This window comes from Somniosus microcephalus, unplaced genomic scaffold, assembly GCF_052327205.1.
Source record: "Somniosus microcephalus isolate GS21.2 unplaced genomic scaffold, FLI_Smic_1.0 unresolved_chr2, whole genome shotgun sequence".
NCBI lineage: Eukaryota > Metazoa > Chordata > Chondrichthyes > Squaliformes > Somniosidae > Somniosus > Somniosus microcephalus.
The window spans coordinates 69,831,585-69,975,763 of record NW_028225180.1 but is presented as its reverse complement, the minus strand read 5'-3'; the positions used below and the strand labels follow the sequence as shown (position 1 = coordinate 69,975,763).

General features: G+C 45.6%; 2 protein-coding genes across 6 annotated transcripts; both read right to left on the bottom strand.

The window, feature by feature from the left end:
* Positions 1–13,208: 13,208 nt before the first annotated feature.
* LOC147092793 (putative G protein-coupled receptor 139) lies at positions 13,209–14,957 on the bottom strand. The gene is made up of 3 exons (XM_085975686.1): positions 14,945–14,957; positions 14,546–14,671; positions 13,209–14,128 (listed from the first exon to the last, which is right to left on the bottom strand). The coding sequence occupies exons 1-3, from the start codon at positions 14,955–14,957 to the stop codon at positions 13,209–13,211; spliced, it is 1,059 nt and encodes a 352-aa protein (XP_085831812.1).
* A 52,344-nt stretch (positions 14,958–67,301) lies between these two features.
* LOC147092792 (NACHT, LRR and PYD domains-containing protein 3-like) lies at positions 67,302–143,860 on the bottom strand. 5 transcript variants are annotated; one of them, XM_085976038.1, is made up of 17 exons: positions 143,639–143,860; positions 134,770–134,935; positions 119,285–119,401; positions 114,700–114,795; positions 110,787–110,953; positions 105,139–105,310; positions 104,967–105,032; positions 83,221–84,958; positions 72,783–72,869; positions 72,472–72,642; positions 72,162–72,332; positions 71,850–72,020; positions 71,538–71,708; positions 71,227–71,397; positions 70,918–71,085; positions 70,676–70,745; positions 67,302–67,465 (listed from the first exon to the last, which is right to left on the bottom strand). In XM_085976038.1, exons 4-17 carry the CDS (start codon positions 114,761–114,763, stop codon positions 67,391–67,393), a joined length of 3,462 nt encoding a protein of 1,153 aa, XP_085832164.1. In that variant the 5' UTR covers positions 114,764–114,795; positions 119,285–119,401; positions 134,770–134,935; positions 143,639–143,860; the 3' UTR covers positions 67,302–67,390. The 5 variants fall into 5 exon arrangements, with proteins under 5 accessions (XP_085832164.1, XP_085832163.1, XP_085832166.1 ...); XM_085976037.1 differs by lacking the exon at positions 119,285–119,401; XM_085976040.1 differs by lacking the exons at positions 71,227–71,397; positions 119,285–119,401.
* Positions 143,861–144,179: the final 319 nt, after the last annotated feature.

Below are 144,179 nucleotides of genomic sequence, written 5' to 3'. Positions count from 1 at the left end.
TAACGACATATGGGTATGATCTTGTGGCCATTACAGAAACATGGCTGCAGGGTGACCATGATTGAGAATTAAACATACCAGGTTATTTAACAATCAGGAAGGACAGGCAGGAAGGGAGAGGAGGTGGGGTGGCTATGTTAATAAAGGAAGGAATCACTATAATACAGAGAAATGATATTGGGTCAAAGGAGCAGGATAATGAAACAGTTTGGGTGGAGATAAGGAATAATAAGGGGGACAAAACATTAGGGGGTGTAGTCTATAGGCCTCCGAACAGTTGCAACTCTGTTGGACGGTGTATTAATCAGGAAATAGTTGAGGCTTGTAATAAGGGAACAGCTATAATTATGGGGGATTTTAATTATCATATTAACTGGTCAAATCAAATTGGACAGAGCAGCCTTGAGGATGAGTTCATTGAGTGTATTAGGGATGGGTTTCTTGAGCAGTATGTAACTGAACCGACCAGGGGACAAGCAACCTTAGATTTGGTCCTGTGTAATGAGACAGGATTATTTAAAAATGTCCTAGTAAAGGATCCCCTTGGAATGAGTGACCATAACATGGTTGAATTCCATATTCAATTAGAGGGTGAGAAGCTTGGATCTCAAACAAGCGTGCTGTGCTTGAATGACGGACACTATGTAGGTATGAGAGCAGAATTGATTAGAGTGGACTGGGAAAATAGATTAAAGGGTAAGATGGTACATGATCAATGCTGTACATTTAAGAAGTTATGTTACAGCTTCCAAAAAATATATATTCCACTGAGGAAAAATGGGTGTAAAAGAAAAGATAGCCATCCGTGGCTAATAAAGTAATTAAGGATAGTATCCGACAAAAACAAGGGCATATAAGGTAGCCAAATCTAGTGGGAGGATGGAAGATTGGGAAGTCTTTAAAAGACAGCAAAAAATAACTAAAAGATTGATTAAGAAAGGGAAGATAGATTATGAAAGTATATTAGCAAAAAATATAAAAGCAGACAGCAAAAGTTGCTATAGATATATAAAAAGAAAAAGGGTGGCTAAAGTAAATGTTGGTCCCTTAGAGGATGAGACCGGGAAATTAATGGTGGGAAACATGGAGATGGCAAAAACGCTGAACAATTATTTTGTATCAGTCTTTGCAGTAGAGGACACTAAGAATATCCCAACATTGGACAAACAGGGGGCTGTAGGGGGGGAGGAACTAAATACGATTAAAATCACTAAGGAAGTGGTACTTGGTAAAATAATGGGACTCAAGGCGGATAAATCCCCTGGACCTGATGGCTTGCATCCTAGGGTCTTGAGGGACGTGGCGGTAGGGATTGTGGATGCATTGGTAATAATTTTCCAAAACTCCCTGGACTCAGCAAAAGTCCCGGCAGATTGGAAAACTGCTAATGTAACACCCTTATTTAAAAAGGGTAGTAGGCAGAAGGCTGGAAACTATAAACCTGTTAGCCTAACATCTGTGGTTGGTAAAATGTTAGAGTCCATTATTAAGGAGACAGTAACGGGACATTTGGATAAACATAATTTAATAGGACAAACTCAGCATGGTTTCATGAAGGGGAAGTCATGTTTGACAAATTTGCTTGAGTTTTTTGAGGAAGTAACATAAAGGGTGGATAAAGGGGAGCCAGTGGACGTAGTGTATTTAGACTTCCAAAAGGCATTTGACAAGGTGGCACACAAAAGATTATTGCTCAAGATAAAAAATCACGGGATTGGGGGTAATATTCTGGCGTGGGGGGAGCTTTGGCTCTCTAACAGAAATCAGAGAGTTGGGATAAATGGTTCGTTCTCAGATTGGCAACCAGTAAATAGTGGTGCTCCGCAGGGGTCAGTGCTGGGTCCCCAACTCTTTACAATCTATATTAACCATTTGGAGGAGGGGACCGAGTGTAACATATCAAAGTTTGCAGATGATACAAAGATGGGACGGAAAGTAGCGAGTGAGGAGGACATTAAAAAGCTGCAAAGGGATATAGGCAGGCTAAGTAAGTGGGCAGAGATTTGGCAGATGGGATACAATACTGGAAAGTGTGAGGTTATGCTCTTTGGCAGGAAAAATCATAGAGCAAGTTATTATCTTAATGGCAAGAAACTGGAAAGCACTGAAGTACAAAGGGATCTGGGGGTCCTGGTGCACGAAACTCAAAAAGTTAGTATGCAGGTGAAGCAAGTGATCAAGAAGGCCAATGGAATGTTGGCTTTTATTGCTAGGGGGATGGAATATAAAAACAGGGAGGTATTGCTGCAGTTGTACAAGGTATTGGTGAGACCGCACCTGGAATACTGCATACAGTTTTGGTGTCCATACTTAAGAAAAGACATACTTGCTCTCGAGTCAGTACAAAGAAGGTTCACTCGGTTAATCCCAGGGATGAGGGGGTGGTCATATGAGGAGAGGTTGAGTAGATTGTGACTCTACTCATTGGAGTTCAGAAGAATGAGAGGCGATCTTATTGAAACCTATAAGATTGTGAAGGGGCTTGATCGGGTGGATGTGGTGAGGATGTTCCCAATGATGGGTGAAACTAGAACTAGGGGGCATAATCTTAGAATAAGGGGCTGCTCTTTCAAAACTGAGACGAGGAGAAACTTCTGCACTCAGAGGGTGGTAGGTTTGTGGAATTTGCTGCCCCAGAAAGCTGTGGAAGCTACATCATTAAATAAATTTAAAACAGAAATAGATAGTTTCCTAGAAGTAAAGGGAATTAAGGGTTACGGGGAGCGGGCAGGAAATTGGACCTGAGTCTAGGTTCGGAATGGTCATGGCCCTGTGGTTAGTGGAGTGGGCCCAGGGGCCGTGTAGCCTGGTTCTGCTCCTACTGTGTTCTAATTCTGTGTTAGATTTCAGGAGATGGTTTTATTCCTGTTCCTGGCTGGGGTGGAGATTGCCTTTACAGAAGGTAAGTACTGTAGAAAATATAGGGACAGAGTGATCTCCTGGAAGAATTTCGATCGCCTAGATGGGTCGGAGAGGAATTTCCCAGATTTTTTTCTCCCAAATTGGACATTGGGTCTTTTATCTGGTTTTTCGCCTCTCCCGGGAGATCACATGGGTTCGGGTGGATGGAGAGTGATAGAAGATTTGTGGTTAGGATCAGATCAGCCATGATCTTATTGAATGGTGGAGCAGGCTCGAGGGGCCTATTGGCCTACTCCTGCTCCTATTTCTTATGTTCTTATGTTCTTATTTAATACTGGGACAGGAGGGGCATGGTTAGAGCTAGTGTAAGTGTAGGGATAACACTGGGACAGGAGTGGCACGGTCAGAGCTAGTGTAAGTTTAGGGGTAACACTGGGACAGGAGGGGCACTGTCATATCTCGTGTCTGTGTATGGGTAGCACTAAACAGGAGGAACATGGTCAAATCTAGGGTACTTGTAGGGGTAGCACTGGGACAGGAGGGGCACAGTCACATCTCATGGGAGTGTAGGAGTAACACTTGGGAAGGAGGGGCACGGTCCCATTTAGTTTAAGTGTATGGGTAGCACAGGGACAGGAGGGGCACGGTCACATCTAGTGGCAGTGTAGGGGTTACACTGGGACAGGAGGGTCATGGTCATATTAAGTGTAAATTTAGGGGTAGCGCTGGGACAGGAGGTGCACTGTCACATCTACTTTCAGTGTAGCAGTAGCACTGGGACAGGAGGGGGCAAGGTCACATCTATTGTCAGTGTAAGAGTAACACTCGGACAGCGGGGGCACGGTCACACCAATGTAAGTGTAGGGGCAACACTGGGACAGGATGGGCAACGTCATATTTAGTGTATGTGTATGTGTAGCACTAAACAGGGGGTGCATGATCACATCTATTGTACTTGTAGGGGTAGCACTGGGAGAGGAGGTGCACGGTCACATCTAGTGTAAGTGTAGGGTAAACACTGGGACAGGAGAGGTACCGTCACATCTAGTGTAAGTGTAGCGGTAGCGCTGGGACAGGTGGGGTACCGTCACATCTAGTATCAGTGTAGGGGTAGCACTGGGACAGGACGGACTAATTCACATCTAGTGTCAGTGTATGGGTAACACTGAGACAGGTGGGGCACAGTCACATCTAGTGTAATAGGAAGGGTGAATCTGGGACAGGTGAGACATGGTAACATCTAGTGTCAGTTTAGGGGTAGCACTGGGTCAGGAGGGGCATGGCCACATCCCCTGTCAGTGTAGTGATAACACTGGGACAGGAGGGCTTGTTCATATCTAGTGTAAATGTAGGGGTAACTTTTGGACAGGAGTGTCACTTTCACATTTAGTTCAGTGTAGGGGTAACACTGAGACAGGAGGGGGATGGTCACATTTACTTTAAGTGTAGGGCTAGCACTGCGACAGGACGGGCATGGTCACATCTAGTGTCTGTGTAGGGTTAGCACTGGGACAGGAGGGGTACAGGCACATCTACTGTCAGTGTAGGGTTAACATGGGGACGGAGGGCATGGTCATATTTAGTGTAAATGTAGGGGTAACACTTGGACAGGAGGGACACAGTCACATCTAGTGACAGTGAAACGGTAATTCTGGGACTAGAGGGCCTCGGTCACATTTAGTGCACATGTAGGGGTAGGGCAGCACTGTGACAGGAGGTACACGGTCCCATCTAGTGAAATAGTAGTGCTAAAACTGGGACAGGAGGGACATGGTCACATCTAGTGTCAGTGTAGTGGTAACACTGGGACAGGAGGGACACGGTCACACCGTGTGTCAGTGTAGGGTTAACACTGGGACAGGAGGGGCATGGTCACATCTAGTGTCATTGTAATGGTAACACTGGGACTGGCGGGGCATGGTCACATCTAGTGTAAGTGTAGGTTTTACACTGGGACAGGAGGGCTCGGCCACATCGAGTGTAAATGTAAGTGTAACACTTGGAGAGGAGTGACACTTTCACATTTAGTTCAGTGTAGGGGAAACACTGGGACAGGAGGGGGATGGTCACATCTACTTTAAGTTTAGGGCTATCACTGGGACAGGAGTGGCAACGTCACAGCTAGTGTCTGTGTAGGTTTAGCACTGGGACAGGAGGGGTACTGTCACATCTAGTGTCAGTGTAGTGTTAACACAGGGATGGAGGGCAAGGTCACATTTAGGTTAAATGTAGGGGTAACAGTTGGACAGCAGGGACACAGTCACATCCAGTGTCAGTGAAAGGGTAACACTGGGGCTGGAAGGCCTCGGTCACACCTAATGTATGTGTAGGGGTAGGGCATCACTGTGCCAGGAAGTACACAGTCACATCTAGTGTAATAGTAATGCTAAAACTTGGACAGGAGGGACACGGTCACATCTAGTGTCAGTGTATGGGTAAGACTGGGACTGGAGGGCCTCGGTCACATCTAGTGTAAATGTAGGGGTAGCACTGGGACAGGACGGGCACGGTCAAATCCATTGCCAGTGTAGGGTTTACAATGGGAGAGGAGGGGCACGGTCACATCTAGTGCCAGTGTAGGGTTAACAATGGGACAGCAGTGGCACGGTCACATCTGGTGTAAGTGCAGGGGTAGCACAGGGACAATTGGGGAATGGTCACATCTTGTGTCAGTGTAGGGGTAACACTGGAATAGGAGGGTTACGTTCTCATCTTGTGTCAGTGTAGGGGTAACTCTGGGACAGGAGGGGCACGGTGACATCTAGTGTCAATGGAGGGGTAGCACTATGACAAGAGGGGCACGTTCACATCTACTGCCAGTGTAGGGTTAGCACTGGGGCAGGAGGGGCACGGTCACATCTTGTACAAATGTAGAGGTACCACTGCTCATGCACATCTAGTGTATGAGGGGAATTCCACTAGTACCGGAGGTGCACTGTCAACCGTAGTGTTCGTGTAGTGCTACCACTACTACTATAGCAGCACGTTCAAATCCAGTGTAGGCATGGTACTAGTACCTGAGGAGCACGGGCACATCTAGTATAGGTGTATGGTGCCATTATTACAGGAGGGGAAATGTCCCTCTAATCTAAATGTTGTGTACCACTAGTATGGGAGGACCACCGTCACCTCTTATACTGCCAGACTGGGTTCATCACCAGTATTGCAGGATTTGTTTTACCACCTGTTCTGTAGAAGTTGGTGCACTAGGAGTGAATCAAGGGCAGGGTCATGACAATTATTGCCTGGGGTGCTGCCTTCACCAGGCCTGTCGGATCAGTGTCATCACTAGTACTGGGGGATTGCCCTTCCTACTCGTAAACAATGTCTTAATTCTGTATTTTGTAAAACTATCCAACAACAATTTCACATATTTCTCTTAAAAGAGGTATCAGATAAAAAAAAACAATTTACCTGAGTCTATTTGTTTAATGACTGTAACTAATGCTATTTATGATTTAACCTGATTGACTCTCTGGAGGATTGATGTGTGGATAAATATAGGTTCCCTTCCATTGCCACAGCCATGCGCCAGTCAGAGTCATTTAGCTGCAACAGAATTGATCCATTCTCACAGAGAATGGGGCGACCAACTATTCTGCTGATCAAAGAGGTTTACTACACGATTCTCGCGGCCGTTGGTGTCCCCGGTGAGTGATGGCAACTGTTTGTTGTTATTCGGGGTTAACTGTATCCATGTACATACAGCATGTTTGATAAGGTAAGGAGTTTTCGAGATGGCAGCATTACAGTCGGTAGTGATAAGAACCAAATCCTGAACCGTGTGTCCACGCTTACCGCATTCCCCTTAATCCGATAACCTTACTGATGTCACAATGTTCTTTGAATCTCCAACACAAGGATTTTAGAGGATTTCCGGATCATCTAATCACCCTTAGGCCCAATGGAAGAGCTAGTTTCCTGCATGCACTGCGCATGCGCGGGAAACCAGCACTTCCATTTCCCTGAAAGCAGGGGTTCAGAGGTCGAATGCGTGTGTAGGAGAGGCTGCGCGTGCGCATCTAGCTTCGGTTTATTTTGCAGGTTTTCCCGGGAGCGTAAGTCTCCAGGAGTTAGACATGTAAAAAGCAGGCGTAAGGCCTGCTTTTTACAAGGTAAGTGGTGAATTAATTAAACTTAAAACATTTTTTCCACAGGTTTATTATTTTTAAATACTTTAAAGCAAGGTAAGTTTATTTTTAGCCCCGTTAGAGTATAAAATTATTTTTTTCAAAAATTTAAATTATTGTTTAAAATAGTTATTTAATGTAATTTATACTTTATTTAAAAAGTGTGATTTAAAAAAAAATGTATTTGAAGGTTTACTGCTATTTTGGGGCCCGTAGTATTTATAAGTTTTGACAGGTCTTCCTGTCAATCTTATGAATGGGCTTTTCCCTCCTTCGATTGGCTTCCCATGGCTCACGTGATCCCAGGGGATGCATCGCACTAACTGCACCCCTGGGATACGCAAGCACTGCGCGCCGGCAGCTGGAGCAGGCCCCAGAGCGGAATTCCACAGGGCCCTACAGCTCAACTGTGACGCGCAAGGTAAGTGCAGGTCGGGGGCTTGCACCCGCGGGAAGCCCCCAACCCGAATTTCTGGGCCAAAATGACACCTCAATGCTGTACTGAGTGTGTGCTGCACTGTTGGAGGTGCCGCCTTTCGGATGGGACGTAAAACCGAGGCCACGGCTGCTCTGTCAGGAGAAAATAAAAAATCCCACAGCACTACTTCAAAGAAGACCATGGTAATTCTCCACAGAGTCCTGGCCAATATTCATCCCTCGACCAACATCACTAAAACAGATTATCTGGTCATTATCTCATTGCTGTTTGTGGGAGCTTGCTGGGCTGAAATTGGCTGTTCTGCTTCCTACATTACAACAGTTACTGTATTTCAAGAAGTACTTCATTGAATGTAAAGCGCGTTGGGACATCCGCAGGTCGTGAGGGGAGCTGTAATGTGCTTCCGGTAAGCTTCCAGATCATAACAGCTCGCTATGTTAAAAAAAACTCTTCATCTCCTCGCTGGATCATTCCCCAATTACCTTAATTTGTGGCCGTGATTACCAACGCTCCTGCCAGTGGAAACAATGCTGCCTTATTCAGTCAAAACCCCTCATAATTTTGAACAAATCTCTCCTGAACTTTGCATGCTCCATGGAGAAATATCCCAGTTTCGACCCATGTCGACAGTTTTCAGTCCTTTCACCCACTGTGGACAAGGCCCCGCCCGAGACAACACATCCAGGTACTTCTATTATCACCTTGGTCTCTTTCTTGCTCAGTTTAGAAGATTGTTCTTTATTTTTTATGTATAATCAACAATTTAATATTAAGCAAAATAAATTTAAATTTGTTAACAAATTCCCGTTTGAAACGGATCCAACTTCTTCCTCCAACGATTTTATCGATTCGCTGTTATTATCATTTCACCGATCGGTATTTAAAAGCAGAGAACAAAATACAATTGATATTTTATTAATCCAGAGTGGGGCTCTCTCCGATAATTGATTTGTTCGACTCTTTCCACTCTCCTCCTCATCATCGCCCCGCTCACCTGGTTCCCTTTCTTTCTGTCGGATCCCACACTCTGCCCGATCCCAGTCTTACACGTTTCCTCACTCTGCCAGTTACCAGTCCCACGGGTTCACGCGCTCTGCCAATTCCCGATCTCCCCTTTGTTCGAGAATGGCCCCTGGAGTATCTGAGGGATGGAGTTCCAATGAAATGTGTTAATGTTGGCATAGGAAGTGTTGGGCTTACTTCATTTGGACTGTGCGGACACTTCAGGTAAGCTAATCATAGAAATGGTATTTCCGTACTTTATGAGATGCTACGGATTCACAATTCCAGTTTTGAAGAAATTATACAAAATCCTGCTTTTTATCTTTAGTAAAGCGGAAACCTCCAGGTGATCTAATGTCAGTTTTAATGTTACGAGGTGAATGCACAAATTACCCAAATTCTTCACTGTGGCAAGGGATTCAATCATAAATATTTACAAGTTAAAATATGAAATTAAGAGTAAGAAGGACCGCCGGGCAGAACATTTCAGCTCACTGGCTAACTGTATTCTGTATGTTATTTATTGAATTACCAGGAGGGTCATTCAGCACAAACCTATTTATCTGGCTCTAAAGTTGACAACTATATTATCAAAAGTTTATCACATGACAAACATAACCTGTAAATAAACTGCAACATCCATGTGCTGCGTGACACAGGCAAAGGCAAACTGATGAATTTCAATCTGAGGATTTTAACAATCAAGATATACAACGAAGAAAGCAGGAAAATTAACTTGAAAGAAGCGAATAGCATCAAAAACATACCTTAAATGGTATGAACCTGTCACTTCATTTACTGCAGTTTAGGAGGTAATAATAGGAACTCTATTATTTAACTATATTTTGTTAAGTTGCCGAATTATCCTAATCATCCTCACAGCTGGTAATGGGCTAGTCAGTGGTGCCTGTCCCGACTGTAACAAATACAAAGCTGGCGACCCAATTATATGCACTCCATTGAAGTACAAACAGATGAATTCGGTTGTGTTATGTTGAAGGGGCCCATAACATCAAATACACGGAATCTGCTGTGTTGCGAATCCAAGTATCTTCCCACGTCGTGGAATCCTATTGTTGGAAAGCTGGATTATATTATCCTGAAACATATATGCTGACAAAGAAGTTGAATACATCATACACTCCTTTAACTCATCAGTAAGGAATTGGACTAAAGTGGAGCAGGGGCGGGATTATGCTGCATTACAGAATTGATAGTTAAACGGACTGACCGGCACTGCGACTCTGCTGCATTCTGGGAGTTGTAGTCCACCCGTCACAGAGAGTCAAACTTAACTGGTGCATTATGGGAGACGGGTACTGGGCTGAGTATCTTGATTTTGCAAATTTTGCAAAATATAAGGATCCGGCTCCAGAAAGAAATGCAAGGTTGTGGTGAAACTGCAGGATGCATTTCTCATAGATAATAATTTTTTGTTAAATCATTGATGTGATGTGGGCGTCGCTGGCTGGTTGGCCTGCATTTAGTGCCCATCCCTAATTGCCCTTGAGAAGATGGTGGTGAGCCGCCGCCTTGAACCATTGCAGTCCATATGGTGTAGGTACACCCACAATGCTGTTAGGGAGTTCCAGGATTTTGGCCCAACGACAGTGAATGAACGGCAATAAAGGTCCAAGTCAGGATGGTGTGTGGCTTGGAGTGGAACTTGTAGGTGGTGATGTTCCCATGCGTCTGCTGCCCTTGTCCTTCTAAGTGGTAGAGGTCGCGGGTTTGGAGGGTGCTGTTGAAGGAGCTTTGGTAAGTTGCTGCAGTGCATCTTGTAGATGGTACACACTGCAGCCACAGTGCGCCAGTGGTGGAGGGAGTGAATGTTGAAGGTAGTGGATGGAGTGCCAATCAAGCGGGCTGCTTTATCCTGAATGGTATCGAGCTTCTTGAGTGTTGTTGGAGCTGCACTCATTCAGGCAAGTGGAGAGTATTCCATCACATTCCTGACTTGTGCCTTGTAGATGGTGGAAAGGCTTTGGGGAGTCAGGAGGTGAGACACTCGCCACAGAATTCCCAGCCTCTGGCCTGCTCTTGTACCACAGTATTTATATGACTGGTCCAGTTCAGTTTCTGATCAATGGTAACCCCCAGGATGTTGATAGTGTGGGATTCAGCGATGGTAATGCCATTGAATGTCAAGGGGAGATGGTTAGAGTCTCGCTTGTTGGAGATGGTCATTGCCTGGCACTTGTGTGGTGCGAATGTTACTTGCCACTTGTCAGCCCAATTCTGAATGTTGTCCAGGTCTTGCTGCATATGTACACGGACGAGTCTGGAATGGTGCTGAACAGTGTGCAATCATCAGCGAACATCCCCACTTCTGACCTTATGATGGAGGGAAGGTCATTGATGAAACAGCTGAAGATGGTTGGGCCTAGGACACGGCCCTGAGGAACTCCTGCACTGATGTCATGTGATTGAGATGAATGACCTCCAACAACCTGGTTCGTCACACTTCTGACACTAACGGCCAATGGGTGCAGCGCTCAGCCGATTCTGTGACGTGTCACCAATTATATTCAGGAGCTCCTGCATTTTTCACTTCTTGCAGTTTGTATGTTCAGTTGTTTTATTTGACTTTTTCGAGGATAATAAATACATCGCTAATATTTATGCCTACTGTTTTGTCGGGATCATTAGACTTGTGGACATCAGCTCTGGGCATTGATTGTTTCCCCATCAATATAACATAAGATGTATTTAACTCCGGTTGAGGTAAAGATCCCTTTACATTCTTCTAGCATTGTGTGGAACAAGAGGCAGATTCCGATGTTAAGGCCCACCGTCAGACTCAAGACGGAGCTCTGTAATCCTCCACTAACAGTCTACGACCATAGATTTCTCTGCACTGAGATACAAACACATCCAACGCGATCATCGTGTTCCGACTTATAACTACACAATGGAGAACTTCGCGTGAGTTACACCCCAACTATTTAACTCTTTCTTTCGACCCGATTATGCAACACATTTTAAATAAACGTTTACATCTGTTAATGAGTCTAAGAATTTAGGAGGTAGGTTTCAACTAAAAGAATTATAAACGGACCCACAATCCAAATACTGCCACTGCCCCAGTGTCTCTAACAGTAAAGAGTATTGAAACAATTGTAGGCTACTTCAAAAGTGTGGATCTTTTATAAATTAGTATTCGGAAAATAGGAAACATGTCAATCATTCCGTGATTATACTGCACTTTCCTCCGCTTTAGTGAATTCTGTCGATTGGCAGTGGCATATTTTACACCCACCCAATTTTCCTTTTCATTATAGTCAATGAAAAGGGAAATTCGGCGGGGTGTATGACTGGCGCACAGTGCGCTCCAGCCAGATTTCCGCCCAGGCCGAAATTGAAAATGACCTTGGTTTCAGCATATTCAGATTCTACTAATCCCAAATGGACTGATAACTACAGGCATACAGTAGATGGATGGCACCGCGATAAAAATACAATCCGACTGGGCGAAACAAAATGCATGCAAGCCAATCAGTTTAACCTAAATATAAACCAACAGAACAATTAATATCTGCGGCGCCCATTAATTTCAGAAGGTTTGTAAAGATCGAGCTGACACAGTGCTGTCTGTTTATATGTGTAACCCGGGACACTGAATAGAACAGCGGAAGCAGTCAGAGACAGTCCGCTGACTTTCTTGCAAATCCTGCAGTGTGATAAGTGGATTTACCCAGTTCGAGGGACAACTTCTCTTCGACATCTTTCATTCTGCAACACATGTACTGCAGAATAAATTTGAGAACATTTTCAACCGAGGCACTGAAATTAGCGGGCGGACAAAATGCTAGATAATTGGCTCGAATCCTCATCTGAATCCATTGCACTGGGAAACGCTCTCAAACCCAGGTCCCCAGTGATGCCGGACGGCGCTCCCAATACACCGCCTTGCACTGGGGCTACCCATTCAGTGCCAGTTGACAAAAGGGATGGGCATATTACATTATTCTGTTAGTGCACCAACACACACAGCGGATTATGTCACGTAAATATCTGAGATACCTGATTATTGATCCTTGCCTGAAATGCCCCGATTATAAATTCTTAATTTTTACACTGTCTTGCCAGGTTACAGGGTCGCTGATTCACGTTAATAACACACAGATTCACCATGATACATTTAGTAACAGCAACTAACAACTTTATTTAATATTGCTGGACAGACTTCAACTATTTCTTATTAATAGAGACTGAAGAAAAAAAGGTGAAACGAGGCAACACTAGTAAACATTAAAAAAGTGGTGAAACATCCCAACACTATGAAGGGAACAGCGGCACCGCTCCTTATTCCCAGGAGAAGGGGTGAAGCGGTCCTTGCAGCTGCAATCAGCCGAAGTAACATTTTCACCAAACCTGTGAGAATAAAATAACTGGACCGAGAGTTGTAAACGACAAAATCTTTCCCTAAAACCGGTGACTGATCCAGTCAATATGTGATAGAACTGATTACAATCCTCGCAGGATCAGATATTAAACCCATTGATCACCTATTTTATTTCACTATTAAATTTCACTTCATCACTGACATTTTTCGTACTTAAGGGGGAATGTCCTTCTTTGGGAGGAGACACTCGGCCAAAGAACTGCGGAAACCCACGGTCCTAGTTGGCGTTAAATGCTACAGAGTGTGCCAAATATACTCGCCTACCTGTGAGATTTTACAAGAACAATCCTTATGTAGCGGTTAGTGGAGAGAGCCTCTTTCTAAGCTGGAGCACGAGCTAGAACGGAATTCAAATTATCCAACCGAAGCTCTAGTTTGGCTTTCTTTCATGTTTAACCAATCTCAGAATCAGTGTCCAGGGAGATTTCAAAACCTTCTTCAGCTCTTCTCTGAATTTCCTCTGGGTCGCTGCATAAATGCATGTGTTCGCACAGGAGCTCAAAAGCTTCAGCAGATCTCCGGTTTCTGTGGCGATATAGGCTGGGCTTGTGCGGTCGCCTCGGTAATAATTGACGTTTGTCATTCTGGTAATTAAAAAATTCACGGCAGTTGTCAGCCACAGCAATATAAAACTGCCCGATATAGCGAAGAGGAAAATGATGGATTTCCTTCGGCTCTCCATCTCTGGATCGCTCTGATTCTCACTGCTCTGTCCCCGGAGTCCACGGCGGGCTCTGCTGGCCAGTAATATACGTCTGACGGTCAAACAATTAAACAAGGCCATTAAGGTAAAGGGAAGCCAAACGCGCCATACACTGTGAAACCAGAGATACGCTACACCTTGAGGTGAGGAAAATAAAGCTACTCTGTTCCGACAGCCCCACTGCACCTTGTTAATTATTTGCTGCGGTTCAAATGCAAACAATACGGGGATGCCCTTTAAAAAGATTAGGACCGTGAACGCTGTTATAACCTCGACCGCGGTTTTCTTGGTGCAATAATTTACTTTAAACTTCTGGCAGCAGATAATTACACATCGGTCAAATGTGAAGGAGACGGTGAACCAAACAGACAAATCGAAGCTGACAGCTTTCATGTATAGAATGAACTTACACACGGGAGTGTGGGACAGGAATGAAAGTGGAAAGTGATAACTGAGAATATAATACACTATTACATTGAAGATCATGACCAGTAGATCTGCTGTTGCCATGGCCACCATGTAGACAGAGATACACTTGGAAAGGCCGCAGTTTCCTCGGGTGAGAATCACCATCGTCACCAAGTTCGCTGTAAGAAAGAGAGAGCAGAGAAATGATGTACCACTGTCTGATTGAAATATATATGGAGATACCTGTTGAGAGCATTTTATTCCATTCAGTGTGATTATCAACACGGAGCAGTGTGAGAATAGGATTAGTATTGGACCCATTACCTGGGAAACCCACCCACACATTTTAATGAGCTGCTGCAGCATTCACTCTACACGGGGTGACAGGACGATCTGGAAATCCTCTAAAACCCCTGAGTTTGAGCTTCAAAGAACATCGTAACATCAGTAAGGTTATGGCATTAAGGGAAACGTGGAAAGTGTGGACACGCCGTTCACTGTGAAATGCTGACATCTGTAAATAGTTACCCTGTCCAGCATGCGATATGAACAGACAGTAAACACCGATTAACAACAAGCAGGTTACAACGGCTCACCGGGGACACCGAAAGTTGCGAGAATCGGGTAGTAAATCTCTTTTATCAGCAGAATACCTGGCCGCTCCATTTTCTGTGAGAATGGTTGGATTCTGTTGGAGCTGAAAAACTCTGACTGGCGCACGGCTGAGACAATGGAAGGGAAGCTATATTTATCCACACATCAATCCGCAAGGGAGTCAATCAGGTTAAATCATAATAATGACATTAGTTACAGTCATTTAACAAATAGACTGAAGTAAGTTTTTTTACTGATACGTCAGATTAAGAGAAATATGTGAAATTGTTATTGTACAGTTTCAAAAACACACACAATACAAACATGCTTTACAAATGGAAACTGGAATCACCCGCTACTGGAGCTGACCCTATTCCAGCAGGACTGGTGGAAGCAGATACCCTGGCAGTCCATCGCCCTGACCCTGTCCTTCACTGACTCCTAGTGCTCCAACTTCTCCAGAACAGGCGCTGAAACAAATCCTGCAATATTGGTGATGACCACAGTCCTGCAGCATTAGATGTGACCGTGTTCTTCTAGTACTAGTAGCTGCCAAAACTTACACTAGCGGTGACCGTGCTCCTCCACTACTAGTGATAACCCACACTAACACTAGTGGTGAACGTGCTCCTCCATTACTAGTGATAACCTACACTAACACTAGCGGCGATTGTGCTCCTCCATTACTTGTGATAACCTACACTAACACTAGCGGTGACCGTGCTCCTCCATTACTAGTGATAACCTACACTAACACTACCGGTGACCGTGCTCCTGCACTACTAGTGATAACCTACATTAACTCTAGCAGTGACCGTGCTCCTCCACTACTAGTGATAACCTACACTAACACTAGTGGTGACCGTGTTCCTGCACTACTATGGATAACCCACACTAACACTAGCGGTGATTGTGCTCCTCCATTACTTGTGATAACCTACACTAACACTAGCGGTGACCGTGCTCCTCCATTACTAGTGATAACCTACACTAACACTACCGGTGACCGTGCTCCTCCACTACTAGTGATAACCTACACTAACACTAGTGGTGACCGTGTTCCTGCACTACTAGGGATAACCCACACTAACACTAGTGGTGACCGTGCTCCTCCACTACTAGTGATAACCTACACTAACTGTAACGGTGATTGTGCTCCTGCACTACTAGTGATAACCTACAATAACACTAGAGTTGACCTTGCTCCACAGGTACTATTTATATCCTACACCTATATTAGTGATGACCGTGCTCCTCCTGTACTATTTATATCCTATACCTACAGTAGAGATGACCTTGCTCCACAGATACTATTTAGACCCTACACCTACAGTAGAGATGACCGTGCTCCTCCTGTACTATTTATATCCTATACCTACAGTAGAGATGACCTTGCTCCACAGATACTATTTAGACCCTACACCTACAGTAGAGATGACCGTGCTCCTCCTGTACTATTTATATCCTATACCTACAGTAGAGATGACCTTGCTCCACAGATACTATTTAGACCCTACACCTACAGTAGAGATGACCGTGCTCCTCCTGTACTATTTATATCCTATACCTACAGTAGAGATGACCTTGCTCCACTGATACTATTTAGACCCTACACCTACAGTAGAGATGACCGTGCTCCTCCTGTACTATTTATACCCTACAACTACAGTAGAGTTGACCTTGTTCCTCCTGTACAATTTATATCCTACAACTACAGTAGAGATGACCTTGTTCCTCCTGTACTATTTATACCCTACACCTACAGTAGTGATGACCGTGCTCCTCCTGTACTATTTATATCCTACACCTACAGTAGAGATGACCGTGCTCCTCCTGTACTATTTATATCCTACAACTACAGTAGAGATGACCTTGTTCCTCCTGTACTATTTATACCCTACACCTACAGTAGTGATGACCGTGCTCCTCCTGTACTATTTATATCCTACACCTACAGTAGAGATGACCTTGCACCTCCTGTACTATTTATATCCTACAACTACAGTAGAGATGACCTTGTTCCTCCTGTACTATTTATACCCTACACCTACAGTAGTGATGACCGTGCTCCTCCTGTACTATTTATATCCTACACCTACAGTAGAGATGACCGTGCTCCTCCTGTACTATTTATATCCTACACCTACATTAGAGATGACCGTGCTCCTCCTGTACTATTTATATCCTACACCTACATTAGAGATGACCGTGCTCCTCCTGTACTATTTATACCCTACACCTACAGTAGAGATGACCGTGCTCCTCCTGTACTATTTATATCCTACACCTACAGTAGAGATGACCGTGCTCCTCCTGTACTATTTATATCCTACACCTACAGTAGAGATGACCGTGCTCCTCCTGTACTATTTATACCCTGCACCTACAGTAGAGATGACCGTGCTCCTCCTGTACTATTTATATCCTACACCTACATTAGAGATGACCGTGCTCCTCCTGTACTATTTATACCCTACACCTACAGTAGAGATGACCGTGCTCCTCCTGTACTATTTATATCCTACACCTACAGTAGAGATGACCGTGCTCCTCCTGTACTATTTATACCCTACACCTACAGTAGAGATGACCGTGCTCCTCCTGTACTATTTATATCCTACACCTACATTAGAGATGACCGTGCTCCTCCTGTACTATTTAGACCCTACACCTACAGTAGAGATGACCGTGCTCCTCCTGTACTATTTATACCCTACACCTACAGTATAGTTGACCTTTCTCCACCTGTACTATTTATATTCTACACCTACAGTAGGGATGACCATTCTCCCCCTGTACTATTTATATCCGACACCTACAGTAGGCATGACCGTGCTCCTCCTGTACTATTTATACCCTACACCTACAGTAGAGATGACCGTGCTCCTCCTATACTCTTGACAGTCTATACCTGCACCAGGGGTGGGCACGCTCCTGCGGTACTAGAGGTTCGAAAAACATACAGAAGAGTGGACCATGCCCCTCCATCACTTGTCTTACGTCTACACTTACACTGGTGGTGCCAGTGCTTCCCCAGTACTAATCGTAAACTACACTTGCATTATAGGTGAACGTGCAACTCCGGCACACTTGGTATCCTACACTTACAGTAGAACTGACCGTGCTCCTCCAATATTAGTGACAACCTATACTTACACTAGAGTTAACCATTCTCCGCTGGTGCTAGTAGTTCCACTACACTTATACTATGATTCAGAGGCTAGGCTCCGATTTTCATCTTATGAAAAGAAAACAGAGACACTGAAAGAGATGAAGAAGATATTTAAAGATTTTACACCAGAAATGAGAGATTATATATATCAGGAAAGATTGAACAAGCCACGGATTTTTTCTCTAGGAAAGAGAGTGCTGACGGGTGACCTGATAGAAGTCTTTAAAATTATGAATGTGTTCGAAACGGTAAAGGAAGAGAAGGCATTCCCACTTGTGAAGAGAATAAAACTAGTGGCCATGAGTACAAGAAAGACAGCAATAAGTCCAGGAGTCCAGGAGAAACGTATTCAACAAGAGAACATTGAAGGGGAAGCTCGGTAAGTACATAGGAAAGAAAGGATTTCAAAGAGTTGCTGATAGGTTCAGGTGAGTGAGGTGGGAGGAGGCTCATGTGAAGTATAAACACCGACATGGACCAGCTGGACCGTATGGTCTGTTCCTGTGCTGTACATTCTATATAAATCTATATAAACAATACCATAAACAATATTTTGAACAGGTTTCCTGGAAAGACCTTGGAAGCAGTTAGAAATAACTAACTCAAATGAAAATTAGAGAGATTGCTTTCAGAAAGTAACATTTCGGGAAACGGTATATGAATTATTTGAGACATGACATAAGTGTGCAAGCTTGAGATGAACTGGTGTCTTTGAACCCATGGTCCACACAGCGCTGCCTCACTGGGGATTTACTCTTGTCTTTACTGACTCTGTTGTAGACTAATTGATAGTGATTGCTTGCGATGATTAATAAACAACTGTATTAATTTAAAATGCGACTAGCAGGATGGTAGAAGGTGAACTAGATGAACTGTGGTCATTTTTCCTCTAGCAGTTCCTGTGTTTCTTTGTTCTTTGTCCCTCCTATTTCTCATCTATATGCTGCCCTTCAGCGATATAATCGCCAGTAAATGGAGTAGATTTGGATTTTGAAAAGTCATTCGATAATATGCCAAACAACAGGGTATTACACAAAATTTGGGCTCATGGGATTGGTGGTAACGTATTAGCATGGACTGAGGATTGGATAACGGGCAGAAAACAGTGAGTAGGAATAAACAGTCAATTTCGGGTTAGCAGGCTGTAACTAGTGGGGTATCGCAAGGATTAGTGTTTGGGCCTCAGCTACTTACAATCTATATAAATGAATTAGATGAAGGGAACGAGTGGAATGTATCCAAGTTTGTTGATGATACAAAGCTAGGAGAAAAATAAGTTGTGAGGAGGACACAAAGAGGCTGCAAAGGGATATAGACAGTTCCAGTGCCTGAGCAAGAACATGGCAGATGGAATATAATGTGGAGAAGTTTAACGTTATCAACGTTGGACAGAAATATAGGAAAGCAGAATATTTCTTTAAAAAGTGAGAGATTGGGAAACATTGGTGTTCAGAGGGACATGGGTGCCTTGTACACGAATCAGATAAAGTTAACATGCAGGAAAAGCAAAACATTAGGAAAGCAAATGTTATGTTAGCCTTTATTACAAAATGATTAGAAGATAAGAGTAAAGACGTCTTACTGCAATTATATAAGGCCTTGGTGAGACCACACCTGGAGTACTCTGTACAGTTTTGGTCTCCGTATGTAAGGGAGGATATACTTGCCTTAGCGGGAGTGTCCCGGAGGCTCACTGTACTGCTACTTGGGATGGGTGTATTTTCCTATGAAGGAGATTGAGTAGACTCGGCCTATATTCCCTCGAGTTTAGAAGAATGAGAGATTTTCACTGAAACGTTGAAAACTCTTAAAGGTCTTGACAGGGTAAATGCTGGGAAGATGTTTTCCCGTCTGTGGAGTCTGGAACTAGGGGTCACAGTCTCACAATAAGAGGTTAGCGATTTAGAACTGAGATGAGGAGACATCTTCACTCAAAGGTTTGTGAATCTTTGGAATTCTCTCCTCCAGAGGGCTGTCGATGCTCAGTCGTTGACTCTATTCAAGGCAGAGATCGATAGATTTTTGGATAATCTTAAAAAGGTGGGGCGATCCACTGAGAATCCCATTAGTAAAGGATTTTTCAAGGTGAGTGTCTATAAAGCTATTGGGTGCGGCGTAATTTCTCGTAAAAAGCTAGGTATTTGTTGCGTCAATTTGACTGGTAATTTACTGGTGTATAAAGCTCGCTCATGCCTCACCTGAGAGTGTGTGATGCTTATATGTGCAGGGATTTTGGTCTTGTATTCATACCATGCTGTCCGGGAGATGCTGTGCTTCACTCTGCGTGGTGAATGAATATGCAGTGAGATTTACAATGTATGTAAAGCTGACCTGAGAGTATTTGATTGAAGTTTCGAGGTACCTTTACTCTGTACCTGACCCGTGCTGTTCCTCACCTGTGAGTGTTTTTCTGGGACATTGTCGAGGGAGAATTATTCTGTATCTAGCCTGTTCTGAAACTTCCATGGGAGAGTATGATGGGATTTTTTAGAGGGAACTTTACACTGCATTTTACCCAGAATCTACCTAACCTGGGTGTGTTTGATGGGACAGTGCTGACTGAACTTTACTCTGTACCTAACTCGAGCTATACCTGACCTGGGAGCAACTACAACGCTGCACGACATTTTTGATGAATTAACAGGAAGGATTGATGTAGGGAATGCAATTGATGTTGTCTAAATGGATTTTGGGAAGGGTTTTGACGCAACATAGATAACAAAATTTAGGCTCATGGAAAAGCTGGGTCACTGGTAACTTGGACAAGGAATTGTCTTAAGGACAGGAAACAGCGAGTTGTGATAAATGGCTGTTTTTCAGACTGGTGGATGTTAGACAGTGGTATTCCCCAAGGGTCAGTGCTGGGGCCAATGTTTTTTGATATATATATACATATATGACCTGGATCTTGCAATACAGAGGAGAATTTCTAAATTTGCCGATAACATCAAACGTCGGGTGTGGCAAAAAGTGAGGATGATACCAATCGACTGCAACAGGACATGGAAAGGCTAGCAGAATGGGTAGACAAGTGAGGTGATGCATTTTGGCAGAAGCAACAGGGAGAGTCAATATTCACTTAATGACAGAGTTTGAAAGAGTGTGCAGGTAAAGAGGGCCCTGGGGGTTAAGGTGCATAGGCCCCTAAAGGGGGTGGGACATATTGAGATAGGGGTTAGCAAGCATATGTGATCTTGGGCTTCATAAATAGAGGTATTGAGTACAAAATTAGAGAAGTTATGCTGAACCATTGTAAAGTGCTGGTTAGGTCACAACTGGAGTATTGCATCCGGTTCTGGTCACCACACATTAGGCAGGCTGTGAAGGTACATGAGAGGGTGCAGAGGAGATTTACCAGAATGGTTCCAAGGATGGACTGAGGATCTTAGCTACAAGGACAGTTTGGAGAAGATGGATTTGTTTTCATTAGAGCAAAGGAGTTTGAGGGGTGATTTGATAGAGGTGTACAAGATTATAATAGAGGTGTACATGATTATGACGGGTTTGGATGGGGCTACACGTGGAAAGGCTGTTTCCACTAGTTGATGTTACAAGGACAAGGCAACAAAGATTGAAGGTCTTGGGCAAGAGATACGGGGGTGGTGGTGAGGAAAAGCTTTTTACACAGCGGATGGTGAGGGACTGGAACTCGATGGCGATGGAAGTGGTAGAGGTGGAGACTCAATATTTTCAAGGGGAGACTGGAAAGGCACTTGTGGGAAATAAACTTGCAATGCTATGGGGATAGAGCGGGGGAATGGGACTGACTGGATTGCTATGCAGACTTGATGGGCCGAATGGCCACCTTCGGTGCTGTTATGGCTCTATGACCCTAGACGTGGGATGCTGTGCTACATTGGTCATGTCAGGTAAGCTGTACCATGGCCACAAGCTGCACCTGAGTTGTCTGTACTTGCGAAAGACGATACAGTGAGATTTACAATGGCCCAGAAATTCGGGCCGGAGGCTTCCCGCGGGTGCAAGCCTCCGACCTGCACTTATCTAGCGCGCCGACCATTGTGCTGTGGGCCCGTGTGGGATTCCGATCCTGGGCCTGCTCCAACTGCTGGCGCGCAGTGCTTGTGTGTCCCAGAGGCGCAGTTAGTTTGAAGTGTCCCCTGGGATCACGTGGGCCATGGAGAGCCAATGGTAGCAGGGAATCTGCATTCATAGATTTGAAAGGAAGAGCTGTCAAATCTATGAATACAATTCAGCCCCAAAACATAATTAAAACTTCAAACATTTTTTTTAATCACATTTTTAAAATAACTATAAATTACATAAAATAACTATTTTAAACAATAATTTAAATATTTGAAATAATTAATTACAGTTTCTAACGGGGCTAAAGATAAACTTACCTTTCTTTAAAATCTTAAAAAATAATAAACCTGTGGAAAAAATGTTTTAATTTTAATTAATTCACCACTTACCTTGTTAAAAGCAGGCCTTGCGACTGCTTTTTATAAGCGTAGCTCCTGGAGACTTACCCTACCGGAAAAACCTGGAAAAAAAACGGACGTTCCAGGCATACGCGTTGCCTCTCCGGTGCTTGCCTGCAACCTGTGAATGCCTTCGTTTAAGGGAACGGAATTCCAGTTTCCCACGCATGCACAGTGCATGCACGAAACCAGCACTTTCGTTGGGCCTACGCATGTGTACCCAGCGCGTACTCACCCATGGGGTCCCGAAGTTCTGGTCAATAGGCCCAGAAATTCGGGTCCTCATACTCACGCATAAGCCCAACGAAAGTGCCGGGTTCGTGCATGCACTGTGCATGCGCGGGAAACTGGAATTCCAATCCCTTAAAGGAAGGGGTTAACAAGTTGAACGCCTGCGCCGGAGAGGCAGCGCATGCGCCTGGAACTTACGTTTTTTTTGCAGGTTTCTCCGGGAGGGTAAGTCTCCAGGAGCTACGCTTATAAAAAGCATTCGCAAGGCCTGCTTTTAACAAGGTAAGTGGTGAATTAAGTCAAATTAAAACATTTTTCCACAGGTTTATTATTTTTAAATACTTTAAAGAAAGCTAATTTTATTTTTAGCCCCGTTAGAAACTGCAATTATTTTTTTCAAAAATTAAATTATTGCTTAAAATAGTTATTTTATGTAATTTATAGTTATTTTAAAAATGTGATTTTTCAAAAAAAAATTTAGTTATGTTTTGGGGCTGATTTGTATTTATAGTTTTGACAGCTCTTCCTTTCAAATTTATGAATGGGCATTCCCTGCTTCCATTGGCTCTCCATGGCCCACGTGATCCCAGTGGACGCTTCGAACTAACTGCGTCCCTGGGATACGCAAGCACTGCGCACCGGCAGTTGGAGGAGGCCCAGGATCGGAATCCCACGCGGGCCCACAGCAGAACGGCCGGCACACAAGGTAAGTGCAGGTTGGGGGCTTGCACCCGCGGGAAGCGTCCGACCCGAATTTCTGGGCCATTGTGAGTAAGTACAACTCCTAAAAATAGGGGCTTGGAAATATAGAATAATTTAAATATAAAGTGAGTAATTCAACCAAATGTAATAAATTTTAAATATATTCAAATGAAATATATTGATAATTGCAAAATTGGTCCCATTGTTTTCGAGTAACAGGTTCCAGAATGAAATGAATCATTTTTATTTTAAAAGATTTTTGCAGTGAGCATTGTCTCAGGATGGGGGAGAGAGCAAAATCGAATCAGCAGCACACTAACTGGGTGTAGAGGAAGGCCTATAGTTGCAGTGAGATTTACACTGTATCAAACCCCTGTCTACCTCCTGGGAGCATTTGATGGGACAGTGTTGAGGGCGCTTTACTCTGTATCTTACCATGTGCTGTAACTGCTCTGTGAGTGTTTGGTGGAACAATGTCGAGTGAGCTTTAGTCTGTTTCTGACCCGTGCTGTGCCTGACCTGGGTGTGTTTGTAAGGAAGAGTGTAGTGGGAGCTTTACTCTGTATCTAGCCCGTGTTGTACGTGCCCTGGAAGTGTATGATGGGAATTTGTAGAGGGACCTTTACTCTTTATTTAAACCATACAGTCTGTAACCTGGGTGTGTTTGATGGGACAGTGCAGTCAGAGCTTTTCTCTGTATCTAGCCCTTTCTGTACCATATCTGGGGGTGATTGATGGGACAGCGTCGTAGGATCTTTACTCACTATCTACTCAGTGCTGGACCGGACATGGAATTGTTTGTTGCGGCTGTTTAGAATGTGCTTTACACTGTATATAACCCGTGCTGTACCTGACCTGGGAATGTTTGATGGGACGGTGTAGAGTTAGTTTTACTCTACATATATGTCGTGCAATACATGATTGCGAGTGTTTGATAGGACAGTGTAGATAGAAATTTAACTATTATTGCCAATGGTTTCCCCTCCAATTATTGCTCATATGGCCCCATCCATTTAAAGCCCTGATCATTCCTACAATGTGCCTCTTACGCCCCTTGATGTTACAACGAATTGACTGGTTTTAGGACACAGATTAGATAGTTATATCTTCATCCGAGTCCCATGACCTCAAATTGCATTTCACTGACGAGGCAGGAGGGAGTCGCACTGCCTGATATTATGTGAAGGAGTCTTTGGAATGTATAAGCAAAAGGTGGTCATTTGGCCCATTGAATAGTGGCAGCACATATTTGGAGGATTGGACGGAGAATTCATAAAGGGCAATTAGCGTGGTTGTGCTCCCTGCCTGGGGTCACAGTACATGGGAATGAGGTCGGAAATAGGACGGAATGTAGAGCACATGTTCATACCCTTTGAGACTGCACACCAGGAGAAGAACATGGTCATGTGAACCTTTTAATCCTCGACAGGGCGGAGCTCCGGCTGCTTCATGACATTGTTCCTCGTTGCTGCCAAGGCAGGCGGAGCGAACTGCGTGATATTATGTGAGGGAGACTTGGGGTGTATGAATCAAAAGGTGAATATTTGGGCTATTTAAAAGTGGGTCCTTTTACTGGGGATGGGAGGAGAATGCGTAAGGGGCAATTTGTCAGTCTGTGCTCCCTGCCTGGAGGCTCAGTACATGCAAACCGAACGTGTTCATCCCCAGTGAAAGTGCACACCAGGAGCAGAGCATGGTCATGTGACCCTTCGACACCTCGACTGGGCGGAGTTCCGGCTGCTTTGTGACACTGTTATTGGCTGCTGTATGATTGGCTCCTGGCTCCTTTGTAATGTCAGCTGGTGACAGGTTTATGCCCCTAGTTACGCCCCATCAGTGGAGAGTTACTGTGGGTGGAGCTGGAGATGGCAGCAGATATTGTGAGAGAGAATGGCCCCTATCAATAGGGGCAAAGAAAGAAAAGAACAATTTAATAATAATGTGAGTAATTCAACCAAATATAATTAATTGTAAGTGTTTTATTATTCATTCATGTGACATGGACGTCCCTGGCAAGGCCAGTATTTATTGCCCATCCCTAATTAGCCTGCAGAAGGTGGTGGTGGGCCACCTTCTTGAAACGCTTCAGTCCATGTGGTGAACGTACTCCCATGAAGGACCTCAAAGGTAGTAATCTCAGGATTGCTACCAGTGCCACGTGCTAGTCAGTGTAGAAATAGAAGGCTATTTCAGATGAATCCATGGCTAGAGGAATGTTGGAAGGGGAAGGGATTCAAATTCCTGGGACATTGGAACCAGTTCTGGGGTGGGTGGGACCGGTACAAACTGGATGGTTTGCACCTGGGCAGGACTGGGACTGATGTCCTAGGGGGAGTGTTTGCTAGTGCTCTGGGGGAGGGTTTAAACTAAAATGGCAGGGGGTTGGGAACCTGAGCATGAAGACAGAGGAAAGGGAAACAAGGATAGAAGCAAAAGACAGGAAGGAGAAAAGCAAAGGTGGCAGTCAGAGAAAGGGTTTAAATCAAACATGGCCACAGTAAATAATAATTCTACAAGGTCTAGGAGTGTTAAAAAAACAAGCCTGAAGGCTTTGTATCTTAATGTGAGGAGCATTCGTAATAAGGTGGATGAGTTAGCTGTGCAAATAGAGGTAAACGGATATGATATGATTGGAATTACGGAAACATGGCTCCAGGTTGACAAAGGCTGGGAACTCAACATGCAGGAGTATTCAATATTCAGGAAAGACAGGCAAAAAGGGAAAGGAGGTGGGGTAGCAATGCTGGTTAAAGAGGGGATACAGACAATTGTAAGGAAGGATATTAGCTCTGAAGATATGGAATCTGTATGGGTAGAACTGTGAAATAGCAAGGGGCAGAAAATGTTAGTGGGAGTGGTATACAGACCTCCAAGCAGTAATGCGGAGGGTGGGGATGGCATTAAACAGGAAATTAGAGATGTGTGCAATAAGGGCACAGCAGTTATCATGGGTGACTTTAATCTACATATAGATTGGGCTAAGCAAATTAGTAACAATACTGTGGAGGAGGATTTCCTGGAGTGTATACGGGATAGTTTCCTGGACCAATATGTCGAGGAACCAACAAGAGACCAGGCCACCTTAGACTGGGTATTATGTAATGAGAAAGGTTTAATTAGCAATCTTGTTGTGCGAGGCCCCTTGGGGTGGAGCGATCATAATATAGAATTCCTCATTAAGATGGAGAGTGAATAAGTTGACTCAGAAACTAGGGTCCTGAATTTAAGGAAAGGAAACTACGATGATATGAGGTGCGAGTTGGGTAGGATTGATTGGGGAATGTTACGCAAAGTGTTAACGGTGGATAGGCAATGGCAAACATTCAAAGATCACATGGATGAACTACAGAATTTGTTCATCCCTTTTTGGCATAAAAAGAAAACAAAAAATGTGACTCAACCGTGGCTAACAAGGGAAATTAGGGATAGCATAAGATCCAAGGAGAGGACATAAAATTGGCCAGAAAAAGCAGTAAACCTGAGGATTGGGAGCAGTTTAGGATTCAGCAAAGGCGGACAAATTTAGAGGGGGAAAATAGAGTATGAGAGTAAGCTTTCAGGGAGCATTAAAACAGATTGGAAAAGCGGTTACAGATATGTGAAGAGAAAAAGATTGCTGACCTGAAGCATAGGTCCCTTGCAGTCAGAATCAGGGGAGTTTATAATGGGGAACAAAGAAATGGCAGACCAATTAAATATATACTTTGGTTCTGTCTTCACAAAGGAGGACACAAATAACCTCCCAGAGATATCGGGGAACATAGGGTCTAATGAGAGGGAGGAACTGAATGAATCCGTATTTGTAGGGAAATGGTGTTAGGGAAATTGACGGGATTGAAGGCCGATAAATCCCCAGGGCCTGATAATCTACATCCTAGGGTACTTAAGGAACTGGCCGTAGCAATAGTAGATGCATTGCTGGTCATCTTCCAAAATACCCTAGGTTCTGGAACAGTTCCTATGGATTGGAGGGTAGCTAATGTTACCACACTGTTCAAAAAAGGTGGTAGAGAGAAAACAGGGAATTGTAGACCGGTAAGCCTGACATCAGAATTGGGGAAAATGCTAGTGTCCATTATAAAAGATGTAATAGCAGAGCACTTGGAAAACAGTGACAGGATCTGACAAAGTTAACAGGGATTTACAAAAGGTAAATCATGCTTGACTAATCTACTGGAATTTTTTGAGGATGATACTGGTAGAATAGATAAGGGAGAACCAGTGGACGTGGTGTAATTGGACTTTCAGAAGGCTTTCGATAAGGTCCCGCATAAGAGATTAGCGTGTAATGTTAAGCCACATGGGATTGGGGGCAAGGTACTGGCTTTGATAGAGAACTGGTTTGCAGGCAGAAAGCAAAGAGTTGGAATAAACGGGTCTTTTTCCGAATGGAAGGCAGTGACTAGTGGGGTACGTCAGGGATCGGTCCCAGGACCCCAGCTATTCACAATATATATTAATGATCTAAGCGAGGGAACTAGATGTAATATCTCCAAGTTTGCAGACAACACAAAGCTGGGTGGGCGTGTGTGCTGTGAGGATGATGCCGAGAAGGTCCAGTATGATTTGGACAGGGTGGGTGATTGGGCAGATGCATGGCAGATGCAGTATAATGCGGATAAATGCGAGGTTTTCCACTTTGGTGGCAAAAACAAGAAGGCAGATTATTATCGGAACGGCAATAGATAAGGAGAAGGGGAAGTGCAACGAGACCTGGGTGTCCTTGTGCACCAGTCGCTGAAGGTAAGCATGCAGGTGCAGCAGGCGGTTAAGAAGGCAAATGGTATGTTCGCCTTTGTACCGAGAGTGTTTGAGTACAGGAACAAGGATGTCTTGCTGCACTTGTACAGGGCGTTGGTGAGACCACTCCTTGAGTATTGTGTGCAGTTTTGGTCGCCTTATCTGAGGAAGGATGTTCTTGCCATGGAGGGAGTGCAATGAAGATTCACCAGACTGATACCTGAGATAGCAGGAATGATTATGAGGAGAGATTGGGTCGATTGGGCTTATACTTGCTGGAGATTAGAAGAATGAGAGGGGATCTCATTGAAACTTATAAAGCTTTAACAGGACTAGACAGACTAGATGCAGGAAGGATGTCCCCGATGGCAGGGGAGTCCAGAACCAGAGGTCACAGTCTAAAGATAAGGGGTAAGCCATTTAGGGTAGAGATGAGGAGGAATGTCTTCACCCAGAGAGTGGTGAACCTGTGGAATTCTCTACCACAAAAGGCAGTTGAGGCCAATTCATTAAATATATTCAAGAAGGAGTTAGATATATTTCTTAAGGCTAAACGGATCCAGGGATATGGGGAGAAGGCAGGGACAGGGTACTGAGTTTGTGTGATCAGCCATGATCTCATTGAATGGCGGAGCAGGCTCGAGGGGCCGAATGGCCTAATGCTGCTCCTATCTTCTATGTGTGTATGTTTCTATAGTGCTGTTAGGGTGGGAATTCCAGGATGTTGACCCAGTGACAATAAAGTAGCAGCGATATATTTCCAAATTGGGATGGTGTGTAACTTGGAGGGGAACTTGCAGAGGATGGTTTTCCAATGCGCTTGCTGCCCTTGTTAATCTAGGTGTTAGAGGTCGCAGATTTAGGAGCTGTTACCGAAGAAGTCTTGGCAAGTTGCTGCAGTGCATCTTGTGGACCAACCCTCGGTCAATATGGTGCCAGGAGCAGCACCAGGCTTACCTAAAAACAAGGTGCCAACTTTGGGAAGCTACAACGCAGGACTACATGCATACTAAACAGCGGAAGCAGCATGCTATAAACAGAGCAAACCAATCCCATAATCAAGGGAACAAATCAAAGCTCTGGTACGCCATTGGTGAAGTGAGTGAATGTTTAAGGTGGTTGATGGGATGCCAATCAAGTGCGCTGATTTGTCCTGGATAGTCTCGAGCTTATTGAGTAGTGTTGGAGCTGCACTCATTCAGGCAAGTAGAGATTATTCCTTCACACTCCTGTCCTTGTTTGACCCAAGGAGATAATGAGGGCTGGGTCCGAGTGGTCTTGGCGGAACCCAACCTGAGAATCAGTGAGCAGGTAATTGTTGCATAAGTGCCGCTTGATAGCACTGTCGAAGACACCTTCCATCACTATTCTGATGATTGAGAATAGACTCCTGGGGGTGGTAATTGGCCGGATTGGATTTGTCCTGCTTTATGTGAACAGGACATACCTGGGCAGTTTTCCAAATTTTCGGGTAGATGCCAGTGTTGTATCTGTGCTGGAACAGCTTGGCTAGAGGAGCAGCTAGGTCTGGTGCACAAGTTTTCAGCATGACAGCCGGGATGTTATCGGTTCCCATAGCATTTGCTGTATCCAGTACGCTCAGCCATTTCTTGATTTCACGTGGAGTGACTCGAATTGGCTGAAGACTGGCTTCTGTGTTGTGGAGACCTCAGTAGGCGGCCGATATGGATCATCCACTCAGCACTTCTGGCTGAAGATTGTTGGAAACACTTCAGACTTGCCTTTTGCACTCATGTGCTGGCCTCCACGATTATTGAAGATGGGGGTATTCATGGTCCACCACCATTCACGACTGGACGTGGCAGGACTTCAGAGCAGATCCTTTGATTGTGCGATCACTTAGCTCTGTTTATAACATGCTGCTTCCGCTCTTTAGTATGCATGTGCTGCAGCTTCCCCGGGTTGGCACCTTGTTTTTAGGTGCGCCTGGTGCTGCTATTGTCATCCTCTTCTGCACACCATATTGACCCAGGGTTGGTCACCTGGTTTGATGGTAATGGTAGAGTGAGGGATATGCCAGGCCATTGTAACGATCAATAACATGTCATTCTATAGTGGACACTAGGTGGAGCCGTTGAGCTGTATATAGCTTTATGTATAAGACTACACTACCCTGCTGTATATATATTAAGACTACATTACCCATGAGGCACTAGGCTACCCACAAGGCAGCAGTCAAGATGGAAGCCTCTACAGATACAGTACCTAGTCCACATGTGCTCAATAAAGTAACTAGCAAAAGCTAGCTGTGTTCATAATAAGAATGTCTATTTATTAATGAACATAAGATGGTACCAGGGTGGTGAAGATCTGCTGAAAATTGTGAAAAGCGACATGGAGAATTTGAAGCCACCAGAGCGTTTGAAACTCACAGAAAAAATCGACTACAATTGGCAGACTTTTAAACAACAATTCGAACTCTACATTGCAGCCATCGGATTTGGTACGAAGCTAGACGCAAGAAAGATAGCATTGCTGCTCACGGTTGCAGGCCCACAGGCGATGGAGGTATTTAATACATTTGTATTTAATCCAGCGGAGAACAGAGAAAAATTAGAAGATGTGCTAAAAAAATTTGATGCATATTGCTCTCCCAAAAAGAATGAGACGTATGAAAGATACATCTTCCGTTCTCGGACACAGCAACAAAATGAGACTTTTGATAGCTTTATGACCGATCTGAAACTGAAAGCACAGACATGTAATTTCCCTGAGCTGAAATCATCCATGATTCGTGACCAGATTGTGTTTGGCATTCATGATAAAAAAAGTCAGGGAACGTCTGTTGAGAGAAACCGAACTAAATTTGGAAAATACAGTGAAAATATGCCAAGCCAGCTAGCTAGCTCGAAAGCACGCGAAGACTTTCAGTGAAATCAATAATGATGTGATTGTAATGAGTGATAATGCTGCTGTCGGTGCTGTGTCCTATAAGGGGAAGAAACATGGGCAGAACAGAAATGAAAAGCAATCGGAGGATGAAATTTTTAATTGTAAACGCTATGGTTACAAACACCAGTTAAGACAATGCCCAGCGTTTGGGAAAATGTGCACAAAGTGTAATGGAAAGAATCACTTTGCCAAACAATGCTTTTCAATAGTAAAAACAACGAAAGGGAAACAAGTTAATTTGATTGAGGACACTGATTTAAGTGAGACATTTTTTGTAGGAATGGTGTCATGTGACGATATCAAAAAAGATACAGAAAATGTGCAGCCCTCAGAAATGGGCAATGCTGAACATAAAGTCAATGCAGTAAAAGTGGACAAATGGATGATCCCACTGCAGATAAATGGAGCATTAGTTACATTGAAACTGGACACTGGGGCAAAAGCAAACTTAATCAGTATGAGTGACATAAAAAATATGAAAGGAAAGCGCAAAATACAGAAAAAGTCAGTACTACTGAAGAGCTATAATGGACAGAAAATAGATAGCTTAGGTGTATGCAGACTTAAAGTGACAGTCAAAGACAAAGTGCATCATCTCATGTTTTCTGTTGTGGCTGAAAGACTTGATTCGATACTAGGTGACAAAACTTGTGATGACTTAGAACTGGTCAAGAGAGTCTACCGTATAAACTGTGCCATAAGCAGACCAGATGACTCAGGTGATGAAGCAGAGAGCCCATCAAGGATGAAAAGGCCAAAGGGTATCCATGTCTTCAAAAAGCCTAGTTTCTACAAGAAGAAAGAAAAAGACTTTAAGGTCAAAGAGAAGCCAAAGGAAGAAAAGCACAAAGAGGAAAAACACAAGGAGAAAAAGTCCAAAGATATAACCGCAGCAGATGTTGTTAAGCAGTGGAAAGAGAAAAAGAAAAAGAAGAAGCCTGCACCAGAGCAGGAAGCAGTTCCGGTGGATACTCCTTCTTTCCTCAGGCCAATCTTTGGTGTTCCATTAGCCGAGGCTGCTGAGAGGACTATGCTGTATGATGGGATCCAGCTGCCAGCAGTTTTTCGAGAGTGCATTGACTACATTGAGAGTTATGGCGTGAAGAGTGAAGGAAACATTGAAACCCTCTCCAAGCAAAGATCGCAAGGAGACCTCGATCTATACAAGAGCAGATTGATGACAATGCCGCAACTGCATCTTGTCATTCACCGCCAGAACAATCTCATGAAGACACATCAGACTTACCCGTGTTGAGAAGATCCATACGTGAAGTAAAAGAGCCTGATAGACTTAATCTTTGAGTACAATGTAAAGCTTTGAAAATGTGTTGACTGTTTTGAAAATGTCTATGTTTATAGAGCACTAACAAAAGTGTTACTGATATTATCTTTATTGTTTTCTTGAAAGTTGATTGATATTGATTTTATTACACCTCAAAGAAAGGGGGATGTAACGATCAATAACATGTCATTCTATAGTGGACACTAGGTGGCGCCGTAGAGCTGTATATAGCTGTATGTATAAGACTACACTACCCAGCTGTATATATATTAAGACTACTTTACCCATGAGGCACTAGGCTACCCACAAGGCAGCAGTCAAGATGGAAGCGTCTACAGATACAGTACCTAATCCACATGTGCTCAATAAAGTCACTAGCAAAAGCTAGCTGTGTTCATAATAAGAATGTCTATTTATTAATGAACATAAGACATGAGGTTACAGGTTGTGGTGGAATACAATTTTGCTGCTGCTGGCCCTCAGGGTTTCATGGATGCCCAGTTTTGAGCAGCTGGATCTATTCTGAATCTATCTTATTTAGCACGGTGGTAGTGCCACATGACAGGATGGAGGGTGTCCTCAGTGTGAAGACCAGATTTTCTCTCCACTGTAGCCAATGCTGTCATGGACAGATGCATCTGAGATAGGTAGGTTGGTAAGGACGAGGTCAAGTAGTTGTATCCTTCGTGTTAGTTATCTCACCAACTGTTGCATTCCTTGTCAGGCAGCTACATCCTTCAGGACTCAGCCAGCTCGCTCAGTAGTGGTGCTACCGAGCCACTCTTGGTGATGGACATTCAAATTCCCCACATTCAGGGCCTTGCAACCCTCAGTGCTTCTTCCAAGTGGTGTTCAACATGAAAGAGTACTGATTGATCAGCTGAGGGAGGGCAGTAGGTGGTATTCAGCAAGAGCTTTCCTTGCCCATGCTTGACCTGAAGCCATGAGTCTTCATGGGGTCCAGAGTCAATGTTGAATTCTCCACTGAGAATCCCATCGGTACAGGATTTTTTCCAGGTGAGAGTTTACCAATCTATTGTGTGCCATGGGCGGAGCCGGAGTTGGCAGCAGATATTGTGAGTGAGCATAAATAGGAACAAGGATATAAAAGAAAACATTAATATTAAAGTAAATAATTCAACCAAATATAATTAAGAGCAACTTTATTCAAATTAGATATAAAAAATCAAATCAAAATGGGCCCATTTTATTTTGATTATAAGAACATAAGGATTAGGAGCACGAGTAGGCCATACGGCCCCTCGAGACTGCTCTGCCATTGAATAAGATCTTGGATGTTCTTCGACCTCATCTCCACTTTACCGCCCGATCCCCATATCCATTGATTCCCTTAGAGTTCAAAATCTATCGATCTCAGCTTTGAATTCATTCAACGAATGAGCAGCCACAGCCATCTGGGGTAGAGAACTACGAACATTCGCAACCCTCAGTGAAGGAATTGCTCCTCATATCATTCTTAAATGGCCAACCCCTTATCTTGAGACTCTGCCCCTAGTCTTAGACTCTCCAGCCAGGGAAAGCAACCTTTCAGCATCTACCCTTTTCAAGGATCTTAACATTGTATGTTTCAATTAGATTCACCCCTCATTCCTCTAAACTCCAGAGAGTATAGGCCCATTCTACACAATCTCTCCTCATAGTTCAACCATCTCTTCCCAGGAACCAATCTAGTGAAGCTTCGTGGCCTCTCCAGATCCTCCCATTAAATGTGTATTCCCTTGCCTTGTTGCTCCTCCCAAATGCATTACCGCAAACTTTTCTGAATTGAATTCCATTTGCCACTTTTCTGCCCAACTGCTCAGTTCATCGATATCTTGCTGCAGTCTCAATCTTTCCTCCTCACTGTCAACCAGACGGACAATTGTTCTATCATCTGCAAATTTCTTCATCATGCCCCCTACATTTAAATCTAAATCAATAATATATACTACAAAAAGTAAGGGACCGCGTACTGAGCCCTGAGGAACCCCACTGGAAACAGTCTTCCAGTCGCAAAAACTCCCCTCAAACATTACTCTTTGCACCGTGCCACTGAGCTAATTTGTGATCCAATTTGCCACTCTCCCTTGAATCTCATGGGCTTTTACTTTTTTGATCAGCCTGCCGTGAGGGACCTTATCAATAGCCTTGCTAAATTCCAGGTAGACTACATCAACGACCCTCTTTGTTACCTCAAAGAATTCAATCAAGTTAGTCAGACACGAGCTTCCCTTAACAAAACCATGCTGACTGTCCTTGATTAATCTGTGTCTTTCTAAATGAAGGATTATACTGTGCCTCAGAATTGATTCCAGTAATTTGCCCACCACCGAGGTTAAACTAATTGGCCTGTAATTGCTCGGTTTATCCCTTACTCCCTTTTTAAACAATGGTACAACGTTAGCAGTTCTCCAATATTCTGACACCACTCCTGTAGCCAGGGAGCATTGGAAAATGATGGTCAGAGCCTTCGCAATTTCCTCCCTTGCTTCTTTTAAGAACCTCGGGTATATTTCATCCGGCCATGGCGGTTTATCTAATTTCAAGTATGCTGAACCCCTTAATACAACCTCTCTTACTATGTTTATCCCGTCCAATATGTCACTATATTCCTCATTAACGTCAACGTCGGCATTGTCCTCCTCTATTGTGAATACAGCTACAAAGTATTCATTAATTAACTTCCCCACATCCTCCGCCTCTACACATAGATCCCAATTTTGGTCCCTGATAGGCCCTACCCTTTCCTTCATTATCCTCTTGCTCTTTAGGTAATTATAAAAGATGTTTGGGTTTCCTTTGATTCCGCTTGCCAGTATTTTTTCATGCCCTCTTTTTGCTTCCCTAAATTCCTTCTTAATTTCACCCCTACACTTTCTATGCTCTTCTAGGCTTTCTGCAGTATTGTGCTCACGATATCTGATCTAGGCTTCCCTTTTTTGCCTCATCTAACCCTGTATGCACCTTGTAATGCAGGGGACTGAAATTTGGCAGTTCTACTATTTTTCTGTGTGGGAACATGTTTACCCTGAACTCCATGTATCAGCAACCTGAATGCTTCCCACTGCTCTGATACTGATTTGCCTTCAAGTAACTGTTTCCAGTCCACTTTTACTAAATCACTTTTCACCCTAGTAAAATTGGCCTTCCCCCAATTTTGAACCCTTACTCCTGTTCATAATGCTAAAACTATCTGAATTATGATCATGCCCACAAAAATGCTCTCGCACTGATAGTCCATCCACCTGCCCAGCTTCATTCCTTAAAACTAAATCTTGAACCCCCCCCCTTTTGTAGGCCATGCTAGGTATGGCTAAAAGCATTCCCCTGTATGCTCTTTTATGAATTATGTGCCCTCTCTATCTTTTACACTGGTAGTACCCCAGTTAATATGGGGGTAATTGAAAGTCCCCACTAACACTGCCCTATTGTTTTTGCACTTGTCAGAAATTTGCCTACAAATTACAATTATATCTCTGTTGGTCTGTTTGAGGGTCTATAGTTTATTCCCAGCAGTGTGATTGCCCCTTTTTTGTTCTTTTGTTCAACCCATATGACCTCATTTGATGATCCTTCGAACATATCTTCCCTCCTCACAGCTGCAATTGTCTCTTTAATTAATACTGCCACCCCCTCCTTTTTAACCCCCTCTCAATCTCGCCTGAAAACCCTATAACTAGGAATGTTGAGCTGCCAGTCCTGCCCTTCTTTCAGCCATGTCTCAGTAATAGCCAAAATATCATACTCCCACTTGTTTACCTGTGACCTTAGCTTATCTCCGTTATTTCCTGGATGCCTTGCATTAAAGTATATACCATTTAGCCTTGCCAAACTGCATTGTTGTCTATTTCCTAGCCCTTCTTTCCTCTGCTTTCCAAACTCGCTGACTAATCTTTGCCCTCCATTTCCAGCTTTGCTTCTCTCCCTTCTTAAAAATTTCTCAGGTTCCCATCCCCCTGCCAAGCGAGTTTAAACCCTCCCCAACAGCACTAGGTACTATCCCCCCTCCCCCGCCCCCCGCGAGGTTATTGGTCCCAGCTCTGTTGAGGTGCAACCCATCTGGCTTGTTCAGGTCCCATCTCTCCCAGAAATGGTCCCAATGCCTCAGGAATCTAAAGCCCTCCCTCCTGCACCATCTCTCCAGCCACTCCCCATCCGCCATTGGACGGTTTGTACACGAACAATTAACACAAACAATTCCATATAGTTTATGGAATTAATATGAATCATTTTTATATTTACAGTTTCTTGCAGTCAGCAGTATTTCAGGTAAGTGGAGAAAGGTAGATGTCGAATCATCACCACATTATCTGTGACCGGAGAAATGTCATTGGGTTCACAGAACAGATCAGGTGGTACTAGGAACCCCCGTGCCGAAGACAGGATAAAACAGGAAGCTTCAGCAATGATTGGAAGGATGAGGATCTTTACTGAGAATTCAATCAGTCCAGGATTTTGCGGAGTTGAGAGTCGAACCCGGTATCGGCGGCTGTTCAACATTTGCCACCGGGCTCGGCCTTTGATGCGGCGATTTGACTGGGGATTCACTCGTGTGTGAATCTTCCCCATTCCTCACCTGGGAGAGCTTGAACATTGTATGCACGTGGGATTTTATCCTGTAACCGTACCGTGCTTTACCTGAGTTAGTTTGCTTCATTGGATAGTGGCAGAGGATTTTACGCTGCATTTACCACATGCCGTATCTGAGTTGTAAGTTTTTGTGGAACCAAAATATAGCGAGATTGTCACATGTATTCAATCCCTGAAAGAAAGAACTGAAAGAAATCAGTATTTGTAGGGAAATGTTGTTAGGAAAATTGATGGGACTGAAGGCCGATAAATCCCCAGGGCCTGATAATCTACATCCCAGGGTACTTAAGAAAGTGGCCCTAGAAATAGTACATGCATTGCTGGTCATCTTCCAGAACTTGATAGACTCTGGAACAGTACCCATGGATTGGAAGGTAGCTAATGGTACCCCACTATTCAAAAAAGGTGGTAGAGAAAAAGCAGGGAATTTTAGACTGGTAAGCCTGACATCGGTAGTGGGGAAAAGGCTAGAGTCTATTATAAAAGATGTAATAGTAGGGCACTTGGAAAGCAGTGACAGGATCGGACAAAGTCAACATGGATTTACAAAAGGTAAATCATGCTTGATTAATCTACTGGAATTTTTTGAGGATGTAACTGGTGAAATAGATAAAGGAGAACCAGTGGATCTGGTGTATTTGGACTTTCAGAAGGCTTTCGATAATGTCCCACATAAGAGATTAGCGTGCAAAATTAAGGCACATGGGATTGGGGGCAAGGTATTGACTTGGATAAAGAACTGGTTGGCGGACAGAAAGCAAAGAGTTGGAATAAACGGGTCATTTTCCGAGTGGCAGGCAGTGACTAGTGGGGTACTGCAAGGATCGGTACTAGGACCCCAGCTGTTCACAATATAAATTAATGATCTGGACGAGGGAATTGGATGTAATATCTCCAAATTTGCAGACGACACAAAGCCGGGTGGGAGGGTAAGCTGTGAGGAGGATGTCGTGAAACTCCAGTACGATTTGGACAGGTTGGGAGATTGGGCAGAAAAATGGCAAATGCACTATAAGGTGGATAAAAGTGAGATTATCCACTTTGGTAGCAAAAACAGGAAGGCAGATTATTATTTGAATGGCAATAGATTGGGAGAAGGGGAAGTGCAAAGAGACCTGGGTGTTCTTGTGCACCAGTCGCTGAAGGTAAGCATGCAGGTGCAGCAGGCGGTTAAGAAGGCATTTGGTATGTTGGCCTTTGTAGCAAGAGGGTTCGAGTACAGGAACAAAGATGTCTTGCTACAGTTGCACAGGGCCTTGGTGAGACTGCACCTTGAGTACTGTGTGCAGTTTTGGTCGCCTTACCTGAGGAAGGACGTACTTGCCATGGAAGGAGTGCAGCAAAGATTCACCAGGCTGATACCTGGGATGGCAGGAATTACGTATGAGGAGAGATTGTATCGATTGGGCTTATACTCACTGGAGTTTAGAAGATTGAGAGGGGATCTCATCGAAACCTATCAAATTCTGTCAGGCCTGGACAGACTAGATGCAGGAAGGATGCTTCTGATGGCCGGGGAGTCCAGAACCAGGGGTCATAGTCTAAGGATAAGGGGTAAGCCATTTAGGACTGAAATGAGGAGGAATTTCTTCACCCAGAGAGTGGTGAACCTGTGGAATTCTCTGCCACAGAGGGTGGTGGAGGCCAGTTCATTAAATATATTCAAGAAAGAGTTGGATATATTTCTTAAGGCTAAAGGGATCAAGGGATATGGGGAGAAGGCAGGGACAGTGTACTGAATTTGGATGATCAGCCATGATCTCATTGAATGGCGGAGCAGGCTCGAAGGGCCGAATGGCCTACTCCTGCACCTATCTTCTATGCTTCTATGTATCTGTCCTGGTAGTATTTAATGGGACAGTAGAATGGAAGCTTAATACAGTATCTAACCCATGCTGTACCTGTCCTGGGAGTATATGATGGGACAGTTTAGATGGAGCCTTATTCTTTATCTAGCTCGTCCTGTACCTACCCTGGGTGTGTTAGATGGGAGATTGTTGAGGGAGCTTTACTCTGTATCTAACCCGTACTGTACTTTTCCATGAAGGGTTTGATGGGACAATATAGAGGGAGATTTACTCTGTATCTAACCCGTGCTGTAACTTTCCATGGAGGGTTTGATGGGACAGTGTAGAGGGAGCTTTACTCTGTATATAACCCGTGCCGTACCTGCCCCGGGAGTGTTTGATGGGACAGTGTGAATGGAGCTTTAGTCTTTATCTAACGCGTCCTGTTCCTGCCCTCGGAGAGTTTGAGCGGATATTGTAGATGGAGCTTTACTCTGTATCTAACCCGTGCTGTACCTGCCCTCGGAGTATTTGAGTGGAGAGTGTATTTGGAGCTTTACTCTGTATCTAACCCGTGCCGTACCTGCCCTGGGATTGTTTTATCATACAATGTTGAGGGAACTTTATCCTATATCTTCCGGGCACTGTTCCTAACCCGATGATTCAACCACTTGATACCACTGACGATCCCTCCACTTATTCTCTCTGATGCTCTGAGCGGGTTCGGAGTCAGGACTGATTTTACAACATGTGTTCATGCCCAGTGAGACTGCGCACCAGGAGCAGAGCCTGGCCATGTGACCCTGTGACACCTTGACTGGGCGGAGCTCCGGCTGCTTTGTCACATTACTCCTGGCTGCTATATGATTGGCTCCTGGCTCCTTTGTGATGTCACCTAGAGACAGGCTTCGGCCCCTGGTTACGCACCATCAATGGGATGTTACTGTGGGCGGAGCTGGAGTTGGCAGCAGATATTGTGAATGATTTCAATGCCTATAAATACGGGCAAACAAGAGGACTCTTTAACATTACAGTAAGTAATTCAAACGAATTGTAAATATTTTTAAATTAAATATATTAATATTCAGAAAAATAGTCCCACTGTTTTCCTGTAACAGATTATCTAATTAAGATGAATCATGTTTATGTTAAAAGTTTCTTTGATTGATCAGTATCCCAGGAAGATGGAGAGAGAGAAGTCGAATCATCACGACACTAACTGGGACTGGAGAAAGGTCGCTAGGTTCATAGAGAGGATTTGGTGGGACCAAAACCCCCAGTGTTGATAACTGGAAAGGGGCAGCTTCAACAATGATTGGAAATGTGAGGAGCTTTACTGAGAATCTCTTCACTCGATGATTTTGCCGAGTTAAGAGTCTAAAAAGCTATTGGGAAAAGATTAGCATCTGGCATAAAACTCGGCCTTTGATGCGGTAATTTGACTGGAGTTTCACGAGTATCTAAATCTAGCCAATATCTCTAGTTCTTGACCCACTCCCCAAAGAAATAGTTTTTCTCTATCTACTCTGTCAAACCTCACAGCATCTTGAAAACCTCTATTAGGCCTCCTCTTAACGTTCTCCGTTCCAAGGATAATTGGGATAACTTTTCCAACCTCGTCTGGTAACTGAAGAACTTCATCCCTGGTAACATCCTTGTAAACCTCTTCAGTTCACCCTCTAAGACCTTTACATCCTTCCTGAAGTGTGGTGCTCAGAATTGTCAACAATACTCCAGCAGAGGCTTTACCAGTGATTTATAAAATTCTAGCATGAGATTTTTGCTTTTATATTATATTCCTCTATTTAGAAACGCAACTAAACCATATGATTTTAAACGACTTGTCAATTTTCCCTGCCACCTTTAAGGATTTGTGTATATGGGCACCAAGGTCCCTCTGCTCACTTACACTTTTCAAAATTGTGCCATTTATAGCACACTGTCTTTCCATTTTATTCCTCCCAAAGTGCATTACTTACACTTCTCTGCACTTCTCTGCCATGCTTCTTCCCATCGCACCATCCTTGCTATGTCATCCTGAAGCCTATAACACTACTCAACACTATCATCTACGTTTTCAAGTGCTGTATCAGCTTAAAGCTTTGATAATACTGCTCTCTACGTTGTTTCTAAGAAAGGAAACGTGCAATGACCCAAAATGATGCTTGATGAACACCATAGCAAGCCATCCGCCCCCACCCCAAGTCTGAAAAAACAGCCGTTCACTTTCACCATTTGCTTCCAGTCACTGGGCCTATTTTGTACCCGTACCGCCACTTTCCTCTTCATTCAATTGCCTTCCAACTTCTTAGTAAGCCAGATATCCAAGCCAACTATCCATGTTTGCTGATGACACAAATATAGGCGTCATTGTAAGCAATGTAGATGGAAGCATACCATTACAAATATATTTTCACAGATGAACTGACTGGACAGATCTGTGGCAAATGGATTTTAACATAGGCAATTGTAACGTCATCGACTTTGCACCTAAAAAGTATAGAGCAGAGTACGTTATCAATGGTGAAACACTCGAAACACTGAAGGTCCAAAGAAACTTTCGGTCCCGTGCACATATATCATTAAAATGTCATGGACAGGTACAGAAAAAAATCAAAAGGCTAATAGAACTCTGGGATTTCTATCTAGGGGACTAGATTGTAAGGGGAAGTAGTTATGCTACAGCTATACAAATTCCTGGTTAAACCACACCTGGAATATTGTGTTCAGTCCTGGGCACCACACCTTAGGAAGGATGTATTATCTTGGAGTGGGTAGAGTGTAGTTTTACCAGAATGATGCATAGACTCCAAGGGTTATATTACGAGCAGAAATTACCCAAACGGTTGCATTCCCTGGAAATTACAAGGTTAAGGTGTGAGTTGAATGAAGTTTTCAAGATATTAAGGGGAACTGATAAGATAGATAGAGGGAAACTATTTCCGATGATTGGGGAGTCCAGGTCCGGGGGACACTTCTATATGCAAAGGGTGGTAGACATTTGGAACTCTCTTCCACAAACGGCAGTTGATGCTAGGTTAATTGTTAATTTTAAACCTGAAATTGATGGATTTTTGTTAACTAAAGGTATTGGGGGATATGGGCCAAAGGCGAGTATATGGAGATCGATCCGAGATCAGCCATGATCTCAATTAATGGCAGATCTGGAGATTAGAATCATGATATAAGTGAACACTTGACCATGGACTTGAAGCCCGGACGTTTTGATTATAAAGTCTGATGATTTACTGACTGAACAATCCAGGCTCTGGATCTCAGGCTCACACAACACCTTGACTGGCTGACCTGCATCAATACACCATCTACAAATTCCATTTCCTTCTCCAGTAATTCTGCCTGTACAGTGCATTTCTCTCACACACTCAGACTGACTGCCTCCCACAGGCTCACTTCAGAAATAGTCTCCCTCCTACAATCGACACACTCTTTAGCAGCGGCATCAGATATGAGCAGTGCTGTTCCGCAGATATCTATATTGCATCTTTAACTTTGCACCATATTTAGTAATGGCTTGGATGGTCCAAGTTTGAAGATCGCACTAAGTTCCGAGGCACGGCAAAAGTGCAAATGGGAACGGGACTTAACCAAAGGGTCAGAGACAGATGAAGTGAGTGGGCAAAACAAGACAACTTTAATTCATTGTGTGCAAGTGTGGCCTCATCCAATTTGGAACCAAGATAATCGATTTATTTTCTAAATGATTGAGGAGAAAAGACGTGTGTGGGTGCCAGTTCCCAAATCATTAAACATGTCCAGATATCAGTCAAAAGTCTAATGTAACCCTGCCCTTTATCTAAAGGGGGCTGGACATGGAGGAGGACGGACATGGAGGAGGACGTTATGCGTCAGTTGTATGGATGCTTGTTCACTGCCATCAGAATTACGGCATTCAGACACTGCCTGACCTGCTGAGTATTTCCAGCATTTTCTGTTTTTATTTCAGATTTCCAGCATCTGCAGTGATGACGAAAATGGCAGCGTTGGCTTCAACTAAGCATTGGACGCTGGTTGACGTTACGATTAGCCTACTTGCCATACTTCCAGTGGAGGCTCCTAATGGCCGCCCTTCCACCCACACCAATATGGAGTCCGGGCCGGCCCACACAGCAATTGTTCGCGCACTGCACGAACGCCATTTTGGACCCAATTTGGAACCCGTAGCGCTCAAACAACGTCCTCTACACAGCCGCATTTTTAGCCTATGCACTCTTATCACCGTCTCCGGCTGTTAAAAGGGAATGTTTGGAACAGGAGGAGGCATTTCTGCTCCTCGCCCCTGTTCCGCCAATCAATTAGATCTTGGTTGATCTGCATCTTAATTCCAGCTACCTACCTTGGCTGCATAACCTATAATAACTATGCCTAACAAAAGTCTATCAATCCCAGTTTTTCAGTTTTCAATTGAGCCCTAGGAAGGAACATATTGGGGAACAGAGTTACAATTTGTGTGCAAGATTGCTTCCTAACGCCCTGTCTAAACAGCACAAAGCATTCAGCAGCAGGACGGAACCCCACCAGGGCTATTTAAAGGGATCACCATCTTTCAGTTAACTTGCTTTTTGATTTCTACTAGCTCTATGTAACTTGGGAGAAGTGTTTGGTGCTTTCCAGAGTTATTTGAGATTGGTGAGGTGACAGGAAGTGGTGCTGCAAGTGGTTCTGAATTCAAGGGTTCTGGTCAGACAACTTGCTCCCAGTCAAGGGTGCTGCTGTTGTCATGGCCGTAGGCCTGCAGCATGACAGCGAGATGGAGCAGAGGCATCAACGATGAGGACAAGCTGCTCGTAGAAGGAGGATGAGGAGGGGAGAAGGGCTTTCAGCAAGAGGCCGTACCCAGCGAGGTGCTTCCGGGAGCAATTATCTTACCTCAGCCTGAACCAGGAGCTGTGTGTGAGGCATCTGCACTTTAAAAAGGAGATGCTCACAGAACTCTGCCACCTCTTGTTACCAAACTTAGATCCTCACACCAGGGCAAGGACAGCGCTGCCAGTGGCAGTGGAGGTGACCATGGCCCTGCATTTCTTTGGGTTGTGATTCTTCCAGGCTGGAGCAGGCGACGTCTGTCACATATCGCAATCCTCCATCCACTGCTGCATAAGAGAGGTGACATTAGTTTTTTATGACAGGAGAGCGGACTTCATTGTCTTCCCTCTGAACAGAGAGCGGCAGGTGGAGTGGGCACGATGTATATTAGGATTGTGGGCTTCCTCATAGTGCAGGGCATCGATTGCATGCACGGGGCTTTGCAGGTGCCACTGCTAAATGCTGAGATGTACTGCAGCTGCAAAAGTTTCAAGTCACTGATTGAGCAATTGGTTTGCGACCATGCACAGCTGATCAAGATGGTGAAGGCCCAGTAACCTGGCAGCAGTAATGATGTTTTTATTTTACATCAGTCCGCTGTTCCCTCTGTCTTTCAGACACTTTGTCAAACCAGAAGCTGGCTGCTGGGTGACAAGCCCCATCCCTTGACCACCTGGCTCACGACTTTGCTCCACAACCCAACCACAAGTGGCCAGCATGCATAAAATGAGAACCATGCTGCCACACACAACCTTATAGCGCAGACCATTGGGCTGCTGAAGCAACGGTTCCACTGCCTGGACCGCTCTGTAGGAGGCCTAATGTGCTCACCGGAGCGTGTGTCCCGATTCATGGTTGGTTGCTGTATCCTGCATAACTTGGCCATCACGAGGGCACAGCCCTTGCAACCAGTGATCAGCCCAGGAGCAGGAGCAGGAGGAAGAGGAGGAGGAAGAAGAGGAGGAGAAAGTGGTAAAGGGGAAGAGGAACTGGAAGGGAGGAGGACATCCAGACATTCACTTTCTGGCCGGGATGTCCAGAATTGAATCATCAACCTGTGGTGCCCGTGAACAGTACCCCATTCAGCATTAGTCCGACAACTTACCTTGCCTCGGTTAAAGAACATCAGAGTATCATTTTGGTCAAAATGCCAAAATAAAAGTCATCACACGCCAAGCATTCCAATCGACCTTTATAGATCTATCCATCCAATATTACGTCAAATAACCAACTAATCACACTTGCTCAATTCCTTAGAGCCTGTCTTGCGTGAGTCTTTGACTATCCTAGTGCTCCTAGGCAGTGCTACCCCAATGGCTGCAGCATGGCTGGTGGAAGGCTGCTGTCTTTCAGTATGGAAAAATGCAGATGGCCTTGCAGGACGACCTCGAGGAGTTCCGTGGCTATTAGGCTCGGCTGTAGACTGCATCAACTCGGTATTAGCGGCAGCAGTCTGGGCTGGCTGATTGACAGGCAACACCAAGGGCACTGGCGGAGTAACATTGGTGGGAGTATGAATGCTTTCACCCTGAGCGAGGACAGCAGGTTTGGACTCCAGGGATCCATTGCCACTCTCCTGGGGCAGTGCCTCAGCAATCCTGGAAATCAGCTTGAGTACAGACTGCGGGATTGCTGTGGCACCCTGCAAGTTCCTTTAAACACTGGTAAACACAGCCATGATGGCAGCAGTCTGGGACTGCGTGGCAGCAAGCTGAGCTTGCATGACTTCATACTGAGCTTCCATTGCAGCACTCAGACGTTGGGTGGCTTCTGTTGTGTTGCAATGGAAGCTGAGCCTTCGGCCATCAGACACGGCATGATGATTGGGTCCACAAAGAATGGGATCAAAGCTGTTCTCAAAGCCCTGTGCAAGGCTGGAGCTGCTCTCCTCCACGCTCCTTGATTTGCATTCAGACTTTCTGTCAGGCCTGCAACTGCAACAAACATTTAATTGTGCATACCCATCATCCTACTTCTGTAAACAGCACCATTGGAGTCCTCATCTGAGTCCTGTGCAGCAGAGCCCTCTGGAGAGCTGGCACCTGCACTACCCTTTCCCCTGCTGTGGCTTCAGCCCGCTCCTGCCAGTGTCTCACCACATGCAGATCCCGTGCCTAACCTGTCCTCTAAAGTAGGCGGAGTGTCAGTATAGGAGCTGTTGGCTGGGAGTGTGGAATTGAATGATGGTGTTTCTACTTCTTTTTCACTGCCCTCTCCTTCTTCTTGTTCCAGCACTGGCTGGGTAGGCTGAGCTTCTTGGGAGTCTGAAATGAGAAAGGCACAAGAGTAGGATTATGCTAAGGGCAGGGGGAAAGCAAGAGGTGCATGATCACACCACGTGCAGCTTGTAAATCAGAAGAGATTGTGGGATGAGGGTGAAGTGGGATGTTAGAACGAGGATAACTTATGACGATATCAGCATCTGCTATTCTTTCAGCCCGGTCCCTGGCCACGGCCTCAGCCATGTCCCTGCCAAGATAGCCAGCACCGTCTCCTCCATGGGGATGAGGTCATGCAGGCGAGCCTGACCGCTGCCGGATAATTTCTGCTGGCACCAGTTATGGGCAAACTTTTCCTTCAAGTGAAAGGGAAGTGTGTCAGTTAGGGTGATGTAATGTGTTTCAGTGATGTGGCTGTCATAATAGAATAGCTGGCAGTGCGTTCAAGCTGTGAGATGTGGGTGTGAGGCTTAGAGCAGTGGTAAATGTGTGCATGTGACTTGAAGCTATGAATATGAGGTGTGAGTCGTGCTTGGCAAAGATTATTGGTAGGTGCTTGATGGGGGTGTGGTGCATTGAGCAGTGTGTAACCCTACTGGTGTAGATGGTGGGCTATTCGAATATGAAATCACTGACCTTGACTACTCCTGTGAGGACATTAAAGTTCTTCCTGTACTGCTTCCAGTTCCTCTGGGATGCACTATTGATATTTACCACAGTGGCTATCAGTTCACTCTGCACTCTGGTATGTTACCTGGAGGCCTCATACATCCTGTGGAAAGAGGACCTCTCTCCTAGAGTTAGCCTCCTGGGCCAAGGCCCAAAGTGCTGTATCAGAGAATCTTGGTTCACGCTTTTTCCCCTGTTGTCCCATCATTTGTCTTGGTCACTCTCTTCCCAGCCAATTCTATCACCTGTTGCGGGGAAAAAGGCACTCTGCTTTAAGAGATGCAGACTGCCTTTACGAAATGAAGGCTAGCTTTAATTGCCGCTAGCCTCGCACGAAATTGCCCCCCTGTAGAGCATTCAGCGCTCAGCAGCGTTCAGCTGTTGCATCGTGATCTACATGCTCATTTTTGGGGGCTGCCGAATTTTGAGGCTGATGTCTCTGACGTAGCCGGGCATAATTGGCTAAATGGTCGTCCGGCTGTAATGAAATTGCTATAACTATAGTTTTTTGATTTATACTCTATCCATCAACTCATGAAATCAGATTACCCATACAATGTAAAAATAATAGCATAAAAGTGTTTAAATATCAACTGCAATTCACATATCAGCATTTTAGTTATTGGTGATTTATTGTGAAGACACCATACAATCTACAGCGAGAGAACAATTGCCCTACCCAAAGCAATCCCGCACATCATCAGTTCACTTTACACAAGTGCCAATTACTGAAGCTGCAATTATTAACATCCTGTTTCAAGTAAAGCAATTGGCAAATTGTTGTAATTGATTGAAGTAACAAGAAATACAAAAAAACACTATTTTACGCCATAGAAGCAAATTCAGCTCATTTCAGGTTATTTTAATTTCCACTGTCAGGATCTTGGTGGCGCCGAAAATAATTGCGGGTCAAAATCTGAATGTTAACTATGTACTTAAATTATGGTTAACTAGTCTTTCATTTACAAAATAGACAGACTGTATGGATTACAATTTACTACATCTAACTCTTTAAAAAAACATGTTTTACAGATTTAACTGTGATTAGAGTGAATTCTCGATCCATGATTATATAAAAAAATCAATAAATCTACTTGTTCCATGGAATAGTCGGGTAAAGAGTTGGCAAAAGCATGGATACCGTTTCCACTGGCAGATAAATTGAGCCGGGGCGGAGACTGGTGATATTGTGGAGCTGGAAGTCTTTGTGATGGGGATGAAATGGGGCTGGACGCCAAAGCTGGGTTTGAATTGGGCACCGAGGTTGCACCTATTCTAGTTCAGTGCGAGACAGTGGCCAGGGAGCGGCTTGGAATCTATGGAGAAACTACTGAGTTTGTGGTGAAGAATATAACTTCCGAATTCCAATGTTTAACTGGAGGAGATTTTGACTCATTCAAGGCTGGAAATCGAACAAGCAGCGTGACAACACAGAGGCAATTCAGGAGTTGTGCTGGAGAGATAGAAGTCGGTGCTATCCGTGCAAACAGACATCATACTTTTGGATGATGTCTCTACATTCAGATAGGGGAGAGTAGAAGCAGGCCAGAGCTGTCGCACTGAGCTGGACAACAGGAGAGAGAGGCATTGGAGGAGTATGTTGTGGTCAACCATGTCAAACCTGAAGAGGTCTATGAGAGAAGAAGGCATGCTAATTCACCCGCCAATCACAGAGGATGCCATGGAGTGACATAAAGATGGGTACAGATTTGAGAGGTAATATCGCGTTCAAGGACCTTTGAGAGGAAAGAGAGGTTCTAGATGGGGCGTTTATTAGCAAGGATAGAAGGATCGTGATATTCCTTCTTTAGGTGGAGTGATGATTTTAGCTTCGGAAGGGTAAGGGCAATGGAGTGGTTGAACAGAGCGATGAATGCACATACTTCTTGATGAATGGTGGGCCAAAGGATGAGCTGTTGAGACTTGGAACGTGCAGCTGTAAGTAACTTGGTATCATTCTCTTCCCAGCCAGAGTTGCAGAAGGACGTGAGTTTGAGAGGGGGTAAGGGGCTATGAGTTGTGAAGAAGTGGTCAGTGATGGCTTTGTCTGTGACAGAGCCCATGGGTGTAGAGAGGCCATTGAAAATGTCAAGATTGGAGGGAACGTTGTGAGCAATGGTAGTAGGTTTAATATAAAGGGAGAAGTTTCGGGAAGTATGAAGGCAATCTGAATTCAGGGGAGAGGAAGAAGAGATCTGAGATGGACGTTGAAATCAGCAAAGGTGATGTGTGTCTCAGTGCAGAGCCTGAGGGAGGAAAAGATTAAGGATATTTCTGTGATAAACGTGTGGGTCTTGAGTGGGTGATATAGAATGATGACATTATTGATGAGGAGAGTAGGGTGGGTCAAGGTGACATGTTCCAAGGAGGAGAAGGTGACAGAGAGTATAGAGCGAGGCCAAGATGCGTTTTGGTGATTAGAGCCACACCACAGCCGTGACTGGTTGGATGGAGCTGGAAGTTATAGCCAGGTAGAGAAGAGCACTATGTGTCTGCACCCGCCAGCCAAGTTTCTGTCAAAGCCAGGGTATCACAGCAGTCGTCCCCGATAATTTCTTGGACAGAGGGGGCGTGATGCATGAGTGAACTGGAGGGAAATACGGGCACTGGCTGTGACCATTGATCTGCTGGCAGAGTGGCAGGGGTCAGTGGTAAACTGGGTGAGCAAGAGGGGAAGGACGTTGGGAGCTTAGTCCCCAGAGCATGCGCTGGGTGGGAAGTTCAGCAAGACAGGAAAATGGGAAAGTTGGCTTTTCTGCTCTAAGGTTTGCAAAGATGTACAAAGACCCAAATTGTAAGTTTTGTGATGTTTAGAAAATCCGTAATGTATATTTTAATTGTCCATGACTATAACAGCCACTCCTGGTACAGGTATATTGTGTATAAATACACAGATTTATTAAGCACTTTACATCCAGTACAAAGAAGTAATACTTAACAAGATGATAGTCACAATCTGTTCCTTGAAGCCGCAGTAACGTGCCCACCGGGTGACTGCAGTGTGGTCTCTTTTCTCAGTCTTGCAGTGTTCTGTTCACTGAAGTTTCTCTTTCTCTGCTTTTGTGCTGCCCCCAGTGTTCAATAACTGTTTATTTATACCGTGTTCTCCCCTCAGAATACATGGCAACTTGCAGCTGTTTGGGATATCTCACCATTCTGACCTTCAACAGTACGGTCTATGTTTTTCTGCTTTTTTCTGCTATGAGCTTTTTTGGGAAACTTTACATAAACAAACTTCCCTCGAATTATGACAGATGTATTTTGAATTTCACATAGCTCATTATCTAGTCTGGTCTGAAACTTCAGCGATTAAGGTATGTTTGGTATTGCAAACCCTTTATCTTACTTTGAGACTTAATTAATGTTTTGTCCTTCACTGGCTTCGGGCCATTGTTGGGAGCGGTGAGAGCAAAGGCTCATTGAGTGTTTAAACTCACTTTCATGGGCTTTTTCACAGGCCATTGTCAGGAGCAGCGAGAGCGGAGCTTCAGTGAGTATTTAAACTCACTTTAGCGGCCTTTTTTGACATGCAATTGTCGGGATCGGTGAGAGCGCAGGTTCAGTGAGTATTTAAACTCACTTTTGCGGGCTTTTTTTACAGAGGCTTACCAATCTCACAGACCGGCAGCGGTGTTCCAGAGCCATGTCACAATTCAAAATGTGATGCGGGTAGGAGGAAGCAGCTGATTGGGGGAGCATTAAACTACTCTATAGTTTGACAGTTAAGGTTCATAGTTTATAAAGTTTAGAAGGTCTTAATTTTGTTGTTATAGTTACTAAGGTCTCTGTTGTGTAGTGGGGAGTGCTAGGAAACAAGGGCCCTTGAGTATATAATTTAATTGTAGTATAATTGGTGGTATAGCTTTAATTTAAATTAACTAAAGGGTAAGTCATGGCAGCAAAGCGCGGCCCCGTGGCATGCTCCTCCTCCACTATGTGGGAAATCAGGGACACTTCCTGTGTCCCTGACAGCCATGTGTGCAGGAAGTGTATCCAGCTGCAGCTACTGGCAGACCGCATTGCAGCGCTGGAGCTGCGAATGGATACATACTGGAGCATTCACGATGCAGAGGACATCGTGGATATCACATTTAATCAGTTGGTCACACCGCAGGTAAAGGCTGCCAGGCAGAAAGGGAATGGGTGACCGCCAGGCAGAGTAGTAGGTGCAGGCAGGTAGTGCAGGGGTCCCCTGTGGCCATCGCCCTCTCTAACAAATATACCACTTTGGATATTGTTTGGGAGGATGGCTTATCAGGGGAAGGCAGCAGCAACTAACTTCCTGGCACATGGGTGGTTCTGCTGCACAGGACGGGAGGAAAAAGAGCAGCAGAGCTATAGTGATAGGGGATTCTATTGTAAGGGGAATAGATAGGCGTTTCTGCGGCCGCAAATGACACTCCAGGATGGTATGTTGCCTCCCTGGTGCAAGGGTCAAGGATGTCTCGGAGTGGCTGCAGGGCATTCTGGAGGGGGAGGATGAACAGCCAGTTGTCGTGGTGCATATAGGTACCAACACTATCGGTAAAAAAACGTGATGTGGTCCGAAAAGCTGATATAGGGAGTTAGGAGGTAAATTAAAAAATAGGATCTCAAAGGTAGTAATCTCAGGATTGCTACCAGTGCCACGTGCTAGTCAGAGGAGAAGTAGAAGGATATTTCAGCTGAATACATGGCTTGAAGAATGGTGAAAGGGGGAGGGACTCAAATTCCTGGGACATTAGAACCAGTTCTGGGGGAGGTGGGACCAGTACAAACAGGACGGTTTGCACCTGGGCAGGACCGGGACAGATGTCCTAGGGGGAGTGTTTGCTAGTGCTGTTGGGGAGGGTTTAAACTAAAATGGCAGGGTGTTGGGAACCTGTGCAGAGAGACAGAGGAAAGGGAAGCAAGGACAGAAGCAAAAGACAGGAAGGAGAGAAGCAAAAGTGGAAGTCAGAGAAATCAAGGATGTAAATCAAACATGGTCACAGTAACCAATAATTCTAAAAGGTCTAAGAGTGTTAAAAAAACAAGCCTGAAGGCTTTGTGTCTTAATGCGAGGAGCATTCATAATAAGGTGGATGAATTAGCTGCACAAATAGATGTAAACGGATATCATATAATTGGGATTACGGAGACATGGCTCCAGGGTGGTAAGGCTGGTAATTCAACATCCAGGGGTATTCAATATTCAGGAAGGGCAGGCCAAAAGGAAAAGGTGGTTGGGTAGCATTGCTGGTTAAAGAGGAGATTAACACAATATTAAGGAAGGATATTAGCTCTGATGATTTGGAATCTGTATGGGTAGAGCTGAGAAATACCAAAGGGCAGAAAACGTTAGTGGCAGTTGTATACAAACCCCCAAACAGTAATGCTGAGGCTGGGGATGACATTAGATGGGAAATTAGAGATGTGTGCAATAAGGGCACAGCAGTTATCATGGGTGACTTTAATTTACATATAGATTGGTCTAACCAAATTAGTAACAATACTGTGGAAGAGGAATTCCTAGCGTGTATATGGGGTGGTTTCCTGGACCAATATGTCGAGAACCAACTAGAGATCAGGCCATCTTGGACTGGGTATTATGTAATGAGAAAGGATTAATTAGCAATCTTGTTGTGCGAGGCCCCTTGGGGAGGAACGATCATAATATGATGGAATTCTTCGTTAAATGGAGAGTGAAGTAGTTGAATCAGAGGCTAGGTTCTTGAATTTAAATAAAGGAAACTATGATGGTATGAGGCGCGAGTTGGCTAGGCTAGATTGTGGAACTTTACTTAAAGGGTTGACAGTGGATAGGCAATGACAAACATATAAAGATCGCATGGATGAACTACAGAATGTGTTCATCCCTGTTTGGCACAAAAATAAAACAAAAAAGGTGACTCAACCGTGGCTCACAAGGGAAATTAGAGATAGCATAAGATCCAAGTAGGGGACATATAAATTGGCCAGAAAAAACAGCAAAACTTAGGATTGGGAAAAGTTTAGGATTCAGCAAAGGAGGTGATATACTTATCAATTCATCCAATGAAAAGCGACGAGTTAAGAAAGTAACTATAGGTTTTTATTGGCTAAATAACAGAGCCCACCCTCGTGGGTGATCGGATCCAACAAGGAGGAATACCAGCCAGTGGACCACCTTTATACCTGGGCAGGTAGGTGGAGCCATGGGCGGAGTCAGCAGTGGTCAGCCCAGGTATAACAGCGTGACAGGAGGCGACCTCGTGTAGTGATACAACAGTGTAAACAGTGATAACCATAGTGTAACGATATAACAGTGATAACCATAGTGTAATGATAGTGAACGATAAAAGTGGTTTACCACAGGAGGACAAAGGGATTAATTAAGAGGGGGAAAATACAATATGAGAGTAAGCTTGCGGGGAACATAAAACTGTCTGTAAAAGCATCTATAGATATGTGAAGAGAAACTGATTGGTGAAGTCAAGCATAGGACCCTTGCAGTCAGAATCAGGACAATTTATAATGGGGAACAAAGAAATGGAAGACCAATTAAAATACATACCTTGGTTCTGTCTTCACAAAGGAAGAGACAAATAACCTTCCAGAGATTTCAGGGAACATAGGGTCTAATGAGAGGGAGGAACTGAATGAAATCAGTGTTTGTAGGGAAATGGTGTTAGGGAAATTGACGGGATTGAAGGCCGAAAAATCCCCAGGGCCTGATAATCTACATGCTAGGGTTCTTAAAGAAGCGGCCCTAGAAGTAGTAGATGCATTGCTGGTCATCTTCCAAAATTCTATAGAGTCTGGAACGGTTCCCATGGATTGGAGGGTAGCTAATGTAACCCCACTATTTAAAAATGGTGGTAGAGAAAAAATGGGGAATTATAGACCAGCTTGCCTGACATCAGTAGTGGGGAAAATGCTAGAGGCCATTATATAAGATGTAATAGCAGAGCACTTGGAAAAGAGTGACAGGATCGGACAAAGTCAACATGGATTTACAAAAGGTAAATCATGCTTGACTAATCTACTGGAATGTTTTGAGGATGTAACTGGTAGAATAGATAAGAGAGAAGCAGTGGATGTGGTGTATTTGGACTTTTAGAAGGGTTTCGCTAGAGTCCCGCATAAGAGACTAGCGTGCAAAGTTAAAGCACATGGGATTGGGGGTAAGGTACTGACTTGGTAGAAAACTGGTTGGCAGACAGGAAGCAAAGAGTTGGAATAAATGCATCTTTTTCCGAGTGGAAGGCAGTGACTAGTGGTGTACCGCAGGGATCGGTGCTAGGACCCCAGTTATTCACAATATATATCAATGATCTAGACGAGGGAACTAGATATATCTTCAAGTTTGCAGATGACACAAAGCTGGGTGGACGTGTGTGCTTTGAGGCAGATGCAGAGAAACTCAGTACGATTTGGACAGGTTGGGCGATTGGGAAGATGCATGGCAGATGCAGTATAATGTGGATAAATGCGAGGTTATCCACTTTGGTGGCAAAAACAGGAAGGCAGATTATTATCTGAATGGCAATAGATTGGGAAAAGGGGAAGTGCAATGATACCTGGGTGTCCTTGTGCACCAGTCGGTGAAGGTAAGCATGCAGGTGCAGCAGGCAGTTAAGAAGGCAAATGGTATGTTGGCCTTCATAGCGAGAGGATTCGAGTACAGGAGCAAGGATGTCTTGCTGCAGTTGTACAGGGCCTTGGTGAGAACACACCTTAAGTACTGTGTGCAATTTTGGTCACCTTATCTGAGGAAGGATGCTCTTGCCATGGAGGGAGTGCAGCAAAGATTCACCAGACTGATACCTGGGATGGCAGGAATAACATATGTAGAGAGATTGGGTCGATTAGGCTTATATTCGCTAGAGTTTAGAGGAATGAGAGGGGATCTCATTGAAACTTATAAAATGCTAACAGGACTAGACAGACTAGATGCAGGAAGGCTGTTCCCAATGGCGGGGGAGTCCAGAACCAGGGGTCACAGTCTAAGGATAAAGGTTAAGCTATTTAGGACTGAGATGAGGAATTTCTTCACCCAGAGAGTGGTGAGCCTGTGGAATTCTCTACCACAGAAGACAGTTGAGGCCGATTCATTAAATATATTCAAGAAGGAGTTAGATATGTTTCTTAAGGCTAAAGGGATCAAAGGATATGGGGAGAAAGCAGGGACAGGGTTCTGAATCTGAATGATCAGCCATGATCGCATTGAATGGCGGAGCAGGCTCGAGGGGCCGAATGGCCTACTCCTGCTCCTATCTTCTATGTTTCTGTGACAAGGACAAAGCGCTTTGCTGTCAGAACATTGCCTGAACTCCTGTGGTTAATGAATGGTTTGATGGTTGACTTCCTGACACACCTTGGAATTCAGGAGAATGTGGTTCGTAGTTTGTTACAAAAGTTTAACCCCTGGGGCGGAGTGAAAAGGATGCAATGTCAAAACAACCTGACAAGCTCAGTTGGCAGAGCATTAGATTCTTATTCTCAGGGTCGCGGGTTTGAGCCACACGTTGGGCGAATAATTTTATTTTGCTTTCGTTGAGTCATGATGGCCTTCTGCATTTAAATCGCAGTTCAGGTGCAGGCAATTCCGACGCATGCTGTCGAACCCCAACATTTTACAACTACAAACGAAAAGTTATTAGATGCGTGTTAAACATCATTAAAATGATCCAGCGAGTTCTGAATTGTTTTCCTAATACCAGTAGTACAATTGCCACACGTTAAATGTATCCTCACTTGGTGCGATGGCGTGTTCCAGTTCCATATAAGGAGATACAGAATCAATTTCCATCAGTTTCTTTGAACCCAATAACATAATATATTTCAAATGGGTTGGATAGAGGAACATGATCCATCGACATGTTTTTATCATTTTATTTGAAATGAATGCTCATAAAAGTATTTGGGTGGGAACTCACTGGATAACAGCACAGCTGGCAGTGTGTGCAGAATGTTTTCCTGCAGCCAAAGCCCACATTGACAACCTGGAACTGTGCGGCAAAGAATCATAAAGTGGAAGAAATAGTTACAACCATCGTTCCTGGGTGAGCTCGCACTAAAAATCTTTCGCTTAACAGCCAAACGCGTAAACTAATTGCGCCACGAAGATTGCCAGATCAAGTGCTGCAAAATCCCCGAAACCAGGGTGTCAGCCAGTTCAAGTTTCAGATTGCTGTGACCCGAGTAGCAATTGCCCATTATCAGTTTTATATTTCCCAATTAAAGAATGGGACATTCATTGTGGATACACAGAAACTGTCTGGTCCCGCACACTGCAAACACAACCATGTCACCGCGAAGCAGCTCTCCTGCCATCGGTGCGGTCTCCCTTCCAGCCTTTCAGTGCCTTGTTTGTTACGAAGCATTCTGATTGTCGCGGTATTAATTTCTGACCTGCACTAATGAGAATCCATTAAATGGCTCAGAACAAGTAATTGCACAGATAAAAGAATAACATTTTGTAGAAGATGTGTAAAATTATGACTCGTTGCTCCACTGGACCACAGTTTCAACTGTTCAGGGCAAAACTTACAAACTTGGGCAGGTGGAATAGTTCGTCGCAACTTTCTGGTTTCAATGTTCAATGACCCACCGCAAAAGTATTTTGGATAGAAGAAAGAGAACACTTTGTTTTTTGAGTCTCAAGAACTAACAGATAATAAAAACATCCAAGTTGCCCCTTTGTGTGTTTATTCAGCTATAATTGCACTGTTCATGTGATGTACTCTGGCTTGGTCCGGACCTTACAGTTAACAGTTAATTGTGGCCTCAATCCGGTGTCAGGACTGAACCTAACAGATTCAAAGGGGAGTGAGAATGTCTTGAGCCCGTTGTCTCATTTCATTTCCTATTGAATTCAACTTGCAGGCCGACTCACAGTCCGAAATTCTCCTGGTCAGAATCCCCCCCACCCCCTCCCAACCATGCGTTCCACGGACACATTGAGAGCGCTGACCTGAGCGGGAGTGGAGGCAGTGGCAGCGGCATAAAGGGAGCTATGCGGCGATTCAAAGGAAACACAAGGAGTTACTCACAGGATAGCTGGTAACTGATTGGTTGGTAAAGGTCACACTTTTTTTCTCTACAAGTTACGGGCGGGGTTAAATAGCTGGTTAGGGATAAAGTAGGAGCTTGAAGATTAGTAACTGTTAATACTATATTAAATTAGTAACATTTAATACAATATTAAATTAGTAACTCTTAATATATTATATTAATAACTTGAATTCGATACATCTCAGTCTTAAATTTCTCTAAAGTTAGTGAATAGTCGAATAAATAAAGGCATGGCAGGGCAGCTCGGACCAGTGGAATGCACATCTTGTGCCATGTGGGAACTCCAGGATGCTTCACATGTCCTGGACAACCACGTGTGCAGGAGATGACATAAGCTGGAGGAGCTCGAGCTCCGGGTATCGGAGCTTGAGCAGCAGCTGGCGTCACTGCGGTGTATCCGCGAGGCTGAGAGCTACTTGGATTGCACGTTTCAAGGGTGGTCACCCCACAGCTAAGGAGAGTGCAGGCAGAGAGGGAATAGGAGACTGCCAGACTGAAGAGCAGGAGGAGCAGGCAGGTAGTGCAGGAGTCCCCTGAGTGCATCTCGCTCTGCAACCAGTATTCTGTTCTGTGTACAGGTGAGAGCAATGCTTCCTCTGGGAAGTACAGCCAGAGTCAAGTCCACAGCACCACGGGTGGCTCAGCTGTACAGTGGGGAGGAAGAAGATAGGGAAAGCAATAGTGGTAGGGGATTCGATAGTTAGGGTTGCAGACAGGTGTTTCTCCAGCCACAGTCATGAAACCAGTATGGTATGTTGCCTCCCTGGTGCCAGGGTTAAGGATGTCATGGAACGGCTGCAGAACATTCAGAGGGGCAGGGTGAACAGACAGAGGTCGTATTCCATATTGGTACCTACGACATTGGTAGAAAGAGAGATGAGGTCCTGCAGGCAGATTACAGGGAGCTAGGAAAGAGATTAAAAAGCAGGTCCTCCAAGGGAGTAATCTCTGGGTTACTCCCGGTGCCACGCGCGAGTGAGTACAGAAATAGCAGGACAGGGCAGAGGAATGCGTGGCTGGAGAGATGGTTCAGGAGGGAGGGCTTCAGATTCCTGGAGCATTGGGGCCGGTTCTGGGGGAGGTGGGACTTGTGCGGACAGAATGCACCTCAACAGAGGTGGTACCAATATCCTCACGGGGAGGTTTCCTAATGCTGTTGGGGAGGGTTAAACCTAAGCTGCCATGGGGATAGGCACCAGTATGTAGCATTAGAAAGGAGAAACAAAGAGCACAATAGATTGGGAGAGACGGATAGCACTAAAGTAAGAAATAGTAAGTTATTAGGTGGGGTCAGACTAAGAGAGAACACAGGATGGTCTACGATAGGTTTACAGTGTATGCATGTGAATGCACGAAGCATTGTAAACAAGGTTGGTGAGCTACAGGTGCAAATAGCCACATGAGAATATGATGTCATGGCAGTAACAGAATCCTGGCTCAAAAAAGGGTAGGATTGGATATTAAATATTCCTGGACATAAGGGCCTAGAAATTCATTATAGCCATTTTTGGGGCGGTAAAGTCGGGCGGCCGCTAAAGTTTGCGCCCGGCGCAAAATCGAGGCCACTTCCCCGATATTCATTAGCTTCGCCCGAAGAGTTTGCTCGAGCGCTAAAACTGGCGATGCACGGCTCTCTTTAGGCGCTAAGCCAGCGGCCCGGGCGCTAACACCGGAAGGTGGGCACAGGGCAGGTGCGGCGAGCTGCTGATTGACGGCAGACACTCTGGCTCCGGTGAGCTCTTAAAAGGGGAGGGTGGATTTGGTTTTTTGAAAGGCCGAGACTGCTGTATTTGTGTTGTTGGGGAGGGCTTCTCTCCATCAGTTTATAATGCGGTACCGGTCCTCCCCCTCCCCCTCCTCCTCCCCCTCCCCCTCCTCCTCATCTTTGTCTCTCACAAAGTGTTGCAAAACAGCTGCCTTTTCTACTGCAGGAGTGCCCTTTAATTTGCGCTCCCCGCGGCCCGCCTCGGCTGTGTACCGTTCCATTTCACAGTCGTTAGGGCCGCCCGGCGCACAATGGGGCGGCGCGAGTGAAGTTCCGGTTCCGGGCGCACAAAGGGCGTTGCACGACGAAATGACGTCATGATCTGCGCGCGCAGCAGGGCGCGCGCTAAGACTTTGCGCCGGCGCTAAATGTCTACTGAAGTTGGGGCGAGGCGCAGATCGCGCTGCGCCCGGGCGCTCAGCGCCTAGCACTCGAGATCTACTCCTCCTAAGGCGCTAACGGCTGGCGCGCCCAACTGAATTTCTAGGCCAAGGTGTTCAGGAAAGATAGGGAAGGAAAGATAGGAGGTTGTGTGACAGTATTGGTTAAGGATTGGTGGCAAAAACAGGAAGGCAGATTATTATCTGAATAGCAATAGATTGGGAGAAGGGGAAGTGCAAAGAGACCTGGGTGTTATTGTGCACCAGTCGCTGGAGGTAAGCATGCAGGTGCAGCAGGCGGTTAAGAAGGCAAATGGTATGTTGGCCTTCGTAGCAAGAGGGTTCGAGTACAGGAACAAGGATGTCTTGCTACAGTTGTACAGGGCCTTGGTGAGACCGCACCTTGAGTATTGTGTGCAGTTTTGGTCACCTTACCTGAGGAAGGACGTTCTTGCCATGGAGGGAGTGCAGCGAAGATTCATCAGACTGATGCCTGGGATGGCAGGAATGACGTATGAAGAGAGATTGGGTCGATTAGGCTTATATTCGCTAGAGTTTAGAAGAATGAGAGGGGATCTCATTGAAACTTATAAAATTCGAACAGTACTAGACAGACTAGATGCGGGAAGGCTGTTCCCGATGGCGGGAGAGTCCAGAACCAGGGGTCACAGTCTAAGGATAAGGGGTAAGCCATTTAGGACTGAGATGAGGAGGAATTTCTTCACCCAGAGAGTGGTGAACCTGTGGAATTCTCTGCCACAGAGGGCGGTGGAGGCCAGTTCATTAAATATATTCAAGAAAGAGTTGGATATATTTCTTGAGGCTAAAGGGATCAAGGGATATGGGGAGAAGGCAGGGACAGGGTACTGAATTTGGATGATCAGCCATGATCTCATTGAATGGCGGAGCAGGCTCGAAGGGCCGAATGGCCTACTCCTGCTCCTATCTTCTATGTTTCTATGGAGAGAGAGGATGTCCTGGACAGGTCAAGGACAGAATCTATATGGCTAGAGTTAAGAAACAATAGAGGTGCCATTACACTACTAGGTGTATTCTATAAGCCACTACCAAGTGGGAAAGATATGGAGGAGCAAATCTGTAGAGAAATTACAGAGAGATGCAAGAACTATAGAGTAGTGATAATGGGGGACTTCAACTATCCTAATATTCACTGCGTTAGTAATGGTGTAAAGGGCAGAGACGGGGAACAATTTCTGAAATGTGTTCAGGGGAACTTTCTTGATCAGTATGTTTCCAGCCCAACGAGGAAGGAGGCATTGCTGGATCTGGTTCTGGGGAATGAAGTCGGTCATGTGGAGCAAGTGTCAGTAGGGGAAGATTTAGGGAACAGTGATCATCGTATCATAAGGTTTACATTAGCTATGGGAAAGGACAGGGAGTAATCTAGAGTGAAAATAATTAATTGGAAGGCGGCCAATTTCAGTGTGATGAGAACGGATCTGGCTCAGATAAATTGGAGTTAAAGATTGGCACGCAAAACTGTAATGAACAATGGGCTGCCTTTAAAGAGGAAATAGTTCGGGTACATCGAAGTACATTCCCACTAGGGGGAATGGTAGGGCAACTGAAGTCAGAGCTCCCTGGATGACAAAAGAGATAGAGAGTAAGCTGAAACAGAAAAAGAGCATGTCTGACAGATGTGAGGTCGAGAAAGCATCTGGGAATCACGCTAAATATAGAAAGTTCAGAGAAGTGAAAAGGAAAATAAGAGGGGCAAAGAGAGGGTATGAGATTAGAATGTCAGCCAACATAAAAGGTAATCCAAAAGTCTTCTATAGGCATACAAGTGGTAAACGGGTAGTCAGGGGAGCGGGAGGAATCAAGGACAAAAAGGCGACCTATGCATGGAGGCAGAGGGTATGGCTGAGGTACTGAATGAGTGCTTTGCGTCTGTCTTTACCAAGGAAGAAGATGCTGCCAAAGTCATAGTGAAAGAGGAGGTAGCAGGGATACTGGATGGAAAAAGAATTGATAAAGACGAGGTACTAGAAAGAATGGCTGTACTTAAAGTATATAAGTCACCAGGACTGGATGGGATGTATTCTCGGATGCGGAAGGAAGTGAAGGAACAAATCGCAGAGGTACTGGCCATAAACTGTCAATCCTCCTTCGAAACAGGGGTGGTGCCAGAGGACTAGATAACAGCAAATGTTACTCCCTTATTCAAAAAAGGGTGTGAGGATAAACCCAGCAACTACAGGCCAGTCAGTTTAACCTCGGTAGTGGGGAAGACTTTAGAAATGATAATCCGGGACAAAATTATCACTTGGACAAGGGTGGATTCATTAAAGAACACCAGCTCGGATTTGTCAAAGGCAAATCATGTTTAACTAATTTCATTGAGTATTTTGATGAGGTAACAGTGAGAGTTGATGAGGGCAAAGCGATGTGGTGAACATGGAGAGCCATAAGGCCTTTGCTAAAGTGCCACATACTAGCCTTGCCAGCAAAGTTGAAGCCCATGGAATAAAAGGGACAGTAGCAGCATGAATAAAAATTGGTTAAGTGACAGGAAACAGAGAGTAGCGGTGAACTTTTTTTTTCCGGACTGGAGGATGTTTTGCAGTGGTATTCCCCAGGGGTTGGTACTAGGACCACTGCTTTTCTTGATATATATTCAGGAGTTGGATATGGCTGTACAGGGCACAATTTCAACATTTTCAGATGACACAAAACTTGGAAGTATAGTTAACAGTGAGGAGGGTAGTGATCGACTTCAAGAGGACATAAACAGGCTGGTGGAATGGGAGAACACATGGCAGATGAAATTTAACGTAGAAAAGTGCAAAGTGATAAATTTTGTAGGAAGAACGAGGAGAGGCAATATCAACTAAAGGCTACCATTGTAAAGGGTGTGCATGAACAGAGAGACCTGGGGGTATATGTGCACAAATCGTTGAAGGTGGCCAGGCAGGTTGAGAAAGTGGTAAAAAAAGCCAACGGGATCCTGGGCTTCATAAACAGTGGCACAGAGTAAAAAAGCAAGGAAGTTATGATGAAACTGTATAAAACACTTTCGACCTCAACTGGAGTATTGTGTCCAATTCAGGGCACTGCACTTTAGGAATGATGTGAAGGCATTAGAAAGGGTGCAGAAAAGATTTATCAGAATGGTTCCAGGTGTGATGGACTTCAGTTACATGGATAGACTGGAGAAGCTGGGGTTGTTCTCCTTAGAGCAAGGAAGGTTGAGAGAAGATTTGATAGAGGTGTTCAAAATCATGAGGGGTCAGGGCAGAGTAGATAGAGGGAAACTGTTCCCATTGGTGGAAGGGTTGAGAACCAGAGGACACAGGTTTAAGGTGATTGGCAGAAGAACCAAAGACGACATCAGGAAAAGTTATTTTACGCAGCGAGTGGTTATGATCTGGAATGCACTGCCTGAAAGGGTGGTGGAGGCAGATTCAATCGTGGTTTTCAAAATGAAATTTGACAATTACCTGAAGAAAAAAATCAGGGCTATGGGGAGGGTGTGGGGGAGTGGGACTAGCTGAAGTGCTCTTGCAGAGAGCCGGCACGGGTTCGAAGGGCCGAATGGCCTCCTCCTGTGCTATAAATTCTGATCGTAAAATTGTTCTTTGCAAAGGAATAGCACTTTGCAATATATTAATCCTTTGCAATGGAATATCACTTTGCAATATATTAGTCCTTTGCAATGGAATATCACTTCACAATATAATAGTCCTTTGCAATGGAATATCACTTTGCAATTTAATAGTCCTTTGCAACTGAATATCACTTTGCAATATAATCGTTCTTTGCAGTGGACAGTCAGTTTAAATGGGCGCACAGCTTGTGTTGCAGAGGGGGAGGTTCCTAGAGAGCAAATAATAAAAATGACAACAGAGAAGGTCATAGACTTAGGTAGCAGTGGGGAAATTAAAAACCAGAGCGTGTCAGGAAGGGGCAGAAGGTATGGAGTAAAAGGTAAAGTAATAAAAAGGGCAAAAGCAGGAACTAAGTGTCACAAAACATATTTGAAAGTTCTCCATCTGAATGCACATAGCATTTGTAACAATATAGATGAGTTAATGGCACAAATAACTACATATGGGTATGATCTTGTGGCCATTACATAAACATGGCTGCAGGGTGACAATGCCTGGGAATTAAACATACCAGGTTATTTAACGATCAGGAAGGACAGGCAGGAAGGAAGGGGAGGTGGGGTGGCTATGTTAATAAAGGAAGGAATCACTGTAATACAGAGAAATGATATTGGGTCAAAAGATCAGGATAATGAAACAGTTTGGGTGGAGGTAAGGAATAATAAGGGGAAAAAAACACTAGTGGGCGTAGTCTATAGGCCACCGAACAGTTGCAACTCTGTTGGACGGAGTATCAATCAGGAAATAGTTGAGGCTTGTAATAAGGGAACATCTATAATTATGGGGAATTTTAACTATCATATTAATTGGACAAATCAAATTGGGCAGGGCTGCCTTGAGGATGAGTTCATTGAATGTATTAGGGATGGGTTTCTTGAGCAGTATGTAACTGAACCGACCAGGGGGCAAGCAACCTTAGATCTGGTCCTGTGTAACGAGACAGGATTAATTAAAAATGTCCTGGTAAAGGATCCCCTTGGATTGAGTGACCATAACATGGTTGAATTCCATATTCAATTAGAGGGTGAGAAGGTTGGATCTCAAACAAGCGTGCTAAGCTTGAATAAAGGAGACTATGAAGGTATGAGAGCGGAATTGAGTAGAGTGGATTGGGAAAATAGATTATAGGGTAAGACGATACATGATCAGTGGTGTACATTTAAGGAGTTATTTTACAACATCCAAAAAATATATATTCCACTGAGGAGAAAAGGGTGTAAAAGAAAAGACAGCCATCCGTGGCTAAGTAAAGAAATTAAGGATAGTATTCGACTAAAAACAAGGGCATATAAGGTAGCCAAATCTAGAGGGAGGATAGAGGATTGGGAAAACTTTGAAAGACAGCAAAAAATAACAAAAAGATTGATTAAGAAAGGGAAGATAGATTATGAAAGTAAGTTAGCAAAAAATATAAAAACAGATAGTAAGAGTTTTTATAGTTATATAAAAAGAAAAAGGGTGGCTAAAGTAAATGTTGGTCCCTTAGAGGATGAGACCGGGAAATTAATGGTGGGAAATATGGAGATGGCAAAAACACTGAATGAATATTTTGTATCAGTCTTTACAGTAGAGGACACTAAGAATATCCCAACACTGGACAAACAGGGGGCTAGTGGAGGGGAGGGGCTAAATACGATCAAAATCACTAAGGAAGTGGTACTCGGCAAAATAATGGGACTCAAGGCGGATAAATCACCTGGACCTGATGGCTTACATCCTAGGGTCTTGAGGGAAGTGGCGGTAGGGATTGTGGATGCATTGGTAATAATTTTCCAAAACTCCCTGGCCTCAGCAAAGGTCCCGGCAGACTGGAAAACTGCTAATGTAACACCCTTATTTAAAAAGGGCAGTAGACAGAAGGCTGGAAACTATAGACCGGTTAGCCTAACATCTGTGGTAGGTAAAATTTTGGAGTCCATTATTAAGGAGACAGTAACAGGACATTTGGATAATCATGATTTAATAGGACAAAGTCAGCATGGTTTTATGAAGGGGAAGTCATGTTTGACAAATTTGCTGGCGTTCTTTGAGGAAGTAACATATAGGGTGGATAAAGGGGAACCAGTGGACGTAGTGTATTTAGACTTCCAAAAGGCATTTGACAAGGTGCCACACTAAAGATTATTGCTTAAGATAAAAGAATCACAGGTTTGGGGGTAATATTCTGGCATGGATAGAGGATTGGCTATCTAACAGAAGGCAGCGAGTTGGGATAAATGGTTCATTCTCAGACTGGCAATCAGTAACTAGTGGTGTTCCGCAGGGGTCAGTGCTGGGTCCCCAACTCTTTACAATCTATATTAACGATTTGGAGGAGGGGACCAAGTATAACATATCAAAGTTTGCAGATGATACTAAGATGGGAGGGAAAGTAGTGAGTGAGGAGGACATAAAAAACCTGCAAGGGGACATAGACAGGCTAAGTAAGTGGGCAGAGATTTGGCAGATGGAATACAATACTGGAAAGTGTGAGGTTATGCACTTTGGCAGGAAAAATCGTAGAGCAAGTTATTATCTTAATGGCAAGAAACTGGAAAGTACTGAAGTACAAAGGGATCTGGGGGTCCTGGTGCACGAGACTCAAAAGGTTAGTATGCAGGTGCAGCAGGTGATTAAGAAGGCCAATGGAATGTTGGCTTTCATTGCTAGGGGGATAGAATATAAAAATAGGGAGGTATTGCTTCAGTTGTACAAGGTATTGGTGAGACCGCACCTGGAATACTGCATACAGTTTTGGTGTCCATACTTAAGAAAAGACATACTTGCTCTCGAGTCAGTACAAAGAAGGTTCACTCGGTTAATCCCGGGGATGAGGGGATGGACATATGAGGAGAGGTTGAGTAGATTGGGACTCTACTCATTGGAGTTCAGAAGAATGAGAGGCGATCTTATTGAAACATATAAGATTGTGAAGGGGTTGGATCGGGTGGATGCGGGGAGGATGTTCCCGACGATGGGTGATACTAGAACTAGGGGCCACAGTCTTAGAATAAGGGGCTGCTCTTTCAAAACTGAGATGAGGAGGAACTACTTCACTCAGAGGGTGGTAGGTCCATGGAATATGCTGCCTCAAAAAGCTGTAGAAGCTACATCATTACATAAATTTAAAACAGAAATAGACAGTTTCCTAGAAGTAAAGGGAATTAAGGGTTACGGGGAGCGGGCAGGAATTTGGACTTGAGTCTAGGTTCGGATCGGACATGGCCCTGTGGGTAGCGGAGTGGGCCCAGGGCCGTGTAGCCTGATCCTGCTCCTATTTCGTGTGTCTAATTCTGTTAGATTCAGGAGATGGTTCTGTGATAGTAGATTGGCGGTTAGGATCAGATCAGCCATGATCTTATTGAATGGCGGAGCAGGCTCAAGGGGCCGATTGGCCTACTCCTGCTCCTATTTCTTATGTTCTTATGGGGTCCTGCCCGGCTTCTGTGCATGGCCATTGTCTGGAACCACTCAGGCTGTGCAGCTACTCACAGGCACACCCAGGCAGGCAGCACATGGTGCAGGAAGCAAGGAAGGAATGGCAATGCAGTTTGCCAGCTCGGCTCCTGCGTGAGTGAGTGAAAGAGGAGCTCAGGACCACAAGAAGCTGGGGGAGTGGCTTGGGCGATTGGAGGGGGTGAACAGGCATGTAGGGAAATGGGCATGGAGGGAAGGAGGCAGGGAGGGTGAAAAGAAGTAAATAGAATCCAGAAGAAATAGTAACATATATAGGCTAGAAATTTGGTTGTTAGCGCCTAAAGAGGCCGAGAAGTGGGGCGCTAGCCAATTTCCGGGCGGATGCAGGGCGTCTAGCGCCTCGCCCCATATTGAGCATGCATTTAGCGCTGGCGCTAAATCTTAGCGCCCGCTCATGGGCGCAGGCAGATTATGACATCATTTGAGTGTGCAATGCCTTTTGGGCGCCCCGGACCGGAAATTCAGTGGCGCCCCCCTCCGTAGCGCCTGGCGCTAATAGTGACAGCTTACCAAGTCGCTCTCGGGCTGGAGGAGCGTTATTTAATGGGGACTGGTGTGGTTGAAAAGCGGTAGCCATTTTTGGAGCACAACTTCCTCGAGAGCTACAAAGAGTTGCTGAGCTGCACACTGAGAGCCATTTGACCACTGAGCCTGCGCAGGCAGACGATCTTCAGCCTTCTGACCATCACCTTGCTGTGGGTGAGCCTTAACAACGGGGAACCTTCCTGTGGGCACTTATTATGGGGGTTGCACTGGAGGGGAACGTCCTGCTGCTGAATCATCTGGAAAGGGCGCTGAGACGCTGGGAGAGGGGGGCGGGCATGGCCAGACGGAGGAGGGCCAACAGATGTCGCCACAGCAGACCTCACGCTGGCAGGGTTTTCCGACAGCAGTTTTCCTACATGAACATGTCGGAGGAGCAGTGTGTCAGAAGGCTGCGATTTAGAAAGGAGGTGGTGACTGAGCTGTGCCAGCTGCTTCAGCCAGATCTGCAGCCTCAGATAAGGTGCAGGACATCTCTGTCGGTGGCTGAGAAGATGCCTGCTGGCCTGAACTTCTATGCGAGCGGCTCTTCTCAGGCTGCGCGTCAGAGGCTGATCAGAAGTAGCTTCTAGGCCCCTCTCACAGAATGCTTGCTGCCATTCCAAAAACAGGAATGGAACCGGTCTGATACCCCCAAGCCTGTGAAGGGCAAGATGCATGTAAATAGCAGGTATGGCCATTGTAAATGAAGAAAGTGTTTCATTACACAAAATGTGGTTCCTTCAAACATGAGAAAGCTATGGCAACAGAAAGCAAAACTAATACAATGACACATGACTGCATCTTGCACCCGGGAGACTGTCCAAAACATAAATCACATTCCGACCATCTTCCTTGGCCTTGGTTCCACTGCGCCAACCAAAGCATCCAATGCCCCATCAGTGAGGCATTCCGCCCTCTGCCTCACCCTTTCCATGTCTTGCTAGGCTGGTGCGCCACAGGTAGGCTCCCATCGCTTTGAAGGCCTACAAGGCAGTGAGTGTGTCTGGTGATGCCAATTGACCTGCCCCTTTAAGAGCTGGCCGGCGCCAGTGTGTCTCAGGGAAAGTGATTACTGACAGCACCTGTGCTGCGCCCCGCCGCCGCGAAATTGGGTTGCACCGCCGGGTTAGCGCCTTAGGAGTCCCGTGCAGCGCCTGATTTAGAGCCGCAATCACCTTCGGGGGCGCTGCAACCCATATCGCGCTAGGTGGCGCTAAATTGCGCCTGGCGCTAAACTTTGCGCTTCGCCAGGACTAGCAGCCCAAACGGGGCGATACCGAATTTCTAGCTATATACTTTAATTTTCTTAACTAAATGTCTGTGATTCGAGTGGAGTGGAATAATATGAATGGAAAGATGCCACAGCAACTTTTCCGGTGAGACACACCAAGCACATTCCCCATTGCAGTCCAGAGCAGAGAAAAAAATCAAATGGATTTATTATAATTAAAATATAAAAATCGATTTTACAAAACTTTAGTCTTGGTTTGGGTTGTGTTGTGAATTAAAGGGAGAGCACGATTCCACAGCAGGATATGATCTGAAACACCCAACAAATATGCCCCGATAAAGTCCAGTCCTGAAAAGAATCAAATGGGTTTATGTATGTACTGTATGTCGCTTTGCTTTTTACAAAAGTCTGGATAGAAAGGCAAAGTAAGATCCCACAGCAGCACAGTCTGGAATGAAATCAGAATGATCTAATGGTCTATACTTTTTGTTTTTTTCCAGACATGAGATGCAGTACCAATGCACACAGCAGGTAACTTGGACACAGACAAGCCCTGCATACACACCAACTTTTGCTGTCTGTCTGTCTCTCTCTCACTCACACACAGGCCAGCCTGCAAAATAGCCACACAACACTGTCAGCAATGAAAGAAAGTTTGGCAGCCTTAAAGCAAAACAACACTTTTCAGTATCTATAATAGCAAAAGACTGCAGATGCTGGAAATCTGAAATAACAGAAAATGCTGGAAATACTCAGCAGGCCAGGCAGCTTCTGTGTAGAGAGAGAAACAGAGTTAATGTTTCAGCTCGATGACCTTTCGTTGGATTTTAGCAAGGTTCTGACGAAAGGTCATCGACCTGAAACATTAATTCTGTTTCTCTCTTGCTCCACAGATGCTGCCTGACCTGCGGAGTATTTCCAGCATTTTCTGTATTTATTTCGATTCTCAAGTTATCTTGATTCCATAGATCTCTCCCCCGCCTCTCTGCCTTTTCTTGATTTGAGTGGAGTGAAATAAAAAAGAATGCAAAGATCCCATTGCAGCTTTTACTGTCAGACAGTCCACAAAGATATTTTCAGTATCTCACTGACTGACGATCTGTCTTGAAGTGAAGTGAAATGAAATAAAGTGCAATAAAGTGATACACAGCAGCATTACATGTGGACCAGGCCAGAATGAAATCACTAGGGTTTTAAACAACAACAGCAGGTAATAAGACACCAGGCCACATCTCACACAAACACCAGCTTTTGCCCTCTCTCTCACACACACACACATAAACACACCCTGGCCAACCTGCAGAGGGATGACTGCTGTGTTGGAAGATTAAACCAATAAAGACACTTTTCAGTATATTATCTTTTCACTTTGTGGCCTACAGAAACAGGCTTTCTATTCTACAACTTGCATTTTGATTTCATATCTCGCTCTCTCTCTCACTTACACCACACCTCACACCCACATTCAACTAAAATTTACAGGGACATGACACAGACTCTGCAATTTGCAGACACAGGGACACCCACACACATACAGACACACTCACACAGACTCTGCAATTTGCAGAAACTCACACTCACTCACACATCCACTTTGAAAGGGGTGCAGCCTGGGAGTGTTTAATTTTGATGATGTCCCTTCCTGGCTGTGCGGCCATGTTTGATGAGGACAGTCCAATAGGAAGAAGTGAAGCCATGGCTGCTGAAATCCGGGTCCCCGAGAGGAAATGAAAGCCCGGGAGAGTGAAAAGTAAATACAATCAGGAATAAATAATAATATATATACTTTACTTTTGTAACTAAATGTCTGTTTGTCTGTGATTTGCGTGGAGTGGAAAAAATGAATGGAAAGATCCCACAGCAGCTTTTGCTCTGAAAACATCCCAAGCACATTCCCCAATAAAGCCCAGTCCATAAGACATCAAATGGATTATTCTGAAAATAATTTTAAAAAAAATAATATATCTAATTTTTCTTTACAAAAGTCTTGTCTTGTTTGGGTTGGGCTGAAGGGGAGAATAAGATCCCACAACAGGAAATACTATGAAACACTCCAAAAACATTCCCCAATAAAGTCCAGTCCAGAAAATATCAAATGGCTTGATGTTTATATGTAGATTTGCTTTTGACAACATTCTTGAAAGAAAGGCAAAGTAAGATCCCACAGCAGCGCAGTCTGGAATGAAATCAGTATGGCCTAATGGTGTATACTTTCTGTTTATTGGAGAAATGAGACGGAGTACCAATGCACACCGCAGATAACTTGAACACAGACAAGCCCTGCCTACACACCAACTTTTGCTGTCGCTCTCTCTCACACACACACACACACACACACACACCAGCCTGCAAAATTGCCAAAACACTGTCAGCAATGAAAGAAAGTTGATTTCGATCGCTCCTCTGCTGGGTTTGGCAGTTTAAAAGCAAACAGACAGTTTTCAGTATTTTATCTTTTCATTTTGCTGCCTACAGAAACAGGCTTTCTATTCTGCATCAAAAGCAAATGCTGTGGATGTGGGAAATCTGAAATAAAACCAGAAAATGCTGGAAATACTCAGCAGTTAAGGCAGCATCTGTGGAGAGAGAAACAGAGGTAATGTTTCAGCTCAATGACCATTCATCAGATTCTGGAAAGGTTGTGACAAAAGGTTATCGAGCTGAAACATTTACTCTGTTTCTCTGTATTTCCACTGATACTGCCAAACCTGCGGAGTATTTCCAGCATTTTCTGTTTTTATTTCTATTCTGCTTGTTGTCTTGATTTCATGTGTTTCTCACTGCCTGCCTGCATTGTCTTAATTTGAGTGGAGTGGAATAAAAAGAATGCAAAGATCCCAACAGCAGCTTTTATTTTCAGACAGTCCACAAAGACATTTTTCAGTATCTCACTGACTGACTGTCTGTCTGTCTTGAAGTGAAGTGAAATGAAATAAAGTGCAATAAAGTGATACACAACAGCATTACATGTGGACCAGCCCAGAATGAAATCACTAGGGTTTAATACAAGAACAGCAGGTAATAAGACAGCAGACCATATCTCACAAACACCAGCTTTTGCTCTCTCTCTCTCACACACACACTCCCAGCCTGGCCAGCCTGCAGAGGGATGACTGCCGTGTTGGTAAAGTAAAACCAAAAAGACACTTTTCAGTATCTTATCTTTTCACTTTGTGGCCTACAGAAACAGGCTTTCTATTCTGCAACTTGCCTTTTGATTTCATGTCTCTCTCGCTCTCACTGTCTGTCTGCCACTCACAGTCTCCCTCCCACCCACACTGAACTAAAATTTACAGTAACATGACACACACACACACAGACTTTGCAATTTGCAGAAACTCACACACTCACTCTCATCCATTTTGAAAGGGGTGCAGCCTGGGAGCGGCTGAGTCACGTGACCCTGTGGCTGGGCCTCTGACCTCACAATGGGAGATGACGCACTCAGCTCGAGTTGGAAACAGTTAAATTAAATTAAAATCAAATCAACGGCCGGAAATGGTCAAATAATGAGAGCAGTGATGTCATCAATTGAAATGTTCACACTGTCACACTCACTCCGCGTCTTGTTCCCTGAAGTAATTCCAGCTGTTTCTGTCCGGATGAATTGAACTGATTCCACCTCAGCCTGAAACAGATTAAAGATTAAAGAAGAAATAAACAGATTGAACATCAGTGTAAATAACCACGAGACTGGGGTTAATATTTCGATAATAATTACAGGCAAATATCACCCAGAAAAGTGACTGAATCCCATTGATATTTTATTTATAACATTAAACATTAACACAAACACTCACCGGATCTCCTCCAGACTCCTGCAGGTCAGTATGAGGCAGCGGAGAGCGGGGACAGATCGGTCTGTGAAGGAGTTTGATTCCAGGATCAGATCCGTCAGTGACCGGTTTGTATGGAGAGCTGAGGCGAGATCCTCGGCACAAGAATCTGTGAGACCGACATCATCCAGCCTGGGGATCAGAGAGAGAAATAACAGGAATCAGAGTCAATCCCCAGAGTTTATTAATAACACTATTACTGATACTAATAATGATGTACAGTGTCAGACACCCAGTTATTATAAACACAATCTCACAGAGTCTGGTACTTACCCCAGTTCCTGTATTTTACAGTCCGGGTTCCTCAGAGCCACAGACAGTAGTTTTACTCCTGAATCTCCCAGTTTATTTTTACTCAGGTTCAAGGCCGTCAATGACCGGTTTGTACTGAGAGCGGAGGCAAGATCCTCAGCACAAGAATCTGTGAGACCGACAGCCCGTAGACTGGGATCAGAGAGAGAGAAATAACAGGAATCAGGGTAAATTCCCAGTATTTATTAATAACACTATTACTGATAATAATACTAATATACAGTGTCAGACATCCAGTTATTATAAACAATCTCACACAGGCTGGTACTTACTCCAGTTTCTGTATTTTACAGTCCGGGTTCCTCAGAGCCGCAGACAGTAGTTTCACTCCTGAATCTCCCAGTTTATTCCTGTTCAGGTTCAGATCCGTCAGTGAGCGGTTTGTATTGAGAGCGGAGGCAAGATCCCTGGCACAAGAATCTGTGAGACCGACAGCCTCCATCCTGGGGATCAGAGAGAGAGCAATAACAGGAATCAGAGTAAATCCCCAGAGTTTATTAATAACACTATTACCGATACTAATAATAATATACAGTGTCAGACATCCAGTTATTATAAACACAATCTCACAGTCTGGTACTTACTGCAGTTTCTGTATGTTACAGTCCGGGTTCCTCAGAGCCGCAGACAGTACTTTCACTCCTGAATCTCCCAGTTTATTATCACCCAGGTTCAGATCCGTCAGTGAGCGGTTTGTACTGAGAGCGGAGGCGAGATCCTCGGCACAACAATCTGTGAGACCAACATCATCCAGCCTGGGGATCAGAGAGAGAAATAACAGGAATCAGAGTAAATCCCCAGTGTTTATTAATAACACTATTACTGATATTAATAATAATGTACAGTGCCAGACATCCAGTTATTATAAACACAATCTCACAGAGTCTGGTACTTACTCCAGTTTCTGTATTTTACAGTCCGGGTTTCTCAGAGCCGCAGACAGTAGTTTCACTCCTGAATCTCTCAGTTTATTTTTACTCAGGTTCAGAACCGTCAGTGAGCGGTTTGTACTGAGAGCGGAGGCGAAATCCTCGGCACAAGAATCTGTGAGACCGACAGCCTCCATCCTGGGGATCAGAGAGAGAAATAACAGGAATCAGAGTAAATCCCCAGAGTTTATTAATAACACTATTACTGATACTAATAATAATGTTCAGTGTCAGACATCCAGTTATTATAAACACAATGTCAGAGTCTGGTACTTACCCCAGTATCTGTATTTTACAGTCCGGGTTCCTCAGAGCTGCAGACAGTCGTTTCACTCCTGAATCTCCCAGTTTATTATCACTCAGGATCAGAACCGTCAGTGACCGGTTTGTACTGAGAGCGGAGGCGAGATCCTTGGCACACAAATCTGAGAGACCGACAGCCCATAGCCTGGGGATCAGAGAGAGAATAACAGGAATCAGAGTAAATCCCCAGAGTTTATTAATAACACTATTACTGATCCTAATAATAATGTACATTGCCAGATAGCCAATTGTTATAAACACAATCTCTCACAGTCTGGTACTTACTCCAGTTTCTGTATTTTACAGTCCTGGTTCCTCAGAGCTGCAGACACTAGTTTCACTCCTGAATCTCCCAGTTTATTGTAATTCAGTCTAAACACAAACAGAGAGAAACAAACTGAATCAAACATCCGATCCGATATATTTATCTCTCTCAGATATTACAGCAATCACTGAAAGTACTTCAGGACATTAATTACCTGGTTTCCCCCTGCGATTTCCTTCCCTGGGCGGGTCGGGTGCAGCCGGGGTCGATGGTGGGTCGGGTGGGCCCGGGTTCGGTGGTGGGTCGGATCGGGTGGGATCGGTGGCGGGTTGGGTGGGCCCGGGGTCGGTGACGGGAGCGGCCGGGGTCAGTGGCGGGTCGGGTGAGCTGGGGTCGGTGGCGGGTCGGGTGCGGCCGGGGTCGGTGGCAGGAGCGGCCGGGGTCGGGTCGGGTGAGCTGCGGTCGGGCGTGGCCGGGGTCGGTGGCGGGTCGGGGTCGGCCGGGTTGGGTGCGGCTGGGGTCGGTGGAGGGTCGGGGTCGGTGGCGGTTGCGGCCGGGGTCGGTGGAGGGTCGGGGTCGGTGGCGGGTGCGGCCAGTGGCGGGTCGGGTGGGGCCGGGTCGGGTGGTGCATCGGGTGAGCCGGGGTCGGTGGCGGGTCAGGTGGGGCGGGGGGTGTGTCGGGTGCGGCCGGGGTCGGTGGTGGGTCGGGTGCGGCCGGGGTCGGGTCGGGGGCGGGTCGGGCTGGGGTGGGGTGGGGTGGGGTGGGGCTGGGGTCGGATGGGACCGGTGGCGGGTCGGGTGAGCCAGGGTCAGTGGCGGGTCAGGTGGGGCTGGGATCGGGTGGGCCGGGGGTCAGTTGGGGCCAGGGGTGGGTCAGGTGCGGCCGGGGTTGGGTCGTGTGGCCGGGGGCGGGGCGGGGCAGGTCGGGTGGTGCCAGGGGTGGATCAGGTGCGGCCGGGGTTGGGTCGTGTGGCCGGGGGCGGGGCAGGTCGGGTGGTGCCGGGGCGGGTCAGGTGCGGCCGGGGTTGGGTTGAGTGTGGCTGGGGTCGGTGGTGGGTCGGGTGGGGCTGGGGTCAGGTGGGACCGGTGGCGGGTCGGGTGAGCCGGGTCAGGTGGAGCTGGGATCGGGTGGCCCGGGGGTCGGGTGGGGCCAGGGGCGGGTCAGGTGCGGCCGGGGTTGGGTCGTGAGTGGCCGGGAGCGGGGCAGATCGGGTGGGGCCAGGGTCGGATGGGGCCGGTGGCGGGTCAGGTGGGGCTGAGATCGGGTGGGCCGGGGGGTCGGGTGGGGCCAGGGGCGGGTCAGGTGGGGCTGGGAACCGGTGGGCCGGGGGTCAGGTGCGGCCGGGGTTGGGTCGTGTGTGGCTGGGGCGGGGCAGGTGGGGCCAGGGTCGGATGGGGCCAGTGGCGGGTCACGGCCTCGCTCTGGAGAATTGGAGGAAGCGGGTTAGATGACGTCATTTGATGACGCGCACATTGGGCTGGATTTTAATTCTGGGGCGAGCTGGGGTCGTGTAATCCGCATTTCGTGTTATCCACCCGAATCTAAATCGATGTGGGAGGTTGATGCGATTTTAACTTAATTGGCCAATTGAGTTCCAACGTGTAGGAACCCATGGCAAATGAGTTTTTCCAGTCTGAAAGTCGCCTCCGATGACGTCATCATTGCTGCTGCATTTAAGGTCTGCAACAAGCCTTGCTTCTTCTGCAGACGGCCAACCTTTGGCCTTTCATGCTACAGGGACCTGGAGGCAGAATGACCAGCGAGAGACCTAGGGCTGCTCCCAGGTTTGATGATGTTGCCTTGCAGGCTTTAGTTGAGGGAGCAAGAGCTCATACAGAGGTGCTCTTCCCTTCTTCAGGGAGGAAGAAGCCTCCCCAGCAGACCAAGGCTGTGTGGATCCAGGTGGCCCAGGAGGTCAACTCTTTGTCCATAACCCGCAGAACCTGGCTTCAGTGCAGGAAGAGATTTCATGACCTTCTGCGCACTGGAAAAGTGAGTATGAATTTCCCATCACCCTCAATCTGATCTCCATTGCCTCTCCTCACCAGCACTCAGCTTTAGCAAACTCTTCCTCCACATCTCATTTGACACGGACATCCATGCACCCTTACCCACTCCCTCTCTCTCTCTCTCTATGGTCACATTCACCTAACTATTCGACTATGCAGCCCTCACACTCCCTATCACTGTGATGCTATGAAAACAACTGACAATACAAAGCGAGGGCCCTTGGTCTTGCCACCTCACTCCATCTTTGTCTCCTTCTAAGTATCTATGCTATGGAATCTCTACACTCACTCCTTCATTTTCACTCTACCGTCACTTGTCTCCCTCATTGCAGGAAAAGAAAGCTCACAATAAGCGAGAAAGAGCGTGGACAGGAGGAGGGCCACCCTCAGTAGCCCATCTCACCAGCTAGGAGGCGGCGGTCCTGGAGATCGTAGGAGTGGAGGAAAATGCGCAAGTCGGGGACGGACAGATGGGTGCATCACAGCAAGCTGGTGACAGAATAGTTTTTCATCTCTCTCATTGACATTGCATGAGTCGCTGATAATGATTCTGAAGCTCTAACAGATGGACTAATGATCATCTGCAATATGCAATGTGCATGTAACCTTGGCAACACATCTCTGACTCTTTCCTTTACTCCCCCACAGGACCTTCACAAGCACCCGTCCCCACTAGCCAGGAGGAACAGCATGAGCCTCAAGACTCCTCAGAGGAAGGTGCAACCTCTGAGGGCGCAGAGTCAGCAGAATTCAGCGCACCCAGCACCAGCGCAGACACTCACACCTCGGTGGGACCTTCTGGACACAGAGTAGTGTCGTCAACTGGTGTATCACAGCTCACAAGTGAGCATCAGCAGATTGTGGAGACAGGGAAAGCAGTGGAGAGTCCTAGTCAGAGGGCGCAGGACTCTGTCAACTCGGCTCAGCTGCATGTCGATCCTCTGCCTCTGGGTCTGGAACTCCAAGAACAGATGCAGGAGTCTCTGGCAGGTGTTGTCTCCAGGGTCGCTGCGAGTGTGGAGCGAATGGAGGAGTCCATAGCGAACATGAGCAGAGCCTTTGCGGAGTCATTGCGCATGAACGCATCACCATGGAAAGGATGGCAACCTCCATGGAGGTGATAAGTCGCCAGAGTGCAGAAAACATGGTGAGTGTTCAGAATAGAATGACATCTCTGGAGGAGCAATGGTCATCTATTGAACAGAGAAACCAGACCTTCATGGAAGTCCTTCTGAGTAGGGCTGCCAGTGCAGATACAGGTCCCCATGGCCCCCCTCGTGTGCTCTCAAGCCACTTGTAAGCACTGAGGGGGACCTGACCCATGGGAGGGAAGTTGGTGGCAGACATCAAGGAAGTGGGGGCTCCTCTCCAAGCGCTCACACTTCCATTCCACTGCAGAGCCCTCGGTCAGAGCCCCACCAGAGTCCACACCCATCTGAGATCGGCGTCTCAACCCCTGCAGCCGCAGGAGCAGCAGACCGTTGCCGAGCCCTTACAGGTTCGCAACCCCCAGAGGACGCCCGCCAAAGGTATCGAGACAGGAGCAGCAGGTAAGTGAGCAAGGGGCCTCCACATCTTCTGAAGCCACAGGGGAAGCACCATGTAGGAGCACGCTTAAGAGAAAGATACTGCACAAATAGTCACAAGGGTAGTCACTTGGGTGAAATTTGATGTTTTCTGTGAAAAAGCCATCAGATGAATAATGTAATTAAAAAATCTGATGGCTACTGCTGTAGTTGTGGCATGTGTCATTTCGCGAATGGGACTTCCACATTGAGGGCTTTGGATTACTTGTAATTGTCAGTATGGTGGTTAAATTGCTAGGAATCCGCTGGTCCTTGGCCATTGTCGATGCTCAGGTAAGAAGCTGCGAGGCAAAAGTGCTTGATTGGCTAGGCTAAGCAAATCTGGCCAAGGTGAGTGCGTTCCTTGCATCCCGGGCAGCAATGTTCCCGCGTACTGCTGTCGCTGGTTGATGGACCTCTGCAAGATGCTCATTTTCGCTCTCCTCCTCCTCCTCATCTGAGGAGGATATGTGACGAGCCACTTGGTCCTCAGGAATCTGCAAGCCACGACGCTGTGTCATGTTGTGAAATGCACAGCAACCCACGACGATTCTGGAGACCCTGGCTGCTGAGTACTGCAGGGCTCCACCTGATCTATCCAGGCATCTGAAGCGCATCTGAAGCAAACCGATGGCTTGCTCGATTATGGCTCTGGTGGAGATGTGGCTGGAGTTGTAGCTCTCCTCAGCTTTGTTGGATGGGCTCCTCAACGGCGTCATTAGCCACGTCTTCAGGGGATAGCACTTGTCTCCAAGTAGCCATCCGTTAAGTTGGTCTGGCAGACTGAATAGCGGAGGCACACTAGACTGGTGCAGTATGAAGGAGTCATGGCAACTGCCAGGGTACTTGGCACAAACATGCAAAATTCCCTTCTTGTGGTCACACACCAGCTGAACGTTAAGGGAGTGGAAGCCCTTGCGGTTGACAAAAATACCTGGATTGCGGTGGGGTGCCTTAAGGGCCACATGTGTGCAGTCAACGACGTCCGGCACCCTTGGAAAGCCTGCCAGATTAGCTAATCCAACCGCACGCGCCGTGACACTTGCTTGATGAAATGGATGTGATTGTACGCGATGGCAAAGAGGGCATCGGTTACCTGCGTGATGCAAGTGTGTGCGGCCGCCTGGGAGATGCCGCTGATGTCTGCTGCTGATTCCTGGAATGACCCTGAGGCAAAAAAGTGGAGTGCGGTGGTGACTTTGACGGCCACTGGTAAGGGTTGTCCACCTGGTCCTCTGGCCTGCAGGTGTTGTTGCAGCATTGCGCAGATGTCACCCAGTACAGGAAACTTTCGATTTACCAGCACCTAAATAACCGGAAATCTCGGTTAACCGGCAAAATTCAGGAGTAGGCTCAGGTAACTTTTATTACTTGCCTTCCTCCATCTGCTGCTGTACAAGGGCGTGGCTGCAGCTGTTGCTAAGCTACAGAGACGCTTGCAACTTGTCGCCATTGTTCTGAACCTGTTGCTAAGCAACAGGGTTTGTTGCTTTATATGGAGCTCTCAGCTCCATATCTTTTACTATAGATTTCGGTTATCCGGAATTTTTGATGAACCGGCACCACGTCGGTCCCGTTCGTGCCGGATAAAAAAAGTTTCCTTTGGCACTGCTGCTCAGACATGTTGAGGTAGCTGACCCTGTGTCTGTAGACCCTGGTTGGGGGGTATCTCCTGAGCCGACAGGCTTCCACGCGCTGGCCCCTTCTGGCCTGTGCAGCTTCAGGTGGGTGAGCAGCAGCTTGGCGCTCCTGTTGTTGCTGCTGCTGTTGGTGCCTCAGTTGAGGAAGCGCTCAGTGAAGGCGGCGAGAGGGGTTTCCCAGGAGGTCACACTGGAGATGGGTGTCAGGCTCCAAACTTCCACAGCTCTGGTTATGCCTTCTAAAAGTTCCCCCAGACCTGAGACTACAAAGTCCTGCCACCTGCAAGTGATGGCTGATCAAATCTCTTCTATGCAGCTGATAGTCAGCAATCCAATTGTGCTCCCACCAGGTTTCACCGTCATGTTCCAGAACAGGCGTGTTTCACGTGGGGAAAGGGTTAAAATCGCAAAGGCCTTTCAAAATGGCATTATAGAGGCAATTTAGTGCTTGTTAAGGGCCTTAACGGCCTATCTCACCTCCTGGAGGCGGGACCATTAGACACGAATTAATGAAAATTGCTTGGAGGTGGGGTTGGGCCCGCCCGCCAGTTTTTGCAATTTTAACCCCCCACACGCCTCCAATCCCGCCTCCGCCTCCACGGCCCAATGAAAATCCTGCCCAATATTGAGTTTGACCATTGTGATGTCAGTGTTCTACAGTATTGAGGTGCTACAAACACTGACAACCTCTGCACAGAGGAGCACGGCTGCACGCAGGCTCTCCCATAACTCCCTCCATATGATTATGGAAAGAGCCACAGCTCGCAGGGACGTTCTCTTCACTTTCAATGGGCGGAAGAGCTCAACACAGCCTGGTTGCACATTGCGCAGTGGGGCTCAAGCAGGGTTGTCGTCAGGAGGATCAGCCTGCAGTGGGGCAAACCTTTCAATGCTTTGAGTAGATCACAAAACTTAACTGCAAAACCACACACAACCTCATCCTGCTTTGCCACTCATTACATCCAGAACACTTTGCCGTCCCTACCCTACTCCTGCACATTCTTTCTCACACCAACTTACCTTCCACCTCCACGCATCTCTATATTATCACATCCCCATCTCACTAGCCACCCCTCACACTCACCCTCATCCTAGTCCAATCATACCAACTAACACACAAGGTTAGGCAATTGTGTGTTTTAGCCAATGTTCATGTGAAGTTTCTGTTAATGTGGTGTCAAACATTGAAATCTTTATTTTAAACACTTTCCGTTCCTCGACAGATTTGTGTGCACGTTTGGATGTGGCTTAGTGAGTTGCAGTGAATGGCGAGAGATAACGGTACCACCCGCAATGCTGATGAGTGTGACAGGAATGGTTTGGGCATTGTAGGGATGCTTTATGTTGTTGGTGTGGGCTGGTGGCAACCTAGCGCATCATGTGGCATCCAGGGCGTGCAGCGTCAAGTTAAGTAAATCTGACCATGGTGAGGTGATCGCTGTCGTCCCGGTCAGCAATGTAGACGGGTGTTGATGCCCTCTGTGCTGTGCAGCATCAGGAGTTGCGGAACAGGTTGGTGTTGTTGTTGGTGCTGCTGGTGTGCCTGGTGCTGCTGGTATTGGGGCTAATGGTGGTGGGACTCTGAGGCCCAAGGTGAGACAGTATAAACCATACCCATGCTGATGTAATAGATGGCAGGTGAACTTCAGATGACAGAATCAATCGGTCAATGGTGAGAGAGGTTGTTCCAAAGAGGTGACACTGGATAGAGAGTTTGCTCCAAACACTTGCAACCTGCATAAAGCTCTATCTGTCTTTCAAATGCAGTAAGCAACAGCTTCTGAGCTTGGAACGTCAACAGCTGTGAGACGGGAGCTTTTATAGCACATTTCCAGCCGTCAAGTAATGAAATGATTCAACAACCATTCAACTCCCGCCCTGCTTACCTGACGTGATCCCCGAGCAGCGTGGACCACCTGGGCGACCTGGTAAACTCTGAAGGTGAGCTGGAAATAGTTGTTAATCCTCTGTTAACAAGGTCATAATGACCTGAATTGCCTCCCCCGTCACTACATGTCGGGTCTGCTCAGCGCTGACAGACCCGACATTTGGGAAAGGCGCGTGGCGTCGGGTTGACAGCGTGGTCCCGACCCACTGGGGAAAAATCAATTTTCCCTCTTGACCCGCCAGCTGACCCCTGCGAAATTCCCCTCTCACTGGGAATGTATCTCACTCTGTCCAACTGCCCATATATTCAGGGACTGTCTGTAAATATATTTATTAAATAAAGTGCTGTCTGTGTGAAGCCTTTAAATGTCCCTCAGACCAGTGTCATTCCCTGATGATCAGAATTACCATCCTGGAGCACAGTGATCGGCCTCGTCATGTTTGGAGAAATTTGTCTAATTTCTGCTGCTCCTTCAATCCCGGATTTTATGGGAATGGGGCGATTTTCCCAGAATCAAATGATAAAGCGGTGATTCCCTGTACTTTATACTCTGTGCATTATATTAATCTGTATAATATCTCGGGGTGAGTTATATTGTGAAACGCTAACTGTTGCTGTAAAATCAGTCCCCCAGGATTTTATATAACAAGGAGAATATATACAGAAATAAAAACAGAAAATGCTGGAAATACCCAGCAGGTCAGACAGCATCTATGGAGAGAGAGAAACAGAGTTAATATTTCAGGTCGAGTAACCTTCAGAACTGAAACAAGTTACAGATTTAACAGATTTTTAAGCAAATGTCGGTGCAGGGAAAGGTGGGGCGGGCGGAGGAAAGAACAAAAGGGAAAGTCTGTGATAGGGTGGAAGACAGGAGAGATTAAAAGATAAAAGGGATGATGGTGCAATCAAAAGGTGATGGTAATGGGACAAGTGAAGAAACAAAAGATGAATCTAGATGAGGTGTGAATGGCAATGGCAGAATCATCAACAGCCGTCATGTGGGAGAGAAAAAGGGAAAAGGAAAAACAATAATGAAAAAAGTAAAATAGGGGCCGAGTTTATAGTCTGAAATTGTTGAACTCGATGTTGAGTCCAGAAGGCTGTAAAGTGCCTCAGTGAAAGATGAGGTGCTGTTCCTTGGTTTTATGTTGTACGTTGTTGGAAGAGTGTAAGAGGCTGAGAACGGAGGGATCAGAGTGGGAGTGGAGCAGAGAATTAAACCGATAGGCGACCAGAAGCTCAGGGTCACACTTACGGACTGAGCGGAGATGTTCTGCAAAGTGGTCACCCAATCTGCATTTGGTCTCCCCAGTGTAGAGGAGACCGCATCGTGAGCAGCGAATACAGTATACTAAATTACAATAAGTACAAGTAAATCGCTGTTTAACGTGGAAGGAGTGTTTGGGGCCCTGGACAGTGGGAAGGGAAGTGGTAAAAGGGCAGGTGTAGCATCTCCTGCGCTTGCATGGAAAGGTGCCGTGGGAAGGGGAAGGTGTGTTGGGGGTGATTGAGGAGTGGACCAGGGTGTCGTGGAGGGAGCAGTCATTTTGGAATGTTGAAAGGGGAGGCGAAGGGAAGATGTGTTTGGTGGTGGGATCACGCTGGATGTAGCAGAAGTGGCGGAGGATGATCTGTTGAATGCGGAGGCTGGTGGGGTGAAAGGTGAGGACAAGGGGAACCCTATCGTGGTTCCGGGAGAAAGGGGAAGGGGTGAGAGCAGAAGCGCGGGAAATAGAATGGACACGGTCAAGAGCCGTGTCAACCATGGTAGAGGGGAATCCTCGGTTGAGGAAAAAAGGAAGACATGTCGGAAGCACTAGTCTGGAACGTGGCATTGTCAGACCAGATGCGTCAGTGGCAGAAAAACTGGGTGAATGGACCAGCGTCCTTACAGGAAGCGAGGTGGGAGGAAGTGTATTCCAGCCAGCTGTGAGAGTCAGAGGGCTTATAGTGAGTCTTTGTCAATAGCAGCAATAGAGTTTATTCTGTCCCGTTACAAGTTTTAAATGTCCCTGTGCTCCTAGTTTATAGGAGTGGGGAGTCTCTCACTTTATTCCCATTATTAAACTGGATCTACATTTATTTCAGGTGTAACTGGCCCGACAGCTTTTGGGGAATTTTCGGAAGTTCCCTCCCCGAGCGGGTCCTCACACACAGGGGGCGGATTATGGAGAATTCCCGGGTTCACTGCCCCCAGTTTACCCAGGAGCCGCCCGCTGTGTGCGAGGCCCCACCGCTGGCCGGTGTGTGTCTGTACTCCGGGGCTAATACCCCACAACATGTTAGATTGGAACCTTTTTACCGACAGATTTAAGATCCTGAATAACAATCTTTACTCAACATTCAGGACTGTGTATAGTTGTAAACATTTACAGCTGAAAGAATTCCAGATTCCCCAATACAGGTAGACTACCCTTTATCCGGACTTCCGAAAACCGAAACCCTCTAAATACCGAAGGTTTTTTCGGTCAGCGTAAGTCGTGCACACGACATGACCAGAGTGGCGCACGACTTACAGGCCTAGCCGGATAAGGGATAGTGTAGCATTTTTCCGCACTTCTGAAAAACGAAATCGCTCAGCGTAAGTGTACCAGCCTTTATCCGCACATCCGAAACCAGAAAACCTCTGAAAGCCGAAAGTGGAGCAAAGCATGACTTCTGAAAACCGTATTTATCCCTGTAACTACAGTATTTATAGTCGTTATTTATCCCACCCTTTCGGATAAGGGATAGTGTATCCTTTATCCGCACTCCCGAAAACCGAATTACCTCTGAAAACCGAAGTGTTTTCGCGCACCTTCCGAAATCCGAAATTTTCCTAAAACCGAAACACGGCTGGTCCCAAGGTTTTCGGATAAAGGATAGTCTACCTGTATTCCCAATCCAGGAAACTAACCCCTCGACAAGACACACCCTACATGGTATTGGAGTAAATATCGAACTGTTAGTGATTTAAACTCGGGTTTCTCTCCTGTTTCTAGTTGAACTGGTGAATGTGGAAAATATTTTAAATTAATTTTATCTTTACTGCTGAATTATATTTTATGTTTACATTCCGCTGTCCACCCTTATTAAATATGATTTATTGTAATTAAATTATCAGACTCTCAGTGACCTGTTTTTGCTGATCTGATAAAGACTGTAAAAAACCTATTTGTTCACAAGGATCCATTCCAGGTTCTCCAGTCCTTAGGGAATTACTGACCGATCCTCTTATTATTGGTCATATTTGTGTTGAATCTGCTTCTCTCTGGTTTAACTGAACTGTGTGTTTCCCTTCATTACGGAGCAACAACACAATCCGTGACTGTTCTAAAATTCGTTCAACAGTTAGAGACAAATAAACAGTTACCTCAACTCCCGGCATTTGTGCAGTACGGGTCCCAGCCGCTGGAGTCCTTCAAACTGAATGGAGCAGTCCTCTAGATTGAGGTCTTTTATTGTATCACAGAGTCCAATGACATGAGACAGGATTGCACAGTCAATCGGGGTCAATGTGAATTCACTAAATGTAAGTGATTCCACAGATCCCACTGTTTTCCGAGCCAGTGCTTTATTCTGAGACTCAAACAGGTAGTGGAATGTGTTCAGGAGGTTCCTTTTACCAGTTTCAATCGCTATGTTCTCAATCTGTCCTTCCACCTTCTCCATCACCCAGTCAATCACTCGGCAGGTGGTTTGATGAAGAAATTTACCCAGGAACTCCTCCAGGGGCCGAGCTGCCTGTGGGGAGGAGAGACCAGCAACAAAACGGAGAAATATTTCAAATCGCCCATCTTCCTTGCTGTGGGCATCACGGAGGAGTTTCAGGATGTCACCGGGATCTGGAGTCAGGAATTGTGCGAGTGCGGCTACAAACTCTTGGATGGTGAGGTGCGGGAATGTGTACACCACGCTCTGGGCAGAATCATCTCTCTCCAAAAGTTCCATCATGAACCCAGACAGGAACTGGGAAGGTTGTAGATTGTAATTGATCAAATCTCCATTTCTAAACACAATCTTCTTCTCGGAGACTCCTGTGAAGGCCATCTCACCAAGCTTCAGTATCACATCACGGGGGCTTTCAATCTCTCGGCTATGGTTTTTCAGAATATTGTAAATATAGTAGGAATATAGTTGGGTGATGGTCTTGGGAACTCGCTGCTGATTCCTGTCTCTTTGTGTAAAGAAGGGACCCAGTGACAGACTGAGGATCTTGCAGTAGGAAGGGTTGTAGCACATGGTGTACAGGATCTCGTTCTCCTCCACATGTTTGAAAACAGCAGCTGCCACTGCCTGATCTTCAAAAAACTTGTTGAAATATTCCTTCCGCTCTTCACCATCAAATCCCAGGATTTCAGCCCAGACACTGATCTCAGCCTTTTCCAATAAATGTAATGCAGTGGGGCGGCTGGTCACTAGCACTGAACATCCTGGGAGCAGCTTGTGCTGTATTAAACTGTACACAATGTCAGACACTTCACACCAGTCTTCGGGATCTGTGCACATGTGCTGAGGTTCTGTATTTCTCCGATTGTCAGCAAAATCGATCCTGTCCTTGAATTCATCCAGACCATCGAATATAAACAGCAAACTCTCTGGGTTCTTCCAGAGCTCTCCCAGAATATTCCCAAAGTAAGGATACAGATCCAGTATCAGATTCCTCAGGTTTATTCTACAGTTAAAAGCGTTCAAATCCCGGAATTTAAAGCTGAAAACAAATTGAAAGTGTGGGTATATTTTCCCAGTGGCCCAGTCATGAACAATCTTTTGTACCATTGTTGTTTTTCCAATCCCTGGGACTCCGCTCACTGCTCCTGAACTCCCACATTTGGATTTTCTCCGTGAAAAACTGCTGTGGAACAATTGACCAGTTCGGATTTTTTCCAGCTCTCTCCGGAGATGTTTCTCTCTCCACTTTTCATGGTCTCGGCCTCTTGCCAGCAGTTCATGTTCTACAAGTGTCCGATCTCGAACAGTAGAAATGACCGTTAGCTCAGCGTATCGATCAACCAGCTGGAAAATCTTAACCTTCTCCTTTATTAGGATAGTGTTCACTCTCAGTGTTTCAGTTTGTACCCGGAGTGTTTCCTTGTGTTTCTGTTGAAGTCCTTCAATTAGAAGAGACAGAACGTGGTTTCAATGTTAGTTGTATTGACATAAAGACAACTTCTCAACAGCATTTCATTATTCAGTAAAATGTTGCAAGGTTTAATTCACAGCTTTAATAGAGGTGGGTGTTGAAATTAAAACTCAGTTAATGGAAAGCTCGTTTGAAAGCGAACAATGGCTGAGAAAAGTTTCAAATCCTCACTTGATTCGAATATTCACTGAACATGCAGGTTTCAATGATATGACTTTTACCTCTGATGGTTAATACTTTCCGGCCTGCCCTTTACTAGTGACATCGCCTCACGGCTGGAGAAGAACTTGGGGGTGGGAGGGGGAGGATCCAGTTGTCGTGGTCCACGTAGGAACCAAAGGCAGGTATAACTAGGAAAGAGGTTCTGCTGACGGAGCTTGAGAAGCTCGGATCCAAATTAAAATAGAGAACCTCAAAAGGTAATAATCTCTGGATTAGTACCTGAGCCCCGCGCAAACTGGCATAGGGACAGACAGAATAGAGTTTTAACTGCGTGGCTCAAAGAGTGGTGTGGGAGGAAGGGCTTTCAATTTATGGGGCCCTGGCACCAGTACTGAGGTAAGAGGGAGCTGTTCCTTTGGGGGGGTCTCCACTTAAACGGGGCTGGGACCAGTGCTCTGGCAAACCGAATAACTAGGGCAGTAGACAGGGCTTTAAACCAATGAAGGGGTGGGGTGGGACGTTTCAGGAAAGAGTAAATTTAAAAGCAGTGAGAGAAATGGTAAGGCTCTAGAGCTGAGTTTTGGGTAAAAATAAGCAGAGTGCGTCAGGATGGGACAGAGAGACCAACAAAGATAATAAGGCTTCAGAGACTAAGGTGACATCAGGGAAAAATAGAAATAAGTCAAAGCTAAAGGCACTATATCTGAATGCGCAAAGCATTCGCAACAAAATAGATGAATTAATACCGCAGACTGAAATTAACAGGTTTGATCTAATAGCCATAATGGAGACGTGGTTGCAAAGTGGCCAAGGTTGGGAACTAAATATTTCAGGATACTTAACTTTTAGAAGAGTTAAGCAAAATGGAAAAGGGGGAGGGTTAGCCCTGATAATAAAGGATGGGATAAAGACAGTAGAGAGAAAGGATCTTACCTCCAAAAATCAAGAAGATGTAGAGTCAGTTTGGGTGGAGCTAGGAAACAGCAAGGGACTGAAAACATTGGTGGGAGTTGTGAATAGGCCCCCAAATAGTAGTTGTAACGTAGGGCAGAGTACAAATCAGGAAATTAGAGGCACACCTAACAAGGGTAATACAATAATCATGGGGGATTTAATCTACAAATAGACTGAGCAAACCAAATTTGCAGTAATACTGTGGAGGACGAATTCATGGAATGTATGCAAGTTAGGTTTGTAGATCAGCAAGTTGAGGAACCAACTAGGGAACAGGCTATTTTAGATCTAGTATTGTGCAATAAGAAAGGATTAATTAATATCCTTGTAGTAAAGGGACCTTTAGGGAAGAGTGACCATAATACAGTAGGATAGAATTTTATGTTGAGTTTAAAAGTGATTTAGTTAAATCTGAAACTAGGGTCTTAAATCTAAACAAAGCAAACTACGTAGTTATGAGGGGCGAGTTGGCTAAGGTAGATTGGGAAATTGGAAAAGGAGCTATGACGGTAGGCAAGCAATGGCTAGCATTTAAAGAATTAATACATAATTTACAACAAATATACATTCCTTTAAGACACAAAACCCCCACAGGAAAAGTGTTCTTACCGTGGCTAACAAGAGACGTTAAAGATAGTATTAGATCAAAGAAAGATGCTTATATTGTTGCCAAAAATAGTAAGCCTGAGGCTTGTGAGTATTTCAGAATTCAGCAGAGGACCAGAAACTGATAACAAAAGGGAAAATAGAATATAAGAATAAACTAGCGAGAGACATAAAAAAAACTGTAAAATCTGCTATAGTTATGTAAAAAGGGAAAGATTTGCAAGAGTAAATGTGGGTCCTTTACAGGCTGAGACAGGAGAAATTATAATGGGGAAATAAGGAAATGGCAGATAAATTAAATACTTAGTGTCTCTCTTCACGGAAGAAAAATGCAAAAAACTTCCCTGAAATAGTGGAGAACCAAGAGTCCAGCGAGAATGAGGAACTGAAAGAAATTAGTATTAGTAAAAAAAAGTACTGGATAAATTAATGGGACTGAAAGTCGATAAATCCCTTGAACCTGATGGCCTACATCCTAGGGTTTTGAAAGAGGTGGCTATTTTCCAAAATTCCCTTGATTCTAGAATGGTCCCCGCGGATTGGAAGGTAGCAAATGTAATCGCATTATTTAAGAAAGGAGGAAGAGAGAAAATGGGGAACGACAGACCAGTTAGCCTCACATCAGTCGTACAGAAAGTTATAGAATCTATTATTAAGAAAGTGGTAACAGGGCACTTAGAAAATAATAATAGGATTGGGCAGAATCAACACGGATTTATGAAAGGGAAATCTTGTTTGACGAATCTGTTAGAGATTTTTGAGGTTGTAACTAGCAGAATAGATCAGGGGGAACCAATGGATGTGTTGTATTTGGATTTTCAGAAGGCATTCGATAAGGTGCCACACAAGAGGTTATTAAACAAAATTAAGACTCATGGGATTAGGGGGTTATATACTAGCATGGATTGAGGATTGGTTAACGGACAGAAGAGAGTAGGAATAAACGGGTAATTTTCTGCTTGGCAGGCTGTAACTAGTGGGGTACCGCAAGGATTAGGGCTTGGACCTCAGCTATTCACAATCTATTTCAATGATTTGGATGAGGGAACCAAATGTCATATCTAAGTTTGTTGATGATTCAATGCTGGGTGGGAATGCAAGTTGTGAGGAGGTTGCAAGAAGGCTTAAAGGGGATGTAGACAGGCTAAGTGCGTGGGCAAGGACATGGCACATGGAATATAATGTGGAGAAATGTAAATTTGTCCACTTTTGTAGGAAAAATAGAAAAGCAGAATTTTTTTAAATGGTGAGAGATTGGGAAATGTTGGTGTTCAGAGGGACCTGGGTGTCCTTGTACACGAATCATAAAGTTAACATGCAGGTACAGCAAGCAATTAGGAAAGCAAATGGTATGTTGGCCTTTATTACAAGAGGATTTGAGTATAAGAGTAAAGACATCTTACTGTAGTTATATAGGGCCCTGGTGAGACCACAGCTGGAGTATTTTGTACAGTTTTAGTCTCCTTACCTAAGGAAAGATATACTTGCCATAGAGAGAGTGCAACAAAGGTTCTCCAGCCTGGTTCCTGGGATGGGGGGGGACTGTTCTATGAGGAGAGATTGAGTAGACTAGGCCTATATTCTCTAGAGTTCAGAAGAGTAAGAGGTGATCTCATTGAAACATACAAAATTCTTACAGGGCTTGATAGGGTAGATGCAGGGAGGATGTTTCTCCTGGCTGGGGAGTCCAGAACCAGGGGTCACAGTCTCAGAATAAGGGGCGTGTTAAGTCTGTGTGTTCCAGTTATATTTAAGGTCAATTACTGACACAGACTACAAGAATAACTTTTCAATAGGTCTTTACTATTCGGAGGTTAGGGCTGTACTACCCAGCAAATTACTACACAGCACTTATATACCGGTGTGGTCACCACCGGTATTACCGTATACAGCAGCCAGAGAAAGTAGTACATCTCTTAAGGTGGAACAGGTTTAAGTTCTCTTAAGGTGGAACAAGTTACATACACCACAATCCTCCCTTTTTAGCTTAACAGTTATATCCCCATTTAACATAACATAATAACATATATACATATACAACTTCATGTAGAAACAGTTCAAAGGTTCAGTCTCTCAGGAGGCCTCCTGATTCGAGTTGGATAACGCCTTTCAGGGGTCTCTGATTCTTGTTGCTGAGGTGACTCCTCTAGTTGGTCTCTTATATCTTGGACATCATCATCAGGTACATTCACTGCCGAGGTAGATGCTTCAGGTTCACTAACTTCTTCCACGGTTGTCTCTGTCGTAACCATGGGTTCGACCCTTGTTCTCGATTCTACCAGTTGGTCAGCATGACGCCGTATTACATTTTTACCAACATCTACCGTGTACATCAGGGGTCCTTGTCTGGCCCGAATTGTTCCGGATTGCCATTTCTCGTTTCCATAGTCCCTGGCCAACACTGGTTGTCCTACCTCGAAACTCCGAGTGGTCTTGTTATTTATATGCTGGAACTGCTTGTTTTCAACTTCCCTCCGCACATTTGGTTTTAACAAGTCCAACCTGGACCGCAACCTCCTGTTATAAAACATCATGGCAGGACTTTGGTTTGTCACTGCATGAGCGGCGTTTCGATATGCCAGCAGAAACTTGTCCACCTTATGTTGTAGTGGAATCTGATCTTCGCTCATGGCCTTTATTGCCTTTTTGAATGTTTGTACAAATCTCTCGGCCAAACCATTTGTAGCCGGATGATATGGGGCAGAGGTATAATGCTTCACCCCATTCTTCTTTAAGAATTTTTGGAATTCTTCTGACACGGACTGTGGTCCGTTGTCGGAACATATTTGTTCTGGCAATCCGTTCCTTGCAAATATCATTCTTAACACTGCAATTGTCTTTTCTGAAGTAGTGGTAGTCATCTTGATCACTTCTGGCCATTTAGAATGTGCGTCCACCGCAATTAGAAACATGGAGTCCATGAATGGACCAGCAAAGTCAATATGTACGCGTTGCCATGGGGCTGAAGGCCATTCCCATGGATGCAGCGGTGCAATCGGAGGTGCATTTTGCACTTTTTGGCACCCTGAGCAGCTTTTCGTCAGCTCCTCTATCTGTTGGTCGATACCCGGCCACCACACATAAGCCCTAGCAAGGCTTTTCATCTCGACTCCCCCCCAGATGACCTTCATGCAGTTCCTTTAGAAATCTTTCCCTTAACTTAGGAGGAATAATCACTCTCGTTCCATACATCAATGTTCCTTAACAGACGGACAGCTGGTCTCGTCTTGCCGAGAATGCCGGTAACAGAGAATCACCATGTGCTGGCCATCCCTTCACTGTCACCTCGTAGACTCGGGACAGTGTCGGGTCGTTCCTGGTTTCTCTTTCAATACTTGCATTGGTGACTGGTAAACACTCGATGATGGTCGAGTGAAATAACTCAACAGGGTCAACCTTCGTTGTCTCCTCTTCTTCAGGTAGTGGCAGGCGCGACAGCCCATCAGCATTACCATTACCATGCTGCTTTGTACCTTTGAATTCTATCTGATATTGATGTGCCCCTAAGAAAAGGGACCATCTCTGGAGTCTCTGTGCTGTCATCACCGACACACCCTTCTTAGGGTTAAAAATGGATACCAACGGCTGATGGTCTGTCAGAAGCGTAAACTTTTGGCCCTGTAGGTAATGATTAAACTTCTTTACTCCCCACACAAGGCTGAGAGCCTCCCTATCTATCTGAGCATAGTTGCGCTCAGCGGAGGTCAATGATCTGGATGCGAACGCGACTGGCCTCTCCGTGCCATTTGGCAACTTGTGAGAGAGTACTGCCCCAATACCATATGGAGAAGCATCACAAGCCAAACGAATAGGCAGTGTTGGGTTGAAGTGAGCCAACACTTCCTCTGAGGTTATCAATTCCTTGCTTTTGCGAAAGGCCTTCTTACAGTCCTCGCTCCACTCCCATGGTACTCCCTTCTGCAAAAGAGCGTTCGGCGGGTGCAGTACCGTGGATAAATTTGGCAGAAACTTATGCTAATAGTTAATCAATCCTAGGAACGACCTCAACTGAGATACATTAACCGGAGCGGGAGCCTTCACAACCGCTTCGATCTTGTCAGAAGACTTATGAAGTCCCTCCTGGTCAATGACATGGCCACAGTACGAGATCCGCTTCTGAAAGAACTCACATTTCTGCCGATTAACTCGAAGTCCATATTCTTTCAATCTGATGAGCACCAGTTCCAAATTTGCGAGGTGTTCCTCGTCACCATCTCCTGTAATCAGAATATCGTCCAGGTAACATTGTGTGCCTGGAATTCCCTGTAATACCTGCTCCATGGCCCTCTGCCAAATTGCTGGAGCCGATGCCACTCCAAAAACCAGTCTATTATACCGGTACAAGCCTCTATGCGTGTTGATCGTGAGGTACTGGCGCGACTCTTCCTCAACTTCCATCTGTAAGTACGCCTGCGCCAGGTCTATCTTGGTGAAGTGTTTCCCGCCCGACAATGAAGCGAAGATATCCTCAATCCGCGGAAGCGGATACTGCACCGTGTGAAGCACTGGATTAACAGTGATCTTGAAATCTCCACAGATGCGAACCTTCCCTGGTTCTCCCGGCTTGTTGCTCGAAGGACGTTTCATCACGGGAACAATGGGCGTAGCCCACTCACTCCAGTCTACCATAGACAGTACTCCTGAACGTTCTAGCGCTTCCAGCTCCGCTTCCACAGCAGGTCGTATCGCATAGGGTACCGGTCTGGCTTTGAAAAATTTTGGTTGTGCATGTTCTTCAATCTTGATGTTTGCCGTAATTTCTCTCAGTGTTCCCAGTCCCTGCTGGAACACCTCTTTAGCATCGTCCAATATTCTGGACAATCGTTTAGGTTTGACATCTGTTTCCCTGGCATCTACCGTTAGTGCTTTTAAGGAATGCCAGTCCATATTCATTTTTCTAATCCACTCCCGTCCCAGTAGTGGTGGACCTCCTTCAGGTAGCACATATAAGTCCATTCCTCGGCTTTCTTTGCCCTTGTGGACCACCTTTACCTCTATCTTTCCGATGGGGTATACTCTTTGCCCCGTGTATGTTTTCAATACAATCTCCGTATCCCGTAGGGGAATATGTTGGAATAACCTTTTGTAATCTTTCTTATTCATGACCGTCAATGCCGATCCAGTGTCCAATTCCATCTTCACTTGGACTCCTGCTATCTGAAGTGTGACCCAAATTGTCTGGAGGTCTGCTTCCTTACCAACGTTGTGTACTCTTAAGCTACCCAGTTCATTACTGCTGGCGTCTGAATCTGACTTCTGTTCGTTCGAACTGTTCTCTGTCACCTTGTGTACCTTTCTGTACTTTCCCTGCGGTGACTTTTTGTTGCTGGTCTTCTCTTCTGACCGGCATACTTTAGCTATGTGACCAAGCCTGCCACATTTTCTGCATTCCTTATTTTTGAACCAGCACCGGTTCTGATCGTGCGTTGTCTTTCCACAACGATAACATTTTACTGTACCCAAGACCATTTGATTTGTGCTGAGTTCCGGTGACCGTAGCTGCATTACCGCCGTGCCTCTCGCTGCGGCTTCGTGCGATGCTGCCATAGCGACAGCTTTATCAAGCGTCAGCTCATTCTCCTCAAGCAGTCGCTTTTGTGTCTCTTCTTTTAACAATCCACACAAATTTATCTCTTAGCGCATCTGTTAGTCCTGTTCCAACCTGACAGTACTTTGCTAGCTTACGCAATTCAATTAAAAATTCAGCATTGCTTTCATCTTTCAGCTGCTTTCTGCTGTAAAATTTAAATCGTTCCGCTAGCATCAGCGGCGTGGGGCTTAAATGATATTCAGGACGGTAACAATATCCGAGAAAGTCTTATCCGCCGGTTTCTCTGGTGATAGAAGGTGTTTCAATTGCCCGTATGTCTTCGCACCCATTAAGTTTAATAAGGTTAGTGCTTTCTCCCCATCTGGTATCTTATTTGCTCTACAATAAACTTCTATGCGTTCTACATACGTGGTCCAATCTTCGATGTCGCTATCAAAAGTATTAATGTCGCCATATTTAGGCATCTTTGCAATTTTTTTTCTTTTTTCCAAAATGGCGGCTTCCCGCGCTCGTCTTCTTCACCCGCTGGTTGCAATGGCGATTGCTGTACTGCTGCCGGTCTCGCCTCCCCAGTGGTTAACAACTCCCCCGACGCTGCTTCTACTCCACCGCGGTTCCCGTGGGCATTCGCGCTTTCAGCTGCCCCAGTCGCTGCGCCTTTCGGCCCAAATGCGGCCCGGCCCTTTTCACCGGCCGCTGTCGATTTCACCGCCCTCTTTCCTCCGTCTTCCCTCCCCTTCGCTACAGCCAACGCGGCCGACTTTCGCTGATTTGCTTACCCACCACCGTGGTAGAAGGAAGATAGCTGTCTGCCGCTGATGGGGGCTTCGAGTTCAGAATTTCTCTTCTTCACTCCGGGTCCTCGATGCCTCCCGCGCGATGTGCTGTTCAGCAGGATGATGAGGGTGGATGCCTCTTCTCGACGCCCGTTCTGAGGACGAAGCTGCCGTGGATGTAAACTGCCGCAGGGTAAGATCGGACTCGTCGCCACTGTTAAGTCTGTGTGTTCCAGTTATATTTAAGGTCAATTACTGACACAGACTACAAGAATAACTTTTCAATAGGTCTTTACTATTCGGAGGTTAGGGCTGTACTACCCAGCAAATTACTACACAGCACTTATATACCGGTGTGGTCACCACCGGTATTACCGTATACAGCAGCCAGAGAAAGTAGTACATCTCTTAAGGTGGAACAGGTTTAAGTTCTCTTAAGGTGGAACAAGTTACATACACCACAGGGCGACCATTTAGGACTGAGATGAGGAGACATTTGTTCACTCAGAGGGTGGTGAATCTTTGGAATTGTGGCGGCTCAGTCATTGAGTATTTTCAAGTGATATGGGGATAGTGCAGGAAAATGGAGATGAGGTAGAAGATCAACCATGATCTTATTGAATGGCAGAGCAGGCTCGAAGGATCAAATGGCCTCCTCCTGCTCCTATTTCTTATGTTGTTATGTTCATTACAAATCCACACATGATCCAGGTTATAAGACAGTAGATTCTAGTGGATCAATCATTCACACAGTCAGTGGTGCTTACGATCTTCAGAAATGGGAAATAGGACATTGGATATCTGTGGAAGAGGGACAGGCTGTGAATGGTCAGAAGCCCACTATTATTTTATCAGACCTTGGGCACGTTATCTATGATATTGTGTGCATTGAGTGATGGACAGACTTGGGAAGGAAAGTAAGTTCCAATCGGCGGACTATTTGATCCTTAACTGAGATTCCAACCCCATATCCTCCCCATCACCAAGACCGCCTACTTCAACCTCCATAATATTGGCCGTCTCCGCCCTTGCCTCAGCTCATCTGCTGCTGAAACCCACACCAATGCCTTCGTTACCTCCAGATTGAACTACTCCAACCCTCTCCTGGTCAGCCTCCCTATTCCAAAGCGCTCTTGGTCGGCCTCCCACCTTGCACCCTCCGGAAACTTGAGGGCATTCAAAACTCTGTTGCCCCTAACCTAACTTGCACCAAGTCCCATTCACCCTTCACCCCATTCCTCGCTGACCTACATCGGCTCCGCGTCCGGCAATGCCTCGTTTTAAAAATTCTAATTTTTGCATTCCAATCCCTCCATAACTTCACCCTCCCAATCCCTGTAGCTCCCTCCAGCCCTACAACCCGAGACCTCTGCACTCCTCCAATTCTGGTCTCTTGCGCATCCCAGATTTTCATCATTCCATCATTGCCAGCCATTTTTCAGCTTCCTCAGCCCTAAGCTCTGGAATTCCCTCTTTAATCCTCTCCGATCCTCAACAGAAATCCACTGTCCTTATATCAGGACTCGTGCATGTTATCTGTGGTATTGTGGGCACTGAGCGAGAGACAGACTGTGAAAGAACAGGAGGAAATGTGCTGTTGCTTCAGGACTCAGGTTTTCTGGTATTAACTCCACTTCCATAGTCACCTGACTACTGGTGAAGGTTACTGTCATTCTGAAGGTACAGAGGGGAATGAGAAAGATTATTCAAGGTATTAGGAGTTTAGATTGAGGGGGTTTGTTGTGCTTTGTTTGGGCAAGAGACTTCTGTATTGAAACGTTTTAATGGAATTCACGACATTAGTGCAGGAAACAGGCTCACATTTACAAATTAATTAGTAACCGAGAAAATTGAATGTCAGAAGTAGGAAGGGAAACCAAGGTAACTTTTTTACCCAAAGGGTAATAGAGCAGGGGAACAGCTATCAGGGAAGGACACTAAAGGGGCAGGGTTAGTGGAGTACGGAGACAAGTAAATGCGATTCTGTGGATACACTGAGAGGAGGGGTAGTTGGGGTTATCTCTATAATAGAGAAACGCTCATTTGGGACAAATGGCCATTTGCTGTCCCTAATCATTACATAGGATATACGGCACAGAAACAGGCCATTCGGCACAACCAGTCCATGCTGGCGTTTATGCTCCACACGAGCCTCCTCCCGTCTTTCCTCATCGAAATCTATCAGCATAACCCTCTATTCCCTTCTCCCTCATATGCTTGTCTAGCCTCCCCTTAAATGCATCTATACTATTCACTTCAACCACTCCCTGTGGTAGCAAGTTCCACATTCTCACCACTATTTGGGTAAATAAGTTTCTTCTGAATTCCCTGTTGGATTTCTTGGTGACTGTCTTTCTTGATGGGCTCTAGTTATGCTCTTCCACACAAGTGAAAACATTCTCTGTATCCACTCTATCAAAATGTTTCATAATTTTAAAGACATACATTGGGTGACAAAAAGAAGGTTGAGGGGTAACCTAAGAGAAATGAGACCCAGCCTGTTCATCCTTTCCCGATATGTATACCCTCCCATTTCTAGTATCATCCTTGTAAATCTTCCCTGCACCCTCTCCAGTGCCCCTATATCCTTTTTATAATATGGCGACCAGCACTGTACGCAGTACTCTTAGTGTGGTCTAGCCAAGGTTCGATACAGGTTTAGCATAAGTTCCCGACTTTTCAATTCTTTATCTCTAGAAATAAACCCCAGTGCTTGGTTTGCTTTTTTATGGCCTTGCTAACCTGTGTTGCAACTTTTAGTGATTTGTGTATTTGTACTCCTAGATCGCTTTGTTGCTCTACCCCACCTAGACTCGCACCCTCCGTGATAGGCAACCTCCCTATTCTTCCTACCAAAATGTAATACCGCGCATTTTTATATATTGAACTTCATCTGCCATTTATATGCCCATTCTGCAAGTTTATTAATGGCCTCCTGTAACTTGTTGCAGTCCTTCTCAGTATTGACTATCCTCCCCCCACAAATTGGTGTCATCTGCAAATTTAGAAATTGTGTTTATGATTCCCAAGTCTAAATCGTTAATGTAAATTGTGAACAGCAGTGGTCCTAGCACTGATCCTTGTGGAACACCACGTCCCACCTTCTGTCACTGTGAATAGCTACCCTTTACTCCTACTCTCTGCTTTCTGTCCTGAAACCAGCCAGCAATCCATTCTGCTACTTGTCCCCTGACTCCGTATTCCCTGACCTTGTTCATCAGTCTATTATGGGGTACCTTATCGAAGTCCTTTTGAAATCAGATCCTGTTATATTGTGTTTCAGAAATTGTGAACCCAGAATTTGCAGTCGGAATGACGGCGAACTGACAGCATTCACCATGATTCCTCCTTTGAAGCGGACTGCAACTTCGGGATTTTGGCACATGAGCAGGTGCCTGCGAAAATCCTGAAGTTGCAGTCTGGTCAATGACAGCTCCGAAACTAGCTGTGCTGAGCCCCCCCACTACCTGCCCCCACAGAGCCGGCAATCAGTGTAAATACCAGAGGGAAACTGAAGAGAACTTCAGCTCTTCTGCAGTATGTACGATGTCCAATTCCTCACAAAACAGAATTGCTGCAACTGGGGTTTTTAAAGAGTTATTACTAGTAAACAACAGTTAAGGGTCTGGAAACTAATTTTACTTTTGTGCAGTGTGAAATTTGTCCATTTTATTACAAATTTTCAAAAGAAATATTTTAATGTTTGCCCATCTTTATATCAGGTTTGGTTTTCCCCCTTGTGAGAACCCCAAGCTTTGTTTTGCTCTCTCTAACATTTTTAAACATTACAATTTTAAGGGCTTGTTCACTTCCTTGTTCGCTGTCTGTGAGAATTCTGACTTTAGATTGGCTGCTTAGACAGACTGTTGAGGTCACAGCAGTTCGCAAAAGGGAATCCCCATTAACTTCTGTTGATTTGAATTAAAGTTCGGAAAACCCAACGTTCTCGACACAGTGATCGCGAGAACCTGAGCGAAAATAACTTCGGGGCCAGCCTCCTCCTGAGGTCCCCACCATCACAGAAGCCAGTCTTCAGCCTATACAATTCACTCCAGATATCATCAAGAAAGTGCACTGGATACAGCAAAGGCTACGGACCCTAACAACATCCCGGCTGTCAAGCTGAAAACTTGTGCTCCAGAACTAGCCACCCCATCAGTCTACTCTCAATCATCAGCAAAGTGATGGAAGGTGTCATCAACAGTGCTATCAAGCGGCACTTACTCACCAATAACCTGCTCACTGTTACCCAGATTGGGGTCCGCCAAGACCATTCGGCTCCCAACCTCATTACAGCCTTGGTCCAAACATTGACAAAGGAGCTGAATTCCAGAGGTGAGGTGAGAGTGACTGCCCTTGACATCAAGGCAGCATTTGACCGAGTGTGGCATCAAGGAGCCCTAGTAAAACTAAAGTCAATGCGAATTGGGGAAAATTCTCCACTAGCTGTTCCGCGTTTCAGATCTGGAGCTGCGGCTGGAGTCACTGTGGAGCATCAGCGAGGCTGAGATCTACGTGGATAGCACGTTTAATGAGGTGAGACAGAGTAAAAGAACTAGGAAGGTATTGCAGGAGTCCCCTGGATCCATCTCCCTCTCCAACAGATTTTCCGTTTTGGATACTGCTGGGGGAGATGGTTTCACAGGGGAATGCAGCAAGCATTACGAGTGGCTCAGCTGCACAGGAGGGGAGGAAAAAGAGAGGGAGAGCAATAGTGATAAGGGATTCTATCGTAAGGGGAAAAGATAGGCGTTTCTGTGGCCGCAGATGTGACTCCAGGATGGTATGTTGCCTCCCTGGTGCCAGGGTCACTGAGCAGCTGCAGGACATTCTGAAGGGTGAGGGTGAACAGCCAGAAGTCGTGGTCCATATTGGTAGGTAGAAAGAGGGACGAGGTCCTGCAAGCAGTATATAGGGAGCTAGGAAATAAATTAAAAAGCAGGACCTCAAAGGTAGTAATCTCAGGATTACGCTCAGTGCCACGTGCTAGCGAGAGTAGAAACAGGAGAATAGACCAGATGAATGCATGGCTGGAGAGATGGTGTAGGAGGGAGTGATTTAAATTCCTGAGGCATTGGGACCGATTCTGGGGGAAGGTGGGACTTGTACAAGCTGGACGGATTACATTCGGCAGAACGGGGCCCAATATCCTCGCAGGTGGGTTTGCTAGTGCTGTTGGGAAGGATTTAAACTAGTTTGTCAGGGGGCTGGGAACCTAAGTATGGGCCCAGAACGGAGAGAAACAAAGCTGGAAGTGCAAGTTAGAAAAGTTGTCAGCAAAACGAGTAGGGAGCAGAAACAAAGGCCAACAGTAAAGAGGGTCAAAGTGCAGCAAAATATTAAACAAGCAAAGTTGAAGACACTTTATCTAAATACAGGTAGCATTTGCAACAAGGTGGATGAATTAATGGCACTAATGGAAGTAAATGGGTATGATGTAATTGCCATTACAGAGACATGGTTGCAGGGTAACCAAAGCTGGGAACTGAATGTTCCAGGGTACTCAACATTTAGGACGGACAGACAGAAAGGAAAAGGAGGTGGCGAAACGCTGTTAATAAGGAATGAGATCGGTACGATAGAGATAAAAGATCTTGGCTCGGCAGATCGTGATGTAGAATTGGAATCAGTTTGGGTGGAGCCAAGAAACAGCAAAGGGCGGAAAGCAGTGGTGGGAGTTGTGGAAAGGCCACCAAACAGTAATGGTAATGTAGTACACAGCATCAATCAAGAAATTAGAAGTGCTTGTAACAAGAGCAATACGGTAATCATGGGGGACTTTAATCTACATATTGACTGGGCAAATCAAATTACCACTAATGGTGTGGAGAACGAATTCTTGGAATGCAGGCGAGATGGTTTCCTGGATCAATATGTGGAGGAACCAACCAGGGAACAGGCTATTCTGGATCTGGTACTGTGTAATGAGAAAGGGGCCTTTTGGGACAAGTGACCATAACATGATTGAACTTTACATTAAGTTTGAGAGTGATGTAGTCCAATTTGAAAATAAGGTCTTCAATCTAAACAGAGGAAACTACAAGGGTATGAGGAACGAGTTGGCCATGGTAGATTGGGAGACTACACTAAAAGGTATGAAGGTGGACATACAATGGCTAACATTCAAGAAAATAATGCATAATTTGCAACAAACATATATTCCTCTAGGGCATAAAAACCCAAAAGGAAAAGTGATCAACCATGGCTAACAAAAGAAATTAAAGCTAGTATTAAGTCAAAGGAGGAAGCTTATAAAGTTGCCAGAAAAAGCGGTCAGCCTGAGGATTGGAATCCTTTTAGAAATCAGCAAAGGGGGACCAAGAAATTGATAAAGAAAGGGAAAATGGAATAGGAGCATAAACTAGCAAAAAATATAAAAACGCATTGTAAAGGCTTCTGTAGATATGTGAAAAGGAAAAGAGTGGCGAAGGTAAATGTAGCTCCTTTACATTCAGAGACGAGAGAATTTATAATGGGGAATGAGGAAATGGCAGTGAAATTAAATAAATACTTTGTGGAGGAGGACACAAAAAACCTCCCAGAAATACGAGAAAAGCAAGGGTGTGATGAGAATGAAGAACTTAAAGAAATTATTAGTAAAAAAAGTCCTAGCAAAATTAATGGGACTAAAAGTCGATAAATCTCAAGGACCGGATGACCTACATCATAGGGTTTTGAAAGAGGTGGCCATTGGGATAGTGGACGCATTGGTTGTCATCTTTGAGGATGTAACTAGTGGAGTAGACAAAGGGGTACCGGTAGATGTGGTGTACTTGGATTTTCAGAAGGCCTTCAATAAGGTCCCACACAAGAATAAACAAAATTAGAGCATATGAAATTGGTGGTAATATACTAGCATGGATTGAGAATTGGTTAACAGACAGAAAACAAAGATTAGGGATAAACGGGTCTTTTTCAGGATGGCAGGCTGTGACTAGTGGGGTACCGCAAGGATCGGTGCTTGGGCCCCAGCTATTCACAATCTAGATCAATGATTTGAATGAGGGGACTAAATGTAACATTTCCAAATTTGCTGATGATACAAAGCTAGGTGACAGTGTCAGTTGTGAAGAGGATGTGAACAGGCTTCAAGGGGATCTTGACAGTGTCAGTGAGTGGGTGAGAACATGGCAGATGCAATATAACGTGGTTAAATGTGAAGTTATCCACTTTGGTAGAAAAAACAGAAAGGCAGAGTATTTCCTAAATGGTGAAAGATTGGGGAATGCAGATGCTCAGAGGGACCTGGGTGTCCTTGTTTATGAGTCACAAAGTGAATGTGCAGGTGCAGCAAGTCATTAAGAAGGCAAATTTTATGCTGGCCTTTATTACAAGAGAATTTGAGTACAGGAGTAAAGAAGTCTTAACTCCAATTATATAGGGCCTTGGTGAGACCACACCTGGAGTACTGTGTACAACTTTGGTCTCCTTACCTAAGGAAGGGTATACTTGCCATAGAGGGAGTGCAACGAAGGTTCACAAGATTGATTCCTCGGATGGCGGGACTGTTGTAGGAGAAGAGATTGAATAAACTAGGCCTGTATTCTCTTGAATTCAGAAGAATGCGAGGGGATGTCATTGAAGCATCCAAAATTATTACAGGGCTTGATAGGGTGGATGTTGGGAGAAAGTCTCCCTTGGCTGGGGTGTCTAGAACCAGGGGCCACAGCCTCAGGGTAAAGGGTATGACATTCAGGACTGAGATGAGAAGAAATTTCTTCAGAGGTTGGTGAATCTTTGGAATTCTCTACCCCAGAGGGCTGTGGAGGCTCAGTCATTGGGTATATTCAAAACAGAAGTTGATAGATTTCTGACTAGTAAGGGCGTCAAGGGATATGGCGATAGGGCCGGTGAATGGAGTTGAGGCAGAAGATCAGCTATGATCTCATTGAATGGCGGAGCAGGCTCAAAGGGCCAATTGGTCTACTCCTGCTCCTATTTCTTTTGTTCTTATGCCTAGCACAAAGGACGATGGTTGTGGTGGTTGCAGGTCAATCATCACAGCCCCAGGACATCGCTACAGGAGTTCCTCAGGGCCGTGTCCTAGGCCAAACCATCTTCAGCAGTTTTATCAATGAACTTCCCTCCAATTTAAGGTCAGAATTGGGGGTGTTCGCTTATGACTGCACAGTGTTCAGCGCTACTCACAACTCCTCAGATAATGAAGCAGTCTATGCCCGCATGCAGCAAGACGTGGATGACGTTGAGGCTTGGGCTGATAAGTGTCAGGTAACATTTGCTCCACACAACTGCCGGCCAATGATTATCTCCAACAAGCGGGAGTCTAACCACCGTCACTTGACATTCAACGGCATTACCATCGCCGAATCCACCACCATCAATATGCTGCGGATCACCATTGACCAGAAACTTAACTGGACCAGCCACATAAATACTGTAGCAACAAGAGCAGGTCAGAGGCTGGGTATTCTGCGGCGAGTGTCTCACCTCCTGACTCCCCAAAGCCTTTCCACCACTTACAAGTCAAAAGTAAGGAGTGTGATGGAATACTCTGCACTTGACTGGATGAGTACAGGTCCAACAACACTCAAGAAGCTCGACACCTTCCAGGACAAAGCAGCCTGCTTGATTGGCACCACATCCACCACCTTAAACATTCACCCACTCTACCAGACGTACCATGGCTGCAGTGTGTACCATCTACAAGATGCACTGCAGCAACTCGTCAAGGCTTCTTCGGCAGCACCTCCCAAACCCCCAACCTCTTCCACCAAGAAGGACAAGGGCAGCAGGCGCATGGGAACACCATGACCTCCAAGTTCCCACCAAGTCACACACCATCCTAACTTGGGAAGTATATCGTCGATCCTTCATCGTTGTGGGGTCAAAATCCTGGAACTCCCTACCTTACAGCACTGCGGGAGTACCTTCACCACACAGACTGCAGCGGGTCAAGAAGGTGGCTCACCACCACCTTCTCAAGGGCAACTAGGGATGGGCAATAAATGCAGGCCTTGCCAGTGACGCCCACATTCCATAAACACATTTTTAAAAAGCAGCAAACTCAAAATTTCAGGCTATAAAAATATATATTTTTAAAATTAGTTTAGATTATTTTTGGCCCCTTTAAAAAATGTTTACTTATTTTTCAAAAAATTAAATTTTTGTTTAAAATGTTTAATTAAATTGTATTTTAATTAATTCTTGAACATGTGATTTTTTTTATTTCAATGTTGTGAAAAATGTTATTTTTTTTAGCAGAATCCTATTATGCATATGGCGATTCCGTATATAAATGAATCCCCATGAGCCTCTTAGGAATCCCCTTCGTGATTAGTTGAGCTGTCCCATGTGATCCCAGGGATGCCAGTGAACCGCAAGCCACCTGGGATACGTGGGCCATTTCGCAGGCCTACGCATGCAGGCAAACGACTGGAAGAGTCTGAAGCTCCGATGCACCAGGTAGGTGCGTAGTCTTCTTGCGGTTCCAAGGATTTCACCTGCGGAGAGCCTCCGACCGCAATTTCCAGGCCAATGTTTATTTAAACCATTACGCTGTTAAAAGCAGGTCCTAGGCCTGCTTTTAGAAGGCATAAGCGTTTTTGTGGGCATTCGCTGGGCAACTAGCCCAACTCTATGCAACAAATGTCCATTTTTAGCAGACGGGTACGATCGGTCAAGCAAAATATTACCAGGTCACAATTTCTGGGTTTTCGTGCATGCAGATATCTGGGCCATTGTCTTTTCCTCACATTCCTCCAAGGATTACTATTCTACTGTGTGAACATCTGTAAATCTTCTGTGCATAGAATTTCACAGTGTATCGGGATCCTGCCGGGTGTGTATGGGGTTTCACAGTGTATCGGGAACCTGCCAGGTGTGTATGGGGTTTCACAGTGTATCGGGATCCTGCCGGGTGTGTATGGGATTTCACAGTGTATCAGGATCCTGCCAGGTGTGTATGGGGTTTCACAGTGTATCAGGATCCTGCCAGGTGTGTATGGGGTTTCACAGTGTATCAGGATCCTGCCAGGTGTGTATGGGGTTTCACAGTGTATCGGGATCCTGCCAGGTGTGTATGGGGTTTCACAGTGTATCAGGATCCTGCCAGGTGTGTATGGGGTTTCACAGTGTATCAGGATCCTGCCGGGTGTGTATGGGGTTTCACAGTGTATCGGGATCCTGCCAGGTGTGTATGGGGTTTCACAGTGTATCAGGATCCTGCCAGGTGTGTATGGGGTTTCACAGTGTATCACGATCCTGCCGGGTGTGTATGGGGTTTCACAGTGTATCACGATCCTGCCAGGTGTGTATGGGGTTTCACAGTGTATCAGGATCCTGCCAAGTGTGTATGGGGTTTCACAGTGTATCACAATCCTGCCAGGTGTGTATGGGGTTTCACAGTGTATCAGGATCCTGCCAGGTGTGTATGGGGTTTCAGTGTATCGGGATCCTGCCGGGTGTGTATGGGGTTTCACAGTGTATCAGGATCCTGCCAGGTGTGTATGGGGTTTCACAGTGTATCAGGATCCTGCCAGGTGTGTATGGGGAATCACAGTGTATCAGGATCCTGCCAGGTGTGTATGGGGTTTCACAGTGTATCAGGATCCTGCCAGGTGTGTATGGGGATTCAGTGTATCAGGATCCTGCCAGGTGTGTATGGGGTTTCACAGTGTATCAGGATCCTGCCAGGTGGGGATGGGGTTTCCCAGTGTTTCAGGATCCTGCCAGGTGTGTAGGGGGATTCACAGTATTTCAGGATCCTGCCAGGTGTGTATGGGGTTTCAGTGTATCAGGATCCTGCCAGGTGTGTAGGGGGTTTTGCGGTGTATCACGATCCTGCCAGGTGTGTATGGAGTTTCAGTGTATCAGGATCCTGCCAGGTGTGTATGGGGTTTCAGTGTATCAGGATCCTGCCAGGTGTGTATAAGGTTTCACAGTGTATCACGATCCTGTCAGGTGTGCATGGGGTTTCACAGTGCATCACGACCCTGCCAGATGTGTATGGAGTTTCAGTGTATCAGGATCCTGCCAGGAGTGTATGGAGTTTCAGTGTAGTAGGATCCTGCCAGCTGTGTATGGGGTTTCACAGTATATCAGGATGCTGCCAGGTTTGGATGGAGTTTTACAGTGTATCAGGATCCTGCCAGGTGTGTATGGAGTTTTACAATGTATCAGGATCCTGCCAGGTGTGTATGGGGTTTTACAATGTATCAGGATCCTGCCAGGTGTGTATGGGGTTTCACAGTGTATCACGATCCTGCCAGGTGTGTATGGGGTTTCACAGTGTATCAGGATCCTGCCAGGTGTGTATGGGGTTTCACGGTGTATCAGGATCCTGCCAGGTGTGTATGGGGTTTCAGTGTAATCAGGATCCTGCCAGGTGTGTATGGGGTTTCACAGTGTATCACGATCCTGCCAGGTGTGTCGGGGGTTTCACAGTGTATCAGGATCCTGCCAGGTGTGTACAGGGTTTCACAGTGTATCAGGATCCTGCCAAGTGTGTATGGGGTTTCACAGTGTATCAGGATCCTGCCAGGTGTGTATGGGGTTTCACAGTGTATCAGGATCCTGCCAGGTGTGTATGGGGTTTCACAGTGTATTGGGATCCTGCCAGGTGTGTATGGGGTTTCACAGTGTATCAGGATCCTGCCAGGAGTGTATGGGGTTTCACAGTGTATCAGGATCCAGCCTGGTGTGTATAAGAGTTTACAAGTGATGGCGAGCAGCAGCTGCATTACGTGATTATTTACATTTACAGGATTATGTCAGACATCGTACGAATTGTAACTTGAATCAACACAGAATAGTTGATAGAAAAATCCAAATGACGTTCAATCCTGTTTCCTCAGCCTTTGGACTTCTGATTCCCAGATTCTGACAACCTCTACACAAATGGCTAAAGTCAAACATTCTGATCCTCAGAAATTCAATAAACGTTTTGACCTCCCCATTTCATCACTTACCTTTCAGGTTACTTGGTATTTCGGATAAACCTTCTGCGATGTTCATGTAATCAAATGGATCAGAACCTGTTTAAATCAATTAACTTTCATGAATTCAGATCTGTGTGATATTATAGTAAAATCTGCAGTGTTTGAATCTGTCATTGAATTCAGTGGGTGATTTTTACCGTACCAAGTTCCTGTATTTCTTTCAATATTTTGTTCAGCTTTGGTAACCTGTGGCGCATTTTCACAAAGGATTCCCACATCACCCTTCGAGCCCGAGAGCCTTTCTCCATCACCAGATTTAGGAAAAGTTTGGAACTGTCCACCCGGTTTCCCTTCTCCGCCAGCTCAGTGATTTTCTGTAAAGAATAATAATGAATATATTGGGGAGTGGAGTGAAGGACACACACTGAGAATGAGAAGGAAAGGATCTGCTCAGTGTTGGAATCTGCCAGTTGTTTTGAGCACAGAAAGCAGTCACTGGGCCGGGTACTGATCCATTCTGAACATGGCCTGAATATTCTGTAAACATCTTGATTCACTCATTAACAGGAAATAAATGAGATAAAAGGAAAATAGAAATCAGAAATATTGTTCTTGGAGAGTGAGGAATCAGAGAATCTGCAGTAGTTTTAATGGGATCAGTATTCTCTGTGCTTCAGTGTCCAACATGAAATCAGATTCCTGATTGACAATATGATGCACTTGTTTCTCATGCTTACTTCCTGCTGTCACACTTTGTTAATTACTAAGAACTAAAACAGCAGCGAATGGGAACTCGAGTGGCAGGGAAGGGACAATTCTGAACTGAGGGAAGCTGCTAGAAAACTGCCTGAGAAATTACATCGACTATTCGAAACAGCCACTGTTGATTTATCGGTCACATAAATTGACCAAAAAAAAAGAAAAATCCAATTACATGTACCTCGGTGATAGACATGTTTGACAACCATTATTTTGCACGCCCGCTGCCGGTAAACCACAGTAACCGAGGCACAGGTGCAGCAGGTAATCAGGACGTTTATCATCAACTACTTTTATTTATATAGCGGCTTTAACGTAGAAGAATGTCCCAAGGCCCTTCACAGCGACGGAATCAGACAATGGACCCGAGACAAAGCAGGATATGCTATTCGAGGTGACCAAAAACTAGAGGAACGGTAAACTTTGAGGAGGAGAGGGAGGTGGCGAGGCGGAGGGGTTTAGAGAGTGAATTCCAGAGTGTGGAGCCTTAGACAACTGAACGCTTGGCCACCAGTGGTGTTGTAAAGGAAGGGGTGCACAAGAGGCCAGAGTCAGAACAACAGGGCACAGGCAGCATAGTTTGGAGTAGCTGAAGTTTATGGAGGGGCAGTGTGGGAGGCCGGCCAGGAGAGCTTTGGATTAGTCGAGTCTGGAGTTGACAAAGGCATGGATGAGGGTTCAGCAGCAGGTGGAATGAGGTAGGGCTGAAGACGGACAATATTACAGAGATAGAAGGTGATCTTTGAAGTGGAAAGAATATGAGGTCAGGAATTCAGACCGATGTTGGATGAAGGGATTTTGGACAATCTGCTTCAGCCTCTGTGGTCTGGTAGGAGGAGGCGGAGTTTGTGGGAGAGGTAGAATACGATGGCTTCAGTTTTCACAATGTTTAATTGGATGAAAGTTCAAATGCAAGAAACGGCACGATGTAATAAAAATACTGAATCTAAAACGTGGAAGAAAACAAAAATACGCAACTGTTAATATTTCATCTGTCAGTCATCCTCTCTGTAACCAGAGTGGAGCGGAAATTCATCCACTAAATTTAATGGACAAAATTTGCAGACTGAATGAGCTCAATTTCCTGATGTTCCTCTGGGGAGTGACACTCCAGGCCAAGAGCACAGGAGTAGGGAATTTACCCAGTAGTGTAAACTCCATATTGGACACTCCATTTAAGGAAGGACATTTTTAAAAATGGGAAACGGTCTTGCGGATTCACTGGGATGTTATCAGAAATGAAGAGTTATGTGTTACTTTTTTAAAATTCGTTCATAGGATGTGGGCGTCGCTGGCAAAGCAAGCATGTATTGCCCATCCCTAGTTGTCCTCGAGAAGGTGGTGGTGAGCCGCCTTCTTGATGCGCTGCAGTCCGTGAGGTGAAGGTACTCCCACAGTGCTGTTAGGGAGGGAATTCCAGGATTTTGACCCAGAGACGATGAAGGAACAGCGATATATTTCCAAGTCAGAATGGTGTGTGACTAGGAGGGGTTGGAGGTGGTGGTGTTCCCATGCGCCTGCTGCCCTTGTCCTTCTAGGTGGGAGTGGTCGCGGGTTTGGGAGGTGCTGCCGAAGAAACCTTGGCGAGTTGCTGCAATGCATCTTGTGGATGGTACACACTGCAGCCACGGTATGCCATGTGTTTTGGTGAGGATTTGGTAATCTGGGCTCATGCCACTAGAGTCAAGAAGATTAAGTGAGGAGTTGATGGAAGTCTTCAAGATTCTGAACGGACATGATGAAATAAACAGCCCTGAAATTAAGGTCTCCGTAATCCATTTGAAAGGACTCGCAACTTTTGGAGCCGGAACTTGCGATCCGTCAATTTACGCCTGGACAGATCATCCGAACCGCCTGTAAAATGAGCATTGCTGGCGCAGAGTTGGGCTATTTGACCAACAACTTCCCACGCAACTCTCATGGCTGCTAAAAGCAGGCACAGGGCCTGCTTGCATCAGCATAATGGTTTATATAAGGCTTAAATAAAACATTTAAAAATCCAAAATTATGCACATACACATCAAATGAGTTTATGCAAATATGGACCCGGATTAAGATGTTTAAAATTATTTATCAAAAAATTACATTTTTATTGAGGTTGGTGCAATGAAGGATCTTTTGCATAAAATTGCAATTCAGTACATTTATAATTATTAGCATTCTGTACATTTATAATTATTTGGGGATTCCACTGCATAAGGGGATTCCCTTCATAAATGATTGAAACAGAATCCTCCTTTGTCATTAGAGAACCGGGCGCACGAGATCCCAGGGATGCTTCTGAACCACCTGTGTCCCTGGGATCTGTTGGTCCTTACGCTGTCTCCGCCTGGAGGCCCAAGACTGGAATTCTTCACGGCCTGGATCCCAGTGGGTACTTTCGGAATTATTTCCCGGGTCGGAATGTACTCCCGAGGTACACCTGTGACCGCAGATTGTTTCCACTGTTTGTTCAGAGGGGACAAATTTAGGCCAATTTGAAGTATTACCGGTAAGGTTAGGTCCATTTATTTACATGCATTGTGGTTAGAATGCATAATTCACTCACACAACCTGTTACAGAAGCACTCGATAAATTATTATAAAAGACAATTCTATTATTTTTGACAAATTGAGTTGTTAGTGTTTGTGGAGTGAACAGGAAACTGGGAAGTTGGGAATAGCTTAGGTTAGATATTAATAGTAATAGGTAGTGAGCAGGCGGTTGGGATTAGACTAGGTGGGATATTAACGGTAATGGGTAGTGAGCAGGAGGTTGAGATTAGACTCGGCGAGATATTAACGATAATGGGTAGTGCGCAGGAGGTTGGGGTTAAACTAGGTGGGATATTAACGATAATGGGTAGTGCGCAGGAGGTTGGGATTAAACTAGGTGGGATATTAACGGTAATGGGTAGTGAGCAGGAGGTTGGGATTAGACAGGTGGGATATTAACGGTAATGGGTAGTGAGCAGGAGGTTGGGATTAGACAGGTGGGATATTAACGGTAATGGGTGGTGAGCAGGATGTTGGGATTAGACTAGGTGGGATATTAACGGTAATGGGTAATGAGCAGGATGTTGGGATTAGACTAGCTGGGATATTAACGGTAATGGGTAGTGAGCAGGAGGTGGAGATAAGACTAGGTGGGATGTTGACAGTAATGGGCAGTGAGCAAGAGGTTGGGATTAGACTAGGTGGGATACTAACGGTAATGGGTAATGAGCAGGAGGTTGGGATTAAACTCCGTGACTAAGGGAGGAGATAGGAGCGTCTAGGAGAGAATGGACTGACTTTTCCATCCACATAGTTATTTCTGGTTTGTTTTCTCCGTTTGAGTCTTAGGCATTTTCCTCATTTGAGCTCGTGTTTTTTAAATACCATTTGTTTAACCCACAAGGGATGTTTTCTGTGTCATCTAACCTTTCCCCGACTTACTATTACTAGTTTCCTGGTCACTCAGCTCATTGTCTTCCCTCTAACTCCTGTCTATTGTCTCTGGTCTCTCCTTTTCCCAGTCCCAATAAAACGGTTCCCTTTTGCTTTCCAACCACTCAAGAGTTATACCCGAACCGTGCCTCTGTCTTTTGTACAGATACTGACGGATCCGCTGAGTATTTTCACCTCTTCGTATTGTGGCGGTACCACTGGTTGTCCCTTACATTGAGACACATAATTCCCTTTAACTTACCTTACTGTATGTTTAACTTACCTTTTGGGGCCGTTGCCCTTTTAACTTACCTGTTAGGGCCATTGCCCCTTTAAGACGCTCCCTAGCGCGCCGACGTCACGTCACGTACGTGATGTGCGTGCGCCGGCACAGCCCGGCCTAGCGTTTTCAGCCTCAACGGCCAGCCGACGGGAGCGACGCGATCTTCCGCTCCCGCGGCAAGCACCGGCACAGCCTGGCCTCGCGACCTCGGTCTCAACGGCCAGCCTCCATGCCGGGAAGAGGCACCGACGCAAGTCACGTGACCGCCTAAGCGCACGCAAGCGTGATGACGTCATCATGCTCCCCACAGGACTGCAAACTGAGTCCTCGTGGAGTCCCCGCTGGGACAAGACCTACACCACGGTGCTCCTACAGTCAGCCATCTTACCTGCTGTAATTAGCCTGTTCCTGTAAATAAACAACTTATTTATAGTTCGTCGAAGTCAAACTATCTTATTTAGTGGCGATCTACACGAACCGCTACAGTATCACTTTTCAGATTCACAATATTTGCAGTTTTATTAATTTCTTCCCTATTTTTCAGATTCATGTTCTGTAACATTATATGATTCTAAGATTTGTTGTTTCAACTATTCTCGGTGGCAGTGAATAAAGTAAATGCGATGTTGGCGTTTATTAACATTTTTGAGCCAAAATAGTGAGATTACCCTGCTATTTATAAATCATTGGTGTGACCACACTAAGAATACCGTGTACAGTTCTGCTTGCCTCAGTACAAGGTTATCACAGCTATTGAAGAGAGCAACTAGAGTGATTGAGAGGGTGGAGGGGTTGGATCAGGAGGAGCTAGTGTGTAAATTGGGCATGTTCTCACTGGAAAAAAGAGAAGGTGGAGAGGTGATATGATTGCTGTTCCACTTTGTCCAATAAAGTAGAAACAGAGGACACGGCCTGTGCTTAAGGAGGGTAAATTCAAAACGACTCTGTGGAAACAACATTTCAGTGAGTGAGTGGTCAATCTGGGGAACAGGCTCCCTCGGGAGATGGCAGAAACAGTTTGTATTGATTCTTTAAAAGGCAAATTTATTTCAGAAAATCACATTTTGGGGTGCAGTATATGAGTAATTTGAGATATGACATGTGGTAAGTGTAGCATGCTTGAGGGGAACAGGTGACTTTTGACCTCTGGTTCCCAGAGCTCTCCACCACTGGGGTTTCCTCACCTCATGTCTGGGTCTGTTGTAGATTAATTGATAGAGATCGATTAGTCAACAACTCCATTATCATCGTAGCACTCGTCTACCAGGATGTTAAGAGGGGAATTACATAGACCGTGATCTTTTATCAATCAAGTAATTTCTTTGTTCCTCTGTTAGGAGATTCTGTCAGTTCTGTGATGTTAGAATAATCTAACCTCATTCTGTGTCCCTCCCACTCACGTGATACTCTTGTCCAGTGAAATGGTCCTCGCCTGTTAACCAGAGACCGAGACCCTCCACACCCTCTTTAATCGCCTGTTCCAGTCTGTCCCGGTAGAATTTCGTTAACTGGAACAGCTGGTAATCGTCGTACTTTGTGAAGAACTTACTGATTGTCGAGTTCGGATCTGTGAACACAAAGAACCACATTAACAAACACCTTCTGAAAACCCACATACATCACATGCGTTTCATTCCATCAATCTATATAGCCAATTCTTAAAAACAGTGTGAAAATTTGACAAACACGACTTGCCTACAATTTATCGGTTCCTGCCACCGCAATTATCCCCTGTATCAATAAATGTTCACTAATTTGACCTTCAAATGCAGATTCCAGGAGTTTACTCACAACACAGTCCTCCCTCTTTATCGCATCTCCACTGCTTGACAGCCTGCAAAACCCACCGCGAAATGTGCTATTCCCCTTCCTATTCCTTAGCTGTATACATATAGATTCTATCTGAACATAACTCCAGGCAACATCCTAGTGTTCCAGGGCGGACATAGAACCCTTTAGTAATATTGGCATCCACAAATATTTTTTAACTCTCCTCAAAATGTTATTATCAGGATCCTTTCACTCCGAGTCCCGTTCAAATCTAAGTCCTGTCTCTCAGTTAATCGATCACAGCACCCAGGAGGACAAGGGCAGAAGGTGCATGGGAACACCATCGCCTCCCCCATTTCCCCTCCAAGTCATACACCGACCTGACTTGGACATATATCGCCGTTCGTCATCATCGCTGGGTCAACATCATGGAAACCCCTACCCAAGTGTTCCTGTTTCAATAGTTTTAGTCATTCTGCACTCTAGCCTCAAATCCAGATATTTCTCACCCTCCAGTCATATCAGCTGATACCCGTCCCACTGCTCCACTCACCTATTCCCAGAGTGTCAGCTATGGCTCAGTGGGTAGCACACTCGCCTCAGTCAGAAGGTTGTGGGCTCAAGTCTCACTCCTGGGACTCGAGCACATAAATCTAGGCTGACACGAAGTGCAGTGCTGAGAGAGTGCTGCTCTATCAGAGGTGCTGTCTTTCGGATGAGACGTTAAACCGAGGCCCCGTCTGCTCTCTCAGGTGGATGTAAAGGATCCCATGGCACTATTTCGAAGAAGAGCAGGGGGGTTATCCCCGGTGTCCTGGCCAATATTTATCCCTCAATCAACATCACTAAAACAGATTATCTGGTCATTATCACATTGCTGCTTGTGGGATCTTGGTGTGCAAATTGGCTGCCTCATTTCCCACATTAAAACAGTGACTCCAGTTCAAAAAGTACTTCATTGGCTGTAAAGCGCTTTGAGATGTCCGGTGGTCGTGAAAGGCGCAATATAAATGCAATTCTTTCATTCATTCTGGAAAATCATCTTTGTTGGTGGGTTCAGATCGCGGCCGTCCCTTCGCTTCTCCCTGAATTCACTCTAGTGCCCCAAGAACGTGAACCCTTCCCTCTTGCTCCAGTCGTGCAGCTGCACATTGACCGGCCTCATATTTACCTCCATAAGCAGCCCAGTGCAAAACAATCCGGAGATCACCACCTTGATTTTTAGCCTAAAGCCTCAGTCTTAATAGTCCCTCTATAAACGCACCTGACCAATTAGCACTGTAGGAGGTGAGGACATTTACCGCTGTTCCACTAATATTAACACTAATATAGAATGTTATGAATCGTGTAACTTTAAACAGTGAGGTGGTGCACCACATTTGTTTATATCTTTGAATATCTTTAGGGATCGATAGATGGATTTGAGAGGAATTTCCAGAATTTTGATCCCCCAAATTGGCCTGTTTTTTTTTTTTTTTTTAAACTGGTTTTCCACCTCACCCAGGAGATCACATGGTTTTGTTTGAGATAGGGCGACAAAGTATCGCAATTGCCTGGGAAACGCTGGATGGACCAAATTGTCTTCACCTGTCCGTCGTTGTTCATAAAATTGTCAAATACGACTTTTCTGCAGCTAATCCGTTCCAGCCTCCACTCATCATCCTCTTTCTCACTAATTCGACCTGGATTAACAGATTTCAAGAGTTTCTACACAATGCTTTTTGGTTACCAGGTTGATCCTCTCTCCACATTAGAACAGAATCATCACTTGGGCTCCTTCAGTCCACCAGTATATTTTTGATATTAAACTAGGGTTGAAATGCTGTGGTCAGTCCCTCCTATCTCCTCTGACTTCCTTTAACAGTCTGGCGTGCATTATTTCTGAGCCCAGTGACTTCTCCACTATTTTACTCAGATCCAAATCCTTCGCTACAGTGATCTCTAACTGTGGACCCACATCCTCCTCTAGTACATCAACATTCTCTCTTCCACCATCATTTTTAGAAAGTTCAGGAAATATTTTGTATCTCCCCAAAATTGCATCTGTCACAACTAGTTTCTCCAGTTCCACCTCTATCTCACCTCTACTGCTCGCTGACCTGCAAAACCCACTGAGAATTGTGCTGTCTCCCTTCCTATTGCTGAACTGCGTACATATGGATTCCATCTTAGCATAGCGCCCTGGAACACCCGCATATTCTAAACCTCTCCGCCTCTCTCTCTCCTCCTTTCAGACGTTCTTTAAACCTTACCTCTTTAAGCAAGCATTTGCTCACCTGTCCTAATATCACCTTGTGACTCGGTGTGAAATTTTGATTGGTAACACTCTTGTGAAGCACCTTGAGACGTTTTACTACATTAAAGGTGCTATATAAATGCAAGTTTGTTCTTTTTGTTGTTCTACGTTGTCATAGAATGCTTTATTAAAACTCTTCCCTCAAAATGTTATCACCAGGAACATCTCCCTCTGAATCCTGTGAAAACCAAGGCCCTGTCTTATAGACAGTAGATCACATCTCTCAAGCTTATGAATGTTTGGAATGATTTGTACACTCACACACACAACACTCAATACTAGCTCCAACGTTTGGAATGATGACTCGTCCCAGTTTCTTTTTTTTTTTTTTAAAGTGAATTTGTGTCTCACTATTTCAAATCCTCCTTCCTTTTTCTTGCGAATACCTTTTTCACTATTTCTTAAATCTTCTGTTTCAGCTCCCACATTTTTATTAATTCTGCTCCCTAGTCTCAGATCCAGATATTTTTCACTCTCCAGTCACATCCCCTGATACCCTCCCACTGCTCCATTCACCTTTTCTGTAAAACCATTATTGTTGGTTGCAGCCGTCGCTTCCCTTCCAACCGAACGCACTTTAGCGGCCCAAGAACGTGAACCCTTCCCTCCTGCTCCAGCCCTCAGCCGCAAATTGACCAGCCTCATATTATCCTCCTTAAGCATCCCAGTGCAAAACAATCCAGAAATCAACAGCTTGAGGCCTGGTTTCTTAGATTAGTGCCTCACTCTTAATAGTCCCTCTATAAACGTATTTCTACCCGTGTTACTGGCTCCGACCATGGCTATTATCTGCTCTCCTTTCCTTCCCAGAGGTGGTCCCACCTGCTCCTGGATGTTCTTCCCTCTGGCACCAGGGAGGTAACTAACCATTCAGGACATGCTCCGGGCTGCAGAAGAGGTTGTTTATTCCCCCGACTATACAATCTGCCACCAGTATCGCTCCCCTATTCCTGTGCCCCACCTGCCTCTCCCTCTCGCCCCGCTGGGTGGCCTCCTGCTCTCTGGTACCACACTGTTGCTCAGGAAGACCCTCCTGAGTCACTGTCTCTATCCACCTTACACTCTCCAATACCAGGTATCTATTGGATAGTTCTAGTACTCAGGGGCTTCCTCCACCTGTGACTGCAGTGTCCCTCTCGATGGTCACTCACTTCCCTCTTTGTACTCAGTCCCTGCCCTGTTCCCTCAACCTGTGTGAGCTGCAGGTTCAGGCAGAAATTGTATTTTAAAGTATTTTGTGAACCTACCTGTGTCCATTCTCATTCTTTTTGAAGATGTTGGATCTTCTCCCCAGTTTGGATCGTCAGCCATGGTGGTGACAGGCGTTCCTAGGTTCTGATGCTCTGTAACAAATATAATAGGAGGGTTAGATGGCAATATTAAAATGAGAAGGAGAACATTGCCTTGTTAAACATGATATTAACTCCCTCCGCCCCCATCAGTACAGCAAACCGTTAGCTCTGGGATCTCAGAAAACTCCACGAATATACAAGTGTTAGGTTTGATTGCTGTTTTACAATCAAAATTCTCCATTTGCGTGTGTGCCTGCGCACGTGCGTCCATTGAAACTATCAATCAGCGTCCTTTCCTTTCCCCGCTGTGGAAATGTAAAAGCGATTCAGTTAATTCAGTACCAGTTTGAGACTTTGTAAAATTCAGTACTTTTCTGTTTCACTAACGCTGCCGCTAGTGTAATAAACACACAAAAGCAACAGAGGGGCAAGGAAAATGTATGAGAAATGATTAGTGCTAACATAATAGGGAACACTAATGCCTTTTATAAACATATAGGCCTAGAAATTCACTGTAGCCCCGTTTGGGGCGCCATCCTCGACGCAGTCGAGGCCGCCCAGCTGAAATTCAGTTTGAGCGCCCCAGACGGAAGCGCGGTGCTACGGGAGGCGCCCCGCATCCCTCTTGGGGCGCTGCAACTGAATATCGCTGTGCAACGTGCTGCAGCGCCACACGCTGCGGCACGGCACGCTGCGGTACTGCAGGCCTTCCTCCCCTTCTTAAAGGGGAGAGGCCTTGTGCAGCACGATCGAGGATTGCGAGTGCTGGCAAAAGAGCCCGGCACCGAGGAGAAGTGCCGGGCTCTTGGAACGCAGCCGGCACTCCGCGGGGTGTGGTGGGGGGCGCTCAGGAGGCCGGGGACGGCAGCGCAGAGAGTTGCTGGCAGGCGGCCAGCAAAAAAAATGGCCGCCCCGCACCTCTCCTTTAATTAGCGCCTCTACCGCCGCAGGTAGGTCCCCCTGAACCGGTCGCACATTGCATCCGACGTTAAAGCAGGGGGCACAACTAAATATCGTGATCGGGGCATCAGCGGGGCGCTGCACACACCGATGACGTCATCGGTGGTGGCGCAGCGCTAACGGCTAGTGCCGCCATTAGCGTCCCGCTGAATGTAGCAGGAGGCGTGGCCAGTGGCTTCCAACCCACTTAGCGCCCTCTTAAGGCGCTAACGGGTGGCGCAGCCCACTGAATTTCTAGGCCATAAAGCGTGAAAGAATAGTCCAACGAAAGGTGGGGCCGAATTAGGAACATGTCCTCTGTTGGTGGAAGCACTAAATTAACACTTTGCATCCGTATTCACTAAAGGAGAGGCTGCTGCCAATCGTACAGTAAAGGAGGTGGTGGTAGGGAAATTGGACAGGATATAAATAGATTAGGACAATGTACTAAAATGGTTGGCAGGGCTCAAAGTAGAAATGTCACTCGCTCTGCCACAATCTTCCAATTCTTGGTTATGGGAAAGGTGCCAGAGGAGTGAAGGGTTGCAAACGATACTTCCCTGTTCAAAAAAGGAGAGTGTGATGAACCAAATAACTACAGGCGACTCAGCTTAACATCGGTGTTGAGGGAATTCCTCGGGGCAAAATTTCCGAAAAAAAATTAACTGTCACTTGGAAGAACATGGAGTAATTAGCGACAGCCAAAATGGATTTCTTTTAAAGGCAAATCAAAAATGGCTGACTTGAATGAGTTAAGCGATGAAATAGGAGAGGGTTGATGAAGGTAGTGTAGTTGATGGACTTTCAGAAGGCGTTTGATAAAGTACCTCATAATAGGCTGGTTACCAAAATTGGAGCCAATAATATTAAAAGGAGTACTGGCAGCGTGAATACTAAATTGGCAAAGGGACAGAAAACAGACAGTAGTTGTGAACCGATATTGTTCACACTGGAGGGAAGTATACAGTGGTGTCCCCAGGGGTCGGTATTAGGACCACTGCTCTTTTTGATATATTTCAGTGACATGGACATAGGTATACAGGGCATAATTTAAAAGTTTGTCGATGACACGAATCTCAGAAAAGTCGTAAACCGTGAGGATAGCAGAAGACTTCAGGAGGAAAGAGAGACACTGACACATGACAGGTGAAAGATAAATGTAGAGAAGTGTGAAATACTGCATTTTGGAAGGAAAAATGAGGCGATGCAATCTAAACCAATTTGTACAATTTGAAGGGGTTGCAGGAACAGTAAAACTTGGGGTTGTAGATACAGAAATCTTTGACGGTGACAGGACAGGATGATAAGGCTTTTAGAAACGTATATGGTAGCATTTGCTTTATAAATAGAGGCATCGGAATATAGGAACAGGAGTAGGCCACTCATTAGTTCTGGCTTGTTCCTCCATTCAATTCGACCATGGCTGAGCTGTATCTTAACTCCATCTACCCGCCTTGGTTCCGTAACCCTAAATAACATTGCCTAACATAAATCTATCAATGGCAGTTTTGTTATTTTCAATTGACCAAAACTCACCAGCTTTTTAAATGCGAGTGTTCCAGATTTCCACGACACTGTGTCTGAAGAAGTGCTTTCTAACATCACCCCTGAACAGCCGAGCTCTGCCTTTACGGTTATGCCCCCTTTTTCTGGGCTGGTCCACCAAAGGACTTAGTTTAACTCTTTCTATGCTAGCAATTCCTTTGAGCATCTTAAACAGCTCAATTTGATCACCCCTTAACTTTGTATAATCAAGGGAATAAAAGCTTTGTCTATTTAATCTATCCTTTTAATTTAAAGCTTTTAGCCCTGGTATCTTTCTGGTTAATCTGAGCTGCACCACCTCCAAAGCCAAGATATTGTTCCCGAGGTGCGGTGCCCAGAACTAAACACAGTTCTCTAAATGGGTCTAACCAGAGCTCTGTACAGCTGGAACAGAACTTCTACCCTTTGTATTCCAGCCCTCGAGATAATGGCCAACATTCCATTACACTTTTACTTATTTTTGGTACCAATCAACGAGCTTCTAGTGATTTCTGTATTTGGACCCCTAGTTCTCTCTGCTCATCCATAGTTTCTAACTTCTAACCATTTACAAAATTCTCTGATCTATCCTTTTTTAGGTCCAACGTGAATTACTTCATTTTTTCCTGAAGTGAGGGGAGTGCAACAAACTCGCTCAATTCCAGGAGGATGGGTTCCCCGGCATTCTGAATGTTATTTAATATTGGTGTCGCGAGTCTAACGCCCTCGAACGTATATGTGGCACTGTGTCAAGAAGTAATTAGAGTGGGAGGAACTCCTGTGGAGTGTAAACAGAGCATAGACCACTTGGGCCGAATGGACTGTTTCTCTGCTGCAGTTTCTATGTAACTCTAATCTGCCCGGAACAGTCACAAACTACAACCTCTGTGACCCTGGCGTGTAACCCTTCCTTGTCCATCATTCATCTTTCCACAGCATTCGATGTGGTCTCATCTGGCATCCTTTTCCATGTCATGGCCTCCATTGTCCATCCCATAAAACTGATCCTCATGCGTTTCCTCTCCTAGCTCTCCGACCGCAGATTGCAAATCTCCAGCAATGGGTTAACTTTCGTCCTTCTATCCACACCTATATTGTAGGCTAATATTGAACCGATGATGCTGCTTCTGGTGCACGGTAACCGATTACTGTAGCGCCAGAGGCAGATTTGATTGTTTCAATATCTGCTTCTTGCAATTTGCCGGTGGATTGAAATCTCTGAGCTGAGATCGCTTCATCATGCACCTTCATTGACTAGGCGAGGCTGCATCGTAGACTCAGTGTGATCCAGCTCAGAAGGAGGTCATTCGGCTCGTCATGTCTGTGTTGACTCTTTGGAAGAGCTATCCCATTATTAACACTGTCCCTCGCTTTCCTCATAGCCCTGTAAATGTTTTCCCTTCAAGTATTTATCCAATTCTCTTTTGAATGTTACAACAGAACCTGCTTCCATCACCCTTTCGGGCAATGCATTCCAGATCACACCAACTCGCTGTGTAACAGAATGTTTCCTCACGTCGCCTGTGGCTCTTTCTCTACTCACTTTAAATCTGCGTCGTCTGGTTACTGACCCTTCTGCCAATGGAAACAGTTTCTCCATATTTACTCATCAAAACCAGTCATGATTTTGACCAGCTCTATAAAATCTTTGTTTAACCAACTCTGCTCTAAAGAGAACAAACCAGTCTCTCCCCATAACTGAAGTCACTCATCCTTGGTACAATTCTCTCAAATCTCTTCTGCACCGCTTCCAAGGCCTTGATATCCTTCCTAAAGTGTCGTGCCCAGAACTGAAACCAGCTGAGGCCTAACCAGTCTTTTATAACTGTTTAACATAACTTCCTTGCTTTTATTCGCTATTCCTCTTGTAATAAAGCAGAAGACATCCCTCATGGTGTCAGCACTTGACTAATGAGCACTGTAGGAGGTGAGGACATTCACCACTGCTCCACTAATATTAAACTAATGTGCAATGTGAGCAGTTGTGTAACTTTAAACAGATTGGTGACGCCCAACTTGTTTGTTTGGAATATCTTTAGGGGTCTTACAATATCTGGAAACGTCTTAAATACATAACTGGTTCGATCTGACTGTTGTTTTACAATCAGAATTCTCCACTTGTGCGCGTGTGTTGCTGTGTGCCCACGCACATTCGTCCAATCAAACTCTCAGTCAGCGTCCTATCCTATCCCCACTGTGGAAATATAAATGTGATTCAGTCTCAGATCAGTAATTTCTACAAACATTAGTTGATGATATTCGGCGGCATGAAGTTATAACCAAATTTGAGACCTTGTAAAATTCCGTTTCCTGCTGTTTCACACACGCAGACACTGGAATAAATACACGACAACAGCACAGTAGGGAATCAAGTTGAATACAGAAAGTACAGAGGAGAAATCAAAAACAAACTAAGAGGGGCATGGAAAAAATCAGAAACGATTCGTGGGAATATAATAGGGAACATTAAAATCTTTCTTAAGCATGTAAAGCCTAAAAGGACAGTCAATGGAAGGTGCGATGATTAAGGACCAAAAGGGCAATCTTCTTGTGGATGCAGTGGGCATGGCTGAGGTACTAAATGAGTACTTTGCCTCTGTGTTCACTAAAGAAGAGGATGCTGCCAATGTTACAGTAAAGGAGAATGTGATAGAGAAATTGGACAGGATATAAATAGACCAAGAGTCAGTACTAAAACAGTTAACAGCGCTCAAAGTGGAAAAGTCACCGGTCTGGATGGGATGCATCCTGGGTTACTGAGAGAAGTAAGGCTCTGGCCACAATCTTTGAATCCTCCTTGGATAAGGGAGTGGTGCCACAGGACTGGAGATTGCAAATGTTACCCCTTTGTTTAAAAATGGGGCGTGTGGTAAACCAATTAATTACAGGCGAGTCAGTCTAGTGCTGGTGTTCAGGAAACTTCAAGATAAATCATTGAGACAATAGCCAGAGACAAAAGTACTTGTCACTTGGAAAAACATGGGTTAATAAACGACATCCAGAACAGATTGGTTAAAAACAAAATCAAGTCTGACTAGTTTCATTTCTTCGATGAAATGAGGGAGCGGACTGTTGAAGGTTGTACAGTTGATGCTGTGTATATGGAACTTTAGAAGACTTTTAGCAAAGTACCTCATACTAGACTTGTTGGCAAAATTGAAGCCAATGACATTAAAGGTGCAATGTTAGCGTGGATACTAAATTAGGGAAGGGACAGAAAGCAGAAGGTTGTGGTGAAGCGAGGTTTTTCAGACTGGAGAGAAGTTATAGTGGTATCTCCAGGGATTGGTATTACGAGCATTGCTCTTTTTAATATATAGTAATGACCTGGACTTGGGTGTATAAGGCATCATTTCATAGTTTGCAGATGACACAAAACATGGAAAAGTCGTAAACCCTGAGGAGGATAATGGAAGAAGTCAGGAGGACATAAACCGTCTGGTGAATTGCACAGACACATGGCAGGTGAAATTTAATGCAGAGAAGTGTGAAGAATGAATGAGGAGATGCAATAAAAAATAAATAGTACAAGAGTAAAGGGGGTGCAAGAACAGACAAACATGGGGGCATACATACAGAAATCATTGAAGGTGGCAGGACAAGTTCATAAAGCTTTTAGAAAAGCATACGGGATCACTGGCTTTATAAATAGAGACACAGGAATATAGGAACGTAGGAACAGTAGGCTATTCACTGGCTCGAGCCTGTTCCACCATTCAATTCAATCGTGGCTGATCTTTATCTTAACTCCATCTCCCCGCCTTGGTTCCATAAGCCTAAATACCATTGCCTAACAAAAATCTATCAATCACAGTTTTGAAAGTTTCAATTGACCCCCAGCCTCAACAGCTGTTGAGTGCGAGTGTTCCAGATTTCCACTACCCTTTGTGTGAAGAAATGCTTTCTAACGTCACCACTGAACGGCCCAGCTCTGCTTTTAAGGTTATGCCCCCTTGTACTGGACTCCTCCATCAGAAGAAACAGTTTATCTCTCTTTATCTCATCAATTCCTTAGATCATCTTAAACACCTCAATTAGATCACCCCTTAACACTTTATATTCAAGAGATTACAAGCTTCGTCTATGCAATCAGTCCTCATAATTTAACTCTTAACTCTGAGCTGCACCACCACCAAATCCAAGATATTCTTCCTGAGGTGCGGTGCCCAGAACAACATGGAACTCTAAACCTGTTCTAACCAGAGCTCTGTACAGCTGGAAGACTACTTTTGTGTTCCAGCCCTCCTGAGATAAAGCCTGACATTCCATTAGCCGTTTTACTTATTTTTGTACTTATCCACTAGCTTCTAGTAATTTCTATATTTGGAGCCATAATTCTCTCTGCTCATCCACGGTTCCTAGCTTCTAACTATTTAGAAAATACTCTGATCTCTCCTTTTTAGGTCCAAAGTGAATTACCTCACACTTTCCCACATTGAACTCCATCTGCCAGTTTTGACCATTGAGTACAAACGCAACGAAGTTATGCTGAGCCATTATCACACACTGGTTAGGCCTCAGCTGGAGCATTGTGTCCAATTCTGGGTGCCACACTTTAGGAAGGCTTTCAAGGCCTTGGAGAGGAGATTTACTAGAATGGTAACAGAGATGAGGGACTTCAGCTACATGGAGACACTAGAGGAGCTGGACTTGTTCTACTTAGAGCAGAAAAGGTTAAGGAGAGATTTAATAGAAGTGTTCAAAATCACAAAGGTGTTTCCATAGAGTAAATAAGGAGCAACTGTATCTACTGACAGAAGGGTCAGTAAATAGAGGACACAGATTTAATGTAATTGACAAAAGAGCCAGAGGTGAGATGAGCGGATTGTTTTTAGGCATCGAGTTATTATGATCTGGAATGCAATGTCTGAAAGAGTGGTGGGAGCAGAGCCAATAATAACTTTTAAAACTGAATTACAGGAAACTTTGGTTTATCCGGAGGTTAACTATCCGGAATGCTCGAGCCACCGGCAAAAATCAGGAGCCGTTTCGTTAGGTTTTTTTTTCTTTTCGTTGCTTTATTTTCACCAGTCAGGCTCTGCAAGGTCTCGCTGAAGCTGTTGCTAAGCTACAGAGACGCTTGCAATGTACGGCCGACTGTTTAGAAGCACAGGGTTTGTTGCCAAATACGGAGCTCAAAATCTCCGTATGTTTCAACATTAGCGCTGGTTTGTCCGGCAGTTTTGATGGGACGGCAACAGCTTGGTCCCGTCGGTGCCGGATAGCACAAAGTTTCCTGTAGTTAAATACACGAAGGGGCCAATATTAGCAGTGCTCTGGGGAGAGAGCAGGGGAGTGGGACACATTGGATTGCTCTTTCAGAGAGTGGGTACAGGCACGTTGTGCCGAATGGCCTCATTCTGAGCTGTATGATTCCAAGTTTCTGATGGTATCGACCTCCAACGTTTTGTTACTAAGCGTGTAATAAACGATAAATGTACTTGAATGCTATTTACAGGAGCAGACCTTCAATGTGTGAAATTGCATTTGGAAGTTTTATTCTGTTAACCAGCAAAGGATGACCAAAAATTGATAAAGGGAGAAAATAGAATGAGAGTATACCAGCAAGAAACATTAAAAAATTGCAGGAGCTTCTAAAAGTATATAAACATGGAGAGTAACAAAAGTAAGCATTGGTCCCTTACAAGCTGAGACAGGGAAATTATAATGGGGAATAAGGAAATGGCACAGACTTCAAACAAATATTTTGTATCTGTCTTCACAGTAGAAGACACAAATAGCATACCAAAAATAGCAGGGAACCAAGGGGCTGATGAGAGCCAGGAACTTAAAGTAATTAATATCAGTAGAGAAAAAAAGTACTGGAGAAACTAATGGGACTAAAAGCCGACAAACCCCCTGGGCCTGATGGCCTACATCCTAGGGTTCTAAAAGAGGTGGCTGCAGAGATAATGGATGCATTGGTTGCGATCTTCCAAAATTCCCTAGATTCTGGAACAGTCCCAGCAGATCGGAAGGTAGAAAATGTAATCGCACTATTCAAGAAAGGGGGAAAGAGAGAAAGCAGGGAACTACAGGCCAGTGAGCCTGACATCAGGAGAATGCTGGAATCCATTATTAAGGGAGTGGTAAGAGGGCACTTAGAAAATCAGAATATGATCAGGCAGAGTCAACATGGTTTTATGAAAGGGAAATCATGCTTAAACAACTTATTAGTGCTTTTTGAGGATGCAACTAGCTGGGCAGATAAAGGGGAACTGGTGGATGTAATATATTTGGATTTCCAAAAGGCATTTGATAAGGTGCCACACATAAGGTTGCTACGCAAGATAAGGGCTCATGGGGTTGAGGGTAATATATTAGCTACAAGGACAGGTTGGATAAGCTGGATTTGTTTTCATTCGAGCAAAGGAGGTTGAGGGGTGATGTGATAGAGGTGTACAAGATTATGATGGGTTTGGATAGGCTAGACGGGGAAAGGCTGTTCCCACTAATGGATGGTACAAGGACAAGGGGACACAGATTTAAGGTTTTGGGCAAGAGATACAAAAATTCCCGGAAATAGTGGAGAACCAAGGGTCTAGCGAGAATGAGGAACTGAAAGAAATTAGTATTAGTAAAAAAATAGTACTGGAGAAATTAATGGGTCTGGAAGCCGATCAATCCCCTGGACCTGATGGTCTATATCCTAGAGTTATGAAAGAGGTGTCTATAGAGAGAGTAGGTGCATTGGTTGTCATTTTCTAAAGTTCCAGATTCTAGAACGGTTCCCGCGGATTGGAAAGTAGCAAATGTAACCCCACGATTTAAGAAAGGAGGGAAAGAGAAAACGGGGAATTACAGACCAGTTAACCTGACATCAGTAGCAGGGAAAATGCTAGAATCTATTATTAAGGACGTGGCAACAGAGCATCTTAGAAAATAATAATAGGATTGGGTAGAGTCAGCATGGATTTATGAAACGGAATTCGTGTTTTACAAATCTGTTAGTGTTTTGAGGTTGTAAGTAACAATAGATAAGGGGGAACCAGTGGATGTGGGGTATTTGGATTTTCAGAAGGCATTCAATAAGGTGCCACACAAGAGGTTATTAAACAAAATTAGGGCTCATGGGATTGGGGGTAATATACTAGCATGGATTGAGGATTGATTAACAGACAGAAAACAGAGAGTAGGAATAAACGGGTCATTTTCGGATTGCCAGGCTGTAACTAGTAGGGTACCACAAGGATCAGTGCTTGAGCCTCAGCTATTCACAATCTACAGCAATGATTTGGATCAGTCGACCAAAAGTAATGGCCCAGAAATTCAGGTCGGGGGCTTCCCGCGGGTGCAAGCCTCCGACCTGCACTTACCTAGCGCGCTGGCCGTTGAGCTGTGGGCCCGTGTGGGATTCCGATCCTGGGCCTTCTCCAACTGCCGGCGCACAGTGCTTGTGTATCCCAGGGGCGCAGTTAGTTCGATGCGTCGCTTGGGATCACGTGGGCCATGGAGAGCCAATCGGAGCAGGGAATGCTCCATTCATAAGTTTGACAGGAAGAGCTATCAAACCTATAAATACTGTAAGCCCCAAAACATCACTAAATCTTCAAATAAATTTTTTAAAAATCACATTTTTTAAAAACTATAAATTACATGAAATAACTATTTTAAACAATAATTTAAATTTTTGAAAAAAATAATGTTATTTTCTAACGGGGCTAAAAATAAACTTACCTTTCTTTAAAGTAATTAAAAATAATAAACTTGTGGAAAAAATGTTTTAATTGTAATTAATTCACCACTTACCTTGTAAAAAGCAGGCCTTGCGCCTGCTTTTTAAAAGTGTAACTGCTGGAGACTTACCCTCCCGGAGAACCCTGCAAAAAAACGTAAGTTCCAGGCGCACGCGCTGCCTCTCCGGCGCACGCGTTCCACCTGTCAACCCCTTCTTTCAGGGGAACGGAAGTGTCGGTTTCCCGCGCATGCGCAGTGCATGCACGAAACCGGCACTTCCATTGGGCTTACGGGTGAGTACCCCATGCGCACTCACCCGTGGAGACCCGAATTTCTGGGCCATTATATCCAAGTTTGCCGATGATACAAAGCTGGGTGGGAATGTAAGTTGTGAGGAGGATGCAAGGAGGCTTCAAGGGGATATAGACAGGTTAAGTGAGTGGGCAAGAACATGGCAAATGGAATATAACGTGGAGAAATGAAGTTATCCACTTTGGAAGGAAAAAGAGAAAAGCAGAGTATTTTTAAATGGTGCGAGATTGGGAAACGTTGGTGTTCAGAGGGACCTGGGTGTTCTTGTACGCGAATCACTGAAAGTTAACATGTAGGTACAGCAAGCAATTAGGAAAGCAAATGGTATGTTGGCCTTTATCACAATAGGATTTGATTATAAGAGTAAAGACGTCTTATTACAATTATATAGGGCCCAGGTGAGACTACACCGGGAGTATTGTGTACCGTTTGGGTCTCCTTACCCAAGAAAGGATATACCTGCCATAGAATCATAGAAATTTACAGAACAGAAGGAGGCCATTCGGCCCATCTTGTCCATGCCGGCCGACAAAGAGCTATCCACCCTAATTCCACTTTCCAGCACTTGGTCCATAGCCTTGTAGGTTACGGCACTTCAAGTGCATATCCAAATAATTTTTAAATGTGATGAGGGTCTCTGCCTCTACCACCCTTTCAGGCAGTGAGTTACAGACCCCGCCACCCTCTGGGTGAAAAGAATTCTCCTCAAATCCCCTCTAGGCTTCTGAGCAATTGCTTTAATTCTGTGCCCCCCCCCCCCCCGGTTAATGACCCTTCTGCTAAGGGAAATAGTTCCTTTCTATCCACTCTATCTAGGCCCCTCAAAGAAAATAACCCCAACCTCGCCAATCTTTCCTCATAGCTAAAATTCTCCAGTCCAGGAAACATCGTCGTAAATCTCCTCTGTACCCTCGCTAGCGCAATCACATCTTTCCTGCAATGTGGTGACCAGAACTGCACACAGTACTCTAGCTGAGGCCTAACTAGCGTTTTATACAGTTCAAGCACAACCTCCCTGCTCTTATATTCTATGCCTCGGCTAATAAAGGCGTATGCTTTCTTAACCACCTTATCTACCTGTCCTGCTATCTTTAGGGATCTGTGGACATGCACTCCAAGGTCCCTCTGTTCCTCTACACTACTCAGTGTCCTACCATTTATTGTGTATTCTCCGCCTTATTAGCCCTCCCCAAATGCATTAACTTGCACTTGTCCAGATTGAATTCCATTTGCCACTGTTCTGTCAACCTGACCAGTTCATTGATATCTTCCAGCAGTCTGCAGCTTTCTTCATTATCCACCGCACTGCCAATTTTTGTTTCAGCTGCAAACCTCTTAATCATACCCACTATATTCAAGTCTAAATCTTTGATATATATCACAAAAAGCAAGGGACCTAGTACTGAGCCCTGCAGAACCCCACTGAAAACAGCCTTCCAGTCACAAAAAACACCCATCGACCATAACCCTTTGCTTCCTACTTCTGAGCCAATTTGGGATCCAACTTGCCACTTTGCCTTGGATCCCATGGGCTTTTAACTTCGTGACCAGTCTGCCATGTGGGACCTTATCAAAAGTCTTGCTAAAATCCATATACACTACATCAAACGCACAACCCTCATCGACCCTCCTTGTTACTCCCTGAAAAAATTCAATCAAGTTTGTCAGACACGACCTCCCCTTAACAAATCCATGCTGACTATCCTTGATTAATCCATGTCTTTCTGAATGAAGATTTATCCTGTCCCTCAGAAGTTTTTCCAATAATTTTCCCACTACCGAGGTTAGGCTGGCTGGCCTATAATACTCGGTCTATCCCTTTCTCCCTTTATAAACAACGGTACCACGTTAGCAGTCCTCCGGCACCACATCTGTAGCCAGAGAGGATTGGAAAATGATTGTCAGAGCCTCTGCTATTTCCTTCCTTAGATGCAGTGAAACGAAGGTTCACCAGACTGGTTCCTGGGATGGGGGAATTGTCCTAGGAGGAGAGATTGAGTAGGCTGGGCCTATATTCTCTAGAGTTTAGTAGAATGAGAGGTGATCTCATTGAAACATACAAAATTCATACAGGGTTCGACAGGGTAGATGCAGGGAGAACGTTACCCCTGGCTGGGGAGAATAGAACCAGGGGTCAGTCTCAGAAAAAGGGTTCGGCCATTTAGGACTGAGATGAGGAGCAATTTCTTCACTCAGAGGGTGGAGGAGGCTGTGTCGTTGAGTATATTGAAGACACAGATCGATAGATTTTTGAATATTAATGGAATGAAGGGATAGGGGGATAGTGCAGGAAAGTGGAGATGTGGTAATAGATCAGCTGTGATATTATTGAATGGCAGAGCAGGCTCCAAGGGTCAAATGGCCTCCTCCTGCTTCTATTTCTCATGTTCTTAAAAAAGTGGGTTTTAGGCGGCTCTTGCAGGAGGAGAGGGAGGCAGAGAGGTCTAGGTACGGAATTTCAGAGCCGGGACAGCTGAAGGCACGGCCGCCACCGTTGGGATGAGGAGAGTGTGAAATGCACAAGAGACCAGAGTCGGAGAAACAGAGAGATCTTGGATAAAAACAGAAAATGCTGGAAATACTCAGCAGGTCAGGCAGCATCTGTGGAGAGAGAAACAGAGTTAATGTTTCAGGTCGATGACCCTTTGTCATGACCTCAAACGCTAACTCTGTTTCTCTCTCCACAGGTGCTACCTGACTTGCTGAGCATTTCCAGCATTTTCGGTTTTTATTTCAGATTTCCAGCATCCACAGTATTTTGCTTTTGTAATAGAAATCTTGGAGGTGGGGGATTGTAGGACTGGAGGTGGTTACAGAGACAGGAAGGGACAAGACTATGAAGGGGTTTAAACAAGGATGAGAGTTTTAATTTGGAGGTGCTGGGGGACCGGGAGACAATGTAGGTTCACAAGGACAGGGGTGATCGGTGAACAGGGTTTTTGATGCATTTAAGTTTATGGAGGGTGAAAGGATCAAAGCCGACTCGGAGAGCAATGGAAAATTAGAGTCTCCAGGTGATAAAAGAATGGATGAGGGTTTCAGCAGCAGATGGGCTGAAGCAGGGACGAAGATGGCTGATGTTAGAGGTGGAAGTTGGCAGTCTTTGAGCTGGAGACAATATCGGGTCAGAAGCTCAGCTTGGCATCGGATAGAACTCAGCAATTGCGAACAGTATGTTTAAATCTCAGACAATGATTGGGACGGGGAGGGAACAGAATTCCTGGCCGCTGCCAAAGACCATGTCTTTGGTCTTCCCAATGTTTAATTGGAGAAATGTGTACCTCATCTCAGATGGATGTCAGACAAGCAGCGTGAGCAAGCAGAGGCAGTGGAAGGTTCGAGAAAGGTGGTGGTGATGTGGAGCAGACAATTGTTGACGTACATATGAAAGCTGAACACTTGTCTTCGGATAATGTCTCCAAGGGGCAGCATGTAGATGAGAAATAGGAGGGGGCGAGAGAAGATCCATGGGGGACTCCAGAACTAACAGTGCGGAGCGGGAAGAGAAGCTGTTGATGGAGATTCTCTGGCTACAACTGGATGGGTAAAAGTGGAGCCAAGCGAGGGCAGTCCCACTGAGCAGGACAATGGAGAGGAGGCTTCAGAGGATGTTGTGCTCGAACGTGTCAAAGACTGCAGAGGTCGAGAAGAATGAGGAAGGATAGCTTACTACTCTGGAGGAGGGTTTAAACTAAAATGGCAGGGGGTTGGGAACCTGAGCAGGGAGACAGAGGAAAGGGAAACAAGGATAGAAGCAAAAGACAGGAAGGAGAAAAACAAAGGAGGCATTCAGAGAAATCATGGGTTTAAATCAAACATGGCCACAGTAAATAATAATGCTAAAACGTGTAAGAGTGTTGAAAAAACAAGCCTGAAGGCCTTGTGTCTTAATGCAAGGGGCATTCGTAATAAGGTGGATGAAGTAGCTGCGCAAGTAGAGGTAAACGAATATGATTTGATTGGGATTACGGAAACATGGCTCCAGGGTGACCAAGGCTGAGAACTCAACATCCAGGGGTATTCAATATTCAGGAAAGATAGACAAAAATGAAAAGGAGGTGGGGTAGCATTGCTGGTTAAAGAGGGGATTGACATAATTGAAAGAAAGGATATTAGCTCTGATGATGTGGAATCTGTATGGGCAGAACTGAGAAATACCAAGGGGCAGAAAACGTTAGTGGGAGTTGTATACAGACCCCCAAACAGTAATGCGGAGGTTGGGGATGGCATTAAACGGGAAATTAGAGATGCGTGCAATAAGGGCACAGCAGTTATCATGGGTGACTTTAATCTACATATAGATTGGGCTAACCAAATTAGTAACAATACTGTGGAGGAGGAATTCCTGGAGTGTATACGGGATGGTTTCCTGGACCAATATGTCGAGGAACCAACTGGAGATCAGGCCATCTTAGACTTGGTATTATGCAATGAGAAAGGAATAATTAGCAATCTTGTTGTGCGAGGCCCCTTGGGGCAGAGCAATCATAATATGATCGAATTCTTCATTAAGATGGAGAGTGAAGTAGTTGACTCAGAGACTAGAGTCCTGAATTTAATTAAAGGAAACTACGATGGTATCGAGGCGCGAGTTGGGTAGGATTGATTGGGGAATGTTACTCAAAGGGTTGATGGTGGCTAGGCAATGGCAAACATTTGTTCATCACTGTTTGGCATAAAAATAAAACAAAAAAAGGTGACTCAACCATGGCTAACAAGGGAAATTAGGGATAACATAAGATCCAAGGAGAGGACATATAAATTGGCCAGAAAAAGCAGTAAACCTGAGGATTGGGAGCAGTTTAGGATTCAGCAAAGGAGGACAAAGGGATTAATTAAGAAGGGGAAAATAGAGTATGAGAGTAAGCTTGCAGGTAGCATTAAAACAGATTGGAAAAGCTTTTATAGATATGTGAAGAGAAAAAGATTGGTGAAGTCAAACGTAGGTCCCTTGCAGTCAGAATCAGGGGAATTTATAATGGGGAACAAAGAAATGGCAGACCAATTAAATACATACTTTGGTTCTGTTTTCACAAAAGAGGACACAAATAACCTCCCAGAGATGTCGGGGAACATAGGGTCTAATGAGAGGGAGGAACTGAAAGAAATCAGTATTTGTAGGGAAATGGTGTTAGGGAAATTAACAGGATTGAAGGCTGATAAATCCCCAGGGCCTGATAATCTATATCCTAGGGTAATTAAGGAAGTGGCCCTAGAAACAGTAGAAGCATTGCTGGTCATCTTCCAAAATTCGATAGACTCTGGAACAGTTCCCATGGATTGGAGGGTAGCTAATGTTGCCCCACTATTCAAAAAAGGTGGTAGAGAGAAAACGGGGAATGATAGACCAGTAAGCCTGACATTGGTAGTGGGGAAATTGCTACAGTCCATTATAAAAGATGTAATAGCAGAGCACTTGGAAAACAGTGACAGGATCGGACAAAGTCAACATGGATTTACAAAAGGTAAATCGTGCTTGACTAATCTACTGGAATTTTTTGAGGATGTAACTTTGAATAGATAAGGGAGAACCAGTGGATGTGGTGTATTTGGACTTTCAGAAGGCTTTCGATAAGGTCCCGCATAAGAGATTAGTGTGTAAAGTTAAGGCACATGGGATTGGGGGCAAGGTACTGACTTCGATAGAGAACTGGTTGGCAGACAGGAAGCAGAGAGTTGGAATAAATGGGTCTTTTTCCGAGTGGCAGGCAGTGACTAGTGGGGTACCACAGGGATCGGTCCTAGACCCCGTCAGCTATTCACAATAAATATAAATGATCTAGATGAGGGAACTAGATGTAATATCTCCAAGTTTGCAGATGACACAAAGCTGGGTGGGCGTGTATGCTGTAAGGAGGATGGCGAGAAACTCCAGTATGATTTGGACAGGTTGGGTGACTGGGCAGAAGCATGGCAGATGCAGTATAATGTGGATAAATGCGAGGTTATCCACTTTGGTGGCAAAAACAGGAAGGCAGATTATTATCTGAACGGCAATAGATTGGGAGAAGGGGAAGTGCAACGAGACCTGGGTGTCCTTGTGCACCAGTCGCTGAAGGTAAGCATGCAGGTGCAGCAGGCGGTTAAGAAGGCAAATGGTATGTTGGCCTTCGTAGTGAGAGGGTTCAAGTAGAGGAACAAGGATGTCTTGCTGCAGTTGTACAGGGCCTTGGTGAGACCACACCTTGAGTATTGTGTGCAGTTTTGGTCGCCTTATCTGAGGAAGGATGTTCTTGCCATGGAGGGAGTGCAGCGAAGATTCACCAGACTGATACCTGGGATGGCAGGAATGACGTACGAGGAGAGATTGGGTCGATTGGGCTTATACTCGAGTTTAGAAGAATGAGGGGATCTCATTGAAACTGATAAAATTCTAACAGGACCACAGAGACTTGATGCAGGAAGGATGTTCCCGATGGCCGGGGAGTCCAGAACCAGGGGTCACAGCCTAAGGAGTAAGCCATTTAGGACAGAGTTGAGGAGGAATTTCTTCACCCAGAGAGTGGTGAACCTGTGAAATTCTCTACCACAGAAGGCAGTGGAGGCCAATTCATTAAATATATTCAAGGAGTTAGATATATTTCTTAAGGCTAAAGGGATCAAGGGATATGGGTGTAGGCAGGGACAGGGTACTGAATTTGGATGATCAGCCATGATCTCGTTGAATGGCAGAGCAGGCTCGAGGGGCTGAATGGCCTACTCCTGCTCCTATCTTCTATGTTTCTATGTTTACTACGGTCACAGTCTTAGAAAGCGTCGCCTGGGACTTTGATTATTGCCATTTTTGTGCTGTGGCAGAAGCGAAAACCCGATTGGAGAGATTCAAACATGAAGCTGTGAAAAAGCTTTGCCGAGATTCAGGTGACAAAAGATTGAGGAAAGGGAGGCTGGAGATGGAGATGCACATGTCTAACTCTTCACCCACGTGTCAAACTGGGCGAATCTCTGAGAAAAGCCTCTCCTCTGAAATACACAAGTCTCATTGAATGTTACAGGAACGGTTAAACTCATTTCACTTTTACAGAATATTCCACGCGATCTGGCTGAGCGACTGGAATCTCCCAGTTCCACTGCAGTGGTTTGTGTGTTGCAGGGTACAGAATAAGACCAAAGCTCGCTTTGTACAAAACTGTCTCAGAAAATGTGGTATTGTCACTTCCTGTTTTACATAGAATTACATAGAATTAACAGCAGAGAAACAGGCTATTCAGCCCAAGTGGTCTGTGCCGGTGTTTATGGTCCACACGAGCCTGCTGCCACCGCTCTTATTCTACATTTGGACAAAGAAGTAGGTTTTAAGGAGCGTCTTAAAAGGAGCAGAGAGGTAGAGATATTTAAAGAGGGAATTCCAGAGCTTAGGGCCTCCGCAGCTAAAGGCACGGCCGCCAATGGTGGAGAGAAGGAAATCGGAGATGCGTCACAGATCAGAATTGGAGGAGCGCAGGGATTTCGGAGGGATGTAGGACTGGAAGAGATTACAGACAGAAGGAGGGACAAGGCCATGGAGGGGTTTGAAATCAAGGATGAGAATTATAAAATCAATGTAATGCCAGACCCGGAGCCAATACAGATCAGCGAGCACAGGGATGATGGCTGAATGGGACTTGTTGAGAGTTAGAATACATGGAGCAGAATTTTGGACAAGTTCAAGTTTATGGAGAGTGGGAGGAGGAGGCCGGTCAGGAGAGCCTTGGAACAGTCACGTCTAGAGGTAACAAAGGAATGGGTGAGGGTGTCAGCAACAGATGAGCTGAGGCAGGGGCAGAGACCGGCGCTGTTACAGAGCTGGAAGTAGACGGTGTTGGTCACGGAGTGGATATGTGGTCAGAAGATCATCGTACGGTCAAATACGACAGCAAGATTGCGGATGCTCTGATTCAGCCTCAGACAGTGGGCAGGGAGAGGGATGGAGTCGATGCCTCGGGAACACAGCTCGTGGCGTGGACTGAAGGCAATGGCTAATCTTACCTGTCTACCTGTCCCCACACGTGCTGCTCATCCATGAGAATCCCTCCCACTGACACAGCTGGTGGATGCTTTTCATGTATCTCCACACATCAGCAGGGTGCACGGTCTAGGAAACACTTACAATGGAAAGCCTGGTCACACTCACAGGCCGAGGGCTTGGGCGTCCAGCGGGCACAGGGGTTAGGTCAGTGTGACGGGGGTAGAGGCAGAGGAAAGAGAGGGGGAGGCAGGGAGCAGAGTGGGGACAGGAATTTATTGCATTCTGGACAGTCTCACCCTGAATAAAACGGACATTGTACAAGGGAGGAAGCATATATCTCTTCTAATATCAAAACCAACTTCTAATATTATTACCAACAGTAAAACACTGGAAACGCTGGAAATCTGTCATAAAACCTGAACATGGTGGAAACACTCAGCGGGTCAGGCAGTGTCTGTGGGGAGGGGACGGCGGGGTTAACGGTTCAGGTCAATGCCCTTTCCTGAGAACGGGTTCAGGATCTGAAACATTAACCCCACCTTCCTCTCCCCAGACGCTGCCTGACCCGCTGAGTGTTTCCAGCATTTTCAGCTTTTATTTCTAATATTATTACTCATCCCCATTTCGGACTATATTCTGTGCTTTACTTGGTTTGGGTTCTCACCATTTCAGAATATACTGGGAATCTGAGGCTAGCTGTGTATCTGACGTTGATTTTGGAAGCACATTCCCTGCTTGCTTTGCTATTGTGTGTGTCTGTGACCAATGAAACAGGAGGTAAACACTCACCAGGCGTTCCAGGTCTTTCACCGTCCCCAGAAATAAAAAATGGGGATGTCCAAAGGTAATGAAGTTGTGCTCAGCACTCACCATCTGACAATACTCTGTACCTGCTGGTCACAGGCCGTGCTGATCTTTGAGGTTTGTCTCTGCATCGTGTTCAATGAATTGACTATAATTAGTTTCTCTGTTCAATCTTTCCCCTTGATTTGTCACCAGATCTGAGCTATTTTAACACGGAGATCTGATGGTGTCAGTGAGTTCAGCCCCACCTGTCCATCTGCTGGGATCTGCCCCAGACTGGAGTCACTTCTCAGATCAAACCCCTTTACTCTAAAACACACAAGATTCACTATGACTGTGTGTTTAGAGTCAGAAACGGATCTCACTTCACGTCCCATTGCACGGACTCATGCTGGATAATTATGCTCGGTGGTCAGACTCTCCCAGTCTCATTCTCACCATATCCTGCCTTACCTTGTAACCATTGTGTACTGTCTGTAGGACCAGTGTGTATCTGTGTCAATGGGACTCTCTGACCTTTCTCCCCAGTCCATCTCCAGGACTAGTGTGTATCCAAGTCAATGGGACTCTCTCTGACCTTTCTCCCCAGTCCATCTCCAGGACCAGTGTTTATCTGAGTCAATGGGATTCTCTCTGACCTTTCTCCCCAGTCCATCTCCAGGACCAGTGTGTATCTGAGTCAATGGGATTCTCTCTGACCTTTCTCCCCAGTCCATCTCCAGGACCAGTGTGTATCTGAGTCAATGGGACACTCTCTGACCTTTCTCCCTTGTCCATCTCCAGGACCAGTGTGTATCTGGGTCAATGGGACGCTCTCTTACCTTTTTCCCCAGTCGATCTCTGGAAGCTCTTTGAATCAGAAGGGTTCTCTATGGTTGGTGCTCCAACAATCCTGTGCTATTTCACCTGCTGTTGTTCCTCAGTCTTCAATTCCTGTTCACTCCTGCTGTGCACATTTCTCAATCACTCCGTCATTCCCTGGGAGTTCTAATTATGGCAGAGCAGAAAATGAGAACAATATTGATGTTGTGAAGTGGAATGTAGTGTACAATTTCCCTCCAACTTTTCAGATAAGTAAAAGTTCAGGGCCGAGTATTTCTGTTTGAATTTCTCCATTTCCTCAGATCCTCGTCCTGCCCGCCTGGGCTTCTGGAAAATCACCAGAATTCTGGATGGAAATGTACAATTTCTCTGTGCTTTAGCGAAACCGCCTACACACTGTCTGATCTCACTGGGCCCATCCTCCCCAGGATACACACTGTCTGATCTCACTGGACCCATCCTCCCCAGGATACACACTGTCTGACCTCACTGGACCCATCCTCCCTAGGTTACACACTGTCTGATCTCACCGGGCCCATCCTCCCCAGGATACACACTGTCTGATCCCACTGGGCCCATCCTCCCCAAGTTACACAGTGTCTGATCTCACTGGGCCCATCCTCCCCAGGATACACACTGTCTGATCTCACTGGGCCCATCCTCCCCGGGTTACACAGTGTCTGATCTCACTGGGCCCATCCTCCCCGGGTTACACACTGTCTGACCTCACTGGACCCATCCTCCCTAGGTTACACACTGTCTGATCTCACTGGACCCATCCTCCCCAGGATACACACTGTCTGACCTCACTGGACCCATCCTCCCCAGGATACACACTGTCTGATCTCACTGGGCCCATCCTCCCCAGGATACACACTGTCTGATCCCACTGGGCCCATCCTCCCCAAGTTACACAGTGTCTGATCTCACTGGGCCCATCCTCCCCGAGTTACACAGTGTCTGATCTCACTGGGACCATCCTCCCCGGGTTACACACTGTCTGACCTCACTGGACCCATCCTCCCCAGGATACACAGTGTCTGATCTAACTGGGCCCATCCTCCCCAAGTTACACACTGTCTGACCTCACTGGACCCATCCTCCCCAGGATACACAGTGTCTGATCTCACTGGGCCCATCCTCCCCAGGATACACACTGTCTGATCTCACTGGACCCATCCTCCCCAGGTTACACACTGTCTGATCTAACTGGGCCAATCCTCCCCAGGATACACACTGTCTGACCTCACTGGACCCATCCTCCCCAGGATACACACTGTCTGATCTCACTGGACCCATCCTCCCCAGGATACACACTGTCTGACCTCACTGGACCCATCCTCCCCAGGATACACACTGTCTGATCCCACTGGGCCCATCCTCCCCGAGTTACACAGTGTCTGATCTCACTGGACCCATCCTCCCCAGGATACACACTGTCTGATCCCACTGGGCCCATCCTCCCCGAGTTACACACTGTCTGATCTCACTGGGCCCATCCTCCCCAGGATACACACTGTCTGATCCCACTGGGCCCATCCTCCCCGAGTTACACAGTGTCTGATCTCACTGGGCCCATCCTCCCCAGGATACACACTGTCTGATCCCACTGGGCCCATCCTCCCCGAGTTACACACTGTCTGATCTCACTGGGCCCATCCTCCCCAGGATACACACTGTCTGATCCCACTGGGCCCATCCTCCCCGAGTTACACACTGTCTGATCCCACTGGGCCCATCCTCCCCGAGTTACACAGTGTCTGATCTCACTGGGCCCATCCTCCCCAGGATACACACTGTCTGATCCCACTGGGCCCATCCTCCCCGGGTTACACACTGTCTGATCTCACTGGGCCCATCCTCCCCGGGTTACACACTGTCTGATCTCACTGGGCCCATCCGCACCAGGTTGTACACTGTCTGATCTCACTGGACCCATCCTCCCCAGGATACACACTGTCTGATCCCACTGGGCCCATCCTCCCCAGGTTATACACTGTCTGATCCCACTGGGCCCATCCTCCCCAGGTTACACACTGTCTGATCTCACTGGACCCATCCTCCCCAGGATACACACTGTCTGACCTCACTGGACCCATCCTCCCCAGGATACACACTGTCTGATCCCACTGGGCCCATCCTCCCCGAGTTACACAGTGTCTGATCTCACTGGACCCATCCTCCCCAGGATACACACTGTCTGACCTCACTGGACCCATCCTCCCCAGGATACACACTGTCTGATCCCACTGGGCCCATCCTCCCCGAGTTACACAGTGTCTGATCTCACTGGACCCATCCTCCCCAGGATACACACTGTCTGATCCCACTGGGCCCATCCTCCCCGAGTTACACAGTGTCTGATCTCACTGGGACCATCCTCCCCGGGTTACACACTGTCTGATCTCACTGGGCCCATCCTCCCCGGGTTACACACTGTCTGATCTCACTGGGCCCATCCGCACCAGGTTATACACTGTCTGATCTCACTGGACCCATCCTCCCCAGGATACACACTGTCTGATCCCACTGGGCCCATCCTCCCCAGGTTATACACTGTCTGATCCCACTGGGCCCATCCTCCCCGAGTTACACAATCAAAGAAAGTTACAGCACAGGAGGCCATTCGGCCCATCTTGTCCGTGCTGGCCAACAAAGAGCTATCCACCCTAATCCCACTTTCCAGCACTTGGTCCGTAGCCGTGTAAGTTACAGCACTTCAAGGGCATATCCAAGCAATTTGTTAAATGTGCTGAGGGTCTCTGCCTCTACCACCCTTTCAGGCAGTGAGTTCCAGACCCCCACCACCCTCTGGGTGAAAAACTTTCTCCTCAAATCCCCTCTAATCCTTTGACCATCTGTTTTAAATCTATGCCTCCTGGTTATTGACCCTTCTGCTAAGGGAAATTGGTCTGTCCTATCCACTCTATCTCGGCCCCTCATAATTTTATACACCTCAATTAGGTCTCTCCTCAGCCTCCTCTGTTCCAAAGAAAATAACCCCAATCTTTCCACATAGCTAAAATTCCCCAGCCCAGGCAAAATCCTCGTAAATCTCCTCTGCACCCCCTCTAGTGCATTCACATCCTTCCTGTAATGTGGTGACCAGAACTGCATGCAGTATTCTAGCTGCGGCCTAACTAGTGTTTTATACAGTTCAAGCATAACCTCCCTGCTCTTATATTCTATGCCTTGGCTAATAAAGACCTTTCTCCCCGGTCCATCCACTAGAGGGTGCAGAGGAGATTTAATCTTTTTCACCCGGAGGGTGATGCTGGTCTGGAACTCACTGCCTGAAAGGGTGGTAGAGGAGAGACCCTCAGCACATTTAAAAAGTACTTGGGTGTGCACTTGAAGAGCCGTAACCTACAGGGCTATGGACCAAGAGTCTGCAGGACCAGTTCATGGAATGCATTCGAGACAGTTTCCTACAACAATATGTCATGGAACCAACAGGGAACAGGTAATTTTAGGTCTTGTACTGTGTAATGAGACAGGGTTAATTAGCAATCTCATAGTCAAGGATCCTCTGGGCAGAGTGATCATAATATGATAAAATTTCACGTTAATTTTGAGAGTGACTTGCCTAAGTCCGAAACTAGAGTCTTAAACTTAAATAAAGCCAATTACATAGGTATGAGGGGCGAGTTGGCGAAGGTAGATTGGAAAAATAGATTAAAGCTGCGAGGAGAACACAAAGAGTCTGCAAAGGGATATAGATAGACTGAGTGAGTGGGCAGTAAGGTGGCAGATGGAGTATAATGTAGGGAAATGTGACGATATTCACTTTGGTAGGAATAGAAAAACAGAATATTTTTTAAATGGTGAGAAACTTTTAAATGTTAGTGTTCAGAGAGATTTGGGTGCCCTCGTGCAAGAAACACAGAAAACTAGCATGCCAGACCGGAGCTGAGCGGCGGACCTGCAAGAGGCACAGAGTCAGCGAGAGGAGGATAAAAAGAGCGCGGAGAGGAGGCCTGGGACCGGAGCTGAGCGGCGGACCTGCGTGAGGCACAGAGTCAGCGAGAGGAGGATAAAAAGAGCACGGAGAGGAGGCCTGGGACCAGAGCTGAGCGGCGGACCTGTGAGAGGCACAGAATCAGCGAGAGGAGGATAAAAAGAGCGCGGAGAGGAGGCCTGGGACCGGAGCTGAGCGGCGGACCTGCGTGAGGCAGAGAGTCAGCGAGAGGAGGATAAAAAGAGCACGGAGAGGAGGCCTGGGACCAGAGCTGAGCGGCGGACCTGTGAGAGGCACAGAATCAGCGAGAGGAGGATAAAAAGAGCGCGGAGAGGAGGCCTGGGACCGGAGCTGAGCGGCGGACCTGCGTGAGGCACAGAGGCAGCGAGATGAGGATAAAAACAGCGCAGAGAGGAGGCCTGGGACCAGAGCTGAGCGGCAGACCTGCGAGAGGCACAGAGTCAGCGAGAGGAGGATAAAAAGAGCACTGAGAGGCGGCCTGGGACCGGAGCTGCGCGGCGGACCTGCGAGAGGCACAGTCAGCGAGAGAAGAGAGAGAAGTAAAAAGTATTGAAGTGTGACATCACCAGAAAGCAGATAAGTGATTGGTTGGTGAGTATTTCTCTCTTTCTCGCTTTTTTCCAAACGTAAATTTTGTGGTTTATAGTTTCTAGGGTCTCTGTTGTGTAGCAGGGACTGCTGGTAAACAAGGGCCCTTGAGTATATCATTTAATTGTAGTGTAATTGGTGGGATTGATTTGATTTAATTTAATTCGAATTAATTAAAGGGTAAGTCATGGCAGTACAGCTCGGCACCAGGGTATGCTCCTCCTGCACTATGTGGGAAATCAGGGACACTTCCTGTGTCCCTGAAGACCATGTGTGCGGGAAGTGTATCCAGCCGCAGCTACTGGCAGACCGCATTGCGGCGCTGGAGCTGTGAATGGATACATACTGGAGCATTTGTGATGCTGAGGGCGTTGTGAATAACATGTTTAATGAGTTGGTCACACCGCAGGTAAAGGCTGCACAGGCAGGAAGGGAATGGGTGAACGCCAGGCATAGTAGTAGGCGCAGGCAGGTAGTGCAGGGGTCCCCTGTGGCCACCCCCCTCTCAAACAGATATACTGCTTTGGATATTGTTGAGGGAGATGGCTTATCGGGGGAAGACAGCAGCAGCCAACTTCCTGGCACCGTGGGTGGTTCTGCTGCACAGGACGGGAGGAAAAAGAGGGGGAGAGCTATAGTGATAGGGGGTTCTATTGTAAGGGGAATAGATAGGCGTTTCTGCGGCAGCAATCGAGACTCCAGGATGGTATGTTGCCTCCCTGGTGCAAGAGTCAAGTATGTCTCGGAGCGGCTGCAGAGCATTTTGGAAGGGGAGGGTGAACAGCCAGTTGTCCTGGTGCATATAGGTACCAACGATATGGGTAAAATCCTGGATGAGGTCCTAAAAGCTGAATATAGGGAGTTAGGGGGTAAACTAAAAAATAGGACCTCAAAAAGGTAGTAATCTCAGGATTTCTACCAGTGCCACGTGCTAGTCAGAGTAGAAATAGAAGGATATTTCAGATGAATACGTGGCTAGAGGAATGGTGCAAGGGGGAGGGATTCAAATTCCTGGGACATTGGAACCGGTTCTGGGGGAGGTGGGGCCAGTACAAACTGGACAGTTTGCACCTGGGCAGGACTGGGACCGATGTCCTAGGGGGAGTGTTTGCTAGTGCTGTGGGGGAGGGTTTAAACTGAAATGGCAGGGGGTTGGGAACCTGTGCAGGGAGACAGAGGAAAGGGAAACAACGATAGAAGCAAAAGACAGGAAGGAGAAAAGCAAAAGTGGCAGTCAGAGAAATCAAGGCTTTAAATCAAACATGGCCACAGTAAATAATAATTCTAAAAGGTCTAAGAGTGTTAAAAAAACAAGCCTGAAGGCTTTGTGTCTTAATGTGAGCAGCATTCGTAATAAGGTGGATGAATTAGCTGCACAAATAGATGTAAACGGATAGGATATGATTGGGATTACGGAAACATGGCTCCAGGGTGACTAAGGCTGGGAACTCAACATCCAGGGATATTCAATATTCAGGAAAGACAGGCAAAAAGGAAAAGGAGGTGGGGTAGCATTGCTGGTTAAAGAGGAGATTAACACAATTGTAAGGAAGGATATTAGCTCTGATGATGTGGAATCTGTATGGGTAGAGCTGAGAAATACCAAGGGGCAGAAAACATTAGTGGGAGTTGTATACAGACCCCCAAACAGTAATGCGGAAGTTGGGGATGGCATTAAACGGGAAATTAGAGACGCGTGCAATAAGGGCACAGCAGTTATCATGGGTGACTTTAATCTACATATAGATTGGGCTAACCAAATTAGTAACAATACTGTGGAGGAGGAATTCCTGGAGTGTATATGGGATGGTTTCCTGGACCAATATGTCGAGGAACCAACTAGAGATCAGGCCATCTTAGACTTGGTATTATGTAATGAGAAAGGAATAATTAGCAATCTTGTTGTGCGAGGCCCCTTGGGGCGGAGCGATCATATGATCGAATTCTTCATTAAGATGGAGAGTAAGTAGTTGACTCAGAAACTAGGGTCCTGAATTTAAATAAAGGAAACTACGATGGTATGAGGCGCGAGTTGGGTAGGATTGATTGGGGAATGTTACTCAAAGGGTTGACGGTGGATAGGCAATAGCAAACATTTAAAGATCGTATGGATGAACTACAGAATTTGTTCATCACGGTTTGGCATTAAAAAAAAAGGTGACTCAACCGTGGCTAACAAGGGAAATTAGGGATAGCATAAGATCCAAGGGGAGGACATATAAATTGGCCAGAAAAAGCAGTAAACCTGAGGATTGGGAGCAGTTTAGGATTCAGCAAAGGAGGGCAAAGGGGTTAATTAAGAGGGGGAAAATAGAGTACGAGAGGAGGCTAGCAGGGAACATAAAAGCTGACTGTAAAAGTTTCTACAGATACGTGAAGAGAAAAAGATTGGTGAAGTCAAGCGTAGGTCCCTTGCAGTCAGAATCAGGAGAATTTATAACGGGGAACAAAGAAATGGCAGACCAATTAAATACATACTTTGGTTCTGTCTTCACAAAGGAGGACACAAATAACCTCCCAGAGATGTCGGGGAACATAGGGGCTAATGAGAGGGAGGAACTGAAAGAAATCAGTATTTGTACGGAAATGGTGTTAGGGAAATTGACGGGATTGAAGGCCGATAAATCCCCAGGGCCTGATAATCTACATCCTAGGGTACTTAAGGAAGTGGTCCTAGAAATAGTAGATGCATTGCTGGTCATCTTCCAAAATTCTATAGATTCTGGAACAGTTCCCATGGATTGGAGGGTAGCTAATGTTACCCCACTATTCAAAAAAGGTGGTAGAGAGAAAACAGGGAATTTTAGGCCGCTAAGCCTGACTTCGGTAGTGGGGAAAATGCTAGAGTCCATTATAAAAGATGCAATAGCAGAGCACTTGGAAAACAGTGACAGGATCGGACAAAGTCAACATGGATTTGCAAAAGGTAAATCGTGCTTGACTAATCTACTGGAATTTTTTGAGGATGTAACTTTGAATAGATAAGGGAGAACCAGTGGATGTGGTGTATTTGGACTTACAGAAGGCTTTCGATAAGGTCCCGCATAAGAGATTAGTGTGTAAAGTTAAGGCACATGGGATTGGGGGCAAGGTACTGACTTCGATAGAGAACTGGTTGGCAGACAGGAAGCAAAGAGTTGGAATAAACGGGTCTTTTTCTGAGTGGCAGGCAGTGACTAGTGGGGTACCGCAGGGATCGGTCCTAGGACCCCAGCTATTCACACTATATATTAATGATCTAGACGAGGGAACTAGATGTAATATCTCCAAGTTTGCAGACAACACAAAGCTGGGTGGGCGTGTGTGCTGTGAGGAGGATGCCGTGAAACTCCAGTATGATTTGAACAGGTTGGGCGATTGGGCTGATGCATGGCAGATGCAGTATAATGTGGATCAATGCGAGGTTGTCCACTTTGGTGGCAAAAGCAGGAAAGCAGATTATTATCTGAAGGCAATAGATTGGGAGATGGGGAAGTGCAACGAGACCTGGGTGTCCTTATGCACCAGTCGCTGAAGGTAAGCATGCAGGTGCAGCAGGCGGTTAAGGCGGCAAATGGTATGTTGGCCTTCGTAGCGAGAGGGTTCAAGTAGAGGAACAAGGATGTCTTGCTGCAGTTGTACAGGGCCTTGGTGAGACCACACCTTGAGTATTGTGTGCAGTTTTGGTCGCCTTATCTGAGGAAGGCTGTTCTTGCCATGGAGGGAGTGCAGCAAAGATTCACCAGACTGATACCTGGGATGGCAGGAATGACGTATGAGGAGAGATTGGGTCGATTAGGCTGATATTTGTTGCAGTTTAGAAGAATGAGAGGGGATCTCATTGAAACTTATAAAATTCTAACAGGACTGGACAGACTGGATGCAGGAAGGATGTTCCCGATGGTCAGGGAGTCCAAAACCAGGGGTCACAGTCTAAGGATAGGGGGTAAGCCATTTAGGTCTGAGATGAGGAGGAATTTCTTCACCCAGAGAGTGGTGAACCTGTGGAATTCTCTACCACAGAAGGCAGTTGAGGCCAATTCATTAAATATATTCAAGAAGGAGTTGGCTATATTTCTTAAGGCTAAAGGGATATGGAGAGAAGGCAGGGACAGGATACTGAGTTTGGATGATCAGCCAGGATCTGATTGAATGTCAGAGCAGGCTCGAGGGCCGTGTCACCCACTCCTGCTCCTGTTTCTGATGTTCTGAAGGAGCTGGAAAGTGGGACTGGGGAGGATCGCTCTCTGTGGGACAGGCCGGCGCGGACAAGACTCCTCCTGAGCTGTAAATGTCTGTGATTCTCTGATCCCCACACTCACCCGCACCATCGCCGCCAGCCCAATCTCTGATCCGGCTCCATCCGCCGCTCCTCAGTCCGGTTTCCAGCGGCTCCCCCTTAACTCGGCCACTTTATCTCCGGAACCGTTTCTTCCTCAACCGAGTTTTCAAGAAGCCCGCGCTTCATCCGAGGAGTACGAGCAGCACCGAGCATGCGCACTGCGGCCACAGAGTGCACAAACGCATCAAATTACTGCCGATCACTGAGTCCGTCTCTTCTGTTGGCTGCGACCCGTAGATTGACAGCTGCGATCACCAATCAGAGCCCGTGACGCTTCACGGCCCCGCCCATTGTGTTGAAAGGCCGCCGACGGCTCGGGGTCACGTGACTCCTGTTACGAACCCGAACGCCGGTCAACCGCCTCAGCGCGAGCCCGACAGCGCGCGAATGACGTCATAGACTCTCCCACTGCGCCTGCGCTGGACGCACCACTGTCGGAACCTCTCATTCTGTCAGTGTTGGAATAACAACAGAAAAATGCTGGAAACACTCAGCAGGCCAGGCAGCATCCTTGCAGAGAG

Bases quoted from the DNA above. Each gene is read 5' to 3' on its own strand.
- LOC147092793 (XM_085975686.1), bottom strand. The intron at 14,129-14,545 runs GTGAGCCGTTGT...TCTTTCTTACAG, and splicing joins CGCAACTTTCGGTGTCCCCG to CGAACTTGGTGACGATGGTG.
- LOC147092792 (XM_085976038.1), bottom strand. From the start codon at position 114,763: ATGGCTGACGATCCAAACTGGGGAGAAGATCCAACATCTTCAAAAAGA. The intron at 84,959-104,966 runs GTAAGTGATGAA...TTCTAATTGAAG, and splicing joins AATACCAAGTAACCTGAAAG to GACTTCAACAGAAACACAAG. The intron at 71,709-71,849 runs GTAAGTACCAGA...TCTGATCCCCAG, and splicing joins TGTAACATACAGAAACTGCA to GATGGAGGCTGTCGGTCTCA.